Source organism: Rosa rugosa, chromosome 1 (assembly GCF_958449725.1).
Source record: "Rosa rugosa chromosome 1, drRosRugo1.1, whole genome shotgun sequence".
Lineage (NCBI taxonomy): Eukaryota > Viridiplantae > Streptophyta > Magnoliopsida > Rosales > Rosaceae > Rosa > Rosa rugosa.
The window spans coordinates 39,755,750-39,898,310 of record NC_084820.1 but is presented as its reverse complement, the minus strand read 5'-3'; the positions used below and the strand labels follow the sequence as shown (position 1 = coordinate 39,898,310).

General features: G+C 38.5%; 14 protein-coding genes, 1 long non-coding RNA gene and 1 pseudogene across 21 annotated transcripts in view; 9 read left to right on the top strand and 7 right to left on the bottom strand.

Annotated features, from left to right (window-relative positions):
• The first annotated feature begins 7,181 nt into the window (after positions 1–7,181).
• On the top strand, positions 7,182–9,581 carry LOC133724878 (subtilisin-like protease SBT3.17). The gene is made up of 3 exons (XM_062151777.1): positions 7,182–7,468; positions 7,580–7,677; positions 9,315–9,581. Exons 1-3 carry the CDS (start codon positions 7,272–7,274, stop codon positions 9,392–9,394), a joined length of 375 nt encoding a protein of 124 aa, XP_062007761.1. The 5' UTR covers positions 7,182–7,271; the 3' UTR covers positions 9,395–9,581.
• A 1,667-nt stretch (positions 9,582–11,248) lies between these two features.
• On the top strand, positions 11,249–12,654 carry LOC133724877 (senescence-specific cysteine protease SAG39-like). Its single transcript, XM_062151776.1, has 2 exons — positions 11,249–11,741; positions 11,867–12,654. The coding sequence occupies exons 1-2, from the start codon at positions 11,309–11,311 to the stop codon at positions 12,457–12,459; spliced, it is 1,026 nt and encodes a 341-aa protein (XP_062007760.1). The 5' UTR covers positions 11,249–11,308; the 3' UTR covers positions 12,460–12,654.
• A 2,284-nt stretch (positions 12,655–14,938) lies between these two features.
• Positions 14,939–16,358, top strand: LOC133737241 (senescence-specific cysteine protease SAG39-like). Its single transcript, XM_062164847.1, has 2 exons — positions 14,939–15,427; positions 15,600–16,358. The coding sequence occupies exons 1-2, from the start codon at positions 14,998–15,000 to the stop codon at positions 16,190–16,192; spliced, it is 1,023 nt and encodes a 340-aa protein (XP_062020831.1). The 5' UTR covers positions 14,939–14,997; the 3' UTR covers positions 16,193–16,358.
• Positions 16,359–28,329: 11,971 nt separating this feature from the next.
• On the top strand, positions 28,330–29,715 carry LOC133737231 (senescence-specific cysteine protease SAG39-like). Its single transcript, XM_062164837.1, has 2 exons — positions 28,330–28,817; positions 28,922–29,715. The coding sequence occupies exons 1-2, from the start codon at positions 28,385–28,387 to the stop codon at positions 29,512–29,514; spliced, it is 1,026 nt and encodes a 341-aa protein (XP_062020821.1). The 5' UTR covers positions 28,330–28,384; the 3' UTR covers positions 29,515–29,715.
• Positions 29,716–34,265: 4,550 nt separating this feature from the next.
• Positions 34,266–37,831, top strand: LOC133724876 (ubiquitin-conjugating enzyme E2 36-like). The gene is made up of 8 exons (XM_062151775.1): positions 34,266–34,429; positions 34,545–34,572; positions 35,329–35,415; positions 36,028–36,086; positions 36,793–36,834; positions 36,920–36,993; positions 37,249–37,346; positions 37,604–37,831. The coding sequence occupies exons 1-8, from the start codon at positions 34,394–34,396 to the stop codon at positions 37,639–37,641; spliced, it is 462 nt and encodes a 153-aa protein (XP_062007759.1). The 5' UTR covers positions 34,266–34,393; the 3' UTR covers positions 37,642–37,831.
• A 4,889-nt stretch (positions 37,832–42,720) lies between these two features.
• LOC133737225 (uncharacterized) lies at positions 42,721–44,261 on the bottom strand. The gene is made up of 3 exons (XM_062164832.1): positions 44,114–44,261; positions 43,972–44,016; positions 42,721–43,874 (listed from the first exon to the last, which is right to left on the bottom strand). The coding sequence occupies exons 1-3, from the start codon at positions 44,234–44,236 to the stop codon at positions 43,533–43,535; spliced, it is 510 nt and encodes a 169-aa protein (XP_062020816.1). The 5' UTR covers positions 44,237–44,261; the 3' UTR covers positions 42,721–43,532.
• Positions 44,262–67,080: 22,819 nt separating this feature from the next.
• Positions 67,081–68,033, bottom strand: LOC133737205 (uncharacterized). 2 transcript variants are annotated; one of them, XM_062164819.1, is made up of 3 exons: positions 67,840–68,033; positions 67,693–67,737; positions 67,081–67,550 (listed from the first exon to the last, which is right to left on the bottom strand). In XM_062164819.1, exons 1-3 carry the CDS (start codon positions 67,960–67,962, stop codon positions 67,242–67,244), a joined length of 477 nt encoding a protein of 158 aa, XP_062020803.1. In that variant the 5' UTR covers positions 67,963–68,033; the 3' UTR covers positions 67,081–67,241. The 2 variants fall into 2 exon arrangements, with proteins under 2 accessions (XP_062020803.1, XP_062020799.1); XM_062164815.1 differs by having other exon boundaries at positions 67,081–67,583; positions 67,840–68,025.
• Positions 68,034–69,268: 1,235 nt separating this feature from the next.
• Positions 69,269–70,421, bottom strand: LOC133737217 (uncharacterized). The gene is made up of 4 exons (XM_062164826.1): positions 70,278–70,421; positions 70,140–70,184; positions 69,618–70,048; positions 69,269–69,536 (listed from the first exon to the last, which is right to left on the bottom strand). The coding sequence occupies exons 1-4, from the start codon at positions 70,404–70,406 to the stop codon at positions 69,533–69,535; spliced, it is 609 nt and encodes a 202-aa protein (XP_062020810.1). The 5' UTR covers positions 70,407–70,421; the 3' UTR covers positions 69,269–69,532.
• A 1,725-nt stretch (positions 70,422–72,146) lies between these two features.
• LOC133737196 (uncharacterized) lies at positions 72,147–72,799 on the top strand. The gene has a single exon (XM_062164806.1). The coding sequence runs from the start codon at positions 72,197–72,199 to the stop codon at positions 72,599–72,601; it is 405 nt and encodes a 134-aa protein (XP_062020790.1). The 5' UTR covers positions 72,147–72,196; the 3' UTR covers positions 72,602–72,799.
• A 437-nt stretch (positions 72,800–73,236) lies between these two features.
• LOC133724875 (inactive TPR repeat-containing thioredoxin TTL3-like) lies at positions 73,237–77,186 on the bottom strand. Its single transcript, XM_062151773.1, has 7 exons — positions 75,907–77,186; positions 75,057–75,252; positions 74,784–74,968; positions 74,368–74,701; positions 74,054–74,258; positions 73,868–73,974; positions 73,237–73,624 (listed from the first exon to the last, which is right to left on the bottom strand). The coding sequence occupies exons 1-7, from the start codon at positions 76,902–76,904 to the stop codon at positions 73,475–73,477; spliced, it is 2,175 nt and encodes a 724-aa protein (XP_062007757.1). The 5' UTR covers positions 76,905–77,186; the 3' UTR covers positions 73,237–73,474.
• Positions 77,187–80,473: 3,287 nt separating this feature from the next.
• On the top strand, positions 80,474–80,932 carry LOC133737189 (large ribosomal subunit protein eL42-like). The gene has a single exon (XM_062164798.1). It carries the CDS (start codon positions 80,530–80,532, stop codon positions 80,845–80,847), a length of 318 nt encoding a protein of 105 aa, XP_062020782.1. The 5' UTR covers positions 80,474–80,529; the 3' UTR covers positions 80,848–80,932.
• A 7,710-nt stretch (positions 80,933–88,642) lies between these two features.
• On the bottom strand, positions 88,643–89,287 carry LOC133727820 (agamous-like MADS-box protein AGL62). Its single transcript, XM_062155224.1, has one exon. It carries the CDS (start codon positions 89,285–89,287, stop codon positions 88,643–88,645), a length of 645 nt encoding a protein of 214 aa, XP_062011208.1.
• A 681-nt stretch (positions 89,288–89,968) lies between these two features.
• LOC133737178 (uncharacterized) lies at positions 89,969–92,736 on the bottom strand. 4 transcript variants are annotated; one of them, XR_009859817.1, is made up of 6 exons: positions 92,412–92,736; positions 91,392–91,451; positions 91,060–91,260; positions 90,740–90,812; positions 90,434–90,504; positions 89,969–90,205 (listed from the first exon to the last, which is right to left on the bottom strand). It is a non-coding gene; the product is annotated as an uncharacterized LOC133737178 (long non-coding RNA). The 4 variants fall into 4 exon arrangements; XR_009859818.1 differs by lacking the exon at positions 90,434–90,504 and having other exon boundaries at positions 89,969–90,406; positions 92,412–92,735; XR_009859819.1 differs by lacking the exon at positions 90,434–90,504 and having other exon boundaries at positions 89,969–90,396; positions 92,412–92,735.
• A 5,057-nt stretch (positions 92,737–97,793) lies between these two features.
• On the top strand, positions 97,794–99,209 carry LOC133737168 (senescence-specific cysteine protease SAG39-like). The gene is made up of 2 exons (XM_062164781.1): positions 97,794–98,259; positions 98,388–99,209. Exons 1-2 carry the CDS (start codon positions 97,818–97,820, stop codon positions 98,975–98,977), a joined length of 1,032 nt encoding a protein of 343 aa, XP_062020765.1. The 5' UTR covers positions 97,794–97,817; the 3' UTR covers positions 98,978–99,209.
• Positions 99,210–136,411: 37,202 nt separating this feature from the next.
• LOC133737159 (zingipain-2-like) lies at positions 136,412–137,741 on the top strand (annotated as a pseudogene).
• Positions 137,742–140,984: 3,243 nt separating this feature from the next.
• Positions 140,985–142,561, bottom strand: part of LOC133724874 (alpha-glucan water dikinase, chloroplastic-like) — a 4,726-nt gene continuing 3,149 nt past the window's right edge. For 2 of the 3 annotated variants that reach the window (XM_062151770.1, XM_062151771.1), the window contains exons 6-9: positions 142,076–142,249; positions 141,908–142,000; positions 141,411–141,526; positions 140,985–141,286 (exon numbers count right to left, since the gene is read on the bottom strand). In XM_062151770.1, the coding sequence (XP_062007754.1) occupies positions 141,178–141,286; positions 141,411–141,526; positions 141,908–142,000; positions 142,076–142,249 (492 nt within the window). In that variant the 3' untranslated portion in view covers positions 140,985–141,177. The remainder of the gene's footprint in view (positions 141,287–141,410; positions 141,527–141,907; positions 142,001–142,075; positions 142,250–142,561) is intronic. The other variant, XM_062151772.1, reaches the window with a different exon arrangement.

The following is a 142,561-nucleotide window of genomic DNA, read 5'->3' as shown; positions in this document are numbered from 1 at the left end:
CGACCCAAAGAGTCTGTGTATCCTCTTCATCGGATACTCAACTTGGAGTGTTTTCTCCATATGTTTCCTTTGAAAATTATGGCACTCATATTAAAAGCCTCAATGACGACATTGTTAGCATTGATTGTTGATCTCATCTTCTTTGCAATCAGATGAATTTTCACATCTTGAGTTCACTTTAGATAGTTTCTTACAGGAAATGAACAAATAATATTAGTGCTTTGGGTAATATCATCCATAAGCAAGTAATGAGAACTTCAGGTTCTATAACATGGTATGAAAAATCGGATTAGACATGTAAAATCTACTGGTTTTATCGTGTGTGGTGAATTTATGAAGGAAACTTCAAGTTTCTTAAACGGCAATATCGAAACTACAAGTTTGATATATGTATGAACTACTGATTCATTTAGAACTTCTAGTTCATTAGGTACCTGCATTTTCTACACATATATTCTAGTGCGAAAATTTAGACAAGTAACACAATAATATTGAATTGAGCAAATTGAAATAATCTCACAAATTGAATAAATAAAAATCACAAATCAATTGAGATATTAATTGCATGCTACTAATTTAACATATTAACTATCACACAATTATGTGAATAAATGCCTCTGGCAATTAATTACACATATTTAAATATGGTGAATCTATTTACAATATCAAATCATTTTTCCTTTTATTTTGATTCTGCTGGACCAAAGAAGGAGTGGGCTTGATAGTGAAGCCTATCGGGCTTAGTCTGCAGGCTTGTGATCCGGGCTTTCATGCTTAAGTCAAATGGTGTGTGAGACCTGCTGGGCTGCTAGGTCCTGCTGAGGGAGAGTGGGCCTGCTGGGCTCAAGCTGGTCTGCCAAGGAATGAAAAGTTATTACTCAACCCTTTTGGTAACTCCAATTAAATACGACCAGGTAAGAGTATGAGGTTTGGGTGGAGCGAGGCTCTCTTAAGTACACAGCCTCATTGTATCTTGCCTAGACATCGCATCAAATTGGGTGCGCCTACTTGGAAAGATTCATAACCTTTCAATGTTATCGAAACTACGGGTTCGATACGTGTGAACTTCTGGTTCAATATTTATGTATGAACTTCTGGTTCATTAAGTACCTGAGGAATTGGGTTTAAATCCCATTAATGCTTCTGGCATTTCATATAAATAAATTGGGCAAATGCTTCTGGCATAATGTTTATGTAATAATCGGGTAATAATTTAGCCCATAATGCTTCTAGCATAAGGAATTGTAATGGCATAATTCAAATTTGTGAAACCAAAAATTAAGCCCATAATTCTTCTATCATAATTCACGCAATAATTCAGAATTGTCTCAATGTGATAATGAAGTGATTGTGGTAATGAGCATAAATTACTATGGTAATTGCTTTGGATAAAATCAATCAAAAACAAAACATGGATTGATCAATCACCAATTAATTGGCCTCAAATCTGCTTCTGGCAGAATTAATACTAAATAGTGTTAACACATACTAACTTGCCATAGTGGTACAGCGGACAACATGTTGAGTTGGTACCTATTTTAGCTGGGTTCGAATCCCTGCAACTGCACAATCTGTTTTTTTTCTTTCTTTTTTCTTTCTTGTTGAATTGATGTTACTGATATTGATTTGGTACTACTGGACCAAGTACTACAGATATATAGTTGCAGTCCATAAATTTTTCTCTTTTCTTTTCCAATCAAACAATCCAAAACATGAACAGATATATATATTCCAAATAAAACAATCAGAATTTAGGGTTCATGCATCATGGAGGATTTTTCATGTTCAATCAATAGGCTCAATAAGCATGAATATAAAATTAGGTTTTGGAAAACATTACTTGATGAAGGACGGATGAATCTTCAGCTTATGTGTGCAGAACTGAGAAGGTTGTCTTCTCAGACAATCCAAGAGCTATTCGCCTCTTCTGGACAGCTCCCACTTCGAATGGTGTACAGGTCTCAAAACGACTCCAATGGGGCTGAAATTTGGAGGGCAGATAGAAGAGGCAGAGATGAACAACTTTCATGAAGGAAAGATTTTGATCTGAGGTCCCGATCAAGAGGTTTAGGGGCGTGCAAACAGGCTGCAGCAGGGGGGTTTTTTCCTGGCTAGGGCTTGGGTTAGAGTTTTCGTGCTGATAACGTGTTGTAAAACAGAAAAGTTTTTGAGAGAGAGAGAGAGAATAGAATGTGTGTGTTAGTCATCTCGCCATGAGGGGGTTTATATAGGAGTACATGATGTATACAAATAGGCAACGTTTAATAGCAACGTCAATTACTCCTATTCACAATCCTATCAATCACTAATCTGTAGTGAAAGACATATATGACTCTCCATCTATTTACATGATATTAGCCATAATTATTTACAACAATTTTGAAATTGATTTCTTTATTGTTTTTTAGTTGTGAGTTGAGCTTTGAAAAACAATATTTGTTGCAGTCAATTATATTGTTTTGGAAAGTGTTGAGGTTGTGTAACATTTTGAGTCTTGAGTGACTTTTTAAATGTTTTGGTCTTTGTACCGAGGGTTTTTGTACCAATGGTGGATTATCAGATACCATAACCTTTGGTAGGGGGACAGGTTACAATTTAGTTAGAGTTTTAGTCTGTCTGTCATTGTATGTCATGGGGGGTAACAAGCAGGTTACTTGCAACTCATAAGTACTTGTTTTTAAAAGAGAGTTTGGGGTGTATTCTTTCTTTTAAAATGTCTGAGGAGGGACTTGATTTCATATTAAATTGTGAGTTGAAAATAATATGATTTTGTCACTTTAGTGATCGATGTATGTTATCCTTAAGAGTTAAGGATGTCGAGTTCGAAAATGAATCATTTTATGTGATCGTTTTAGCTGAGTTCAAGGTGTGATTTCTTGGCTTCAGCATGAGTCGTTTGATTTCCTTATTTATTTATTTATTTATTTATTTTTATTTCTATTGTTTGAATTTAATGTAATCTCCTGAACTAAACTATATGTAGGGATTACTATGATTTCTATTGATTGATTTTAACGTAATCTCTTGAACTAAACTATATGCAGGAGTTGCACACTCAGTGTGCCTTGTCTGGCCTAGCGAGGCGGCGAGCTATTTGCTTGATCAAATGGACGCAACCTCCTAGTAGCAGAATGAAATTGAGTGTCGCCGGATTTATTTTCGTGCGGCAACATAGTGGGAAAGCTGTGCTATTTGTAATGATGCTTCTTCATAATAGAGTTATCTTTCCGGTATGTCACCGCTATGTTAAAGCAAATGGAGTAGCCATTTGTGCACTCTTTGCTAATTGGTGCTTGTTAGAATACATAGATTTTGTGGAGAGTCTTGATATTATTTCAGGATGTTCTCTCTATGCTTATTGTAATCTGGGGTTTAGGCGCTACGTCCCCCCCTTGTATTCTGCAATTTCATTAATCAAGGCTCGAGGGCAGCCGCACCAGCCCCCTTTCAAACTATATGCAGGAGTTGCTATAATTTGAATTGTGTGATTTTAGGTGATCTCCTGAAGTAATTTTCTATACAGGGATTACTAATTTTTACCTTCTGTGATTGTAAGTTCTGTTGTGTTTTGTGGAGTTAAATGTTATTGCTTTAATTTGTCTCATAAGTGGAGAAATTATAAGCATGCGTTGTCTGAGTCATTTCAGTTGAGTTTACTCATATGAGCTTGCAAAAGCTTACCGGGTTTGTTGTTGCATTCCGGTGCACTATTCCATGGTTTAGGGGTTTTACTGTAGGTCAGGGTAACCAGGGTTGAGGCCGCAGCTTATTGTCGCAGCAGTTTTATGTTTAGAACCTATTTTGAGTATCTATTGCTGTTTGTAGGTATGCTCCTAATGAGCGTTTACATTTACTTTAATACTTTCGTGCTGTGTAAACACTTGATGATGTAATATGTAACTCTAGAGAACGAGTCGGTATTGACATTTGTGAGATTGATTATTTTAAATTAAAAAAGTTTCTATGTATTTATGAGCGAACGGTTGAGTTATCGCGTTTTGGATTTTGAATTTCTTTATTTAAAATTCAGGGCGTGGCACTTAATGTTTGATTGTTGATTTCAAAGTTTGACCGTAGACCAAAATAACATAAATCAAGGCAACCAGAGGGGTCATGGAAAAGTCCACATGCCGAAATTCATCTCGAGTGATGGAGAAGGTACAATAATATCGTGACTTCAATTTGACAAAAAGATTGGTATGATTTGTAAAAATCAGGTAAGAACAGTATAAGTGCTTAGTGATTTTTGTGCATGTTGGTATCTCATTTAGGAGACTATCAAAGATTATATATTTTCTATTTCTCGCATGAATAATATCATTGGGACTGGTTCCACTAGTATGACAGTCGCCTTTAATTTGTATGACTGGTTCCTCGAGTAGGACAGTTGCTTTGATTTGTAGGAGCTGGTTACTCGAGCAGGACAATTACCTTTGTTCTTTATTTGAATTTTATCATGGCATATACCTTACCCTCAAGGATAATGAGGGCACGATAGGAAAGTACGTTTAAAAGGTCTTTTTGACCTCGTCGAAGTGCTTAAGAGACGAGTGGTCACAATCATGGAGACCAGCTTCATGCTTAAGGAGGTCAGTGTTCACACTTAAGAGGGCCAACGCTCATGCTTAAGGAGGTGTCCACAACGAATGCTTAAACCCATCTAAATGAAAACCCCGAGTTAGGCTCAGGTCAGAGCTAGGCTTTGGAAATTTCCACTTAGGGCGAGTGTCAAAAGAGAAAATTTGGGGACATTGTGGGGGTGGTCAACCATTTTGGATCGACAATTAAGACAAATGACCCGGGCATAAATGCTGTAATGATTTCGACTATGAATGCGACAATCATTGCAGCTATAAGTACTGCAATCATTATAGGTATAAGTGCGAAAACGGTTACAGCAATAAGTGCGAAGTGATTACAGTCATGAGAGCGTTAATGATGATAGTTATAAGTGTGGTAATGATGACAACCATAAATGCGGTAATGATGACGTATTGGTGAGTCAGCTCCCACTCCTCGTCCGTATTTATTGGTGAGTCACAATCTTATATAAAATTCTTTTGTCACCAACAAGTGGCGCTGTCTGTGGGAACACTTTTCCCTATAACATGATTGGACATGTCAACTGTGAACCTTAGTGCGTAGCACTTGCGTTTCGAGAAAAATTCCTCCCAGGTACGCCCCTACACAAGAATCTATTACGCGACCCACCGAGAGATATGATATTGTTACAAGGGCCGAGGGTGAAATCTGGATCGAGGGGGAAAAACCCAAGTAACGTAAGACTAACATTCTTTCCTTTAATATTTTTGATTCTTGCTTCATTCTGTATTCAAAATGCATTTGTGCCTGGTGTCACCGAAATGTATGTGTGAGGCTGTGGCCAAAGTAGATACACGAGGCTGGTGGCCAAAACGAATAAAATTTTTCTGCTAGATTCAAAGGAAATGAGGACAATTCTACGTCTCATGCGGAAGATGACCCTTCACCTGGAGAATGAATGGGAGCGGCCTATGGAAGAGAATCATCATATACACAAAATAAAGGGACACGATGGGCAAATAGAAGGAGTAGTTAAAAGATCCATTAGACCATGTCAAATACTCAAGGAAAAAATCGAGGCAGCCAAAGCTCGAGGAAAGAAGCGAGACAGTATGGGCTCGAGGAATGATTCGTAGCGGCCAGAGTTCTAGAAAAGAGCCGAGGCAGCCACTGCTCAAGGAAAGATTCGAGGTGCCCAGGAATTTGAAAATTTCCTTTTAAGACGAGTGTCCAAAGAGAAAATTTTATGGGTATTATAGGGGTGGTCAACAAATTTGGACATGTAATTTATGACAAATGACTCTGCTATGAATGCTGTAGAGATGTCGGCCATAAAATATGACAATGATTGCAACTATAAGTGCGGCAAGAATCGCAGGTATTAGTGCGGTAATGATATAGCTATAAGTGCAGTAACAATCGCAGCTATAAGTGCGATAATGATTACAGCTATAAGTGCAGAAATGAGTGCAACAATAAGTGCGGTAGTAATGGTGACTTGCCGCCGAAGCAAGCGTGCACCTATAAAAAAAAGGGCTCGACAGCCCGGTAACAGATCTCATCTCCAACTAGTTGACTACATTTGACTAAGACAAATACTGACTCAAACATCTGAGGATTTTCTGCATGTACTTCCCCCCCCCCCCCTTCAAGCCAACGGTCAAACTTGATAGTGAATTGTCAATGTTATGTCAACGATCAAACAACGCTTCTCGATTATTCTTGATTAGCTCCGCCTCTAGTCCGAATTTATTGTCATAAGTGCAGTAATGATGATAGCCATAAATGTGGTAATGATGATGACTTGCCACCCAAGTAAGCATTCACCTATAAATAAGGGGCTTGATATCCACGTAACACATCTAATTCCGATTCATCATACTAGATTCGACTAAGAAAGTTACTAACTTAGGCATCAGAGGTTTTTCTGCAAGTACCCCTCCTCCTCTTTGAGTCTCGGTCAAATTGTAAAGTCAACAGTCAAAGATCATGTCAACAGTTAAAGGAAGCTTCTCGATTAATATTGGTCAAATCCCGCTCCAGTCCGAATTTATTGGTGAGTCAAACTCCAATCGAAATTTTTCGTCACCAACACAAACTGACAATCCATCCATTACAATAATTGAGCCAATCTTGCTACTTTCTTTGACTTCAGAATTAGAAGAAGTTTATGTATTTGCATCCAAACTTTAATGTTGTTTAAGGGAACAATATAAGGGTTTGAAAGACAATCATAGACTGCAACTGCAACCATGTTTTTGTCAAACCGCCATGATTCTCCTCATAGCACCCCATCTCGGAATGTTACATAGTCAAACTGAACAACATACGCTACTTGAAAATTTTAAGTAGGTTCCGAAATTATTCTTACTCTATTAAAGTAAATATTCAAAACACACCCCTACATGTGCATAGATTGGTTAGCCCTACGTATTAATACGTAGGACGTGTGTCTTACCGTAAGACTCTCACAAACTTCTCTTGTAATTTACGTTTTATTATTAAAATAAAGAAAGAAAAAGAAAGTAGGTGCATGTGTAGTGCAGGGTGCCAAGTGGCAGGGAAGAATGGCATAGGTAACAGTGACACATGCGGAGTTACTTATGTCGGTGTCGTATTGACAAGTAGTAGTAGTAGTAGTCTCGTAGAAGAAGCGGGCATAATATATCCCTTTCCTAATTCTTCGTCGCTAAGCTTTGGGCTTTGCTCCTTTATAAGAATCAAAGCAAATGGTGAAGACGGCTTCATCAATCCCGCTTCTCATTCTTCTCCTCCTCACATTCGCAATCGCCATGGCCGACTCTTCTTCTTCCTCTGCTCCCCTCAATTCGGAATCCGCTGTCCACATCGTTTACACCGAGAAGCCGCAGCAAAATGAGGAGCCTGAGGCCTATCACATCCGAACCCTAGCCTCCGTCCTCGGCAGGTCTGCCTACAAATTAATCTCTCTCTCTCTCTCTCTCTGTCTTTCTCTGTTTTTGCTGCGAAATCGATTTGGTTGATTTTGATTTTGAAATATATACACACACACACACAGTGAGGAGGCTGCAAAGGACGCTCTGGTTTACAGTTACAAGACGGCTGCCAGTGGATTCTCTGCTAAGCTCACTCCTCAGCAGGTCGCCGAAATCTCGAGTAAGCCTTTCTCTCTTTGCCCGTTCATGATTTATATGCGTTTCTGATATGATTGTCGTGATTTTATTTCATACACCGTCATTATTTGCCTTTGTATATTATGATTTCATATAAAATTCAAGTGCCGTAATCGGATTTTTGTTAAGGATCAACAGGATTAATCGTATCTGGATGGCTGGTGTTGTTCGTATCTGACATATGGTTTCGAGCATCCAGTTTCTGTGTAGTTTATCTGCTGCGAATTTTATTAAATGTGACTCAAACCTGATCCAAAAGAACCGTAGAATACTTTTGATGATTGTTGTTCCGGATTTCCTAGCAGCTTTATCTGTAGGATGTTGTGAACTTGACTGATCTCGTAGACTTTGAGGATTATGCAGATACAGGGGTCCTGATAATTGGGATTGTATTTTGTTGCTTCATTTGAAACTTGCTTTCTAATTTCAAGTGGGGTTATTGAGGCTTGTGTTTGGTTTGTTTTGTTTTGAACCCTGCAAACCTGTTTAAACAAGTGTTGCTACAGCTCGTGTATAAATTCTCGCCATGTTGAGAATGCTTTGACTTGTTCCTTTAACACACTACTGGGTCACTATCCTACATCAGCTATGAAACTATGTGCCTGAGCAGTTCATAAAAGCCAAGTGTGGAATACCTGAAATAGGAGAAATAATTAGTTAAACCTTAAATCATAGCTTTTCAGCTCGTCATTGATTGAGGAATGTCCATACTTTTGCTTGCCCCTTCTCTTTTGCAGTGGTTCATTCATAATATTTGTGACTGATAACTGGCATCATAGTTTTATATGTAGAGGAATTACTAACGTCTTAGCTTGCTTTTGTAAACAAAACTAGAGTAAGTACATTTCCTTATCCTGCCAAGACAGCATAGATCTGAAGTAGATGTGATGCGTCTAGAAGTTATATTTATAGTTACATCCAGAAGTGATTGCCTAGAACAGCATAGATCTGGAGTAGATGTGATGCGTGTAGAAGTTATATTTCCAGAAGTGATTGCCTAGATGTTTGACATCCTCCAATTTAGGATAGGATTCAGTATTGCAACATTTTCTTTTTTGTTTTTGTGTTCTTACTAAGATACCTAATTGAACTCACAAGTTGATGGACACTCAACTAGTGTCGTTGCTGATTGCTGCAAAAAAACCTACAACAGTACATGCCATTTACTTGAGTTGCCTGTCCGGCATAGATATGAAATACAGTAAGAAGATAATCACGTGCTAAAGTGATTAGCTGACTTTCCTTGAGGATGACACTGGGCACTGTTGGAACAATGCCTGCTATGACATTTTGAGGAAATGTAGGTGTAGGTTTACCATTTGTTATCTGCTTAGGGATTTATTGTTTGGTTAGAATGCTAGGACAATTATGAGACCCTTAAGTATATCTTTTAGTTTGCAAAGCGAGTTCAACTGTTCCTCTGCTCCCAGCAAAAGAAAATATACTATATTTGTCTATGAATCATTTAAATTCTGTTGAATTTTCTCACCGCAAAGAAAAACTGTGAATGGGTGTTGTACTATTCTATGCAATGTTGTGGATCGGGTTTCTTTGTCTTCTGTTGATTAGTGATGATTATTGATAATAATAATACCTTGGTTTTTTATTGTCGACTGGCAGAACAACCTGGGGTTCTTCAGGTCGTACCAAGCAGGACACTCCAACTGCATTCAGGAGCTGGGATTGGGAAGTTGCATTAGATGGAACTGAGCTCCATACCATATGAAATGTTTTTCAAAACGTTATCTGGGTTTTATGTATAATCAGAATTGACTCGTTTACTCTTGGCATGCTTTGCTTTTGCCGTATTAAGGTCTTTTAAGTTGACGTTTAAAACTGCCCCCTCATGTAACTTTCCTATATATACAATATATAAGTTTGACTTTAGTTTTTGCATACATGTCTGGCAGCTTGAAAAAGATGCATCAGACTGTTTTCTCTTCCAAAGATGAATTTGAGATGACAAAAACATGTCCCTGCTTAGGGAATGGGGGGTGGTAGGGTGAGGTAAAGTCATCTTAGGGGTGAGCGTGTTGTGGCCGGTGAGAATTAGGATTTCTAAACAAGAAATCAAGAAAAGCACACCAAAAGAATCACTACATACAAGGAAAAGAAACTTGAGATTCTGAAATCTCACTTGTCCTTCCACCATTTGGGTCCATTGTACCTCATCTGGAATTCCTTGGATTTCTCTTATATTGGAAATGCTCATGATGCACCAAAGCCATCCTTGCAAGATATACAAGTCCTTTTAAGTACTGAGCTTTCTGTTCGTGTTAGGTGTTAAGTCGGTGGACAGAAATGCTGCAGCATGAGGCAAGTCTTAGGCATGCTACTGCATAGATATGAAGCCTGTACTTCTAACAAAGAGTTTAAAGTGCTCGGACTTGACATTCAAAGGTATTGGGAGAGGTTCCCATGTGGAATTTAACCATCTAAATAAGAAGTTTTATTCTAGGTAGCGAATTTCTGTCATGCACACTTGCACAGAAGTAGAAAACGAAGAGCTTTGCAGATTCTAATTTGCTGTCATGTAGAGGATGTAATACTTGGTTAACTAGTGCATATTCTCGGTTGGTCAAGTCTAACAGAATCTCAGACATTTGGGGTTATGTACCATGGTGCTGGTGGTATGGTGATTGTAGTGTCAACGTCTGGGTATTAGTAGTGCCAAAAGCAGACTAATTTGATCAGCGTGCATCTGTGATGGTTCGGTTGTGTTTGCAGAAGGACTCATTTCAAAGGCTGATCTGCTTTCCGAAGTTTTCTTCGGACAAAAGCTGTTGCACAAGAAAGGATGTGAGAGTCATCAGTCATAACAAGTTTAGCTAAGTTACAGCTCCTATATGCATCTTCAAAAATTTATTGATCATAATTTTAGAATAATATCACCGCAAGTGTCACAGAACCAGAAAGACAACTCCGATAGGAAAAAGGCCTTGCTTAAACTACTGTCAATTTACGAAGAATTGGGAAGCCATATAACACAGTTATGCAATGCTATTAGGGAATTTTGGTAATGTTTTAAAACATTAACATGGTTGTTTAGAATATAACTATGTTTCTTAGGCAACTGAAACTAATCATAATCAGCGAAAAGATTGGTCTCCATGGGATAGTGTGGTGAATCTCAACTATTTGCTTGTTCCTTGGGGATGACATATAACTGAAATTAATATATAAAACAGATATAATGAAATCACTGTCTGTTAATTTAAGTTACCTCATTTTACCAATAGACTATTGATCAACCCTAGCCATAAGATAGTACAGCTGAAGCATATTTCTCTCCATTCACAAGCTTCCAAGAAAGCATGCAGTATGATAAGAGATTGGAAAATTCATCAATCAATCATAATAAAATAATTAATCAGTGTGCACACAAGGACATAATAGGGGTTTAACAAAGAAAATTATTGTGACGTGCATTAAAATAGTTCTTTACCTGTTCATATCAGAACATTTTAGAGGGCAAGGACATTGCAGGCTGGATTTTGGGGCACGGAGATAATATAGAAATGACATTCTACCTCTATATAAACTGTAGAGCAATCTCCCATTTCAGTGCACCAACTCCTTAATTCATTTACTCAATCAACAATCCTAAGCCTACAATGGAGTTCACCAACCAACTCTGCAACTGTATCTGTTTGGCCTTGATCCTCATGCTGGGGGTTTGGTCTTCTGAGGCCACTTCTCGCAATCTCCAAGATGCATCAATGTATGAGAGGTATGAGCAATGGATGGCTTATTATGGACGTGTTTATAATGACATGACCGAAAAGGAGGACCGCTTCAAAATATTCAAGGACAATGTGGCATTTATAGAATCTTCCAATAATGCTGGAAAGAAACTTTACAAATTGAGTGTGAATCAATTTGCAGACCTTACAAATGAAGAATTCACTACCGCAAGAAATCGGTTCAAGGGGCATGAGTGTTCCACAATGACCACTACTTTCAAGTATGAAAATGCTAGCGTGCCAGCTACAATGGACTGGAGGCAGAAAGGAGCTGTAACTCCCATCAAGGACCAAGGCCAATGTGGTATGTAGTTAAGCATCAAGCTAAGTCTTACGTAGAGATAAGAAAGAAAAAAAAAACTATTCTCCTTTTGGAATTTCAATGGTTTTTATTCATAACTGCTATTAACTTGCAATGAAAACATATAGGATGTTGTTGGGCGTTCTCAGCCGTGGCAGCCATGGAAGGAATTACTCAACTTACAACTGGTAAATTGATTTCTTTGTCTGAGCAAGAGCTAGTTGACTGTGATGTCAATGGTGAAGATCAAGGCTGTGAGGGTGGCTTGATGGACGATGCCTTTCAGTTCATCAATCAAAATCATGGACTCAGTACCGAAGCAAATTATCCATACACTGGTGTTGATGGTACATGCAATGCCAAGAAGGAAGCAAACCATGCAGCCTCAATCACCGGCCACGAAGATGTGCCTGCAAATAGTGAAAGTGCACTCCTTAAGGCCGTCGCTAATCAACCTATTTCAGTTGCCATTGATGCTAGTGGATCCGATTTCCAGTTCTACTCAAGTGGTGTTTTCACAGGAACCTGTGGAACTAGCCTAGACCATGGTGTTACCGCTGTTGGTTATGGTGCTAGCAATGATGGGACTAAGTACTGGCTGGTAAAGAACTCATGGGGTGAGCAATGGGGTGAAGAAGGTTACATAAGGATGCAAAGAGATGTTGCTGCACCAGAAGGTCTCTGTGGTATTGCTATGGAAGCTTCCTATCCCACTGCATAATCTACCATTAAACTGAATCAAAGCCTACTATCCTTGTAGGTATATATTATGATATGTGTACATGAACTTATGTGTGTAACACTAAGAAATTAGATCAGTAAGAAAACTACTATAATAGAAAGAAAACCGCTGTATAGTTTTACCATGCAACTCATGTATGAAACCATTGTATCAATCGAAAAGATAATTTTATCATGTAGGTGCTGCATTTATGTGCGCTGTACCATTACCCTTTCTATGAGGAAGAAGAATTTCAGAATCTGAAATCTCATTCATCCTAGCACTATGAGTTTCCATTCTTATGAGCATATTATCCTTGCCTAAATTCCTTCTTCTAGTCCGACTTGGTACGTACAGTGCCTTCACAATGTCACATTATACCTCAAAAGCTCTTGTACACCTCTAAGCTCTGATCTTGCTCATACTGAAAAATAAACCAATAGACATAGTGGAACCAACTCATTCGTTGATGTCTTTTGCCTGCAATACCAGCTTTTGAAGGTTCTTATTCATGTAACTTGTATGCACTATTTGAAAAATGTTAAACCAATCAATTTCTGGAGCCTGAACCAATTTGAACTTGCATGATTTTATGGTCCTGAAACTTGTTCCCACACCATTGTTTCTCTGTTATGAACTCTTCAGTACTTCATCAGCAAGTTGCCAAAACCAGCCACCACCAATCCCTACCACACTAGGAAACAGCCTGCTGGAAATCAAGGGATTCCACTTTTTTTTTTAAAATGCTATGATAAAGCTCAGTTAGTGTATGTAGGTCCTGACTGAATGACAGTGTTTCATCTCATCAGCAAGATTGATCTCAACCAAACGGAGATGATTGGTTAACGAGGTCAATGATAAAGTGATATATGGAGACAAGATCGGCCCTGCACCCTGCATTGTTAGACATATTCTTTGAAAATTGTCACAAGTCCATGTACATATTATATTGGACAATGGACATGCTGTGGAATTTAATCATCTTTTATGTTATGAATATGAAGATGAGTTTGAGGTGTAATGATTTCAGAAGTTTCATCATAGGCACTGCCTAATCACTATTAATGGCATTGACACTGTTAATTCCAATGGAACTGAAACAAAAAAACACTCTGTAACAAGAGAAATATAGGCTTCTATAATAAGTAAATATACGCTGCTAAGTGTTACTTCTGCATATCTGTATAGCAACGACTCCAGGAAATCGCAGCAAATCCTCTCAAGAAGATAACAAAGTCCTAACAAAGTTCTATACATTTGGAAAATCAAATATGAATTCTGATCATCTTGTTCTTCTCTCACTTTTTTCTCTTGTTTTGCTTTTGTGTTTTCATAAAATTCTACAGTCTTGTTTTCTGCAAAACGGAAAACCATCCATAGAAAAACATAAAACAATTTCTTTAGTTAGTGTAAGCTATCCAAATATTCTAATAATTTGTATAATTACTAAACAATTTTTTTGTGGACACATATTGAGGTATGCCCTCTGATGTTGGCACTGAAATCAGAACTTGTCATGCACTAAAGTGAAAATACATATTCTCAACAGTAAGAGATTCTGATGTCCTGCACTCATAATGTATTTCAGTCCTCCTGTCTTGGGAGGATGCAGTATTTTATTCATTTGAAAGTACATATTCTCAATTCTAAGATATTAAAATTGCTCAACTAGTGAGTGCGATCTTATTACTGGTGCTACTCATCTACATAGCAACAAAAGGAAAGTCATAACGCCCCAGAAAGCTAATTGTTCACGAAATTGCAGAAAATTGTTCATGAATTTGCAAAAAATACGTCTCTAGAAGGCAATTAAGCCCTCACAAACTTGTCATGCAGTGTCAACAACGAACATTGATCGACTTTGATTCCCATTAATCAAACTGACAAATTTTCTAGTATTATATCTGCAGAAGAAGAAAAACGAAGAAAGAAGTTGAGAGTGAGCTCTTTAAGCCATAAAACTTAACTCGTATATTGGACACATTCTCATTAAGGAAGCTATTCAATGTTGTCAACCAACACTAACATGGTTAGTCAATACTCAATAGTCATAGATAACAAATCTTTTTTTTTTTTTGGTGAATATCATAGATAACAAATCTTGTCACTATAATCAGTGATATATAATTTTGGCCTATACCAGATTGTATAACATCAATATATATATATATATATCTTCTCTCTGTTCAGAAGTCTCCAAATGAAGCCTGCATATAATACAGAACATTGGCATCAAGTACAAGAGAAAGTATATTGTTTCTCATAATATATACAATTAAATACTTTGCACATAAGGACAAAAAAACAGGAGGTAGCAACTAACTTCTCAAAAAATGTTTGATCAGTAGTCATAAACTGTCAATCTTAATGTCAATATCAGAACATTTTTTGGAGAACGGACATCGCATACCAACTTTTGGGGCACGTAGACATCATACAAAAGCCATTTTCTTCCTATATATAAACTGTAAAGTAACCTACCATTTCAGTGCACCAACTTCTTAATTCATCTAATTACTTCAAGAATTATAGCCTACAATGGAGGTCAACAACCAATGCAAATTTATCTGCTTTGCCTTGATCCTCATCTTGGGGGCTTGGTCTTCTGAAGCCACTTCTCGAAATCTCCAAGATGCATCAATGTACGGGAGGTACGAGCAATGGATGGCTCGTTATGGACGTGTCTATAATGATGTCAACGAGAAGGAGGAACGTTTCCAGATATTCAAGGACAATGTGGCATTTATAGAATCTTCCAATAATGCGGGAAACAAACTTTACAAATTGAGTGTGAATCGATTTGCAGACCTCACAAATGAAGAATTCACTGCCACAAGAAACCGGTTCAAGGGGCATGAGTGTTCCACAAAGACCACTACTTTCAGGTATGAAAATGCTAGCGTGCCAGCTACAATGGACTGGAGACAGAAAGGAGCTGTAACTCCCGTCAAGGACCAAGGCCAATGTGGTACGTGATTAAGCATCTAGCTTGTTGTTACTTGCGTTAACACACTATTCTTTCCTCTTTTGTTTGTTTTTTATTCTTTTTTTGGTCACAAATCACAACTCTATTCTCCATTTGGAAACAGAATGACAACTATATTCTGACTGGCACAAGTGTGCAAATAAAATGTATACAGGGTGCTGTTGGGCGTTCTCAGCCGTGGCAGCCATGGAAGGAATTACTCAACTTACAACTGGTAAATTGATTTCTTTGTCTGAGCAAGAGCTAGTTGACTGTGATGTCAATGGTGAAGATCAAGGCTGTGAGGGTGGCTTGATGGACGATGCTTTTCAGTTCATTAATCAAAATCATGGACTCAGTACCGAGGCTAACTATCCCTACACCGGTGTTGATGGTACATGCAATGCACAGAAGGAGGCAAGCCATGCAGCCTCGATAACTGGGCACGAAGATGTGCCTGCTAACAGTGAAAGCGCACTTCTTAAGGCAGTTGCTAATCAACCTATTTCTGTTGCCATTGATGCTAGCGGATCTGATTTCCAATTCTATTCAAGTGGTGTTTTCACCGGAACCTGTGGAACGAGCCTGGACCATGGCGTTACCGCTGTTGGTTATGGCATCAGTGATGATGGGACTAAGTATTGGTTGGTTAAGAACTCATGGGGCGCAGAATGGGGAGAAGAAGGTTACATAAGAATGCAAAGAGATGTTGCTGCACAGGAAGGTCTTTGTGGTATAGCTATGGAAGCCTCTTACCCCACTGCTTGATAATGTGATATACCATCAAATGAAATCAATACCTTGTATATATATTATATGTACATGAACGTGGCTTGTAATAGGCCTAATATGTAAAAGATACCACATCTGTCGAAAAGCAAGTCTTATTATTATTACAAAAATTAAGAACCTGGTTTGCTATTCAGTTGAATTATCCAATTATGTAAGTCTACAAATTACGTTGTCCTATGAGGAAAGAAATTTCAGGTTGCTAAATCTCATGCACTCAACCTTCCACCATTCGCTTCCATTGTACACTATCATGACTATGGAATTCCATGGCTTCCACTTATCTCGGAAATGCAATGAAGCCTATATTTAAGCTAGCTAATCTAGCTAGTGTAGTTCTCAGCAAGAGATACGAGTGCAAACGTACTGCTGGTTATTTAACGTGAGTACAAGTTTGTAATATTACAATCAATGTTTTAAAACGCTTAAGGCGTAGTCGAGTCATTTTTGGGAAAGCCTCACTAAGGCATAAGCCTTATATATAAAACATATATAAAATACTACTTGCAGTTTGTATCCCAACAGGTACCAAACCCCAACTGGAACCAAAACTAGAGCTGTTAATGAATCAATTAGTTCCCAACACGAAAGATAACATCTTTCAGGGTGTGCTTCCTGCACAACTATAACTGGATTAGCAACTCAGAATCAATTGGTTAATATATATACTTGTTTAATAAACAATCTCAGATGGCTTCTGCGCTAAACCTTGAAAATCTTTCTTGAATTCAATCACACCCCTAGTCTCTAAATCAAAGTTCTAAGCAAAAACCAATCAAGAACATCTATGCATGAAATCCACAAATACAACTTAGGTGAGGAAAGTTCTGTATATACTTTATGCATATTAGATTCAGAATTTGAACTCAACTAAAACCCAAATTACACATATCAGATGGTATTCAATTCAAACTCAATTTTATACTTATCAAATTACCAGCAAAAGATGAGAAAGAAATAAGCCTACATGTCTTATACCGTGTATTTTACCAACCGGGGGTGGCTCTAGATGCTTCGAATATATGAACTAATGGGTAATTAAGTGGAATTTATGCATCAATTATTATTATTTATAAACAAGGTTCTTAAAAAATCACTAGGTGCTGGTTAGGCAGTGGCAAGGGAGTAGTGCCTAGGCGGTTTTTACTTTTTTAATTTTTAATTTATTTTTATAGCATATATATATATATATATATATATATATATAAATATAAATATATAAAGACTTGAAAGATATATTTTTTTGAAAGAAATGTGGATTTCATTAAACGCATGTCAAGATGACCTTTACATATTCTTCTGCTGCCTTCGACTAAACAGATCAAGAAGTTGTAGTAGAAGAACTACTGTGATACATAAAGGATAGACCATATATATTCGAACTAAGCTAAAAAAACACTTATTTAAGTGAGCCTATAAACTATGGAGAATTGTAACACATAGTATATAGGCCCTCACCCCACCTACCTATACTTTTTCCTTGCCCTTCAAGTTATGGCTACGAGGTTTTGTCGGGCACAATCGCTTCCAGGTCAATAGAGAGATTTGGCCTAACAGCATAGTGAAACTAGCCCCATAGCTGTCCAAACTTCGAAAGACCCAAATGGACTCAGATGCTTTGTTAATGAGGAGCCCATGCCCATCACTTTCCTCCTTCATCTTCCTTTTCTGGCCCGCATTAGCATTGATGAACCCATTTTCAAGAGCCATAAGTTGAGTAATTCCTTCCATGGCTGCCACGGCTGAGTGACGTTCAAATGTGGATGTTATGCGACGTCGATGGCGCTTCTCACGTTGCCTCATTAAAAATCTTGCCGAGTAACAAAAAACCTTTGGGACAAAAATAACCTCGGTCGAAGGTGAAAAAAGAGTACAACACGCCTCACATTTTGAGAACACCATGTAGGCATCAAACCTCCCCCTGATGCGAACATCTCCCCCGGATTTTACAATCTTTGGAGCTCGAATAATATGCATAGACCAATGCTATGCACAAACGTTTTCGAATGTGGATTTGGGTAATGACGTAGTGAATAATTCTACCACATTATCCTCATATATATCGAACCTACTTCACTTTGATTTTGAGGAGGACTTGTTGTTGCTAATTATAAAAGAATTTTGGCTATATATGCTTGATGTTGTCGCCTTTTATGAAATCTTGCTTCATTTGTTCAATGCAATACAAGCGGCATTATCCACATATATGCACGTAGGTTCATCTATAGTTGACTTCAAACCACTTGTACTTCGAATATGCGCAATTATAGATCTAAGCCATATATATTCACAGACGGTCTCGTGAAGAGCAATAATTTCTACATGATTCGAAGAAGTAGCGACGAGAGACTGTTTAATAGACCTTCAAGATATCACGGTATTTCCCATGGTAAAAACATAACCAGTTTCAGAACAACCTTTGTATGGGTCAGAGAGATACCCGATATCAGCAAAACCCATCAAAACATCACTCGATTTTGATTAAGCAGTGGCGGCGGTGTTAAATTCTCATCTGGCAACCACAGTGGTCCTTTTTGTGGATCAAATTCCATCACATAATCAGAATCTATTTTCTCACTGTAGGTATAAAACAAACCCATATCAGTCATACTTCTTAGGTATCAAAAGATATTCTTTACACTATTCCCATTGCGACGCATTGGCGCAGAGCTAGATCTAGCTAACAAGTTCACCGCTAATGAGATTTTTGGTCTTGTACATCCAAAGTAATCCTCATAGTATTCATGATCTGATGAAATTTATGGCTGAATATGCTTGTAATTCTGGTCAAGTAGTGGACAAAGCTAAGTCTTCAATTTTTCTAGCCAAACATGCTCAAAGGCGTATTATTCAGCATGTCTTGGGCATTAGGGAAGCTTCTCTTCCCTTCACTTATCTCGGGGTTCCTATTTTTCAGGGATGCTCAAAGCCCATTCACTTCCGTGCCATTGCTGTCAAGGTTAGATGCAAGCTTTCTTCTTGGAAGGGTAAAAACTTATCTCAAGTTGAACGATTACAATTGATTTCTTTTGTAATTCAAAGTCAGCTTCTTCATAGTTTTCAAGTCTATGCTTGGTCGCGTTCTCTTCTTTTAAAGGTGCAAAGTTGGGCTTTAAATTTTTTCTGGTCTGGGAACTCATTAAGGTGAGGTTCTACGCTAGTTGCATGGGATACTTGCTACCTTCCATTGGAGCAAGGTGGATTGGGCTTGAAAAACCTAATTGAGTTTAACCGTGCTCTGCTTGTTAAAAATTGCTAGCGTATTATCAATGTTGTTGGCGTGAGTCATACTTACCTTATTTATGTAGATATTCTGTAATATTATGTGATCTGCAATATTCTGTAATATCTGTAGTATTATTAGATTTACTACTTGCCTTAGGAGTAGTACTTGTCTTATTAGGCACAATTGTAATTTGTATATAATTCCTTCTTGTAAGGTGAATAATATCTAAGTTATTCAGCCAAAATTATCTCTTGTTTTTCGTTATATTTGACTTGGTATCAGAGCAGAGATCCGATCCTGGACTCTGACTCATTGTTCTTTGATCCTTGACTCTTGTTCTTTGTGCTTGGATTTGTTCCTTGTCCTTTGATCCTTTCATCACTGTTGCCTTCTTATATTTCCAAGTACTTTGTTGTTTTTCCTTCCGCTGCGTATTCACCATGGTGAAAGCTCCTTCTTCTCTGCTTCCCTCTCTTCAAGGTTCTTCCCCCATGTTCTCCTCAAGTCTGACTTGTAACTACTGCAAGAATCCAGGCCACATCAAAGCAAATTGTTACAGGTTGGTTGGTTTTCCAGCAGGATACTTTGATAGGCCCCGACCTCAGGACAACAAACCCAAGGGACAGGCTGCGGTGACAAAACCAGATCACACCAACTTTGCTGGTAAGGATACCGCATCCGTAAGTTGCGGTGGTAATGGTAAGATTGGAGTTGCTTTAAAAATTTATGGCTTTACTGGTGGCAATACTTGGATAATTGATTCTGGAGCATCTGACCATATGACCTATGATCGTAGTTTCTTTCTTTTTCTCAATCCACCCTCTATTTCCTCTGTTGTCAATGCCAATGGTGATTTTTTTTTCCTGTTTTAGAAATAGGGTCTGTTCGTCTCACCCCTTCTTTGACACTACATGATGTTCTTTACGTCCCGGATCTCTCTCATCATCTTGTATCTGTACCTCAGCTTAATACTCAATCTCGGTGTTCTGTAACATTTTTTCCTTTGTATGTGATTTTTCAGGACCTCCTCACCAGGGAAATAATCGGCAGGGGTTATCTGAGGGGTCGACTATTCCATCTGGATTGCATGTTTGCCGGAATGAAGCCGGAGAAGGCAGTCCAAGTAGCTTTGATTTCGACTGGGGTTACTAATCAAGTTGAAGAATTATGGCTATGGCATCGGAGATTGGGACATCCTTCCTTTAGTGTCATGAAGAAATCTATGCCATCCTTGTTTCTGGGCATTGATGAGTCTAAGTCGCATTGTGAGTCATGTGTCGTAGCTAAAAGTCATCGTACTAGTTATCCTTTGAGTACTACTAGGAGTTCTTTTCCTTTTGAGCTTATTCATTCTGATGTCTGGGGACCTTCCCGTGAGTCAACCTTGTCTGGCAAACATTGGTTTGTTTTGTTTATTGATGATTATACCCGTCTTACTTGGGTCGCTTTATTGAAACACAAATATGAAGTCTTCTCTGCTTTCCAAATTTTTTTTGCTCTTGTTCAAAATCAATTTGGAGCCAATATTAGAGTCTTTCGTTCTGATCATGGGATTATTCATCAAACTACTTGCCCTCAAACCCCTGAACAAAATGGGGTGTCAGAAAGAAAGAATCGTCATGTTCTTGACATAGCTCAGTCTCTTCTATTTAGTGCTCATATGCCTAAGTATCTTTGGGGAGATGCAATTCTATTTAGTGCTCATCAATAGGCTACCTTCCTCTGTTCTCAATGGTCAAACCCCCTATGCTGCCCTTTCAAATCATGTGTCTGTCCCTTCATTTTCTAATCTCCCTGCTCGTGTCTTTGGGTGTGTTGTGTTCGTCCATGTTCCTAAGAATCAACGGTCCAAACTCGGTGCCAGGGCATTAAAGTGTGTATTTGTGGGCTATGGTGTTCATCAGAAGGGCTACAAGTGTTTTCATCCTCCTACACAGAAAGTTTTTGTTACCATGGATGTCACCTTTTATGAGGATGCATGTTATTTTTCTCCCATCAATCCTTCACTTCAGGGGGAGAAACACACTTTTTTGGAAGAGAAGTCTTGTGGGATTAAAATTCAGCCAATTGAAGCCAATGACACTCCTGCAGAAACAGAAAAGGCAATTGCCGAACAGAGCATTGCGAGTTCCGAAACAGAAAAGGCAATTGCTGAATCGTCTACCCTTCATCATGCAACTGCCGAACAGAGCGTTGCAAGTTCCGAACCAAAAAATACAATTGTCGAATCGTCTACCCTTCAAGAAGAAGCTCCTAATCACTCAGTCTCTCCCTCTCCATCAGTGGTCTCCCCTGTTCAATCTTCATCTGAGAATGCCAGCGAACACGACGTCCAAAATTTAGCAGTTCAAGAAGGCCAGGCTCCTCCACCCCTCTTAGATACAGATAACCATTGTCAACCAATCCCTGAGGAGCATCCCAATCTTGAGGTTAGTGGTGTTTCTTCTAACTCTGATAATTGTGATAGTGTGTATGTTTTGCCTCCTAGGTCCACCCGTGGTAAACCACCTCGTCAATATAAACCAAGTTTAGATGTTAAGTCTAAGTATGCCATAACTAACTTTGTATCCACCCACCGGTTATCCAAATCCCATGCTTCTTTTGTGAATCAAATATCCTCTGTATGTGTTCCCAGTAAAGTGCAGGATGCTCTCAAGGATCCCAAATGGTCTCAAGCGATGAATGAAGAGATGGAGGCATTGGAGAAGAATAATACTTGGGAGTTGGTGCCACCTCCACAAGGAAATAGAGTTGTTGGATGTAGATGGGTGTTCACTATCAAACACAATGCAGATGGTTCAGTGAACAGGTATAAGGCAAGACTTGTTGCAAAGGGATATACTCAAACATATGGCGTGGATTATGAGGAGACCTTTGCTCCAGTAGCAAAGATTAATACTGTTTGAGTGTTGATGTCTGTAGCAGCTAATCTAGATTGGCCTTTGCAACAGTTTGATGTAAAGAATGCCTTTTTACGTGGAGAACTATCTGAAGAAGTCTATATGGATCTACCACCAGGATATGAGGCAAGCACAAGAGGTAGATTTGTGTGTAAGTTAAATAAGTCCTTGTATGGACTCAAACAGTCACCACGAGCTTGGTTTGGAAGATTCTCTCAAGCTATGCGTTGTTTTGGGTACAAGCAGAGCAACTCTGACCATACATTGTTTCTGAAACGCAGTGAAGGTAAATTAACTGCCTCGATTATTTATGTTGATGATATGATAATTACTGGTGATAATTCAGAGGAGGTTGAAAGATTAAAATATCTGCTTGCATCAGAGTTTGAGATGAAAGATCTTGGTTCTCTTAAATATTTTTTGGGGATTGAGGTCGCCAGGGGGAGTTCATGAATTTTCTTGTGCCAGAGGAAATATGTGCTTGATTTGTTAACAGAGACAGGAATGCCAGGGTGTAGATTTGCTGATACTCCTATTGAGCAGAATCATAAACTGGCTGAGTACCCTAATCAAACTCTTACAGAGAAGGCTCGCTATCAAAGATTAGTTGGCAGATAAATTTATCTCTCACATACTCGGCCAGACATTGCATATGCAGTTAGTGTTGTGAGTCAATTCATGCATAATCCAAGTGAAACTCATATGGAAGCTGTGATCCGTATTCTGAGGTATTTAAAGTCTGCACCTGGAAAAGGCTTGATGTTTTCAAAGCATAATCATCTTGATATTAGTGGTTATACAGATGCAGACTGGGCAGGTTTTGTTACGGATAGAAAATCCACTTCTGGTTACTTCACTTTTGTAGGTGGTAATCTTGTTACTTGGAGAAGTAAGAAACAAAAGGTTGTGGCAAGGTCAAGTGCTGAAGCAGAGTATAGAGGTATGGCTCATGGAGTTTGTGAATTACTTTGGTTGAGAAATTTACTTCGTGATTTGGGATTTAAACCCAAACGAGCCATGGATTTGTATTGTGATAATAAGGCAGCGGTGGATATTGCTCACAACCCAGTTCAACATGACAGAACTAAGCATGTTGAGGTTGACAGACATTTCATTAAAGAGAAGCTTGATGCTAAGCTTATCTCTTTTCCGTTTGTCCACTCAAAAGAACAGTTAGCTGATGTTCTCACGAAGGCAGTATCGAGCAAGGCATTTCATGACTCACTTGGCAAGTTGGGCATTCGTGATCTGTATGCGCCAACTTGAGGGGGAGTGTTGGCGTGTGTCATACTTACCTTATTTATGTAGATATTCTGTAATATTATGTGATCTGTAATATTCTATAATATCTGTAGTATTATTAGATTTACTACTTGCCTTAGGAGTAGTACTTGTCTTATTAGGCACAATTGTAATTTGTATATAATTCCTTCTTGTAAGGTGAATAATATCTAAGTTATTCAGCCAAAATTATCTCTTGTTTTTCGTTATATTTGCCAAAATTATCAACGGTCTTCATTTTTGCTCGGCGTTGAAAAGTTTTGGAATATGGTTTACTCAAAGCTCCTTTGGTTGGTGAGAGATGGTAATAGTATTGATTTCTGCTCAAACAACTGGCTAGGCTCTCCAATTTCAAGCATTCATCACCTCACGTTGGTGTCGAAATCAATCATTCCAATTAAGGTTAGTGTGGTTATTAAAGACAAGCAATTAATGGTCGTTGCCTCCTATGTTCACTTTTTTCTTTCTAGATCTTGCTGCTATGATTACTTCTGTGATTTTACCGTTGGATATATAACACCAAGGACAAATTAAGTGGTATGGGCTAATAATAATGCATGCGACTGGGCAGCTGACTACAAGGGATGCTTTTCACTTTTTCTCTCCGCCACGTCCAACTATGAGTTGGAGCAAATTGGTATGGCCCAAAGCAACCACGTAAGAGTTTGGTGGCTTGGAAGATTATTAATAGAAGAATTCTAACTAATGATGTTTTGCAAAGAAGATGTACTCTTTTGTGCTCCCAATGTTCTTTTTGTCAACACAAGATGAGACATTCAATAACCTTTTTTTTATTTAGTCCATGATTTTTAGAGTTGCCTTACCTCTTTTATTCAAGTCCAATTGCTGCCAGGCACATCTCTTTTGGACATTCTCTCCCATGATTTAATTAATAACATGGTCTACTCTACAACCATGTTTGTTTCCCGGAAAGTGGGCATTGGGAAAGGAAACACTTTCCTTTCCTGCGTTTGGGACAGCCAAGGAAGGGAAACACTTTCCCAAATGAAAGGAAAAAGTGAGGGAAATTGGTTCCCTCCCCCCCTCCGGAAACACTTTCCCAAAGGAAAGGAAATTGATTCCTTTCCTTTCCACCAACCAAACATGGCCTACGTGTGGTAACTTCGAGAGCACAGAATATGGGCTCTCATCTTTGAGATTGAGAGCTCCAAAATATATTCTTGTTCAGTGGGTGTCTCCACCGGTTAATTGGTTGAATTGATGGCTCTTTTCGGGACTTGAGCACAGCGGGCTTTGGTGATATTTTTAGAGATCATGATGGTTTATTTCTAGGAGCTTTTGCAAAGAATGTTGAGGTCTCAAGCGCCATTGATGCGGAGTTGTTGGCAGTCATTGAAGCATTGGAGATTGCTTGGACAATGAGGTGGACTCATATTTAGCTTGAAACTGATTCATCCCTTTTGATTCATTACTTCATAATCCATTGCTAGTCCCATAGAGGCCGCGGTAGCCTTGAATAATTGTCTATTCTTTATTCGCACGATACAATTCAGAATTAGTCATATCTACAAGGAATGTAATTCAGTAACTGATGCTTTAGCAAACAATGATGCGCCCTTAATGTTGGTTTTAGCTTGTGGGATGCTATACCTGCCTTCATAGCTAGCATGTATGGTCGTGATCTGTCTTCAGCAAATGTATATAGGTTTCGTTAAGATTTTGTTTTCTCTTGTTCTTTCATTGGTATTGGACTGTTTCGTACTTGGTCTTTCTATTTTTAGTACGATTGTTGGTTATAATTGGTCCTTGTATTAGTACTTTCTAGTTTGGTTTGTCTCATATGGAAGTGGTTTTGGCCTAGTCCCCCCCCCCTCCTCTTCTTGTAAATTTTATAAATATAAATGAAATTTCAAATAAGGGGTGAAGAGTTAACCCTTATTTTGCTTTCCTTAAATAAATAAATAAAAAAAAAAAAAAAACACACACACATACATATATATATAGTTATATATACACACAAAAAAGCTCAACCGCATGCTCACCACAATAAAAGGGCTTGAAAGACAATCATAGACTGCAACTGCAACCATGTTGTTGTTGCCATGGTTTTCCCAAGCCCGGACTTGAGATTTTGAGGCTTGAGACCAAAAATAAAATTGGGTCTACATTTATTATAGAAAAGAAAAGAAAAAATTGTCAAAAGAATATTTACAAAAAAAAAATTTGAAAAGAAAAATAAATATACAGCAGAAAAATGATTCAAACATGCAAAAAAGAATTCCTCTTGCCAACCAATCCAATCTTATTGTTTAGTAAAAGACTTACATTTTATTTACTTAATAATTTTTTTTAAATACCCCCAGAAAAAAAAAAAAAAAAAAATTAGGCCCGACGAGATACTAGGCCTGAGACGGCCGACTCACGGGCCTCATGTTAGGTTCGACTCGAGAATCCCTCATAGCACTCCATCTTGGAATGTTACATTGTCAAACTGAACAGCAAACCCAACTTGAAATTAGGGGTGTGCAAAACATGGTACAAACCGGCCAAAACCGACCAATAAATATGGTTTGGTTAAGGTTTTTTAACTTTAAAAATTGAAAATCAGTTCAATACCGAACCAAACCATTTATGAACTGGGTTGGTTTGGTTTCTCTTGTACTTAAACCGCGGAACCCGAACCGACCGGTATGTTTGAAATATAAGATAATTATATATATATATACACACACACACACACACACACACATAATAAATATAAATTCATTTGTCCGGTTTGTTCTAAGTAAGTTCTAAATCTCCAGTTATAACTTTATTCTCAAATGATATACTATCATATTTAATTCAAGGCCCAAATGCCTAAAACCTTAGTATATAATCGCTACAATTTTTTTGATCATTTTATATCACATCTCTGATCTCTCAATCTCTCATTCTTTGACCTTTAATACTATCATATTAAGCTAGTATTGATGGCTAAGTTGTTAAATAAGTGAATCACTTTGAATCTAATTTAGGTTTTAGTTTTGGACTATATGTTTTGGATTTTAATTATTGAATTTTAAATTTAGATAATTTAACATAATTTCAATTCTTGAGATTGAATTTTTACTATGAATTTTTTCATAAATAGCAAGTTAATATTATATAAGTGAACACCGCCTAACCGACCAAACCAAACCATCTTTAATTAGATTGAATTGGGTCGGATTGAGCTTTTTTTTTTTTATGACCGGTTTTCCAAAATGCCTAAACCGCTCACTTTGGCATAGAGACGGTTTGAAGTCAAAACCGATCCAACCCAATCCATGTGCATCCCTACTTGAAATTGCTTAATTACCTTATTTCCATACACTCCTAAATAAACATGTCATTAACTGTGGGTGTACGAAAAAAAAAAACTCAGGTTTGCTTTCAAAACTCGATAAATATATTAGCTTATTTAACAATATGAATCACTCTTTTTTTTTTCTTTTTTTTTTTAATTAATGGTAATTTCATTGATAAAACTCATGTTAAAAGACCATTACATATCCACCCGCTGCCTCACAATGGACAGAACAAGGTTTCGTGGTGAAACCACAGTGATACATAGGATAGACCAACTATATTCGAACTTATCGCTCACTTCAAAGCGAGCCTATAAGCTATGGAAAAAACATAGTGAATAGACAAGCAAAACTACACTCATTAGGGATCATTAAGTAACCTAACCTAACAAGCATAGAGCCCTAAAAAAAATAGGGAATTATTTAGCTAGCTAAAACAAAAACTAAAAATAGAGGCCACAACCCAATAGCCCACATTTTACCCTAGCCTGAGCCTAACAGCAAGCAGTCCAATCCAACCCCTGTCGCACTGTGCCAAACCGCCAACAATCTAACACAACAGTCCTGCCGCCGCCACAAGGAACACCACCACCATCATCACCCGACGCGGTCAACCTGAGCCCTTAGTGAAACCCAACAGGGGAAGACCCGACCCACCAGGATCGACCTCCACTTCACCAAGTCACCATCAAGCAACTCCGCTGCCTACGCCTCCATCAAAGCCATCACCTGTGCGTTGCCCCTCGACCCACCATGTCGCCGTCAATCCCACATGACACAGCGCCCAACAAACCAAGATCCGGCAACGATACCGTCAAACTCCAACCAAAAAGACAAACTGAGAACAACTATCATCAAGCCTTTAGGGCCGGTCCGGCAACAGCCCTGACATCACGTGACCAAGGCCGACATAGATGCCAGGCCACCACAGGACGAGCGCCGTTCGAGAATGTGCTAGGGTTTTGGGAGAAAACTTTGAAAAGAGAGAGAGAGAGAGAGAGACGGAGCCTCACCCACCAGTATCGATATGAATCACTTTGTGGCGTCTACAAATTAATGAATTTGTAATCCTTACGAGTTTTGAATGTTGTTTTGAAGCATATTTCATCAATGAATCATAATATGTAGTATAGCTGAAACATATTTCTCTCCATTCACAAGCTTCCAAGAATGCATGCAGTATAATAAGGGATTTAGCAAATTCATCAATCAATCATAATAAAATAATAAATCAATGCGCGCACAATGACATAATAGGGGTTAGCAAAGTAACTTACTGTGACGTGCATTAAAATAGTACTTTACAAGTTCATATCAGAACATTTTAGATGGCAAGGACATTGCAGGCTAGATTTTGGGGCACGGAGATAATACAGAAATGACATTCCGTCTCTATATAAACTGTAGAGCAATCTACCATTTCAGAGCACCAACTTCGTAATTCATTTACTTTATCAACGATCCTAAGCCCACAATGGAGTTCACCAACCAGATGTGCAACCGTATCTGTTTGGCCTTGATCCTCGTGCTGGGGGTTTGGTCTTCTGAGGCCACTTCTCGCAATCTCCAAGATGCATCAATGTATGGGAGGTACGAGCAATGGATGGCTCGTTACGGACGTGTCTACAATGACATGAACGAAAAGGAGGAACGCTTCAATATATTCAAGGACAATGTGGCATTTATAGAATCTTCCAATAATGCAGGAAACAAACTTTACAAATTGAGTGTGAATCAATTTGCAGACCTTACGAATGAAGAATTCACTACCGCAAGAAATCGGTTCAAGGGGCATGAGTGTTCCACAAAGATCACTACTTTCAAGTATGAAAATGCTAGCGTGCCAGCTACAATGGACTGGAGGCAGAAAGGAGCTGTAACTCCCATCAAGGACCAAGGCCAATGTGGTATGTAGTTAAGCATCTAGCTAAGTCTATGTAAAGACAAGAAAAAAAACAATTCTCCATTTGGAATTTCAATGCTGCTACTAATTTGCGATGAAAACATATAGGATGTTGTTGGGCGTTCTCAGCCGTGGCAGCCATGGAAGGAATTACTCAACTTACAACTGGTAAATTGATTTCTTTGTCTGAGCAAGAGCTAGTTGACTGTGATGTCAATGGTGAAGATCAAGGCTGTGAGGGTGGCTTGATGGACGATGCCTTTCAGTTCATCAATCAAAATCATGGACTCAGTACCGAAGCTAATTATCCATACACTGGTGTTGATGGTACATGCAGTGCCAAGAAGGAAGCAGACCATGCAGCCTCAATCACAGGCCACGAAGATGTGCCTGCAAATAGTGAAAGTGCACTCCTTAAGGCCGTCGCTAATCAACCTATTTCTGTTGCCATTGATGCTAGTGGATCCGATTTCCAGTTCTACTCAAGTGGTATTTTCACAGGATCCTGTGGAACTAGCCTAGACCATGGTGTTACCGCTGTTGGTTATGGTGCTAGCAATGATGGGACTAAGTACTGGCTGGTGAAGAACTCATGGGGTGAACAATGGGGTGAAGAAGGTTACATAAGGATGCAAAGAGATGTTTCTGCACCAGAAGGTCTCTGTGGCATTGCCATGGAAGCTTCGTATCCCACTGCATAATCTACCATTGAAAGCCTACTATCCTTAATTGTAGGTATATATCATGATATGTGTACATGAACTTGTGTGTGTAACACTAAGAAATTAGATCAGTAAGAAAACTACTATTATAGAAAGAAAAGCGATGTATAGTTTTACTATGCAACTCATGTATGAAACCATTGTATCAATAGAAAACATATTTTTATCATGTAGGTACTGGATGCATCATGTATGTGCGCTGTACCATTACCCTTTCTATGAGGAAGAAGAATTTCAGATTCTGACATCTCATTCATCCTAGCACTATGAGTTTCCATTCTTATGAGCATATTATCCGGAAAATTCTAGTCCGGATCCACCGAGCATTTGGTAGAATTGGCAGACTCTCCCGAGTTGTAGAACTCTGGTTAGAGATGAAATCAGTAAAAGGGTTGAGATCCACCGAGCAATTCAACTCTATTATATCTGTCTGAAAGGGACCATATGCCATAACTTTTCGGCATCTTGCTTCGGGTTGCTCAAAAGCAGGATTGGTAGATGAAGCCATTAAGACTCTAGACCGGGGATGGATTTGACAATGTGCAATGTGGTCAGGAATGCTACCCCATGGTTGGAGACCACTCTTTCCATCATTGAGGAAAAAGAGAAGGGTGATATAAGGAATGTCGAGAAGTTGTTTGAGGAACTAGTTAAAGCCAGTATATAAGGTACACTTTTGTATACAACACTTTGATCAAGGCTTATGTGAATGCCAAAATTTATGATCTAAATCTTTTGAAGAGGATGATTCTAGGAGGTGCACTGCCAGATGATGCTAGTCTGATGAAACTTGCTAAGCAGTTTTGGACTTGACGTTGGTTTGTAATATAGTTGCAACTGTATTCTGTTGAAATACATTTCTTCATACACCATTGTAAAAGGAAGAGCAGCTATGGACCCATTTTTAGCCAGCCTACAGCTCAGATTATAGGGAAGATTGTCTTTCAAATTCAACAAATAACTACATGCTGGTAGCAAAATTAAACTAGACTGATTGGAGACAGATTGCAGCCTATCTTGCGAATTGCTTTTAGGCAAAGCTTCTAGTGTTTTATAGGTCCCTGGTGAATGAAAAGTGTTGCCATTTGCCCCCATGACAGTTCTTTCAATACCTGGACTCGAGGGGGTCAGCCTCTCGGTTTCCATAATTTTTCACTTATGATGGTCAAATTAGGCAGTACAAAACACAGGTCTTCACGGGGAAGGGAGTTGCATTCACATCAAAATCACACTAATATCAGTTAGCATCTAACATATGCACACAAATCTCAACAAAAGATGGTATTTGAAGATTCAAAATCAATTATATAAAAACCTTCAGTAATTTGGGTGAAGAACCCTTGCACCATTCTTTTTACAACGCTACAAATTCATGAGGAACATGACACATAATCTCCTACTTCTACGGAGAATCTAAAGTGAGATTGTGTAGAATGTTAGTTCTACGTTCTGGTAAGGTAGTTGAGGAATTCTGCAGCAATTGCAATGGCACCTCCTGTGATTGCATCGACCATATTCTGTTCTTGTCTAGTGGCTGCAGATATTACAGCCCGTTACTACAACCCCAATCATGGCATTCTTCTGAAAGATATAAACAAACAGAAATGATCAGAGGCAGAATCTCCAATTGAAGATTAAAAATGATTTCTGGAAAACAAGTACTTGTGATGGTATGCTTGAAGCTTTGTGACAATTCAGGAGCTGAGCCTGAAAGAAATGCTCAAAAGTTCTCCTGTTCTGTCTCATGGATAAGAACTTATGATGAGTTGGTGGTTTAAAGGAGTATGCATATGGGATTAAAAAGAAAGAAAACAGAACTGTAATTGAGCACCCTGAGCTCCTTTCACAAGAAAGAAACAATATATATATATATATATATACTGAGCTCCTTTCACAAGAAAGAAACAATATAGAAAGGAGCTCAGTATATATATATATATATATATATATATATGATCTCCTAACTGCTATGCTATTTCAAAGTTGCATATTCAAAACCTAACATGAACAATCATGAGGATTATGAAAATCAAGTGAGACAGACATTTAAGTGGAGATTCTGAAACAGTCTACAAACATAATTTTAGTATCTACATGTGCAAACTTAAAAGAGGGTTCTTCAGCCAGCAAGAGGGATATAAAAGTTTAAATTTTTTTAACACAACACAATCTTTAGGCCTTTTCTAATTTTCTCATGTATAGACTAGCAATCTACAGCAGACATACCCAGTCTCTTCTGCCATGGATCCTCTCTACACCATAATCTACTCCCACATAAAGTCCAGCTACAGTTCCTGTCTATTTTAAGAGAAAATATCAAAATATTGTTGGTGCAGTTCATTTTGCAAAAGAAATATAAGCTGAAGCATTTTCCAAGATTTGCATAATCTCATTTACACATATAGTTTAGCCAGACAATGAATTATGATTCAACTTACCCCAATATGCACCTTCTTTACACCTCGTCTTCAACTTCAAAACCAGTAATTTTAATTAGCACAACGAGAAAGGTGTGTTTTCCAAAACAGCGTACCTTTTCGAAACATTAGCACAGTAAGAGTAAGACCTCCAAAATGTAACCGAACAAATCATCCAATAAAAGAAAGCAATTTAGACTCAATTGAAGATGCTCATACTAATTTTAAAGTAGCAACTACTTTCATCCGAATAAATCAAGCCAACTTTTAACGCCTGTCCTGTTGCTACATGAACGCCAATATACTCTGCTTGCATTGTTGAGGTTGCTGTTAGATTTTGCTCAACACTCTTCAGTGAAACAGCACCTCCAGCCATCATAAAAATATAATCTGTAGATTTGAGGTCATCCACATCTGCTTTATAAGATGAATCCAAGTAAGTGAAGTAACCAACAACCTCCAATTCTTCATTCTCAAGCTTCCTGTATACTAGCATATTGCCTTTTGTCCTCTGAAAATATCTTAAAACCTTTTTACCACCTACCCAATACTCATGTCCAGGGTTAGACTGATATCTATACAACATTCCAACTGCAAAAGCCGAAATCTGGCCTTACGCACACATGTGCATACATCAGGCTGCCTAAAAACCTAGCATAAGGCTTCTCATCCATCTCACTCTTCTCCAATAAATTCCTAGGATTATCCCCTTTAGACATTGGAGAACCACCACCCTTAGAATTTTGCATAAAAGATCTTTCAAGTATTTTAGCAACATAATTTTTCTGAGACAACCCCAGAAAACCTCTGTCTCTATCTCGCTTGATTTCAATACCAAGAACATAATTAACTTCCCCAATGTCATTCATCTCAAAATGATACGGTAGAAAAGTTTGTCTTAGGAAATCCAACAACACATAATATAAGGAAAATATATCTACGCCCACTGAAATATATTGCATTCATCAAGTTTATTCTCAGGAAATCCAAAAGATGTGATTACTGATCCAAATTTGAGTTACCACTGCCTTGAGGCTTGCTTAAGAACATTTTGCAGATCTTGTCTTCATTCCCTTTATCTATAAAACCCTCTGGTTAACATGCGAATTTGGCGAGATAAAAACTATAGTCTACAGTAAAATTCATAAATAATACCGGACAAAACAAATGTTTGTGTTGACTAAGACTATTGATTTTTTAATCAAATTACACGCATGCAAGTGCATGATTCTGTAAAATGCATTTTCAAGCTTATGGACAAAACGAGCCTTCCCATTTTACCTTACAACATTGCAAATACTTGTTCAAAGTTCAAAATAATCTGTCCTGCCTCGTTAACAACATCTACTGAATAAAACCTACAATTGAATGTTTCCTACTCTTCCTCATCCTCTTCTTCAGATGCCTCTCTCAACCACTGCAACAAAAAACACATAAGATGCAACTTTTGTGAAAAAAGACTTAAAATATGCTGGCCAGATATATCAGACCAACATGTTCTGAGATAAATAAACCCAATTCACAGATTTGTCTCATACCAAAAGCATGAACAACAATGCAAATTATGGCCATGCTGCATGTTTCGCAAGATGTTTCTAATGGATGCATATAATCTAATATACATTAAAACTAGTGTTGAACTCATCTTTTTCTTTTTCCAGTTACATTGGAAGGATGTTTCGCCTAATTATAACTATTCCTATCAAATGCACAAATTCATATCTCTGTATCACGCATGCCAATGTCATAACATATATAACTCCATATGAGATACACCAAAACTCACATATACAAAATGCAAAATTTCCGTTCCAAAAGCCCTTGTTTTCAATTCCAATTCAACAGCATTATATACAAGAAAATGCACAGACCTACATTCAGATACATATACATTTACACATTCATGACATTGCATGCATAAACTCACACACATATATATATATATATATATATATATATATATATATATGAGAGAGAGAGAGAGAGAGAGAGAGAGATACTTTGGGGCGTTCAAGGGTGATGGGTCGGAATTTGGTGGTGAAACTATCGGCTAAGAGGATGGCTTGGAGTGGGAGACGTGGCAGTTCTTCCTCTGAAGCGCCTTTCTTCTGCGCCCCCATTCTCCTCTTCTTCCAGATTTTGATCAAAACCCACTGGGTCTGGGAGCGCTTTGTGAAGCATATAAAGCTTTCCGTTTTTTGAAAATAAAAAATAAAAAAAAGTGGGAAGGAAAAGAATTAAATAGGAATTGTGGGGGCGAATTGCAAATGGAAGAAAGTTGAAGTTGAAAACCAATACCGGCCTGATTGTGAAGAGTAGTTGGGTTTCTGCCTTGGTTGGGTTTCTTCTGAGAGCTCTCTCTCTCTCTCTCTCTCTCTCTCTCAAGTCTGAATCTGTCTCTCGAATCTTCCTGAGGAGGAGAAGAGAAAGAGTCTTGTTCAATGGCGAATAGCAATCTCCCTCGACGAATTATCAAGGTCGGTTCTCTTCTAAAACCCTCCGATCTCTCTCTCTCTCTCTCTCTCTCTACACAAACAAAGAATCATTACTCATCTTTCTCTTCTGATTTCGTGACTCTTTCTGATTCAATAGGAGACGCAGAGGCTTCTCAGCGAACCAGGTATCTCCCTCTCCCTCTCTCTCTCTCTCTCTCACTTCATTATTTATACACTGAATTGAATTGTGGTTTAAGCATGAATTAGGGGCTTAGGTCAAACAAAAACCAAAATTATGGTAATCAATCACTGCGCAGATTTAGGTTGATAAGCAACTATGGATAGTCTTGGGTTTAAGCCCTTTGTGAGTGAGTTAAGTTGTTCTGCGGGGAAAGACATCGATCAAATCATTCTAGCGCTTTAATTTTAACAAGAATTGGTGCTTTTTTTTTTTTAGGACAACTTCCAAGACTCTGTATTCGTTACCGAAATCTGGAGAAATTTGAGTTTATAAATTGCCGAAACAACCAAACTTTGTGTTCTAGTTTGCCGAAAGTGTGTTTATAGGGCATAGCTAACTTGCTTTGTGAAACACTAGGCAGGCATCCTAAATGTTTGAACCAACTGAGGTGTATTTCAGATGTCTGCACTTGATTGTGGAGTTGGATGACTACGGATTATCCCCTTTCGAGAGCATGGCACTACAGCACATTTTTTAATTAATTTAAAAAAAAAATTTAAATTGAACTTTAGGCTAACATAATGTGCATTGCATCAGCCTTATCATCACTACTGCACGATCAAGTTCTATTATCATCTTTTTATTTAGTACCACATCATAATAATTGATTGATATTGTTAATCAAGCCTTGTAGTTTTGGGGTTGTGATTCTTGGTACTGACGGTAGTTGTTGTTGATCTGATGACTTTTCATTTTACAGCTCCGGGAATTAGTGCTTCTCCTTCTGAAGAAAACATGCGGTATTTTAATGTAATGATTCTTGGTCCAGCTCAGTCTCCTTATGAAGGTGATTAGCCACACATTGTTTCTCTAATCCAGCTCTTTTGTCAAAGGATTTTCCTTTACTTTTCAACTTGTACTTCTTATTAATTTACTATTAATAATAACTATAGGCCATGGATTATGTGACGAAGAGAGCTTTTGCCTTTCTTCACTCCGTTCAAAATTGTTATACAGGTTATATTTGTAAATTGTAACTAACAACTATAGACTAGCTGGAGATTATTTTTTGTATAGTCGTTGGCCACTCTTTTTATATTCAGTAGGGCCAATATGCCACTCTAATGCCACAACTGTTTGTGAGATCAAATTAATCAAAATTAAAAAAATCTGTTTTATCTTAACTGAATAGAAAGTTACCTGTCGTTCACTATGACACAAAGCATTTGGTATTAGTTTCCTGAGATTAAATTTCATAATTGCTTGGTAGGTAAAACACTTGTATACCTGTTAGTGTATGAAGATTTAAGTATAACTAAATAGTATGTGGATAGGGATGATTTCAAGGTCGTTTGCTATCTAAACAGTCATTTAAGTAGAAAGCTACCTGTTATTGTGTTATTGATTTTTGCATATATTAGTATATATATATCATAATTGTTTGTTAATTTCTACTCAGGTGGAGTTTTCAAGTTGGAGTTGTTTTTGCCTGAAGAATATCCAATGGCACCTCCCAAGGTAAATATGTATGACGTAAAGTGATGTGTTATATTGATATTTCTGGTATCTGGTTGACACTGAGAGTAGGGATTTCTGGTAAAGTGATGTGTTATATTGATATTTCTGGTACTAGGGATTTCATCTGGTTGACACTGGGAGTAGGCCACTTTCCATCATTTTGTAGGCTGTAGAGTTTTTGTGACCAATATGCCTACTTTGTTGTGAGCAAGAATTATTCTTCGTGTCTCTCTGTTCTGTTCTGTTCTTAAGGTGACTTTTCCTGGTAGATGGATTGATGCAAAATGTTAGTAATTTAATAATAAGAATAAGAAATTAGACTTGAGTATCCAGTTGAGTAAAAAGCTTCTAGGATACGTGAAGAATTTGTTTAGTCTCACTGTAATCATGTGATTGATCTTGGATATTCCCAGATGAGAAATTGTTGCTATTTGTTATTCTGGAAATCGAACTCATTACAAAAGTAATACCATCCTGTTTTATTTACTTTTTTTCTCCATATTCTGGTTAAGTGATTCGACTGGAACTGGTGTGACATATCTGCAAGTCTTGAGGTTATGATTGTCCAGTCTTCAGATTTTGAGTTGGTTCCTTAGAAGATGGTTCTTTCTTAGTGCTACTATGTCCTCCCATCGTACGCAATGTAGTCTTTGGGTAATATCAAATGCTAATCTCTTCCTCTATTTGTTTTTTCTCCTATTAACAGGTCCGCTTCCTGACCAAAATATACCATCCTAACATTGATAAGGCAAGTTACTTTCTCCTCTTGTTCCCTTTTTGCTTTCTGTTGTTCAATAATGATGTTCCTCAGTGAGAATGGTTTTCTTTGGCAGCTTGGTAGGATATGCCTTGATATTCTGAAAGACAAATGGAGCCCAGCCCTCCAAATCCGAACAGTATTGCTGAGGTGACATTTTGCCTTCCTAGTACCGTAGATGTTTAAAGTAGTTTATCTTGATCTAAAGAAGTAGAAATCTGCGCACAATTTTGCTATTCTAATCTTAACTCTCCTGAATTGGGATGATAGAGACATTTCGTTTTGGTAATTCAGCCTTAAGTTGTTTACAAGGCGTAATAAATTGAAGTAGGTTGTCATTTAATTGTCAGGTTAGTATGTCATGATAGTAAATGACTAACACGATATATTATGTTTCACTATCAGCATCCAAGCACTTCTGAGTGCTCCAAACCCTGATGACCCACTTTCCGAGAACATTGCAAAGCACTGGAAGTCAAATGAAACAGAAGCTGTTGACACAGGTAATTTTCGATTATACTGCACTGCTGAGAGGTTTAAAATATGATAGTAGCCATTTTAAGTTAAAAAGTTTGATTGGTGACAGCAGCAGATGCTTATCATAGATAGTGATAGTTAGCCTTTCTTCGATAAGGAAATTAAGCGCAAAGAATAACCTGTCACTTTGTTTTAGAGCTGTTGATTAGTAGTTCAAAATCTTTTCTGTTATAGGGGGTGCTTTTGTTACTTGTACTGACACTATTTCTATTGAATCATGCAGCCAAGGAGTGGACCCGCATATACGCCAGTGGTGAATAACGCATTGAATCGTTGCTCAAAATTTTATTTTTCTATTGTATGTTAAACTAAATCTTAGATTATATACACTAAAGAACAGGAATATTTTCTAGTCCTTCATGTTTGTTGATAATCACTTCCATTGCTCGATGATGTTCATTTTCTAAATCATGGCTATCAAAGATTCAGAGTACATATTTGCTGTTGCCAATGTGGATTATGATCTTCACTTCTTGGTAGGTCCTAATTGGTTTCCAAGGGGATACAAAATTGTGATGAGGCATCTTGTTGGGAAAAAAAACAACGCTTTTAATCCTTTTGGAAAATGACCTTTCGTCAGCTTCTTGTTCTAAGATCTTAGATGAATGATCTCTTCAGTGGTAGTTTTGAGGATTTCAGTGGTAGTCATATATTTCAGTGGTAGTCAGTGCTAGTTCTTGTTCTAAAATCAACGCACTTCTTGTTCTAATGCTAGTTTTTTATGAATAATTTGGATGCCGGATACCCATACAGTGACTAAGCATCATATCTTTGCATCCGGTTATTGGCAGCACGATCTAAGTATCTCTTATTCTGATGCTTTGTATGAATGGATGGCGATTACTGTATTTGACTATCTCAAAACCTCTACCGTCGAATGGTGAGATGGAATTCTTGCCAAGGCTGTGAATTTTTCTTTTAAGTTGCTACAATGTATATGACTACCATTTTTTTCTTTTGTAAGTGGTATGAATGATACAAACAAGAGTCGCCAACAGCTCACTCGTATCATCTGTTATACCAACGGGTCTGAAAATAACTTTTTAAGTCCAAAGTCGAAAGGGACACTAATAGAGTTGCGAATTCTCTACTATACCATGAAGCTAGAAATATAGTCACGCTGATCAAAGAGACCAGTCACCAGAGTTCCAACACCTTTAGTAGGGAACTGTTAGCCTACCAATTGGGTAGCGGCTCTGAAGTGATGAAGGTGAAGGTTACCTCGTCACTTGACCAACGGCATCTTGTAGTGAGCCTTTCACAAAAGTCAACAAAGAGTGACACATGCTTTGTCACTCACACATATTGACGAATTAATATTGGCAATTGCTCAAGCTCCCAAACAGTGCAACACCAAGATGTCCCGCACAGGTTGTCATGCTCCAATTTTGCACCTCAACAAATTAATCACGTTACAATGCCGCAAATTTTGGCAAAAACATAAGTACACGAAGTTAAAATTTTTGAGAAATATGTGTTTTCAAAACCATCAAAAATATTTTTAAAGAATACTCTAATGCCACTTTCCATAACGCCCTAATTTGTAGCTCAACAAATTAATCACATTACGGGTCACAAACTTTTAAGAGCGCAAGCAAGATAGCTCAACTTACGTTCTAAAAACACACGAGCAGTTTGAAAACGAGAATGATAATTAACAGGGTTTAGATTTGGCGGAAAATGTAAGATTTCAAAATGAGGTGAAAATAGAAAATTTATTTGTAATCAATCACAGGCGACTACTGAATATATGACTAGAACACCCAAAACTTATTTAAAGTTCAACAATAATCTTGAAGTGAAGTAAAATCAATAAGTTCCTTTAAATATATAAAAAGAAGAGACAAATCAAAACAAACAGTTAAAAGAAGTAAACTCAAGAGAATAAGTCTAAACATTCGTAGCACACTAGAGAAGCAAGAGAAAAACTTGAGGATATAAGTTACAAACTTACAACCAAGAGAATCTATTTCAGATTTGGTAACGTTTTTGTATTTGGGATTTGGCTCCTTCCATTCCCCCGCCCAAAGTTTTCTACTTTTGTGTCATTTGCCAATTTGACCCGGGATCTCTCTTACACATTTGGCATTTACAATCTCAAAATTTTAGAATCTCCCTCTCTCTCTCTCTCTCTCTCTCTCTCTCTCTCTATTTTCCCTTACTTTGCGCCACATGACCAAAATTCTGAAGTTAAATAACGAAGAGCACGCAGGAGCAAATCAGCAAAACAATCAAAGTCATATTCCAAGTCCCTCCCTCCCACGGTCCCACTATAAACTCAAATTCAATCAGTCTGAATTCTAAAACAAAAGAATATTTCAAAAATCCCTCCAAACTTGAATTAGAAATTTGGATTGCACAAACATTACAAATAGCAGCTCACTCCAAAGCAAAGCCTTATTTTTCATAGCAACTTTCTCATTCTCTCAAACTCAAACACACTGTCAGCAATGGAGGCCATTGCTTTCAGTGACCAAGTCCACAACAACAAAGAGAACATCCCTCCATTTTCCTCTCCAAATGCAAAGCTGAGCAAGAACCCAGTTCCTGAAAGTGGGTCTTCTACCAAGAAATGTAAGAAAACTATAAGGCTGAAGAGGAAGCCTCTTGCTGACATCACCAATCTCTACCAACCAAGGCTGCCTCTGCCTCTTCCAACCGGAACTCTTAGACCCTCTTCATCTGTTTCAGTCCCTGCAGCTTTATACTCGAGGAAAAGGAAAGCAAATTCCCATGAGAATGAGAATGAGACCAGCTCCAACTCCAGGTCGCTAAGGATGGGTTTCAGATAATTCTGATATGTGTCAATCCATGTTGAATTCTTATTTCTATTAGGGGTTGATTACTCATCAATCAGAATAAGAGTTGAATCTCTATCTCAGCTATCAACTTTTAAAAAAAAATGAATACAGATTTATATACAATTCTTTTCCTATTCTATTAGTTTTATTATGACGTTATCATAATCTTCCAATCAAAACCATTTTCATTTCTGAAACATCTGAGGAATTGGATATGAATATGAAGATGTGAGTTGTATGTTTTGAGTAGATAGGAAAGACCAGTGAATTATGTGCCATTTGATACCTTCTTTTGTTAGCAGATATTGTCAACACTTAAAATGCTATGTTCAAAAGTCCTTACTAAGGTAGAAGAACAGAATGATCGAACGAGCTAAATATCTCAACATTAAAGCTGATGAACACCCAACTGGCCAATTAACAATACATTGGCGAGTTTCTTCGAGTGAATTGTGATTGGTATATTAGTTCTGCTTTCCTTAGGCTTAAAATCTCAACATTAAAGCGAGTGAAGGTCCAATAACAATGTATTAGCGTGTGACTAACCTTCGTTGCAATGTGTTTAACCTCGGGTTTCAATACGGTTGTGTGTAGATTTCCAGTCTAGACTGACTTTAGATTCAGATTCGGGATTTAGGCCGGTTTCAAATCTCAATATGTGATATAGGTCAATTGGTGCCTTGGTGGTGTTTGGCTAGGACGTTAGGTTTGGCGAGACAATCAATTAGATTCTTTTAAGATCTGCTAGTCGTATTTTGGACTCATGGCTTAAATTATGGTTGTTTACACAAATTATATGTGGACCAAGTGACCATTTTAGGCTCTAGAGGAATTTTTGTATTTTTCAAAGTTTTTGAAGCGCCCAAGGGCGAGAAAATATATTCATCATAAGTCAGAATAGGCCGTTACATATCTTTCCGCTGCCAACTAGACAGACAAGAAGATAGTGGTAGTACCCACAGTGGTACATAGAAAATAGACCTACTCATTGTACAATCAAATACCTAGACATAGCGGGATCCCCCTTTGGTACTACGCCGGAGGCGCTAGAAGGGTCAGAGCCTCCCAACCTAACATATACCCAGTAAATCTAGTCGCCTAGAGACCTCAATTGGTGTACAACTAGAGACACTGAGAATTAAGTCGACAAGACCAAGACCAATTACTAAAACTAGATGCACAAAAGTGCCTAGAATGTCCCTGAAACTAGGGAATTATTGTAAATAGGTAACCTAAAAAACATAGGAATGGGCCTAGGGCAAACACCCTAGCCCAATGTAGAGCCAAAAAGCAGCCCCAAGAGATTGGGCTCAGCTCAAGGCCCAGCAGCAGAAGGATGACCCGAGACCAACACACCATCCCCAACCTCCAGCCGCCGACCATGCTACCCGATCAAACAAAGCCGTGACCTCCTTCACGAAATCGCACAAAACTGATTAGCCACGCCGCCGCCACGATCCGCGCAAATCCATCATAGCCACGCTGCCCCAACTATCCTCCCAGACCACTAGAGCCTCGCCGCCACACTAATCTGCCACAAACTGCCACACCACGCCGTCGCAGGCTCTGGAAATCCCCTGCCGAAGATGCGCGCCTCCATAGATTCTGGAAGCACTCGACGCCCACCGTACCTGCCTAATCACACCAAAACCAGACTCCACCGTCGCCCATTCCACTCAGAACCTTGAACGTCACCCCACCCATGGGACTACCCAAGCGATAGTTTTCAATTCCCCGCCCGGCAGCCACCTAAGACCGGCATGGCAAAAAGCCAACGCCGATCTCAAGCGTTGCCGGACGAGAAGGAAGTTGCAAAAAACCTAGACGCAGAGTCCGAGTTTTTTTGGAGGAGGCTAGGGTTTTTTTACTTATTTTTGTATTTTCAAAGTTTGTATCTAGCTTTGTTTGTTTATTGTGCTAGAAGCCTAGAATTGGTGAATTTGTGAATACTTAGACAATAACTCATGTTTATCGTGTTAAATGGAGAATGTCACTATGTATAATTTCACTCATTATCAACAAAACTAACGTTTATATATAAAATATAAAATATAAAATGTACAATATATTGATAACACATATAATCGAAAATGTATTGGGTAATGTTAAATCTTTTAAAGTTTCTGTACCAAAACAAAACAAAAAAAAAAAAATTTGAAATTTGCTTGATTTAGATTTTAGACGGGTGATCATTTGACTAGAAGTTAATAACGCCGCCAATTTGAAAATTCACATTTGTTTTTGGGATTTGGCTCCTTCCACTTCCCCGCCCGAGAGTCTCTCTAGTTTTTTATTTTTGGCCAAATTTGGTCAAAACCCGGGAAAGTGCAAATCAATATTTTATTTAAAACCTCCCTCCCTCCCTATTCCATTAGTCTGCTACATGAAATTTATAAAACTATTCCCTCCTCCTTGAAACTAAAATTCGAAACCCAACACTTTTACCTGAAAATACAGAAAACAATGAAAAATTTCAAACATCCCTCCAAAATCCAATCATTGAATTGCAGACATTACAAATAGCTCGCCCCCCTCCTTCCTTCCTTCCCTACCCAACTCCTCCATCTCCAAAAGCATCTCTCCCAAATCTCAAACACTAACCATTGCGAATGGAGGCCATTGCTTGCTGTGACCAGGTCCACAGCAACAAAGAGAACATCCCCCCATTGATCTCTGCAATTACAAAGTCGACGAACCCATTTCCTCAAACTGGGTCGTTGTCGTCGTCTGGGTCTTGGAAGAAGAAATGTAAGAAACTAAGGTCGAGGAGGAAGCCTCTTGCTGACATTACCAACCTCTACCTCTGGCGATACCAATTCAACACCACAGCACTCCAACCAAGTCCAAGAGTAACTATTACTCCCTCCTCTGCCTCAAATACTAGAAAAAGGAAAGCAATTCAGGAGCCCAATAGTAATACTACCACCATTCAAGTCACCAGTTCATCCAAATCCAAGTCCCTAAGGATGGGTTTCAGATAATTTACTTGCAATTGCTTTACACTATTGTTGTTTCTTTTGAACTGGGGCTAATATACTTGTTCTTGGTGTGACTTTTGGGTTGATTACTCATCAATCATCACAAATATTACTAGTCAATTTCAATGTTATGTGTACTTAGTTGGTTGGTCTTGTAAGAACAGAACACCATAGTGATTAAAATTCTTACAAATAAGTAAAATACCAAATCAATTTTGTAATGAAAATCCAGTGCCCAAAACTAAAAGAACCCAGTAACACCACGAACTCCTTGCTAACTGCGGAAGTACCGAAATACCCTCTTCACGCACTACCCGTGAGAAAAACAGAATTTTCATCGGTCCGAAGCTAATAGACGGAAATACCCCTAGGCTCAGGCGAAATTTACCAGATCGGCCACTTTAGCAGTCCGCTTCCTCTTCCGCGCCGATCTCTTCTTGGTCGGTCCGGGAGCAGAAACGATCACGCTGTGGGCTGCGGTGGACGGCGAGTAGTGTTGGAACTGGACGGCGCCGTTTCGGGGAGGAGGGGACTGGTCCTCCCACGAACTGAGGGTTTGGATGGAGGTGATGCAACAGTCTTGCCAGTTGAGGTCGCTGAGGTCGGCGAAGACGTCCTCCATCTTCGTCGTCACCAACGGCGAGATATAGTCCCTAAGCGTGGAGCGGCACGGGTTCACCAGCTGCAGTGAGTTCACGGCGTCGCTTAGAAGCTTCTACACATTCCAAAAATGGCGAAACTTATCGTAAATTTCCAGCAGATTTGAAAGAAATTAGAGAAAATAAAGTTGATCGATGAGGGATTAATTCAACCTTGGGAACTTTGTGGATCTTCTTGTAGCCGTGCATGCTGATAATCTGATCGGGAAAACGAAACTCCGGAAATCAAAATGAAATTCGATTATGATGAAAATGGAATTGAGGATCGGAGATAGAGGAAGAAGAAGAATGGAACCTGATTGAGATGGCTGACGGTGAGGTGGAGGTGGGAGCGAGACTGGATGAGGAGGAGGTAATCATCCAGAGACATCTTCGCATTCGCGTTCTTCTTAGCTTTGCTCGCCATCTCCATCAGCATCTGCTAATTTCTCCTTTGCGTTTTCCTCTTCTCGATCACAGGCCTCGATCTCCCCCTGTATATAAATTGCCCAACGGTGTGTGCAGATGGATGCCACGTGTCGTCTCATGCTTGGAATTGCGTATTGGCATTCCAACAGTAAATATTCCCTATTTACACATGGACCGAATTTTCCTCGGGTTACAGGTTTCGCTATATACAAATTTGTCAATAGTCAGAAAAGCGTCCGTCCGTCACGAAATTTATTTACGATGAGTACATAATGAATATTTTTGATAGTGGTTCAAATTTTTTGAATATCACTACGTTCGAGTACATAATCGATAGACTTATGGCACGTTTACTTACTTGGAATGGAAAATAATCATGAATCGGAGACAAGTGGAATGAGAGAAGAAATGAATCGGTATTGATTCCGGAGGAATGATTCCTAAACCCATCTTCCCCCTTCGTAATCGAATTCCTGAGTATTCAGGAATCGATTCCTGATAAATAGGTGGGACCTACACCAATTCCCATTCCTTCATGTGTTAGTAAACACAAGAATTCTTTTACCTGGAATCATTCCGATTCCTTTATGTGTTAGTAAACACAGGGGTATTTTTACTCCGTAATCATTCCATTACATTCCAAGTAAGTAAACGTGCCCTTATTATAATTGATAGACTTACTGTCAACTAAATTTTTGGATATATTAAAATAAAAACTAGATCTCGGGTTGGAAAACTTTAGTCAAGCCTAAATTCTTAGCACCAATGATAAAGGTGATGGATATTATCGTCTTTGATGAACTTTAGGGGCTTCAAATTCATCTAATGTCACATCCATTAAAGTTTAGCTTCAATGAGATTGCCCTTCAACATTTAAATGAGTATATGTTCATGTTCAAAAGACATACGATTTGGGTCCAATGAGCAGCACAATACATAGAATCTTAAAAGCTGAGGCCTGAATTGCCGATAAACTCACTAATTTCTAGACTCCTAAATTTGTCACGACAAAGTTTACATTTCAAACTAAAAAGAATCAGTACAACTATTAGAAGTGAGGTACTCATTTACAAACAAAGGAACACTTCATGAAGAGATAGTCAATATCTTCAAAGTCAGCACCACACATTAGTTATCTTTTTGGATTGAAGTTCGAATACACTTTTTTCCAAATCAAGCTCTATCACAATTATGTCACAAAACTACGCAAAATCTTCACTTTTCAAGAGATGTTCAATTTCCATATCTTTTTAAGTACTTGAGCTCTTTTATTTAATGAAAAAGTAACTGAGCTCTTGAATAACTTGCTTCATTAGTTCATTTTTAATTTGTAGTCATTGTAGCTGATACTACATTAGGATAATGTCAAAAAATTCATGTAAAAGGAATACTTGGGATAGCCATATGCCAAAAATTTATGAACAATATCAGCAAAACTCTACTTCATTATACTAAGATACTAGTAGTCATTAACAACTCGAACAATACTACCACTAATATCAATTAGTGATGAAAATGTAATTTGCAATCCAGAAAATTTCTGCTGAGCTCAGACTATCTCAGGAGATACCAGAAGACTCCCTGCCACTGTATGAACTAAATTACAGAAATAACCCTTTGTTTTTACGAATATCACAGATCTACCACTAACCAACAACTTTGAGAGGTAGTGTTACCAATTTCTTCAAAGGCTCAGCCCTTCCCTGAAATGTAGTACCGAAAACGCCGCCGCCGTGGGAATCCAGAGCCGTAGGAGATGATTGGTGATCCTTGGAGCACTCGACATCGTCGTTTAGTTGACACAAGCTCAGCGTTTTGATGGCAGTGATGCGGCACTCTTACTAGCTCAGGTCGTTAATGTCCGTGACGACGTCATTCAGACAAGTGTTGACCATCGGCGAGATGTAGTCCCAGAGCGTAGAACGACTCGGTTCCACCATGTCCAGTGTGCTCACGGCGTCGCTCAGAACTTTCTGGTGAAAATACAAACAAACAGAGGAAGTCAAATCTTGATTAAATATTAAACAGAGAGCGAGAAGGAATTTTTACCTTGTGAAGTCTGTGAAGCTTCTTGAATTTGTGCATGCTGATGGTCTGCGCAACCACAATTCATAGTTGAAATTTGGAAGTAAAAGAAAAACTGTAACGAATTGAAGAAGAAGACGACACTGAATGAGAAAGAGGTAGTCTTCTAGAGACATCTTCTCGCTCTGCCTTTTCGTCTTGCGTTGGCCTACATTCACCATCTCCATCATCGATCTGTTAAACTAAATGAGCAACCAATCCAAGATCAATCCACATGAACATAAACACACTGAATATAAATCAAAGCAACATGAACCAAACTACATGACTTTGAGGCCTACCTTCTTGCGAGTTGAGAGCCATTGCAGCAGCAATTAGACGACCTTGACAGCAAGCACAAGTTGATCTTCTCCTTAGCTCTGGATTCAAACACCTTTCTATGGGGACAGACTTAAGGCTTTGTTATAGAGAGAGCAGGGACCAACTCACCTTATTTATATTGGTTAATGAACCTAAGAGTCCTCCTATAAAGGTGTTTCTTAGAAAACAAGTCACCACAATAAGAAACCTAATGCATCACTAATTCATATTACAATGTAATTGAACTAATGGAGTTCTAACCTATGAGTTGATATAATTAACTCAATAGGTATTGTACTTAACATGCATCTCCTATTAATGAACAGAGTTCTAATTCAACATGTATACTGCATTATAGATGATGATAGGTCCACATTTAATCTAACACGATCTTCTTCACTTTCTCTGATCATCGACTATCGACTTTAGTTTGGAGTTGATGGGTGATCATTGACTTTAGTGTGAGTTGTTTGACTTCTTCATTTATTTTCCTTTTCCTTCTAATTGTTGAATTTTATGTAATCTCCTGAACTAAGTTATATGCAGGAATTATTGTCTTTTGAATTGTTTGTTTTAATGTAATCTCCTGAACTAAGTTATATGCAGGGATTACCGCTTTTTGTATTGTTTGTTTTAATGTAAATTCCTGAACTAAACTCTATGCAGGGATTTATATGATTTCTATTGTTTGTTTTTAATGTAATCTCCTGAACTAAGTTTCCATGCAGGGATTACTGATTTTACTTAATTCAATTGTAAGTGCGGTTGTGGTTTGAGACTTGTAGTGAGTTGTGAATGAGTTGTGAGGTCATCGTTTTGACAAATGCTTTATGTTGAGGGGAAGTGAGTGTGATTTGTAAATTGATATGATATGATATGATATGAACTTGGTGTTTGGTCGTGTTTTGTGAAATTAAATATTGTTGCTTTAATTCTTCTCACGAGTTGAGAAATTATAAGCATGCGTGACGTGAGTCACTTTATTTGAGTTTACTCATACGAGCTTAAAAAGCTTACCGGGTTTGTTTTGTTCAATCCCGGTGCACTATTCTATGGTGTAGGGGTTTTTGTGCAGGTTAGAATATCGATTAATCGTCGTCAAAGCTGAGGTGTACGTTCGGTAGCGTGGGTGTAGAAGGGTGCTTATAATTGTAGTCTTCCGCTGTATAGTGAGTTGGTGAGTGTGATTACTCATTGAAGTGTTGTTCAGTTTAATTTGTAAACTCTTGGAGTGTAATATGTGACTCTAAAGAACGAGTCGGTATTGACATTGTGAGCTTAGTTTGTTTTATTGCTTAATTTAAATGAAAATTTTTCTATGTGTTTTTCTTGTGCTTGTTAAGTTATCGCGTTTCGGATTTGAATTTATTTATTCAAAATTCGAGGCGTGACATGATAGGTCCACATTTAATCTAACACGATCTTCTTCACTTTCTCTGCTGTTGCTTTTACTGACCTTCTGTCCTGCTTTATATATGGGATTCCACTTTTCAACTTTTGGCTTGGCTCCTTATCTATCTTCCGTCTCGGATCGGATCGGCTCGGCTCGAGTTCATCGATTTATTTCTAAATTTTTTGACGGTTTTTGTTAGGGAAAGAACAAAAAAGTCAAAATGAAGTAGGTAATCACAAAAAACTCCACCATATTTTCATACTTCCACTTCTGCCCTTTTACCCATATCTGTCTTTTTAATTTTTATCATTTTATTTTTATTATTTTAGTTTTACCGTTTTACTTTTACTGTCATTGTAAAAAAAAAAAAAAAAAAAATCTTGCTGACGAAACATGGTGGGTCTATATCTTGAATTTATGATTTTAAGCATTTATTATTACTAGAATTCATCCTCTATATTCGAAGGTAAACAATTAATTTTCATTATTCATAATTTCTATCAGTAGCAGAGTTGGATTACTTACTATATGCAAAGAAACTAGTAAAGAATTGCAAGAACAATGAGAAAAGTTAAAGAAACTGAAAAATTCTAGGTCAAAGTTTTAGTAGAAAAACCCCTAATTACTATATATTAAGGTTCTAGCAATTCTGCACTATGGTATTTAAGAAAGGTGAACAAATTATCATGCTATCCATAGGTCTAACATCAACACATGAGATGTTCAAACAATTGCTATACAAAACTTTTCAACATCTTATTTGTAGCATAGAATGATGTGTTTGGGGGAACGAAATTGGTCCGTCCAGAAAAAATCTATCCCCAAATGGGTTTTCTCTAGTAATCCAAGTTAAGAGCTAAGTTAACTCTTGTAGAAAAGAAAATCTTTGTCTTCTTAGATGAAGAAATTGACAAAGGCACTTCTATTTCTCACTAAGATATTATTGTTTTATTACGGTATTCATAGTGTTTAATTTCAATATAGGGTTTTGATTTTTTTAATATTTCTTGAGAATCGAGAGATTGACATTTCCTCTTCTTTTAATATTGCTTAATATCTTGTAATATTGTTTCTCATTGAGATTGAGAGACTGAGAATTTTTCTTGCCGTCACAACTACTTGTGTAGGAAATCGGACTCGAGCAAAGAGACACTAGGGACACTAGGCTGTTGAGCTCCTCACAAAGTAGCCTGAGGTCCTCACAAATTAAAGGTTTAATTTTTTTTGAAAATACCAAATGGTGCGGACTAAAAATGCAACATTAGAAAATTTTGGTGTTATTGACATCATGTACTAAACTCAAAATTTTCAAGTTTTCATAAATCTGAGCTCCTCACAAAGTAGCTTGAGGTCCTCACAAACTCATAAAATGCAACAATATATGGTGTTGAGCTCCTCAAAAGTAGCCTGAGGTCCTCACAAATTAAGGGTTTAATTTTTTTCGAAACTACCAAATGGTGTGGATTAAAAATGCAACATTAAAAAATTTTGGTGTTATTGACACCATGTCCTAAATTCATAATTTTCAATTTTTCATAAATCTCAGCTCCTCATAAAGTAGCCTGACATACACACAATTCAAACTCATAAAATGCAACAGTATAGGGTGTTGAGCTCCTCACAAAGTAGCCTAAGGTCCTTACAAATTAAGGGTTTAATTTTTATGAAACTATCAAATGATGTGGATTAAAAATTGTTAGAACCAATCAGTATATGCTTGTACGAACAGGATATTTATATATATGAATATGAACAAAATATATATATCAACTAATAAACAGAAATTGAAATCAAATAGTTTCGAACAAAAATTAAAGTCACTAACTTGATTAGATAGAGGCCTGCAACGTAGTGACCTAAGACAAAAATTCGCCCCTACTCATGCTGTAGTTCTCGGACGTCTATCTAGAGGATACAACTATCTAGTCAAGTTCTTGCACAAGAACTTGACCCTGGCGAATTTTACTTTATACTTTTCTCAGAAACGATTTAGGAGGAAGAAGAAGAAGAGGATTTTTCGATGGATGAATGACGACCCAAGGTCGTCCATATATAGAGGTTAACGCGAACAGTTGTGTCGGCGGTTGGCGTCATTTGATTTCATCCATTGCAACTGTTTTCATTCATCCGTTGCAACTGTTTGCATTTTTCCGAAAATTGAATACTGATGCAAAAAATAAAACCAGATTTAATCAAACCGAGCCCAAGAGCCCCAAGGCCCATCTATGACTTTTATATATATGCTTATTCCTATGGAAAACCCAAAGGGAAAAGCCCATATCAAGACTTGTCATCCATTTAATTGATTGCAAGGATATGGCCTTATTAAGGCTATCACCCTTAATCATTTCTTCTATGTGGGACTAAAGTCCCGTTCCAACAAAAATGCAACAGTAGAAAATTTTGGTGTTATTGACACCATGTACTGAACTCATAATTTTCAATTTTTTCATAAATCTGAGCTTCTTACACAAAGTAGCCTGAGGTCCTCACAAACTCATAAAATGCAACAACATAGGTGTTGAGCTCCTCACAAAGTAGCATGAGATCCTCACAAATTTTAGCCTGAGGAAAATACTAAATTATCCTTTGAAAATGAATAATGGCATAGAGTTAACAGTGTTATTGACACCATGTACTATAAGTCTGTCGTTGTTTGAAAGTTATGTACTAATTTGAATATTTTGAAACTTAGTGTACAAAATTTCGGAGTGGGCAATTTGTCGAGGACTGTTGTTAAAATTCTCCCTAAAAAATATCAACCAATAATTTTTCTTGCAACAATTAAGTAGTTTTAGATGATGTAATATATTAAGGTTCTCATAATTCTGCACTATGGTATTCAAGAAAGTTGAAACAAATTATCATGCTACTCATAGGTCTAACATCAACACATGAGATAGTCAAACAATTGTGATACCATAAGTCCCGCGGCAGCACGCGGGCAGTACATCTAGTATGAAAGAGAAAGAGAGAGTGAGTGAGGGAGGAGAATATGGAAGAGTGTGGCCTCAATTCTATCAAAGGGCATAATAGAAAAAAGAAATTTATAAAAATTTAGGAAGATTTACGATAAATGTGGAGGTTCGACTAAAACCAAGATAGAACTTTGACACAAAATCAACGTCTTGCTCCCACATAAGATGTCACATTTTACTCTTTGCGGAAGGAAAAAAAAAACATTGGAGGAGGATCGAACAAAATCAGTCAATAAACAAAGTTTTGAAAACGCTGGATATTATATAGAGGCAAATCGGACAAACTCTACTAGGGGCCTACCTACCCACACACTTGGCCTATTTAAAGTGCCCTGCTATACATCCAGAGAAAGTTTCAAGACCCAAACTTTCTCTGTGAATCAAATGAAGCAGAAAGCAGGAAATGCAGTGGGCTTTGTTTTTTCTAAGTTTTTTGAATCCGTCGGGAGCACATCCAGAAAAGCTTTCGCTAATACAGCTGGTGGCTTGGGGAAGCTGGTTGCCACCGCTGTGTTGTCGGCGATCATCAAGCAGTCCTCACCTACTTTGAGTGTCAGCTTCTCACGCGCTGCCCATTCCAACAGCAAAATAAGCCTCGAGATGGCTAAAGATGGGCGAGTAGTCATCAAGTACCCAGACGAAAACAAAGTCGAAAAGGTCATACGCATGCATCGCCGGCGACCTGTTTCAGCCATTTTTGAGGAAGGTGAGGAGACTCTGTTCGTAGGGGGAATGGCGATGAGACTGATGGCTGCCATATTTCTTCAACTGGCAGCAAAGAAGGGTTAACCTCTAACACCACCACAAAACAGCATCATCATCCCCGTTCAACCCACAGCCGATATACATTTCATGCTGATGACTGATTTGAGGTTTCCTTTTTGACCGTTTCCATCGACTAAGTTACGAGTTTTAATTTGTAGGATGTTTTCAGCGTTGATTTCAAGCATGTTCTTGTTACTGTGATCATCAGTGTTGATTTCATTTATTTTTTGTGTTTTATCTATTTGTTATGATTATGATGATGGAGGGTGTTATTGGGACTGTTTATTTTAGCTTGTTTGTGTGAGAGGGTGAACGGAACAACAGAGACAAAAAAAAAAAAAAGGGTCTTTTGCTGGGAATAAAAAACTGATCTTTGCACAAATCGTAGCAACTATGAAAATTGAACGTGTCACGCCCCGAATTTTGAATAATAAATTCAAATCCGAAACATGAATAATTACAATTACAAAATCCAAATCTCGAAACTTCGAGTTCATTATTACAATTCACTCTCACAAGCAATATTGTAAAGCTCAAATGAGCATAACACACCTCACAACGTACAATTGCTGTAAAACTCTAACAATTGCTCTAACCGCACGATCACCGTCCTGGTTCTCCTGTCCTGTAGGATTACCCGCTACACAATTTGAATAGTGTACCGGGAGTTGCAACAACACAAAACCCGGTAAGCTTTTTACAGCCAGTATGAGTAAACAAGAAGAACTGTTGATTTAATAAAATACATTTCCTTTAACTCAAGTATAGAAATGTAGAAACATCACAATTACAATGATCACCACAAAACCACTTCACTTTCTCACTCTCATATATATATAAATATATATATATATAAATATTATACACTTATGAGTCACTCCCCGTTACCCTCATAAGGTCACTCAACATTTGGCAGACAGACTAGAGCTCTAACTGATCGTTTCCACCTACCCGGCGCGAGGGCGTGGTTCACGATTTAATGCTATTAGTTTCCACCTACCCGGTACAAGGGCGTGGTTCACTAATAGATGCCATGGTCACCCCCGTGACCTATTGATCTCCACAGATCAATATATCTCAACAAATCAACAATTTATTGTTTCTCAACAATAAATTTAATACCTCTCACAATATTGTTGCTTTTCAACAATAAACTCAACACAACCATAACAGTACATAATATCTCACAATTTCAACAATACATATTATTTCACATAAATAATATATATATAGATAGACATTCACACAGGAATGCCCATTAATACCAACTATAGCTCACACAATGACGACAAAAAATAAATTAATTAAAAGTACTCGGTTCGTAATATGAACCACGTGAGGTTTACTCACCTCGATAATCCCGCTGCGTCTTCAATTCCGCTCAAAATACGATCCACAATCGTCCACTAACTCAAACCGTCAATCACCTAGTCAGATACGATCTTAACTTAGCAATCATTCATAAACCACACATATACGGAAATCCAACGGTCGGATTCTAATTTAATGATGATCCAACGGCCAGATCGAATTTATATGATGATCCAACGGTCGGATCCTCACGGATCGCCCTTAGGATCATTCTCCAAAATTATCACGAAGATCCAACGGTCAGATCTTCTTGAATCACTCTAACAAACATCTCCTCAAAATTATACGAAAATCCGACGGTTAGATTCTCACGAATCGCCTTCCGAATCACTATTTCACAATTATACGAAGATCCAACGGTCGGATCTTCGCCCATGACCACACAAAGCCACTGGGACAGTCATAAGATCAACATAACAAAACTACAAGTCCATCGGACGGTCTGATCTTCACAGATCACAAATCGAACGATCGAAATCGATCGAAACTTAAAAATTCATAACTTAATCATACGATATCCAAAAATTATGAATTATATATGCAAACGATCGTATCGACACGTAGAACACAAAAATGGACAGAAACTGTCCTTGGGGTGGCCGGAGGTCGCCGGAAACCACCATCACAGTGGCGGCACCGCCACCCATCCAAAGTCAAAATTAGACAAAACTCCCAACACGAAAGTTCTTCATCTTAACTCGAATTGAAACTTTCATAACTACACCAAAGTCAGATTATAAGCCAAAAAGTAGAATTTTACCTTATAAGGTTTGAAACCCGAAGAACCCTAGTTTTGAATTCGTTCCAATTCGATCTCCACAGATGAAATCGATGCAATCCACCTTAGGGGAAATGATCTACATCCTCAGAAGTGCAGAATCCTCTCAAGAATCACGGCAAAAGGTGGCCGGAGGAGGGAGAACGACGGTGGGGAAAGGAGGTGATTTCCAGCTCGACTGCACCGTGTTCTTCGACTTGTAGCGGCTACCACGTTGGTTATTTCCCCTCGATGTCTTCTACAAAGTTGTAATATAGCTCAGGCCCAGCAAAATCCCTTTTGGAATCAACTCGATTCGAGGTTGGATGAGAGAGATATCGGCCGGTGAAGGAAGAGCAGCATCGGGCGAATTCCAGCTCGAGCTGTGCAGCTTCTCGGCCTCCTAGCACCTTCCATGGTTCTTTTCTCACTTTGATGTCTTCTAGGAAGTTTTAACTGACTTCAAGGCGAATGAAAATACTTTTGGAATCAAGTCGATCGGAGGTCTGTGGAGGGAGATATGGCCGGTGGAAGAGAGAGGAACAAATCTGGGCTCGGGAGAGAATTGGGGAGAAAATATAGGTTTCTGAAATTTCTGTTCTCCAATGCAATTTCCGGAACTTTTTTTTGTATTTATAGAATTTTCCCGATTTTCAATCGCTTATAACTTTCTCATACGAACTCCGATTTTCGCATTCCATATGTCCACGAACTCGTATCGACGCGCTCTACAACTTTCATGAATGAAGTTTTCCCAAATTCCCAATGTATAAAAAGTCACTTTTTGAGACCTCCTAAATAACGTTCGTTTTCGAAAATTAATCGTTCGAACTAATTCCATAACTTCTCCAAGCCTCGTACTCGCTCCCACTATCGTGAAATCATTTCTAAAAATCCACGGAAATTAATTTGGATTTTTCGGGGTATTACAATCTACCCTCCTTAAAGAAATTTCGTCCCGAAATTTGAGCGTAAGTCAATTCCTCTCGATTAAGGTTGACCTAACCATAGAATCTCCATCTTTTCCAAATCTGTAGTAATCTACAGAGCCTCAGCTCTTTGTATAAAAATACATTCCTATGGCCACTAAATCCTTTCATCACAAACGTAAACTCACACAACAACTGCTCAACAACACTCCACATCACATACACAAAATCGTCACATGGATCATCTCATAGATCCTCACATAGATCATCACATAGATCTTCACTTAGATCATCACTCTGTACTGGCATACAAGCACAGTAAACACTCCCACAAAGTGTTTCGCTACTCAATTAGCATCACGGTAAATCTCTATAGTAAAACTCAAGCATGCACCATTCTTCACAACAATAGTGATGCATCACTCAAAACAAATCATCCCCAAAAGCACGCCAATAAAATATGTCACCCAGTGACGATGACTTGGGCTTGCTCAATCCTTGGGCTAAGCATTAGGGCTGGCCAATTGGGCCGAAGAAATCGGACCATCCACATTTCGAACCGACCCGAACCAAATTGGGTTTAACATTTGGGCCTACCATTCGGGCCGAACAATTGGGCTTACCATTTGGGCCTACCAATCGGGCCGAACAATTGGGCTCACTATTTGGGCTTACTATTTGGGCCTACCAATCGGCCCACCAACTTCCAGCTCGGCTACGGTATGAAATTGTACATACCGTATATACGTATGCATACCGTACAGACCGTATATACGTATGCATAACGTACAACTGTATATACGTATGCATACCGTACAGACCGTATATACGTATGTATACCGTACATACCGTATATACGTCCGTATATCAAGCATATACGAGATCCAAAAATATTTGTAAGAGGTAAGGTTCGAACTCCCGACCCTCGAACACGAAGGTTTTGCTCCCAACCACTGAAGCAAGAGCTGCCTTCATTAATATATGCTCACGTGTTAAATTTATTATGTCATAAGCGACATAAATAAAATAACGGGGGAGGCAAGGTTCGAAACCTTAACCTGCTGCACGAAACCTTTGTCCCCAACCACTGGAGCACAAGCTGTGCTTAATATAATGTGTACAAATGTTATACTTATTATGTCATAAGCGAACATAATAAAAATAAACGAGAGGCAAGGTTCGAACCTCTGACCTCTTGTACAAGAGCCTTGCTCTTCAACCACTAGAGCACCAGCTGCTCTCGTTACTATCCATGCAACTTCTTTTATTTATTCTATCATAAGCGATAGAATAACAACAAACTGTCGGTACACTCCACGTGCCACGACACGTCTCTTCCGTGATTTACGGAAAGCAAATCACTTTCGGCTAAAGCTGTCTGCCACAGCGTCTCGAGGTTCGGCCTGTCCCCTTACACGCTCAACACGCGCCAACAGCTTTTCCGGGTTTCGGGGCAACTTTAATCCAACGCGTGGATTCAAATTCTGAGATCGTTCATCCAACGGTGGAGATCTGCTCACCTTGTTCTATAAATAGGTGCATTCTGGAGAAAAACTGTTCACTCCAAAAGAAAAGAAATTTTCTTCCGAGCTCAAGTCTTTCTCTCTCAACTCTTCAGCCTTTCTCTTCTCAAATCCTTTCTTCATCAATTTCGATCCTTCTCTTCTGATCTTCTCTCCCATCTAGTTGATTCAATCCCATCTTTCCTCTGAACTTTCAGATCTTCAATCTTTTCCTCCAAATCTTCAATCCTTCTTTCTCAGATCTTTTCTTCCATTTGAAGATTCGATCTCATCTTTCCTCTGAGAATCTCAGATCTCCAATCACCAGTTCAACAACTCCAATCCTTCTAACAAAATCTCCCTCAAACACTAAACCATGTATTCCTCGATTTTCACATCCTCTCACTCCATGACCCAAGAGCCACGAACTCTGCAACTAATGGAGCTCCAAACCCCGCAACAAATGGAACCACAACAACAGCAACCAACAGAGGAGGGAGGAAACACCCAAGCAGCTGGAAGTAGTGCCAACATGGATTTCTGGCGAAGCCGTACCAGGTGGATTCCTACTCCAGAACAAATAAGAATCCTCAAGGATCTTTACTACGTCAAGGGATTTAAGTGCCCAACTACAGAGCACATTCACGAGATCTGCCTCCAGCTGAACCAGTATGGACATGTTGAGGGTAAGAACATTTACTTTTGGTTCCAGAACGTCAGGGCTCGAGAGAAGCAGATGAATAGGTGTAATCAGGCTGCTCCAGTGCCCATGGGAACTAGTTCTCTTGGTACTGGTGGATCCATTGATCTCAATTTTGGGTCCACTGGTTCTACTGGTGCTGGTGGATCCATCGACATCAATTTTGGGCCAGCTGGTGGATCCATTGACATCAATTTTGGGTCCACTAGTTCTACTGATGATGGTAGATCCATTGATCTCAACTTTGGTTCCACCTATTCTACTGGTAATGAAGGATTTCTTGATTTAAATTTTGTTTCATATTCTTCCTCACCCTTCAATACTAATACCAGTACAACTCTTTTGGCACAACAGGAGGACGAACATCCCTGCAACAACGAGGAGGAGATCACCAGGAGGTTGAAACTCTTCCTCTGTTCCCCGTGCACGGCGAGGACGTCTTTGGTAACCCGAAGACTACATCCGAGGAAGGTAGCGTATTTGGTTACTATTCTGGTGGCTCAGGCGGTTACAACAGTGGCTCTAACGTTTCTCTTGAGCTCAGCCTCAATCCATCCGGAGCTGCTGACTAGGCTTAGCATAGCATAGTCCTCGTTTTCCTTTTTTTTTTTTTTGTAATATAAAATCAATAAGATGGTGTGCATGTTTTCCTTTCTTTTTGTTTAACCAACGACAACACCAAGGATCGAACCTTGGTCACCCAATACTATTTTCAAAACCATAAACAACTCTACTGCACACATCTTTCATAATGATGCAATAAAAACAATCACTCAAAAAGAATCCAACAATCAATTAAGTCGCATCGAGGTCTAGCTAGTATCCTCTGAGTCAAACCAAACACAACAATTTCATCGATAGGATTAGGGATTTATAAAGCTAAACACATCCTGAGTTAGCTAGGAAAAACCCACGTCTTTAGAGTTACTCTTACAACTCTTATAGAATCTCGATAATTCCATCTATCAATTGCTTCAACAAAAACTCACCACAATTCAATCCCTAACATTTAGCGATTCAGAATTCGAATCAAACTCCATATCACATAGTAATTCACTTGAACCACCATGGATACCTAACAAAGTCACTAAAATCAATATCCGAAATTGCGTTTAACTATATCACCTAAAATCAATCACCAAAGGCACACACTCTCATCCAACATCATTCACAAGAACTGATTCTAACTCTCCCAATTAATTACACCAAAATCAACTCCCTTGCAAAACTTTAAGTGTCCCGCCTACTTAAACTTAAAACACACAACAACTTCAAATTCACTGCAGTCCATCTCCATACTATGATCCAAAACTTAAGAAAACTAGTTCACCACACAAAGGCCACAAAATTCAATTTCATTCACTTGAACAAAACTATATTCACAAGTCACGGTCAGGTCATCAACCCATGGTATTCAAATGAATAAATTTCAAATCCAGTTTTCCTTTTGAATCGTAACGTATCGTTCCAAAATGATGCAAGCAACATCAACCACGTATATAAGACACGTCTCGCGAACTCAATTCAAATTCCGAATCATCAAAACTACTACTAATTCCAATTCTACCAACAATCCTGATTCTGAAGGAATTATAGTACTCAACGACAACCCAAAACAATGGTCTCTCATCTCTAACCATCGAGCACAAAATAAAATTCTTGTCTCGCACCTTAAACCCTGCTTAACAACTTACAAGCACAAGGAAGAAGTAACCACAATAATTTCTTTCCTAACCTCAACCCTACTAACAAACTCCACAAGGACATCTCATTACAAAACAAGATATTTAATCCTTGATACGTACATCCCATCCAAACGTCTGTACGTCCAACTTAAGAAGACAAAATTTATAACAATTCATACTCGTATCCACACTAGGTACGTGCATAGGTCAACATCATGCCTTCAACCAACACTTCAACATCCAAAAGGACCTCACTTCCATAAAACAAATCTCACCGACTCATCAGAGTTAAATCTAGAGGTCTCTATTCCTCGAAGATTACAACCTGCGGAAACTAAATTTATTCTAATACGAACTTAGAAGACAACTCTACCGTCCTACAGACATACACGCTGTCTAGACCCCATACTAAGACATACCCAATGATTATACCAGTACCGAAGAGTATATGATGGGGATCCGCTGCAGACGGGCCATCACTCGGGGAGTACTGATTATCACCAAATATGTACCTTACGCTCTGATACCAAACTGTCACGCCCCGAATTTTGAATAATAAATTCAAATCCGAAACATGAATAATTACAATTACAAAATCCAAATCTCGAAACTTCGAGTTCATTATTACAATTCACTCTCACAAGCAATATTGTAAAGCTCAAATGATCATAACACACCTCACAACGTACAATTGCTGTAAAACTCTAACAATTGCTCTAACCGCACGATCACCGTCCTGGTTCTCCTGTCCTGTAGGATTACCCGCTACACAATTTGAATAGTGTACCGGGAGTTGCAACAACACAAAACCCGGTAAGCTTTTTACAGCCAGTATGAGTAAACAAGAAGAACTGTTGATTTAATAAAATACATTTCCTTTAACTCAAGTATAGAAATGTAGAAACATCACAATTACAATGATCACCACAAAACCACTTCACTTTCTCACTCTCATATATATATAAATATATATATATATATAAATATTATACACTTATGAGTCACTCCCCGTTACCCTCATAAGGTCACTCAACATTTGGCAGACAGACTAGAGCTCTAACTGATCGTTTCCACCTACCCGGCGCGAGGGCGTGGTTCACGATTTAATGCTATTAGTTTCCACCTACCCGGTACAAGGGCGTGGTTCACTAATAGATGCCATGGTCACCCCCGTGACCTATTGATCTCCACAGATCAATATATCTCAACAAATCAACAATTTATTGTTTCTCAACAATAAATTTAATACCTCTCACAATATTGTTGCTTTTCAACAATAAACTCAACACAACCATAACAGTACATAATATCTCACAATTTCAACAATACATATTATTTCACATAAATAATATATATATAGATAGACATTCACACAGGAATGCCCATTAATACCAACTATAGCTCACACAATGACGACAAAAAATAAATTAATTAAAAGTACTCGGTTCGTAATATGAACCACGTGAGGTTTACTCACCTCGATAATCCCGCTGCGTCTTCAATTCCGCTCAAAATACGATCCACAATCGTCCACTAACTCAAACCGTCAATCACCTAGTCAGATACGATCTTAACTTAGCAATCATTCATAAACCACACATATACGGAAATCCAACGGTCGGATTCTAATTTAATGATGATCCAACGGCCAGATCGAATTTATATGATGATCCAACGGTCGGATCCTCACGGATCGCCCTTAGGATCATTCTCCAAAATTATCACGAAGATCCAACGGTCAGATCTTCTTGAATCACTCTAACAAACATCTCCTCAAAATTATACGAAAATCCGACGGTTAGATTCTCACGAATCGCCTTCCGAATCACTATTTCACAATTATACGAAGATCCAACGGTCGGATCTTCGCCCATGACCACACAAAGCCACTGGGACAGTCATAAGATCAACATAACAAAACTACAAGTCCATCGGACGGTCTGATCTTCACAGATCACAAATCGAACGATCGAAATCGATCGAAACTTAAAAATTCATAACTTAATCATACGATATCCAAAAATTATGAATTATATATGCAAACGATCGTATCGACACGTAGAACACAAAAATGGACAGAAACTGTCCTTGGGGTGGCCGGAGGTCGCCGGAAACCACCATCACAGTGGCGGCACCGCCACCCATCCAAAGTCAAAATTAGACAAAACTCCCAACACGAAAGTTCTTCATCTTAACTCGAATTGAAACTTTCATAACTACACCAAAGTCAGATTATAAGCCAAAAAGTAGAATTTTACCTTATAAGGTTTGAAACCCGAAGAACCCTAGTTTTGAATTCGTTCCAATTCGATCTCCACAGATGAAATCGATGCAATCCACCTTAGGGGAAATGATCTACATCCTCAGAAGTGCAGAATCCTCTCAAGAATCACGGCAAAAGGTGGCCGGAGGAGGGAGAACGACGGTGGGGAAAGGAGGTGATTTCCAGCTCGACTGCACCGTGTTCTTCGACTTGTAGCGGCTACCACGTTGGTTATTTCCCCTCGATGTCTTCTACAAAGTTGTAATATAGCTCAGGCCCAGCAAAATCCCTTTTGGAATCAACTCGATTCGAGGTTGGATGAGAGAGATATCGGCCGGTGAAGGAAGAGCAGCATCGGGCGAATTCCAGCTCGAGCTGTGCAGCTTCTCGGCCTCCTAGCACCTTCCATGGTTCTTTTCTCACTTTGATGTCTTCTAGGAAGTTTTAACTGACTTCAAGGCGAATGAAAATACTTTTGGAATCAAGTCGATCGGAGGTCTGTGGAGGGAGATATGGCCGGTGGAAGAGAGAGGAACAAATCTGGGCTCGGGAGAGAATTGGGGAGAAAATATAGGTTTCTGAAATTTCTGTTCTCCAATGCAATTTCCGGAACTTTTTTTTGTATTTATAGAATTTTCCCGATTTTCAATCGCTTATAACTTTCTCATACGAACTCCGATTTTCGCATTCCATATGTCCACGAACTCGTATCGACGCGCTCTACAACTTTCATGAATGAAGTTTTCCCAAATTCCCAATGTATAAAAAGTCACTTTTTGAGACCTCCTAAATAACGTTCGTTTTCGAAAATTAATCGTTCGAACTAATTCCATAACTTCTCCAAGCCTCGTACTCGCTCCCACTATCGTGAAATCATTTCTAAAAATCCACGGAAATTAATTTGGATTTTTCGGGGTATTACAGAACGATTTTCCGTTCATGTCTTCCCTAAACAAATCCTCGGCGAGGTGTTCCTACTAAAACAATATTTTTCAACCATATAACAATAAGAAATGAGAATAATAATCCATGAAACGATATTGATGTATAATATGTAAAGAAATATGAAAGAAAAATCACTTGATCAATGTGATTTGCTCCATTTGAAGCCTCCTCTAGGAACCCGTGACACAAAAATTCCACTTATTCATGTATGGAAAGAGAAATATTTGCCATCAAGACTTACAACTTTCATCCGATCTTGCATTTGTAGAATTGTCATTGAAGCCATCAATGAATTTTCGCTCCACTTGTTTCCAAATGTTGTCTCCCTTCTAGCCACTACATTCGCTGGTGTTTCATTCTCAAATGTATATTGCAACCCAATACTTGTCATGATAAAACACACGGACAACTGCCTTTGTAGGCTAAAAAAATTTGAATGACAAATCTGAAGCACGTGATTACCTTGATGAATCTTTGGTAGCTTCCGTTTATTTGGTATAACTACTGAAGTTACAAAACCCCCAGGATATCTGCCCACAATAGCCGCAACAACAATCCCCTCTCTGAGGTAGTTCACAAGCTCTTCCCTTGTGGTCCGCCTCATAAATGACTTTTTCCTAAGGTATTCAACAACCTCCTAAAAGCCAGAACCACATCCCACAATAGCACCAGGTTTCTGCAGTGAACACCTTCTAGCATCCGCCGAATACACATAGGCAATCCCATACTGATAACCAAAACCCATCAATGTTGCGTTAAACGGAATATTGTCCCTTCCAAGCTCATCTAAATACATGTTACATGCATTGCTAGCATTCTGAATGTTGCTATAGTGATATACCCTTCATAGAATTTTCGGAAATAAAAAATTTAACAACTACTAGCCGCAATTATGTTTACTTGAGCTGCTTGATTTTCTATCGTTGGATTGCAACGGTTAAATCATTTGAGCGGTTGGATTTTTTTTCAAATGCATGCATTGCGTCAGTAGCTATGTTAATCATTATAGAATATTATCAAATTTTCTGATACAATCTTTTTGATGTGTAATATGAAATGGGATCAACAAAAATTAAATAGAAAACAATACCGTAGATAATTTGTCTAAACAGATTCACAAGGTCAGAATCATGAAATTTATCAATGACATCAACAATAAAAGAATACGTGTTCCACTAGAGAAAAAACAGATAAGATTATGAGCTAGCTTGAGTTCAGAGGACATCATCATTCACAAGATTGATGAACTCAAAGCTGTAAATGGAGAATGATCAAAGGAAAGGTGAAATTGCATGAAACAAGTCAACACTTACCAATCATCAAATTTCTTAAATTTGGCTCAAGATGGAAGAGAATCCTTCATGAATTGAACTCATCAGCGGTATAGGAGCACAACCTTGCAAGGAAAAACTGAATCTTAAAGGAAATGATCGGACTAATGTTTTCTATGTTTTTAGTAGCATTTTCCCTACATTTTACTTAGTTATTCCTTTAACAATGTCATTTCTAACTTACTTTGTTGTATTTAGGTAGAAATGAGCTTCAAACGCAGGAAATGAGCTCAGAAGAGCAAGAAATGATGAAAATGAAGGCAAGGAGGAAATGGGGCGCAGAAATGGGAAAGAAATGGAGAAATGAAGCTTTCCTAATCCTACCAGGAAAAGGAATCCCAGTTGAAGTAGGAATCCTAAGTCAACTAGGAGTGAGCTCGGAAAAATGGTGTTCGGAAATGAGAAATGAGAAATGAGAAATGAGAAATGACAGAGTCCTAGTTGGACTAGGAAACCTAATGACACTAGGAGTCCTGGTAAGGCTAGGAGATGCTGTGGCTTCAAGATGACTCAAGAATGTTCACGAAAGTTCTAGAATGCACAAAGAATTTCGGCAATCATGAAGATGGGCTTTGAAATTGTCCATTTGAGAAGTCTGGCCCAAAGATTGAAGCATGTAACTTGCACATGAGTCTCTAGATCCTTCCATGAAGTCTTGAGGAATCCTAAATCAATTATTATTGATTTTTGCCAAAAATAAATAGAAGATTCATGAATATTTCGGCAAGAGCATATATGGAGAGTTTGGGAGAAATTCTACTTCGTGTGCAATCAGGAAAAGAAAATAAAAATCATAGGAGGTTTCCTGGTTGTATTCTACATGCATGGTGGCCGAATTAGGTCCAGATACATTGAAGAATTTTGGCCAAGAGAAGATGACTTGTTCTCTAATTCAAATGGAATTTTCTCATTGGTCGGATGATGCAAACAAGGAGAATTCTTAGGGAATTAAACCCTAGGCCGTGCACTATATAAAGGGGGAAGTTATTGCCGTGAAAATCATCATGAAACCCTGAATCAAAATCGCAATCTCTCCCCTTTACTCTCTCAAAGTTTCGGCCTCTCCAAGTGTTCAAGATTTTGAAGCCGTGAAGCAAGTTCATCTTCCATCCTCCATCCTTGCCGTGACTCTCTTTGACGTCCACCACATTTGAAGATCTTCTTGAGTTCTTAAAGCCTCTTTAAAAGTGTAACCATGAACCCGAACTTGTTGTTTTTGGTTTTGTTATCTTGTAACTTAAAAATCAGATTATGTAGCGTTCTATGTTTTTGGTTTTCTTGGATGTTGTGATTTCATGTGAGATTAAAGTATATGTTTTGATGTTTAGTTTCCAATAACCTTGAAGCATGAGTTCGTTTTAGCCATTAACACACTATGCCGAGTGTGATAAGCAGCAACAAGTTAAAGTGCAATTACAACCCTTGACCAACTGAATTCATTTATGACTTATGAGTATGCAGTCCTCATTGATACTTTCCCATGAATTATTGAATTATCAAGAAAACTCAAAAAGTATTGCAGAAAAGATATGAGACAAAGGCAAAACAAATTTCTTATACAAATTTCATCTCATATACAAGGAAAAACATATGCAATTCGAACCAAGCTTGAAGAATGTCGAACCCAGAAATCGAAGCAAGGGCGCAAGGCAGCAACTTACCAAGCTTGAAGAATCCGAAATCGAAAACGTGGAACTCTCAGTATGAATTGCTCCTCCATCAATACAAAATCAAAAGACCCCGTCTTTTAAACCACAAATCGCAGATGCACAAAACCAAACCTAATCTCACCGGAACACCAAGAAAACTTTAAAACCAAACCAAATGTAAAATGTAAAATTGATCGAGAAATTGACCTCAATGTAAAATTGATTCGAAAACTGAAATCTTTAACTAGCTAGCTCATACAATTAAGATAAAACAAAGCTAATAATTATAAGCAAGGTCACCGTCATAGGGATATGTGGTGGCCTGAGCTTCTGCTATGTCAGCAAAACCAAAGATGAAGATGAAGCTGCAATTGCCCCAAACACCCCAAATTACGGGAAAATTTACTCTAGACATAGAGTGATCAACAAATACCTAGACTTTGAAGACTTTCGCTATTCAATTATTGAAGGGTACCCAATACTGAAACTCGATGTTGTCGGTCTCGATCTGGAACTCAATGGACTCGCCGTCGCCAAGAGTCCGGAAGCCTACGGTTCAAATCGAGGATTGGTGGACACAGAGAGCTGCTCATCGCCGTTCTCCGGGGTGGTGAACTTGAATCCCTTCTGGTTATTGAACCACTTCATCATTCCGGTCAAGATTAACTGATCAGTGGCTGGTGTCGGTGTGCCGGAGGACATGCAAACTAATGTCATTGATTTTGGGATCGAGGAAACAGAGCGATCGGGTGGCGATGGTGGAGGAGAAGGACGACGGGGATTTGGGTTTTGGGAGATTCGGTGTGAGGAAGAAGAGGTTTTTTCGATGAGGTGAGGAAGATGTTGCAGCAAGAAGAAAAAAATAGAGAAGGACGACAGGGATTTGGGTTTTGGGAGATTCGGTGTGAGGAAGAAGATGTTTTTTCGATGAGGTGAGGAAGATGTTTGCAGCAAGAAGAAAATAGAGATGATTAAAAAAATTAAAGGGGGAAATTAGGGGTATTCTTGACATTTTATCATCCACGGAGCTGAGTTGGCGTCTAAATTCGTGCCATGTTAGCTTGTTAACGGAGCAATTCAACGGAGTGGACCTGTTGGAGTGAAATTGATAGGTCAGAGACTTTATGGATTAAATTGAAATGTCAGGGACTGAAACGATGACAGCGTCAGAGTATAGGGACTAAACAAAATTTAATCCAAAAAAATCTTTTGAAGTTTGCTTGATTTAGACGGCTGATCATTTGACTAGAAGTTAATAACGCCGCCAATTTGAAACTTCAGATCTGTTTTTGGCCTTTTTGGCCAAATTTGGTAAAAACCCGGGAAAGCGCAGATCAATGTTTTATTTAAAACCTCCCTCCCTCCCTCTTGTCCTTCCCTCCCTAATCCCCTAGTCTGCAACTGGCACATGAAATTTATAAAACTATTCCCTCCTCCTTGAAACTAAAATTCGAAACCCATTAACCAACACTTTTACCTGAAAATACAGAAAAGTGAGAAAACAATGAAAACTTTCGAACATCCCTCCAAAATAATTAAATAAAATCACTGAATTGCAGACTTTACAAATAGCTCTCTCACTCCTTCCTTCCCTACCCAACTCCTCCATCTCCAAAAGCATCTCTCACAAATCTCAAACACTAACCATTGCTAATGGAGGCCATTGCTTGCTGTGACCAGGTCCACAGCAACAAAGAGAACATCCCCCCATTGTTTTCTGCCATTGGAAAGTCGACCAGCCCATTTCCTCAAACTGGGTCGTCGTCGTCGTTTGGGTCTTGGAAGAAGAAATGTACGTAAGAAACTAAGGTCGAGGAGGAAGCCTCTTGCTGACATTACCAACCTCTACCTCTGGCAATACCAATTCAACACCAATGCACTCCAACCAAATCCAATTAAGAGTAACTACTCCCTCCTCTGCCTCAAATCCTAGAAAAAGGAAATCAATTCAGGAGGCTAACAGTACCACCATCCAAGTCACCAACTCCAAATCCAAGTCTCTTAGGATGGGTTTCAGATAATTTACCTGCAATTGCTTTACATTATTATTGTTTCTTTCGAATTGGGGGTAATGAACTTGTTCTTGGTGTGACTTTTGGGTTGATTCCTCATCAATCATCAAAAATATTACTAGTCAATTTCCACTTTGTGCTTATTTTTTGGTGTTGTAAGAACACCAAAGTGCTCAAAATTCTTACAAATAAGCAAATACCAAATCAGTTTTGTAATGAAAATCCAGTGCCCAAAAACTAAAAAGATTCCAGTTGTTACACCACGAACTCGTTGCTAATGGCGAAAGGACCGAAATACCCTCGACACGCACTACTCTTGAAAAAACTAATAGACGGAAATACCCCTAGGCTTAGGCGAAATTTACCAGATCGGCCACTTTAGCAGTCCGCTTCCTCTTCCGCGCCGATCTCTTCTTGGTCGGTCCGGGAGCAGAAACGATCACGCTGTGGGCTGCGGTGGACGGCGAGTAGTGTTGGAACTGGACGGCGCCGTTTCGGCGAGGAGGGGACTGGTCCTCCCATGAACTGAGGGTTTCGATTGAGGTGATGCAACAGTCTTGCCAGTTGAGGTCGGTGAGGTCGGCGAAGACGTCCTCCATCTTCATCGTCACCAACGGCGAGATGTAGTCCTTGAGAGTCGAGCGGCACGGGTTCACCAGCTGCAGTGAGTTCACGGCGTCGCTTAGAAGCTTCTACACAGTCCAAAAATGGCGAAAAATGTATATCGTAATTAAATTTCCAGTAGATCGATTTCGACGAAATTAGAGAAAATAAAGTTGATGAGGGAGCGAGCGATTCAACCTTGTGAACTTTGTGGATCTTCTTGTAGCCGTGCATGCTGATAATCTGATCGGGAAAACGAAACTCCGGAAATCAAAATGAAATTCGATTATGATGAAAATGGAATTGATCGAGGAAGAAGAAGAAGAAGAAGAAGAAGAATGGAACCTGATTGAGATGGCTGACGGTGAGGTGGAGGTGGGAGCGAGACTGGATGAGGAGGAGGTAATCATCCAGAGACATCTTCGCATTCGCGTTATGCTTAGCTTTGCTCGCCATCTCCATCAGCATCTGCTAACTTCTGCTTTGCGTTTTCCTCTTCTCGATCACAGGCCTCGAAGGTGTGTGCAGATGGATGCCACGTGTCGTCTCATGCTTGGGAATGCATATTGGCATTCCAACAGTAAATAGGGAATATGATTTACACATGGAAATGGGTGCGACCGAATTTTCCTCAGAGTTACAGTTTTTTTTTTTGTTTTTTTTTGGGAATGAACTTATATAAATTTGTTCTTATGAATGATCAATAGTCACACGCATCGGTCCGTCACGAAATTTGGTTATGATGAGAACATAATGAATATTTTTAATAATAGTTTGAATCTTTTGAATATCACTTCGTCTAATGACGCTTTTGTTTTCTGACTTTCATATTAGGTTGTGGATTGTTCTTTTGACTTTCCGGTACTTATACCTGTACTGTATCTCGATTGCGTTTATCAGTTTAATGCAATGCATTTCCTTCTCTCAAAAAAAAAAAAAAAAGTATATAATCGATAAACTTACTGTCAATCAAATTTTTAGATTTACTTGATCTCGGATTGGAGAACCTTAGTCTAAGCCTAAATTTTTAGCACCAAGCCACCAATGATAAAGGTGATGCATGTTAACATCTGTGATGAACTTTAGGAGCTTCAAATTCATCTCATGTCACATCCATTAAATTTTAGCTTGAATGAGATTGCCCTTCAACATTTAAAATGAGTACGTGCATGTTGAAAAAGCATAGGGATTTTGGGTCCAATGAGCAACAATACATAGAATCCCAGAATCTAGGGTCCGACTTGCCAATAAACTCACTAATTTCTAGACTCCCAAATTTGAAAATTTGTCACAACAAATTTTACATTTGTATTTTTTGAAAACAAATCGAAAAAAGAACCATTACAACTATTAGAAGTGAGGTACTCATTTACGAGCAAAGGAACAACACTTCATGAAGTGATAGTCAATATCTTCATAGTCAGCTCCTCCGCACATTGGTTATTTTTTCAATTAAAGTTCAAAAACACTTTTTTTCCAAAATAAGCTCTTGTCACAATTATGTCACAAAACTAAGCAAAATCTTCACTTTTCAAGAGACGTTCAATTTCCATATCTTTTTAAGTACCTGAGCTCTTTTATTTGATGAAAAAGTAACTGAGCTCTTGGATTACTTACTTCATTAGTTCATTTTTAATTTGTAGTCATTAGGATAATGACCCCAAAAAAATTCATGTAAAAGGAACACTTGGGATAGCCATATGCCAAAATTTTATGAATAATGTCAGCAGAAACTCTACTTCATTATACTAAGATACTAGTAGTCATTAACAACTCAAACAATACTACCACTAATATCATCAATTAGTGATGAAAGTGTAATTTGCAATCCAGAAAATTTCTGTTGATCGAGCTCTCAGATTATCTCAACAGATACCAAAAGGCTCCCTGCCAGTGTATGAAACTATGAACTAAATAACAGAAACAACCCTTAGTTTTTACGAATTTCACAGATCTACCACTAACCAACAACTTTGAGATGCTGCGTTACCAAACTCCATCCAAAACGACTGTAAATGCTTTCTCTGTTTGCAGGAAATCAACTGAAACGAAAATAGATACAAATGGTAAGAACTAAGAAACCAAAAACCGAAACGAAACGACGGCGTTGAGCGTTTCATTACCTGAAAGAATTCAACGAGACACAATCCCAAGCAAGAGCGGCGGCGCCACCACCACCGTCGCTTTCCGATCTCATCCTCTGCCTCTTCACCACCGGATCAGCGCTCTCCTGAGTCCGTCTCTTCTTCCACTGCACCAGTTTCCTCAACGGCTCAGCCCTTCCCTGAAATGTAGTACCGGAAACGCCGCCGCCGTGGGAATCCAGAGCCGTGGGAGGCGATTGGTGGCTCTTCGAGCACTCGACGGCGTCGTTTAGTTGACACGAGCTCAGCGTTTTGATGGCGGTGACGCAGCACTCCTGCCAGCTCAGGTTGTTCATGTCCGCGACGACGTCGTTCAGACAAGTGTTGACCGGCGGCGAGATGTAGTCCCGGAGCGTAGAGCGGCTCGGTTCCACCAGGTCCATTGTGCTCACGGCGTCGCTCAGAATTTTCTACAGAGCCGAAAATGGTGAAAAAAAAAAAAACAAACAGAGGAAGCCAAATCGATTAACAGAGACTCAGAGAGTGAGGATGAATTTTTACCTTGTGAAGTCTGTGAAGTTTTTTGAATCCGTGCATGCTGATGATCTGCGCAACCAAAATTCATAGTTGAAATTTGAAAGAAAATTAGGAAAACTGTAACGAATTGATTTGAATTGAAGAAGAAGAAGATCAACGAACCTGATTGAGGTGAGTGACGGTGAGGTGGAGGTTGGAGCGAGACTCAGTGAGAAAGAGGTAGTCTTCCAGAGACATCTTCTCGCTCTGCCTTTTCGTCTTGCGTTGGCTTACATTCACCATCTCCATCATCTTCTTCACTTTCTCTGCTTCTGCTTTTACTGACCCATCCGTCCTGCTTTTTATATATGGGATCCACTTTTCAACTTCCGGCTCGGCTCGGCTCGAGTTGGTCGATTTATTTACGCTTTTTGTTTCTATCTTCCCAGTAAAATGGTTTTCCGCGTAAAACTCAGTATTTCTAGTTTTCTACTGTTACAGCTTTTATCCCACACCATTTATTGCAAGGTTTGAAATTTTGGTATTTTGGATTTCTGAAAAATTGAAAACTTTGAGTGTGGACGGAAATTTTGATAAATTTCGTTTTAAAGATAATTTAGATGCTGGTCAAATATCGATAAAGTCAAATCACGGAATTTTTTATGAAAATTATGGTGGTTTATGAAAAAAATTAAACCTTTAACTTATAAGGACCTCAGGCTACTTTGTGAGGAGCTCAACATCTTAGAGAGAAACATAAGTGTCTTTTTTAATTTCTTCATCTAAGAAGACGATGATTTCCTTTCCTTCAAGAGTTAACTTAGCTGTTAACTTGTACTACTAGAGAAAACCCATTTGGGGCAAATTTTTTCGGGACGGACCAATTTATTGTCCCCCAAACACATCGTTCTATGCTGCAATTAGCATAAAATTTGGGTTTGTGATATGAGAAAATCGATGCTTGTAAGCATGATTGTGAATTAGTACAAGGAGCATGAAGATAAGAAAAAATGTCTCATGTGTAATGAGCCAAGATATAAACCTAGTGCCAACTCAGATGATGAGAATTTATTATTTTTTTTAAAAAAGATCCCACAAAAAATGCTACGCTATTTTCTATTGAAGCCCAGATTATAAAGGTTGTTTTTGTTGAAACATACAGCTAATATGAGGTGACATAGTGATAAATGGAAGGATCTAGCGGGTACTACGAGGCATTCGCCAAACTCCATTGCATGGAAAGAATTTGATAAGATGTATCACAACTTTACAGGAGAGTCACAAAATGTAGTTTAGACCTTGCAATTGATGCATCTAATCCGTAATCGGTATGAGAACATGAGTCTTTCTTACAATATGTGGCCAGTGAACCATCATATAATTTACAGCTTTTGATGTGTAAATTAATTAGGACTCAATATTCCATAATTAATTAGAATTCTGTTTCCTATTATAATTAGTTGACTTGAGGTATGAAGTGTGCCAAGTGATGGTTTCATCCCAATACACAATTGACATTTTGGGCTTATTCATTACAAAAGGCCAAAAAAAAAAAGCATGATAATACTACGTGAATGCTGGGGGGTGGGGGTGTGCCTGGTTGGCTAGATTTGTTTATCTAGTGAAGTTACACTAACTGCACCTTTAAACTCGAGTTTAGCTACCCAATGAGAACGATGGGTAGCAAATTACTAAATAAACCTTAAAATGATGATATTCATAAAATAAGAATGTATATACGTGGTGTTTGAAATTGCACTAGATATATCATAGATTCTCGGATTAACAAGAATGTGTAAGACATCACTAAAAAACGCCTATAAATAATTCAATTTTCTTCTATATTATTACGTGGCATCTATAATCGTGCCTTAATGATGGACAAAGTGAGTGAGACAAATTAGCTTAGTGACATGTGTAGTGATCAAAGTGAAACAAAGCTTGTGACGACTAGCACGAAGCAGATACTTTGGTTTCCACCATATACTTTGTCAATGCATTTAGTATTGAACGCATAATCAGCTATATAAATAGATAAGGCCTCATCTCCCTCTGCAACAAGAACTAAGCTCGTAGCTCCATATATACCTATACAATCAAACATGGCAGCAGAGAAAGTAGGAGGCATTGTGAAGAAAGGCCACGAGGAAGGCCTAAAATTAGCCACCTCAATCCTCCAACAATTCCAACTTCCTCAAGGAATTCTTCCACTGGCCGAAGTCATTGAAGTTGGATTCGTGGAGAGCACCGGGTACATGTGGATTGTGCAAGCGAAGAAGGTCGAGCATGAGTTCAAGATGATTAGCAAGCTTGTGAGCTATGACACTGAAATAACGGGCTACGTCGAGAAGAAGAGGATCAAGAAACTCAAGGGAGTGAAGGCCAAGGAGCTCATGCTGTGGCCTCCAGTGAGTGAGATCACAGTTGATGAGCCACCCACTGGGAAGATTCACTTTAAGAGCCTTGCTGGGATCACTAAGACCTTCCCTGTTGAGGCATTTGCTTAAGTTGTATATATGCCTTTACATATACATATATAAGTTATGCCCAAATTGCTGTTCTTGTACAATCCCCTACTACATATGTGGCTGTTTAGCTGAAGTGAGATAAAATATCAATTGCTTTGTATATATCTCTGGATATATAGAGAGAATAATTCATTATCTGGAGGAAGTATATATGGGTTTAGTTAACCTTTTTAAGTCTATCTGTCTGTCTCTTTTTATATTAAAGTCCTAAATATTTTGTTTTCTCATGTTAGGACCTTTGAATAGTAGGTAAGGTCAACCTAACTATATAGCTTTAGGGTTAGGGTTAGGGTTAGGGTTAGGGTTAGGGGTTAAGGTTAAGGAATAATCCTTCACAAAATTTGGAAACTCAAAAAACCAAGCTGAGAAGAAGAAAAAATGTTTATATTTGAAAAATCATATGACAAGCCTTACAGAATATTGCCACTAACCAGCAGACATTTTACCCTTTTCTCTCTGTCCAAAATTCTCAGACAGAGAGACATTATAATTGAGCTATACACTTTCCCAGCTCCTTTTACTCAAAAGGACACTTAATATGAGGCTGGCAAATGAAACAAATTAGTTTGAAAAGGACAACCAATGGAATCCAAAGGCAGGGATTAAACTAGAGATGAAATTAAATGAATAATGATCATATATAAAATTCCACAAATGTGGACTAACAAGCTATTTGAATATTTCTTTGAATATTTCTCTCTGCAGGATTTCTCTGCCTTAAAACTGTATGAAACAATTGAGTAGCTGATTATGTCACAGGTGAAATATGGTAATCCCAGTATGAAATAAATGATGGTAAATACTAGGAGAGTTACCATAAAAATATGAGGATAGACCAGAAATGGGTGTCTGCTAGAAACTGGTTCTCACAGAGTCCTCTAAGAATTGGTGGCTTGGGCGGACCATCTCCTTGACCTTTTCACCATTCTTGTAAATTTTAAATGTTGGAACAGATCTTATGCTCTCAGCTTTTGCTATGGCTAAGCTCTCCTCCACATCCACCTTCAAACAAAACAACATTTATTATATAAATCCTTCCGAGGAACACAGATGATGTGACTATAAGGCGCAAGATGATATCCTTTTGAAAACAACACAAAAGGTTGGGTTCATCATGCAAGAGAAATAACAGGCAAAGACCCTACTATCTTTTGAAACGATCCATAATAATAAAAATCTCAGCTGAGATTGTAGGAATGCAGGGCAATCTAAACATGGGTGAATATAAACAAATAAATCACCTACCTTAAAAAATTTAACAGATGGATATCTAACGCAAAGCATATTTATGAATGGGGATAGTTCTTCACATTGCTCATTGGATGCAACTTTGAAATGAATGACAGAAACACCTGAAATTTCAAATCTTCAGTTAGACGAGATAGTTGGAATTGGTTGAATAACAAACCAGTAAAAGTTGTTCAAACTCACCAGGTGATGATATTGCAGCTTTAAACTTATTTAAATTAGAAACTTCTTCCACTTCACCGCCAGACTTTACATGATGAAGTTCCTCTCCACGGAACTTCCTCAATGCCACTCGAGCCTGGTGAAGAGATTCAACAACCTCATTGTCTCCGGGGAGTTCCCTCCTCAAGACCTCATAATCTCTCACTGCCTCTGCCCATCGTTCTAACTATAAAATTACGCAAGAGAGAAGCTAATGATCACATAAATCAACAAACAACAAATATTTAAAAGGAATAGAGTTACCAACTCACATGCACGTATGAAGGAAAAATTACCTTTGCGTTCGACACAGCCCTTCTTAGAAGGGCTTTGGTGTAATGAGGCTGAATCTTGAGGGCTTGGTTGCAGTCTTCAACAGACTGTTCCCATTGTCCAAGCTTAGACCAGCAAACTGCTCTATTGCAGTATAGAACAGAATTGGAACTATCATACTTGAGGCCCTCCCCATAAGCAGCGCAGGCTTCAGCAAACCTTCCAGAGCTAAAAAGATCGTTACCTTGAGAACGAGCTTTCGCAACCATTTTCACAATATTTGATACCCTTGTAACTTCAACACTGCTGTAATCAATTACACCAGCCTTCTCTACAGCTGCTACTGCATTCTCAAACCTGCGAGAAATCTACTATCCTTTATCACTAACTCTAAAAGTCACAGTTGCTATGCTTTATAAGTTTCTGATATGGAGCTTACCTTCCGAATGCCATTTCAACCAGGGCCCTTACATAGAGTACATAAGCTTCAACGAGCATGCCAAATAACTTGGTTTGCAAGCAGGAAGAAGGATAATTTTCAAACTTGGGTATGTTTGATAGGATGGATTCTGCATCTTCGAGTTTATGGAGCTTCAATAGAGCTTCTACCTTGGACGCCACAAGCTGTAATTTGATTTTAGTCAGTTCAAGAAACTTGAAAACTTTGTCTACAGCAATTTGGAAGACTGAGTGACTTCAGACGAGGTTCTACCTGAGGGGAGGACTCCACTCCCATTTCTATGGCTGCATCCGATTCCCTTAGCACATTCTTCCAATCACCAAGCTTACGGGCATCTGAACATTGTTTCAGATGCTTCTCCAGGGACTTCAACTTCTGCAACTCAGACTGCTCTGGCCTTTGTCCAGGAAATGAGAGGTGGTGGGAGGCATTCTCAGCTAGCCCAAAACTGTAAAATGTCCAAGTTAGAGATTGACTGAGATGACTCTGAATTTGATCAACTGAGAGTATGATTCAAAGCAGAGAATGGAAAGACACACATGAACCGGAAAAAATTTATACGATTCCCGGAAGCAAATGGAAGGACAACAAAGCTAAAAACTTTACAAACAAATTACCCATGAATGTTACTGGTCTTGAATCCATCAAGGAATAACCTTTGAAATTATCAGACTTGAAACTGAAAAGGCAACAATTAAATAACAAGCTCTACATTGCAAAACAAGCATTCAAAAGATCAACATTCTAGAAATACAAAGCATGATGCAACAGAGACATAAGAAGCTTAACTCTACAGCACAGCAGAACAAAAAGAAGCCAACAGTTTTCTCCACTCAAATGCTAAAGTCCAAGATCAACATAAAACAATATAAAACTAAAGCAAAACCCAGAGTTATCGAACCCCAAACACACCCAGAGGCAAGTTCCCAAATCCAATGCACCAACACCAATATCAAAACAAAGGTTAAGCACAAATGAAGTATATGAAAATTAAACACACCAATCACATTCATCCAAATTAAGCATGATATATATAAAACAAATACATTTCCTAAAAAGCATCATCATTCAAACAATTCCAATCCCAACTTCCCAGACTCACCGAAGATAAAGCGAACCAAGCCGTTGATGCGCCCTCCCATAACCAGGGTCCAACCTGACAGCCTCCTCACACTCCCTCACAGCCTCGGCCAGCCGCCCCAGCGCGGTCAATGCCGCCGCCCTGTTACTCCGGTAAGCAGCGTTGTCCGGAGACAAAGACACAGCGCGATCATACATTGTCAATGCCTCCGCAAAATGGCCTTTCCTGTACATCTCATTCCCAGCCTTCTTCACCTCCTCCGGATCAGAGTTCCCCATTGCCCTCTTAACCACCACAGACTCCCCACCAATCTGAAAGTTGCCACCCACATTGGAACTAGTAGCATCCGATTTCGAAACCCCTCGAACTATGCTACCGTGGCCGTAGTTGCCGCACCCCGAACCCAACACATCAGTCTTACTGCTGGCTCTACACACAATTCCAGACTTCGTAATTTTCCCGGAAGGGCATATATTGCCGCTGGGAAACACAGTTGTGGAGGTTGAAGATGAATTATTGGTTGCTACATTTCCACAAGCATTACCAAAACTACCCCCGGAACTAACGTTACTACCGCCGGTGAACGTTTTGCCGGAGTAGATCAACGGCGGTCCGGCGGAGACCGATCTCCGATGCTCCGGCTTCCAATTACGCGGCGTGGTTCCGGATCGGACGCTCTCGGAAGCTCTGGGGCTCATTTCGGAGGAGACAGTTAGCTCGCCGGAGTGGTTGTTGGGTCTACTGCCGTCGGATCTTCTCCCCAGCTGGGTTTTGCTGGAAACCGAGCCGGAAGAGCTCGAACTGGAGCTGGAAGTAGTGGCGGCGCCACCTCCATTGTTGTTAACGCCGTTCACTGAGGTCCTGGTCATCAAGGGCGAGACGGGTGAGCCGCCCAGATCGAGCTCTTTGAAATCGGGCTTGTTCTTATTACGGTCGTCATTGCAAGTGACTGAGTCACGGAAGCGAGTCGGGAGCGAGTCGAAACCCGGTTCTCGGGTGGATTTGCCTGTCTGGGGCATTGTAAATTTAACTCAAGAAGAAACTCACAGAGACTTGATGATTCGGGTCTAGCTAGCTTTGGTCCTTGGTTGAATGCTCACTCGCTGCTAGTCCAAGAATGTGAGTGGTCTAAGGTAAAACAAGAGCAAAGAGACGAACCCAGAAAGAGAGATGGGAAAGTACAGAGAGTAGTGAGGAGGAAGAAGAAGAAGAAGAAGAAGAAGAAGAAAAGGAAGGGATGGGGATCCCGTGATGTAAAAGGAGCAAGCAAAGAATGACTGGAATGAGAGGAAGATTTTTTTTTTTTCTTCTTCTTCCTTTTCTTGTTTTGGTATAAAAAGAAAGGAATTTTTTTTTTTTTTTTTTTTTGGTGCTGCTGGTTCAGACGTCACGAGACTATTGTATTTTCCTTACCATCTTTGTCTGAGTTGTCTTTACCGGTACCTACCTGCGTTTTTTCTCTCTAATTTTTATTGTGATTAACAAAAATTATGATTAACCATCATTGCGTTTTTAATTCTGATTATCCATCTTGACTCAATCACCGCCTAATTTTTTATACGTAACCTCTACCATTATTTAAATCTGTATTCCCTCCTTTAAATATAACAGATAAAAAAATAAATTGTGAATTGTCATCTAAAAGAAAGATGTAAAGTTCTCTGATATCACGATTTTAAGATTGTCGAATTATCACTCAAGTAAGTAAGCCGGGTTCTTGTTTAGATGTCATGTTTGATTCGCGGAAAGTAAGCATTAGGAAAGGAAACTTGTTCATTTCTTGTGTTTAGAATATGAAATGAAATGAAATGTTTTTCTGAAGGAAGGGAAAATAAGGAGATCAAAAATGGTTCCTTCCAAACCTCAGAGGAATCACTTTTCCCCCTTTTTTTCTTGAATTTATTATTCATAATACATTATTTTATTACATTATTTACAAATTTTTTAACAACTTTCCGAATAATTTTTCTTACGCTACCAAATATCGGAATAGAAAGTTCTTGAGAAATTTTATTTCTCTTCTCATGAAAAAGACAAAAGAATTATTTTTATTTCCGTGAACCAAACAATGCCTTAAGGGTGGCGGACATGGGGGTTACAGAACCTAAGAGGTCTCTAGTCAGAGAGACTATAATTAGAACAAAGTCCGCAACTCCGCGTATAACAAGCCAAGAAGCCGATGCATGCACATCCTCAAGATAGGTCCAAGCGAATTAAAGCACATAGTATGTTGATTTTACAGCCTAAACCATAACAGCAACTGATTGATTGAAAAGAGGCGTGAGTCCTCCATCAATCACAAATTGATAGGCCAAGCACCCACCAAAAGCCTACATCTCTGCGATCTTATACATACTCCACCTGAAAGAGTACAAACCCGCAATTATTTTATGCATATTTTAAACGTGTGTTTATTAATTAAAGGAACAAAAATATCTTAATTTGATTTTTGATTAACAATTCATTTTTTAAATATATTTTTAGTTAAGCGGTGCCTCCTAACAAGCAAAATAAATTTTTCTTATAGAATTAAGGAAACCGAAGTTAATGTTTCAATTTTGGATGTCGTTAAGTGGACTTCTCCTAAATAGAAAAAGGAAAAAATCGTGCCACTTACCTAATTTTTTGGATAAAACTTTAGTGGATGCTTTGGTTTTTTTTTTTTTTTTGTAGGATCAATTGATCAACATATGATTAGTTGCGACTTCTGATCCACAGTACAACTCCTAATTTATTTATTTTATTAGCATAGTGATCGGACTTAGTTCTCACTTGTGTCTCTTGCTCAAGGTTTTAGTCATTCTTGCTAGTGTTTTATCCTCAAGAAATACAAAGATCTTCGAGATTTAATTAAGCGTAAGCTTAGTTTTGAAGTATGCATGTTTTTTCTCTATTAAAATTGAGTCTTATGCACAATGAGTTGTGTAGGGTAAAAGCAAAGCCCAGCTCCATATATGGTTGTACGTATGGAGGAAACTAAATTGTTTTAGTGTTGTGAAATGTAACTATGTAAGTACATTCCAAGAGCGTGAAATATATCAGCTCATAAGGTAGCACAACTTATTCATTTTACCACTATTGACACTTGGCTTCTTCTGTTATCTTGAGTGATATGGATGTAACCATTAATGACTAGTCATTGCAATGATGTGTGATACTCTGTCCTTTTATTTGAGGCTTTTCTCCATCATGAGATTTCCTAGGATAAGAGTTGGACGATATCAAATTTTACGACCTTATTTTATCTTTATGGTTCCTATATAGATTTCTCTTATTATTTGACTTGACCTAATTACTAGTTAGCAGTTGATTTTTTTTTTTTTTTGATCTGAAAATACTTCAATTGAAAACCCAAAAGGAAGAAGGCACAAACAAGTACATAAATCAAATACAACTGAAACATATGGTAGAAATACCAGGCAAAACTACAACAAAGAAATAATGAAAACTTAGTGAGGACAAGGAAGCCCATCACTAGTTAAAACAGAGACCCCTTGGTTATTATAATTATAATAATAATTATTATTATTGTTACTATTTTGAGAATGATCCTCTGAATGTGGATAAACTTGGTTTTGAATTCTTACAATTCCAAATGTGGTAAGTGATTTTCTTTCCAAGTTGTCTTAAATTTAAATTTAAATTTAAGAAATATTCCTAAAAAGCCCATATTTTTCTGCAACAAATTAAACTTGTGTCCAAATTTGTTATATATACATATTATTAAAAAATAAAAATAGCTACATGACATCATATACTCGCTTGTAGACATCCAAGAAAAGAAAATCAGAAGGTAAAATACCTACTAAAAAAATGAGCTAACGTTTGTTCCCATGAACTTGTTCTTCATTCATAAAAAATATCCCAAAAAAAAAAAAAATGAAAGCTTTTCTAATTTTAACAAAGCCCAGAAATCCGCTGGACCTTCTTTCATTATGGGGCCGACGAGGATTTACCCAAACTGACCTTTTTTTCAATGCAATGTCGTACTCCCGGGATTTCTCTACTTTTGGGAAGAGCCTGATATCAACCCTTCGGCGGAGCAGATTACCGAAATACCCTTGGACTTGAGCATTACAACCCATAATGCAGTGGCAACCATAATTTCTTTTGTTGTGAAATGCAGTGCACAATGTCTGCCTCATAAAATTCAAACAAATTGTTTCTGTTAAATACTTGAAAATTATTTCCTACTAATCTTAAGATATATATTTGTCACTTTCCCCAAATCAGTTTCCCTTGCATTTTCTTTTGTATACAATAATGTATGTAAAATTGTCTATCATGTATTTCTCAAATTGTTGTTTGATCATATGTATCAAGATCTCACGGAGATTGTTTTAGTAATTTCTTTGTTCATAAAAAAAATAGTAATTAATTAAAGTAATAGTTTTTTAATAATTGATTAAAATAAAACTAAAAAAATTAAAAAAAACAAAAAATGGTGTAATGTCCGTTCAAGACGTATGATAGCTTTCTAAAAAGGGAAAGAAAAATAAAATTGATAGAATCTCGAAATGTTTAGTAATGATTAAACATACACCTAAATGATGAGGCTCGAGCAAATAATTAACCAACTAGGCTGAGGGTTTCAGCTTCACCATCCAGGCCGCCTTCGCTGCCCAACTCATTTCTGCCTTCACCATGGTGAACGTTCCCAAGACTCAGAAGACCTACTGCAAGAACAAGGCGTGCAAGAAGCACACCTTGCACAAGGTTACACAGTACAAGAAGGGCAAGGATAGTCTTGCTGCTCAGGGAAAGCGTCGTTATGATCGCAAGCAATCTGGTTATGGAGGTCAGACCAAGCCAGTCTTTCACAAGAAGGCCAAGACTACCAAGAAGATTGTTCTAAGGCTCCAATGCCAGGGATGCAAGCATGTTTCTCAGCATCCAATCAAGAGGTGCAAGCACTTTGAGATTGGTGGAGACAAGAAGGGAAAGGGAACATCGCTTTTATAAATGGAGTGTTTTTGGTTTTATTTTATGCTGCTGTCCTTTGTTGGATATTTTAATCTAATATGGAAGATTTGTTTTAAGATTTTGTTAGTTTTTATGTAAAACTTCATGGTGTTATGACACTTTTCTGCCATCAATTAAAATACAAAAAGAAAAAAAAAACAAAAGAAAAAAACCAACTAGGCTGAATACTCAGGCCGACATAACTATAGGATGATCAGTGTTAAAAAGTTTCCCTTGACTGTATGCCACATGAGGTAAACACCACAACGGCACCAAACCCGGGAGCAATGACGAACCAAAGCAGCAACCCGATCACTGTTAGTCGTTCCCACCATCACAACTAACCGCCATCAACCATATGTGACTGTAGATTGCAAGCAAGTTATTTAGATAGCGGATCAATTAATGAACCATAATAAACTCGATAACGTATCATGAGACTTGCTGGTGGATCAAAAATATGACAAAGTTCGAGATCTAACCATGACATTCATATATGTCCATCACAAGGAGGGAGGACGTTGATCGGAAAGCTCTCAACAAAAAAAAGCTATCTTATCTGGGAAGGGATTCAGAGCACTGACGTATACTTGTACCAACAAGAATGTACGTCTGAATAACACCAAGTGCACTTTATGGCTATTAAAAAAAATGTTGACTTCAAATATCAATGATTGAGATCACCTAATAGGTGCTGAGTCACTTATACTGTCGGTGCACAGAAGAATTTTCCACCTTAATTATCAAGGTTAGAAAGAAAGCTCTCTCACGCAAACCAAAACTCTTTTATGTTATTGCCACTAAGCGTATGAGTAATCAACTTTCGCCAAGGTATTGTTTGAATGGAGGAAAAAAGGTGAAATTTTACTAAAAGTCAGGATTTTATAAATCCAATCCTTGAATTGCCTCATTTGGGATTTTTAATAAAGAAATTATAAAATTCTTCCCAAAATTCTAACTTAGAAATTTTCTTTGTTCTTTTCCAATCGTGCACCAAAACCAGAGAACAAGCCACCTTCATCATCTCTCTTTTGTCCTCCGCAAAGGATGAGGCATAAGGTTCTGTTTGAAGAAGGTTTATGTGCAAAAGAGATGTCGGAGATTGTCGTTGAAGCCATCTCTGAGATGCCCCGGAAATTCGTATTTATTTTCTGAGGATTTTTCCGGAATTTAAATTGTGGTTATTGGACGGTTTCGTGGCTCGTGGGTGGAGCGGAAGTGTTTCGGGCGAATAATTAAGTAAAGAATATGGTTTTAGGGGGGTTGCAAGGGTTGACTTTTTATTCGTTGGGATTCTGCGAAAACTTCCTTTACAAAAGTTGTAGAGAGCGTCGATACGAGTTCGTGGACATGTGGAACGCGAGAATCGGAGTTCGTATGAGGAAGTTATGGCCATTGGAAGAAGTTTCCATTTTGGTATAAATAGAAGTTTCCCAAGTTGGAAACTTACTATTTTCATTACTTCCATTTCCGGAAGGTTTCCTTTCTCTCTCTTCTCTCTCGGCTGCACCTTCAGAATCGAAGAAACCCGTCTGACCCGACTCGGACCCGGCCGACCCGACCCAGCTTTTCCGGCGAACTGCGGCGGTCTCCGGCGACGAAACTTTCCAGATAGGATCGTCTCCTCCGTCTGGTCGTCCCTCTGGTGTCCTCTAGCGCCGATTCTCCTCCACGGCGGCGCTGCAAGGCGGTGCAGTTTGAGGATTTCGGACCCGGTCGGAAATCCTTGTTCCGACGTCGACGGGGCTTCTAGCTGGGCTTGGGGAACTCAGAGCAGCCTCCTTGATCGATCCTTGGTGGTTGTTTGGATCGATTCACGTAAAACTTGGTTCAACTCAGCTTGGATTACTGTTCACGGCTTGTGAGGTAGTTTTCGACCATTTATGCTTGTTTTCTGACTTTGAGCTGTTCTTGAAGATTCACAAGCATGCTTAGATGAAACTTTTTCATGTTGGGAGTTTTGTGAAATAATGAGTTTTGGCCGGCGGCGGTGCGCTACCGCCTGTGGGGGCGTTCCGGCGGTGTTCCAGCCATGTAGGGAGCTATTTCTGGTATTATATATGTTCTACTCGTTGATACGAGCGTTTCGATATATAATACGCAAATTTTGGAGTTCGTATGGAATTGTTATGATTTTCACCGTTTCATTTCGGTGAATTTATTCAATCCGTGAGGATTTGAGCAATCGGATCGATTTGTGGTTTGGACACATCGATCGTAGAAGTGTTCCGGAGACTTTGGGAGGTCTCGGAAGTGGTTTCACCTCAAATTGGCATTACTTTGAGATTTTGGTTCGATTTGGGGATTCGAACTTTATTAAATTGTGATTCGTTGGCTGAATCAGAGCTGTTATTCCTTAGGTACGTGACGAGGTATTCTTTGGACGGCTATTTTGGGTGGTTTGGCTGCTTTGTTCTATATTGAAGACGCAGCGGGAGTTTCGAGGAGAGTAATCTCAGAAGGTTCATTTACGAACGGAATACCTTTATCGTTTTGAGAGTTATTTAGTAACTGTAAACTATAGTTGGTATTAGTAGGCATTCCTGAGCGGATGACTACGAATATATATATTTACGTGAAATATATATGTTTTGGTGGTGTGTGGATTTATGAAAACAATAGGCATGAATGATGCGTTTTATTGTTTTGGGTTGGGGCTTTTGGAAAACAAATGATTGTGGAAATATTGATTTCGATTTGTTTTGAAAAGCGTTGAAATGTGGGAAAGGTGTTGAGATTTGTGTATGAAAACAATATGCATGAAATGATGCTTTTTATTATTTTGTGTTATGGCTTTTCGGAAAACAATGATTATGGAAATGTTGATTTCGATTGTTTTCAAAAGCGTTGCGATTTGTGTAATGTTTTTGAGTCCTGTGCGACTGTTTTGATGATTTGCTCCAAGGGACAGTGCGGCCCGAGGATCGAAGGTCTATGACCTTGGGTAGAATATCAAGTAATCACGTCTTTGGCCGGACGAGTGGTTACGTTCAGTTAGAGCTCTAGTCTGTCTGCCATATAGGTAATTCATGGGGTAACGGGAACATTACGTGTTTTTAGGGAACAAGGTGTGTGTTGCTTCCTTATTAACGGTTTTTAAGGGGACATGGTGCAAGTTGTTTTCCTTATTAACGATTTGGTACGATATGGTACGATTTGGTACGATTGATAGAAATCAAGGTGTGAGTTGCTTTCTATGTTATTTTGATAGAATTCAAGTGTGAGTTGTTTTCTATGGTACGATTTGGTACGATTGATAGAAATCAAGGTGTGAGTTGCTTTCTATGTTATATTCGATAGAAACCAAGGAGTGAGTTGCTTTCTATGTTTCGTTTTAAAAGAAACCAAGGTGTAAGTTGTTTTCTTTTATTTTGATTTGAATAGGAATTTAAGTGTGAGTAAATCTCACGATATGTGTTATGAGACTAGTTACCATATTGTCTTGGAGTTATGGGATTAACTGTGACTATAGATGGTATTAGTGGCATTTCTGAAGGGATGACTATGTGTGTACATATATATATATATATATATGGATTAAATTATGTTTAGTCCCAGTACTATGACTCCAAAATCGTTTCAGTCCCTCATATTCTCATTTAATCTAAAAAGTCCCTAACGTCACAATTTCCATCCGATCGGTCCTCGCCGTTAGCATTCCGTCAATTCGGGCCGTTAACTTGCTGACGTGGCACTCGAAGCCATGCCAACTCAGCAGTTTGCATGCCACATAAGCTATAAATTGTCCAATATACCCCCCCCCCCCCCCCCCCCCCCGGCGGGATTTTCCCTCATTCATTCTTTTATTCTTTTTTTTTTCTTTTCTTTTCTTCACACCAAAATCCATCGCCACTACCACCATAACCACCGGCCACCAGTCTATCCACCACCACCACCACTAAGCTTACCATCCAAAAACCTCCTCGGATTTGTCATTCAATGATCCTCCAACTTCTTTGATATTGAAGGACTCGCCGAGAGCAGTTTCAAGGTCACCACCACCAAAACCACCTTCTCACCACCACCACTTGCTGCTGCACCACCTCCTACTCCACCTGTCACAACACCCAATCCCACCACCTACCCTCCACCACAACCATCCCCAGACTCACTTCTCCAAGCCACTGCCTCTCAACTCCTCATTTCTAATCCCCCAGCATTGTAGTTAAGCTCAAAACCATAATCCAAGCTCCCAATTCATCAACATTAGGTTCTTCCCCCAAATCGCTGCTCTTATTATACACAATGCAAACAATTTCATTCATAACAATCCATTAACTAAAAAGCATTCAATTAACTGAAAACCATTCACTTTCATCTACACATAAACATTGCATATTTGCATATCACAATCACCGATTCACAAGCAGAAATCACGGTCTCGAACTCCATTTTCGACTGAAATTAAACCACAAATGTGCAATCTTTGAAACCTAACCTGAATTGGTTTGGGACCGTACTTGAAGAGCACCCCTCAGAATTGATTCTTCCGCATGACCGGGCCAGAAAAGTCATCGGAACCACCGGAAGCAGAGTCGGAGCCAATCTTGACGGACCCGTACCAGACCAGTCGCCAAGCAGCAGATCTGACACTTAAAGACCACCACGACATCTTCTCCTCCCATCATTCCTCGATCCAGGCCTCGACCCAGATTTGATCTGGACACCCAGATTACTCAATCTGCTCCGCCGGTCAATCAGCCCTTCACCGGCAATTTTCTCCATTGATCTTCATCTTTTCACTAATTTCACCAGGCCATGAGCCCATGACTCACCCCCCCATGTCTTGCTCTCTTGTCCTTCGAATCGGAATTGTACCATCTGAGCATATACCATCCAGAAGGTCACCATCTAGACTTTGCACCATCAACAAACAAGGAGCACAATTCCATAACAGAGCTAGAGACAGAGCAAGAATAGAGGAAGTGAAGAGGCTCAAACCATCTCTTGGCTGCTTCGCTGGGTTCTCCGCTCATTTCATTGAATTTGATTGCTCACACAGTTCGAGAATTGCAGAACGATGGAGAAGATCGATATGGGTCTCTATCTGGGTGTTAAGGCGGGAGGCGAGGCGGAATATCTGGGGTTGATTATTTGAGAGAGGAAGGAGACGAACAAAAGGAGATGGGGAAGAGATAAACAGAAGGAGAGAGGAGGGATAATATGGACATTTCGCTATTGCAGTGGCTTACGTGGTGCTGAGTTGGCCAACACTTTATTGCCACATAAGCTTACAAACGGAGGAATTGGATGGACTGTACCGATCGGACGCAAATTGTGAGATTAGGGACTTTTCAGATTAATTGAAAATGTCAGGGACCGAAACGACGACAGCTTGATAGTACAGGGACTAAACAAACTTTAATCCTATATATCCTATATATATATATATATATACATATGTATTCATGTATTAGTGGCATTTCTAAAGGGATGACTATGTGTGTACATATATATATTATGGGATATATATATATATATACATATGTATTCATGTATTAGTGACTTCGTGTGGTGAATCTTTGTTTATTGATTTAAACGTGATTTGTGTGAGTTGTTTCCTCGATCGAAACATGCGGGCTTTTATCCCGTAGTTTTGTGCGAGTTGTTTTGAGTTACTCATACGGGCTTGCAAAAGCTTACCGGGTTTGTTGTGTGACAACTCGGTGCACCATTCCAACGGTGTAGGGGTTAATCCTGCAGGGTAGGATAATCGGGGCTGAAGCTGAGGTAGCCTGTTGGCAGCAGAACAGGTAGGAAGCAAATTTGATTGGCTTTGCCATTGTTATGACTTCCACTATGTAGTAAACTCTGAGGAGCTTTTGCGTTTTATCTTGTTGTTGACAATTTAATTCGTAAGCTTATGTAATATATGACTCTGTGGGCGGGTCAATATTGACATAGTAGGTTCAGGGCATCAATATGTGTGTTGTATAAAAGGGAAAAAGTTTTCCAGGTATTTGGTATTGATGGCTGAACGTTCACGCATGTATACTTATGAGGTTATATATCGATTTTTAATTGTGTTGAAAATCAGGGGCGTGACAATCTCCACCGCCAATACATGAATAAAACACCATTATTGCTTGAGAGCTTAGAATCAAGAATTAATTGATCAATCAATATATTTAAACATCAAATAAGATTAAAATTTCATTAGAATAAAAAGAGTGATTTGATACTGAACATAGTAGAAGAATATGGAAAGGAGGTGACTACATGCGCGTTGTTTTTTTTCTTTATATAATTAACTTATGGAAGCTTCTATTCATACCTCCAAAATTGGTATTTGGACCTCTCACTTTTTTCAATTACTAGTTGACTTTGTCAACTCATGTCAAATTACCAATACAGACACAAATAAGGGGGAAAAAAAGAGTTTTATCTCTACGAACAGTAAGTCTTCAACTTGGGAAAATTTTTCTCCTCCAATGTAAACCCTAAAATATATATCGCCAAACATTATTTAACGTTGAAGTTAGAATTTTCTGAATTTGATTTTGTCCTCGTAAAGTGATAGACTTCTTTGCTCACACAACTGACAATTTACAAGATCTACCATTGCGCTATAAAAAAAAAAAAAAAAAAAAGGAGAGAAAATGGGAAATACAAAGACATCTCAGTTGATGAAGCCCTACTCATTTTGAATGCAATCAAACATGTGAATGAGCGGCGACAAAAAGCAGTAGTACTCCAGCACGTTTATATGACAAACGCAGCAATAGGTAGTTGTCCACAAGATCTTCCCGCACATCATCAGTGCAGAGCAATTTTATGTGGAACTATTCTATAGATATGATGAAAAATTCGACCCTCTGATATAAATCTATGGAGAATGCACTAGTCCCATGGTTGATTATTGTAATTTCCTCCACTATCCCATACATATCTAAAACAAAAGGACCATGCATGTTCATTTCAAGTTGATATAGAAACAAGTAGGAGAGAATCAGTTTAGGGACAATGATACCTAAATGCAATGAAAATAATACTTGGAAAACATATTTGTACGAGATGATGAGCAAACATGGTATTGTTGCCTACTCTAACCAAGAGTCGACAATCCATTGAAAAAGTGCTAGCACCTCTGTTACTCGTATATGGAGGATGAACTTCCAAAAAAAAAAAAAATTGCCTTCCAAATCTTCAAAAACTGAAGGAGATCCAACTACTGATTTTGAAAGTACGAATAGAATGTTAAAAAAAAAAGAAGGTATTTTATTGATTTTATTGGACGATGGGCATTATAGGAAAATTAGAGAGGTGTAGATAACAAATTGGTTATTTGTAAAAGTAAGTTAGAGGTCTATTAAGTAAGGAGGTCCAAATGCCAAATTTGGAGGTATAAATAGAAGCTCCCTTAACTTATATATATATATATATATATATATATATATATATATATATATATATATATATATATATATATATGTTTTTCCTGTGTTATAAATATAAAATCGTCAATTCTTGTGTGGAATTGTACGTGAACACATCAAAAATTGATGTAATCTTAAACGATAGAAATTTCAATTACCATTATTTTAAATTTCTACAAGAATTACAATTTATTTATCCAGACACAGCCTAGAGCTTAAGTTTTTGGAAATATGAACTCTCACTTTTACATTGATTAATTTATCGTGTCAAAGGTTCATGTGAAGCATTGGATCAAAACACGTCAAATTGAGAACATTAAGTCTCAAGCTATCGAATACATAATTTGTTGGCAAATATACATAGTCGAAAATCTAGGGCATATATATGTCTAAATACTACTATTAACTTGTTCAACTCTTTAAATAGTGAAATTTGTGTTAATTGCGCTCGTCATGTTGCTCCACGAAATCTGTGCTTGGTGTTCTTCTACAATATCACAGTTGCGTTCTCTTACTGGATCAGAAGTAGAAGTACTAGTACTGAAACCAATCAAACTCAAAAAATCTTTGGTGTGTGATTCTCTTCTCTTCGTCTCATGTAATTCATATGCCAGCTCGTTTCTTATAAATTCTAAGCAACTTTTATATTTCTCAAGTTGTTTTAGTCCCATATCTTCAATAGGCAGATTATCCCACCAAAACCTGGCCTTTCCAAGCTCATCCTTACCATCAGCTGCCTCTTTTCCAAGCTCGCTGCTCGCCAAATCATCATCACGAGCTTCATTGTCTTCGTCGTCAAGTGTATACGGAAACTCTCGTGTGCCCTTATTATTGTTATTTTCAGTTCGCGGATCATCATACCGATCAATGATGGAGTCTGCTGAAGGGTGACCAAACCGGTAAACACGGTCACCTGGCGAAAAGACAATGATGGCGATTTCGGCACCGGATAACCTGCAAAACTCACTGGCTTTGTGAAACAGACCCTTTCGCCGCTTAGAGAATGTGGCCATTAGGTAGTTCTTGTTGCTGATTTTCTCGATTTCTATCTTCCTGCGTCCCATGATTTCTTCTTCAATTGATCACCTTAATCAGTCGTGTCGATCTAGAGCTATTGAGTTGACAACTTTGTCAAGTCGTGCAGTGCATATATATAGACCATGTATACTCAATTAGGAAAGACCATACATACAAGTCAACGACGTCACGATGGCATGCAGGAAGATACTTTCCTAATTAGGGGCGTTCACTTTTATTTGCGTTACTTGCCCCGTTTCTTTCGGTCTAAAATTTTGGACCATGCAAATCGGGAAATTTCCTTTTCTTTCAAATAAAAACTAATTAGGATTCATTCTCACAAAAAAAACAAAAAAAAACTAACTAGGATTAAAATTCTGTTTCACAGATTGAATGATGAACGTCCGATCAAGCAGGTTCTGTTTTAACAACAGCTATAGATACGCTCACACTACCACAAAAGTGGTCTAAGAACACCATTGAGAATGGTGTGTGTTGATTCTATAGACACCAATGATTGGTGTGGAACAGCAATAGACACTGTTTTGGTCACTATTAATTGATGGTTTCTTTAGCTGGCGTGACAATTACCCAAGGAACCCACCGATCAAAATAATAGTGAGTAATGAAATGGGTCCCACAACTCACCAACATAAGAATTGGTGACTCCCTTCAGATTTTACTATTCTACTTCATGTTATCCACCAATTTTTATTGGTGACTCCATATATTTCAAAATTAAAAAAAAATAAAAACAAAATTAAAATTTCACCTTCTTCAAATCTACAATACTATAAGGTAGGGACTACTCAACAATCCTCAAACCACATGAATACATGATACAAATAACATCGAGCCAATCCATATAAAAACTATCTAATAGTTGGCTGTCCATAATTCCAGCCTTGATCTTCTCCTTTCTTCTCCTTTCATAGGATCACTTCATCTTCATGGATCATGGATCACTACACCAGATGAGTGAAATTTGTATCAAAGCATGCTTTTTGGTTTCTAGCATTCATATGCAAAGTCATCCCAACTGATTTAAAGGACTACTAAATGTTCTCCAACTCTTTGGCTTATGAACAGAACATGAATCATAACTTCTATAAAAGAAATAGAGAAGGGCGCCGAAATGCAAAAGCAAGATTTATGCCTGCAAGAACCTAAACACAACATAAGGAACCACATACCCATTATAGGATTTGAACGTCACGTCCTGAAATAATCACTATGGTTTCACAGAGTATGGATGCTTCTGGGACTAATGCACAAACAATATGTAAGGGTATAAAAACTATGGTTTCACAGAGTATGCATGCTTCTTGCACTAAAGGAAATTTAAAGGACTATCAATTACAGAATAAAGAAGACAAGAAATAAATTCTGTTATCTACCGTTTAGAACAACAGCTTTTTCAATGCCACCAGATATGCAATTAACAACAAGTACTTGCTCATGTTAAAAAAAAAAAAAAAACAATTAAGAATTTGCCTTACGAGGAAGACTTGTGATTGTTGGAGCCTGGTGCGTAACAGATTTGGTTTGTAGTGCTGTAGCACATCTGGCATTCTGCAAAAAGAGTAGCAAAATCAAGAGCAAAAAAATGTAATACAAAATCAAGGCAAAGCTAGTCCATATGTAGCATGTTTATTGCAATACAACTAGAGTTGCACCAGAATGAGCATTAGTAAAATTTGTACAAGGTATGACTATTTCCAGGAGATATTGAAGCCAATCAACAATCCTACTTAAGAAGGAAAAAGCATTTTCAAAAAGAAGTGAAACAGAAAATGAGAAAATGCAGTAACAAACTAACCATAGCAGACACACATATTACAGAAGCACTGCATTTGACTAGACCCTGCGATTGGTATGATTGGTTTTCTTGTCTCAAGTGACAACCCTCCACCAATCCCCACCGGTCTCATCTAAAAATGTACCAGTCTTCTATCAACACAAGCTCTTCTTGAACCAGACCCATAAAACCCAGCTTGTCTATGTCTTTGACCTGCTGAACCTACCCGCATACAAAGAAAGATCATACAGTAGTTATATCTCATATATCAGCAAAACTGAATCAGAGTAAAACCACATTCTAACCACCCACACTTTAATGGAAGAAATTCTTCCAAGAGACTATTGTTGTACCTGTAAATGAACCCCATAAAGCGAAATAGGCACAAGGAAAGAGCAATAGGCCAGACCAACCTACAAAAACAAATCAGTTCCTTCGTAAGTCATCGATCTTATTATGAAAAGAAATACAAACATCAAGGTTGTTAAACCGACACCTACTTAGAAATTAAATTTGATATTCTTTTTTCCGCTTTCAAAATAGCATTTTCAGTAGTTACAAAATCAACAGATTAATTTCAATATAACTCAATAATCAAAAAGAAAGGAAAATCTTGCAATTACTTGAGCAAACTAATAAAACTACCGCCAATTGTAAACTCAAAAGCAACACAAGTCAGTTCTGTACTCAAGCTACAATCATTAACAAAAGCTTATGCCTTTTATATATAAATCATTCAAGAGCTCAAAATATTGATATAAGAGAAACCTACTGAGCATGTAAGCCCAGATTTGACACAATTTTCCAATGCCAAATATATCTTATACAACAAAATTGAGTAAACCTACAAAAGCATACTCTTCAAAAAAGAAACATATATTTTGAAGAGACAAAACCCCATAATACAACAACTAATATGAAGCAGCAAGTAGATTAGACAATGTTTCAAATTACGCAACTTTCCTCCTACCAATTGTTACTAAATGAATTTCTTTTCACAAGTAATCAGAGTATCTGGGTCTTCATCATGCATCCAAATTTTAAATTCACCCAGAAACTAAATATGAAAAAAAATACATCTAACATGTAAATAATTACCTCTAGACTCCAATCATAGAGCAACCCAGAAAATCCAGAATTTTAAGTAGCTTAAGAAATCAGAATGCATATTCAACCCATCTTCCATTCACATAAAGTAAAACAATGTAGACAGAAACAGTCCGCTAAGCAAGTGAATAACAAAAGATCACACTGTAAACAATTGGAAAACGAAGAGTAAAAACCCACACCGCGTATAAAATCTAAAAATAACAGAAATTTAAAATTCTAGAATTGAATTCAAGAAAAGACAATTCATTGGCTTGGCTCAGGACCTTAGACATGGTGTGCAATGGTATCCATCGGAAGTTTTGTTGAAAGGGGAAGATTCATGTCAAACAATCGATTCGCATAAGAGTATCAGATCAATAACCTGATACTCTTATGCGAATCGATTTTTGGATCTGCATCGATTTTTCCACCAAAAGAAGCAGATAAAAGACTTTGACTTGCGTTGTGAAGAGGAAAGAGAAAAGGAATGTAGAGAGTACCGACTCATTGAAAGAACCCTTGAAAGATTATTGCTCCCTTGTTCATGATTGAGAGATAGAGAGAAACTGGGAGGAGGGCGAGAAAGAGAGAGAGAGTTATAACAATATCAAAACAATTGTTGATAAATCTGTAAACAATATTTTATACTTTTAAGGGTTTTGGTGACACTAGAACCCTTTTGTTTATTGCTTTTATTGGTTCTATAAAAATAAAAATCATTTAGAGACACACCATTAGAAATATTGGTGAGAAAAAATTGGGTAGACACACCATTAGCCTAATAGTGGCTAGGAAATGGTATCCTTAGCCCACCTTTGTGGTAGTGTCATATTCTAAATATTATCCAAAGAGTTTGATAATTCTATGACATTAAATTAGAAAGTTGTCCTAATTACGTTATAAGATCTAAATAAATATCTAATTAATTTTTCATTGCCGGCTTAGTTGGAACCTTCAATTTTTGAAACAATAATTACTAGCTGGGAGAGTAATTGGTAACGAGATTTTTTCCAGCTGAAATTCTTTATGTTAATTTTAGTAGTTATCTTATTCGATTAGCGCTTCGGAAAGGAAAGGAAAACCGATTGAGCAAAGGAGACACATTGGCCTCATGATCGGAAGAGCCTTATGATGACCCTTGTATCACAAGGCTAGGGCGTTTAACATTAGCCGCATTTATCAGGGATTGCTTAGTAGTGTTATTCAATGGCTATTTGCCTATCATCCCGAGCTTCCGATTCCTATTAAGTCTAGGGTTGAAGTATCCGATCACTACTTTCCAAAAATATCCATTAGGCTAGGAAAAAAGAATAAAAAAATCTTGCACACATCATCCCTATATACTTGAAATCATTCCAAGTAGAATGAGAGCTTTCCTCTCTACCAATGGAGGATGAATTGTTCGTGGGATACTCATAGACACCGTCTTTGAACTATCCTAACAAACCGTTTTTATTCATTCCCTGATGAGCTCGAAATGTTGATAGTCCTAATCCAATCTCTATTTTAATTGTTTGAATTGTTACACATCACTGCCACTGTATTATCTTCTTTGATAAAGATTGATACCTCCTCACGATATTATTTATCAAAGATTTTGTTCATTTAATCTTGCTAGCTACTGAGTAGTGATCTTGCATGTGTGACAGTTTTATCTACAAGTGACGTACTCCGCCAAAATAGAGAATATTCTTTTTGAGGTAATAAAGAAAAATACCGTTTATCTGTAAGGGTGGAAAGGAGGAACAGTATTATCCAGATGTAACAGTGCTGGGTAACGTGACTAATGTCCAGATATAACAGTGAAGCATGTCTCTTCTGGCATTGGAGACGAAAGTGCTGGATAATGTCCAGATGTAACAGTGAAGCATGTCTCTTCTGGCATTGGAGACGAAAGTGCTGGATAATGTCCAGATGTAACAGTGAAGCATGAGATGGAGGCATTGGAGGCAAAAGTTGAAACGCCGGCCATGCAGCATATACATCAGGTCTATGTGGCATTGCTATGCAAGCCTCTTACCCCACTGCTTAGCTTAACTATGAAACTAAGCCAATGCCTGCTATAATGCTTTAGCAGGCACTATAATGTGTAGGTATATGTAAATGAACTCGTATGTGTAATGCTTTAGGGAGGAATACTCTACCAGCAAGAAATATAGCAAGTTTATAATAAATAAATAAAATTGTCCATCTACCTAAATTTGACCTACACTAACCTCATTTACCCAAATATCTTATAAAATTGTCTATTTATCCAACAAATTACATATTTTTTGCCCTAATACCCAATTAAATATTTTTTATTTATTTTTGTTTATTTTTTAGACAATTTTGCCCTCCCTCTCTTTGTCACTTAGAGAGAGAATTCATTGGAGACTTCACCGGCCTCAGATCAAAGGACGCTGGACTCCGATCAAGGTCGTCAGAATCCGGTCATCGGTCATTGGAAACCTCACCGGATGTCCCTAAAGATGTTGTCGGAGATCTCATAGGTCCCCAATAGAATGTTTATTGCTCCCCAATAAAATGTTTATTACCCCTCAATAAAAAATTTATTGTCCCCCAATAAAAATTTTATTGGCCTCCAATAATAAACTTATTACCCCCTAATAAACCTTTTATTCTCCCTTCCCCCTCCCAATAATAAATTTCCCTATATTAATTACAAGAACTAACAAGAAGAAAAAGTTGCATGTACAGTTTGATACATTAAGGAAAAAGAAGAAGAGCACCACACTACACCCCTTTCAATGGGGCCCATTGTAAAGCTAAAAGTCTAAAACATCAATCAGCTTGCACATGATGGTTTAATAAGCATGAGCTTGGAATAAGAAATTACAAGTTCAAGTCAATCAACTCAATATGCACACTATGTTGAGGTGCAGGGTGGAAATAGTGAAACCCACAGTACCACGTGAAATATAAAATTTCCAAAAATGGTTTTGCATAATTTGGTTGCCATTCGTCATCACTCATCAACTCGAGCAAAGCTAAGACACCTAGTCCCCTTTCCAGAGTTGAAATTAGGGCTGCCACTTGATTTGATAATTACCAAACTGACCGAATACCAACCGATACTTTAGATTTGGTAAACCGACTTTTTGGTAACCGAGACCGATAAAATCGAAATCGAAAATTACCGAAAAAGTTTGTTTGGTTTTGGTAAATACCCAATCTACCGATTATCTAAATATTAACTTTATATAATATGGTTTTCAATACACATACATGTATATTAAGAAATAAACATAAAATTTTCATAATAGTATAAACATCACTCAATATACTACATAATTAATAGTACATGTATTTTTATGTGGCTAACTATGGTACATCGAATACTGGTTTTGTGTGGTGGAATATAGCTCCCCCTTTCATTGCTTCGCTTTGTAATGAGGACCGTTTAGGTCTTCCCAAATTTCGTTTTCAATAGTTGGTATTTTTTTAGGGAGTTCTTGGCTTTATATGTCCCCTCCCTTGTACTCTTTTTCTCTTCTTTAATAAATTCTGGGGTGCTAGGGTTCTTCCCCTCATCCCGTTTCATCAAAAAAAAAAAAAAATAGTACATGTATTTTGAGTAACCTAGTCCAAGATGGTTAAATAACCTAGTTTTATTGAAAATGGCAAAAATTTGATGTCATATATACAAAAGAAAGCTATGATTAGTAGATGAATACAAAGTTTACGGTTATAAAATTGAAAAACATAATTTTGTTCATTCTAATTTATATTACAAATTAAGAATTAGTTGTTCTAAAGTTGGTAATACCGAAAACTGAAATACCGAATTTGGTAGATATGATTAAAAACCGAAAATTTTGGTTGGTAATTGGTAGCTTAATTTTGAAACCGAAAGCTTTGGTTTTGAAGTTGGTAATACCTATAACCGATTCTAACCGACCGAGTGACAGCCCTAGTTGAAACATAGTTTCTCACCGGTGGCTCAAATCAACTTGTCATCCTCTTGAGATGAAACTATTTCACCTACAATCACATACTATATCACAGAAATCAAAACCGAAAGTTAAGATCTGATTCGATAGAGTATTTACAGAGGCATTGAATTATCATACCTGGCATAGTTGCTGTTCAAAGGAGGCGAAGGCATTGGCGTTCCGGCCAAGGCGTCGGTAAGCATCGACTTGCCGGAATGGCTAGCGCCGAGCACCGCCAGCACTTCGCCCTCGTGAGCCTCGCAGAGATGTCGTTCAGCAGTGTCTTGGTCCTCGTGAACAGGCTCTCCCCTCCGACTGGCTTCGATAGCGTCGCCGCGCCGTGGGAAGTCGTCGAGCACCATAGTTAAAAACGGTGATATCTGATTCTCTTACGCCGGTTGGAATTTCACCGGACGACGACTACAGCCAAATCAAGAGGGGAGAAGAAGAGATCAGAGAGCAGAGGAGAAAGAGAGAGGGAAGAGAGGGGGATCTGTGATTTGGATCAGGGATAGAGAGATGTGGTTTTAGTGGCAGAATGGTAGATTTATAATTTATTAATTGAGTATAAGATAAAATTATAATTTCACCCGGGTAAGTGGGCACACCAATCTCTTATTAGAGTAAGTGGCATGTTAACTCAAATTTAGACTTTTCGTCAAAATCCTGTTATAAATGAATTGAAGTACTTTTGATCAGTTTTTTTTTGTTTTGTTTTCATGTTTAATTATTTTTTGAGTTACAATCCTCAAATAATAAATCAGCCACAATAGGCGGAGAAGAGTGAAAAAAGTAAGTAATAATCTGAAGGCCGGGTTTAGTGAGCGCCCATCTAGCACCTGGAGGAGGACACACACATTCTCGAATATATATAGGGCAAATTGAAGCCCTAGAAGAGGATGAGACACTTTTTCAGTAGTTACGCCTATAAAAACTGTACTTTAAAGTTGGCCTACAATTGAAAATTTTAGATGGAGAACCACTTTCTAGATCATGCAGTTGAATATTAGGACCATGCACCATTACTAATCCTAAAACCAACTTTCTAATCATGTATGATCCTGTCTAGGAAACATAAGGACACTAATGAGTATATGCAGGTTAAAATATTCATGCATATGCAAGGAAAATGTGGTAACTTGTTCTAAATGGTTTTGAGAAAAATGTCAATATAATATGCCTGCCGTTATTTATGTATCTTTTGCTTCTTGTTGTGCTCTGCTTGCCGTTCAGCGGGTAGTTGTCTTTCTTTAGGATGAGTCTTGTTCTTCTCTCCTCGTCCAATAGATTTTGAATCTTAAGATTCTTAACTGTCTTTGTTCCTGTAAAAAGCCAATGAGATCTAGTTAAGCCTGATTTTCTGGTTACTTATATAGAGAAGGAATGGCGAATTAATGCTTTCGGGTGGACAGAAAGCTTCATTGGATGGAGTACTTTGAAGCTGACTTGGTACCAATGTTGCATATTCCAATCAAGTCTGACCTGCAAAGTCTGGACAAATTAAAGGAAGTTGCCAAAGAGTGACGGAGGAATTTGTGAAAGCACAGAAGAAGAAACAATAACAATTTCCAAAAAAAAGTACTTTGTTCTTGTACGTGTCATTATATTATATTGATGTTACACAGCTGGTTCAATTCGATCATATCAAAACTTTGATTTTTCGGGGACGCGTACCCGGAGATATCAAGGTCATTTTCAGTATAAAACCAGCTTCTCTTTAGTTCATTTACTCCATCAAATCATATCCTAGCAAGCATGGAGTTCATAAACCAGATGTACTCTAAATGTATTTGCCTGTGCTTGATCCTCATATTCGGGGCTTGGTCTTCTGAAGCCACCTCTCGGAATCTTGAAGATGCAGCCATGTATGAGAGATACGAGCAATGGATGACTCGTTATGGTCGCCAATACAGCAGCATGAATGAGAAGGAGACTCGCTTCAATGTATTCAAGAAAAATGTGGCAATGATTGATTCTTCGAATAACGATGTAAACAAACCATACAAATTGAGCGTCAATCAATTTGCAGACCTTACAACTGAAGAATTCAAAGCCCAAAGGACTGGATTCAAGGGTCTTCGGGATACCCCACCGCTGACTACTTCTTTCAAGTACGAAAATGTTAGCATAGTGCCATCTTCACTAGACTGGAGAACGAAAGGAGCTGTAATGCCTGTCAAGGATCAAGGCCAATGTGGTACGTAGCCAATTGCTTCTGATTGTTATTTAGGGATAATGCATGCACTATTGCACTAATGGAGTTCTGTTTCATTTGTTTCCAATAATGTTCTAACTACTATATCTGTAATTGGAATTACTATGCAGGAAGCTGTTGGGCTTTCGCAACAGTGGGAGCCTTGGAAGGAGCTCTTCAGCTTGCTACTGGTGAACTAGTCTCTATGTCTGAGCAAGAGTTGGTTGACTGTAACGTCGGAGGTGAGAATGAAGGCTGTATGGGTGGCTACCCCGACGTTGCCTTTCTGTACATCATCGAAAAGCACGGGCTTACAAACGAGGCTAATTATCCCTATACTGCTACGGATAATGTGTGCAATACTACAGAGGCAGACAGCCCTTCAGGTAGCATAACCGGCTACGAAGATGTGCCTGTAAACAGTGAACAGGACCTTCTCAAGGCTGTTGCTAATCAACCTGTATCCGTTTGCATTCAAGCTGAGGGAGCATTCGAATACTATTCATCTGGTGTGTTGACAGGATATTGTGGAACGGACCTCGACCATTGTGTTACTGCTATTGGTTACGGAACAACTGATGAGGGGATCGATTATTGGTTGCTGAAAAACTCATGGGGCACAGAATGGGGTGAAGAAGGCTACGTTAGGATACAAAGAAATATAGAGGCTGTGGAAGGAATGTGTGGCATTGCTACGTCAGCCTCTTACGCTACTGTGTAGATGATTTTACATTTGGAATAAATGCCTACCACAACCGGACGTAGGTGTATATTTTGATAAACTTGTTTGTAATAATACTAGTGAGAAACTAGCTACAGATCCATTTATTAAACAACTGGACGTAGGTGTATATTTTGTCTTCCTCTGCTCTACTTCCACGTTTGCCCGTTTTGTCCCTCTTCCTTTGCACACTAGAACCCCAGATTTGATGGCGCTGCTACTTATCTCTCTATCATTTCACTTGATCTTCCTCTACCTTTGCTTTATTCGTTTTGTATGTTGGGATTCTTCATTTATTGCTCTGCGCGCAATTTTCAACTACCACCATGGTCTTTGGTTTTTGTTTCGCTGGACGCACCTCGCTCCTCCTAGTTGCCAGATGGCTTTTGCCTGCCAACTGCATTCTAAACGCCTCTCTTATCACATTTAATGCGCACAAGATTTCCCAAATCCTTTCTCTGCTCTCTAGAATTAGACCCTTCGATACCTATGACCTCCCGTTTTGCATGCGCACATTGTGCTGTTTCCTATAAATCCTACCATGCTAACTCGAGAAAGTCTGTTTATCCTTCTCTTCCTTCTCCCTTGGCTATCTTGTTCTCTTGCATCATGTCTCACCATCAGCTCCCCTTCTCCATGGTGATGAACATAGTGTTTCCTCACCCGTTGCCTCTAATCACCCTCCTTTACCTCCCCTTTTAGTGAAGGCACTAGCATTAACCCCGCCCCCTAGGCGTGTGACTCTTCCAGTTCCCTTTGGTGAGGGTCCTAGCCACATGCCTCCGACTGCCAGACACTCCTCTTCTCCTGCTTTGGGCCTTAGTTCTTCCTCCTCTCAACGCCGTTTTTATGTGGCTCCGAATCTGGAGACGCTAGGACCTAATGTCACTATTGCCCCATGCGGTCGTCGTGCTTCCCAATTGCCCTCTCAGTGGCCTACTGATGATCCGGACTCGGAGGACACTCCTAATCAAATTCGCTTCACCTCTGTGCCTATCGAAATTCGCCTGGATGATCCCTTTACTCACGCCAGTCTTGTTGAGCATTCAACCTTGTTCTTGTGGGTAAAGTTTTCGGTGAGGCTGTCCCCCTACAAAGCGTTGTTCAACGTATGAAGTCAAGTTGGGCTCATCTCTCTGCTGGGTTTGAGATTTTTATTGCTGGCTTCCGTTGGTTCAAAGTTCGTGTTTTCTCTGAAGCTGATCTACATCTACTACAAGTCCTTGATTACCGTCCTTGGTATGTTGAAAGCCAAATTCTTGCTTTGAGACGTCGGGATCCAGGGTTTCATCCTGCACACACTATATTGGACCACCTTATTGTTTGGGTATGATTTCCTTTCCTCCCCTTCTATTACTGGAACGAAATTGGTATCACTAGTATTGCTAATCAAATTGGGGTTTGTGAATGTATTGATAAAGCTACTCTGGATAGAAATAAATTTATTTTTGCTCGAGCTGCTGTTCGTATGTCTCTGTTTAAACCCTGGCCTCGTGTGATACATTTGTTAGCTGATCCTCGTTCCAATGCTATCACTATTGTTAACCTACATTATGAGACCATTTTGGAGTCTTGTTTTTACTGTGGCCACGTTGAGCATCCCCTTCGTTTCTGCCCGGACAATGTTGAAGACCGCCCTTTTCTCACGATGGACAAATATCTGGAGGCTAGGAAAATAGGTTGTACCCTCCCACTGCTGAGTATGATGAGATGAAGTACGGTCCAGCTCCAGATGATGTGATGTTAATATTTCTCCATGCTCGGGCTATGACACAACAACAAGCTGCTAATTTATCCTCTCCTACTCGCTCCCCAGTCCATGCCCCTACTGGGGATACACTCCGGACACTCAGGCTCCTGACATTGAATGGCGTACTATGCAGCATCGCAATATCCGCACTAACCGGAATGCTCAGCAAAGCAAACCCAAGGGGTTCCAAGCCAATCAGAACTTACTTCGCTCAGGTACCTCTTTCCGTCAGGCAACAAGTGCTGGTGTTTCGGATTTCGCCTCCCCTTTTAGAAAGAACCTCATTATGAAGGTTGAATCTCGAGAGCCAGTGCTGCATATGGGCCCATTCCGTAATGTCCCTTTCTCCAAAGTTGTTTTCATTCAATCTGATGATGAGGATGACTTTGATCCCTAACCTAAATCTGTTGGTCCTTCTAAGGGCATCTCCAACAGATTAGCTATTTCAACAAAAAGTTAAAAATTTGGCTAATTTGAGATAGTTTAGCACTCCAGCAGAATAGCTATATGAAAGTTAAATTTGGCTTTTGCTAAAATCTCTAGCTAAATTTAGCTAGGGAGGAGAGAGAAAATAACAAAAAGCTAAACACTCCATGTTCTATTTTTTTAGTTTAGCTAACACTGCTGGAGAAAAAGCTGAAAATTTACTACCTAAATTTAACTTTTAGATGATTTAGCTAAAAAAATAGCTTTTACTGTTGGAGATGCTCTAAGCCTAGCGAGGTTAGCTCTGATGATAGCTCTGCTCATTCTAATTCCTCTGACCATAAGCTTTGACCCTGCCAACTTTAATTTTGATAACTGTCCAACACTTTTTGTTAATAATTGTTCTGTCATTGTTACTGAAATTGATCTTCATGAACTGCTTAAATATGACAGTTATTTCTCACCCCACTTCCCCTGACAAATTTTGTAAAATATTATTTGGACCTAAGATTATCTACATTAAGTGAATAACAAATTGATTAAACTTATTACAATATATAGGAAATATATGAATTATCTATCTAGTTACCAAATGAGTTTAGGTATGTCACTCTTTGGTTAGGAATCCATTTTTGATAAAGATGAACGTCTATTGTTTATTTATTTTTTTGAGGAGAACGTCTATTGTTTATGATATGATAACCATAGCATCTTTACAGATATCTCATAGGATTGAATAAGATTCTTTTATGGGAAGACCTATCTAGCTTGTATATATAGGTGCTTGAAGTCCCTATTCACTGTCTGAAAAATACATTCAGTCCTGCCCCATAGTGAGGAGTAAAACACACAGTTGAGTAGAAGACTTTTTGGCCTGTGGCTGTTTGAGGTTTTAGAGCTCGGATTAATTGTGTTGAATAGCTATGTTGCTGCTATTGCTTTTGAAGAGATGGCTGTGGTCAATGAAGCAGGTGATGCATCTTCACTTATCGAGATCAATATAACACAATCCCAACTTGAATCAATCAAGATGACCTTCACATGCTTGCTACAATTTTAATTTTCATATTCCATACATATAAATATTTTAGTTTGTTCAATGGCTTCTGAATCTTATACACAATACAAACCCCTCCAACTGGAAACATGGAAGATCAAATTCTCATATGAATGTTTGAAATATTAATGACCAGTCCGACCTTCAAAGAAAAAGAAAACCAGAAACCTAAGATTATCTACATTAAGTGAATAACAAATTGATTAAACTTATTACAATAAATAGGAAATATATGAACTATCTATCTAGTTACCAAATGAGTTTACGTATGTCACTCTTTGGTTAGGAATCCATTTTTGATAAAGATAAACGTCTATTGTTTATGATATGATAACCATAGCATCTTTACAGATAACTCATAGGCTTGAATAGGATTCTTTTATGGGAAGACCTATCTAGCTTGTATATATAGGTGCTTGAAGTCCCTATTCACTGTGTGAAAAATAAATTCAGTCCCGCCCCATAGTGAGGAGTAAAACACACAGTTGAGTAGAAGACTTTTTGGCGTGTGGCTGTTTGAGGTTTTGGAGCTCAGATTAATTGTGTTGAATAGTTGTGTTGCTGCTACTACTTTTGAAGAGATGGCTGTGGTCAAGGAAGCAGGTGATACATCTTCACTTAATGTGTCATAGTTCATATTGCATTGATCATTTGGTTGTGTTTATGTTCCTTGTGAAATGATCCTTGGATTGCTCATTAAGTTAACAAATGGTATCAGAGCATGTTTTCACAAATCATAAATCATTTTAGAAGATCAATTCATTGTGTTTGAACTAGAGTTTTGCGTTATGTTGAATTGCAAAACGTTTTTTTGGGAAATTAGGGTTTACATAACAGGCCAAGAAAACAAAGTTTTAAAACCAAACTCTAGGCCTGTTTTTGACATGACGTGCGGCCCACGGCCCATACCCGATCCAAAAGAAATCTTCTCACGAAGGCTACAGTTTTTACCGTTATTCCATAACGGATAGTTTCTTTTGGGTTTTGGTATGGATCATGAAGCAGTGCCCGAGTTTCTTCACAAACTCAAAGTGGATTCGAAACCACATCATTCAATTCGGATAAAGATCATTCTTGGGGAAATACGAGTTTTGGGGATTATTGCTTCCGCTAAAATTGTTGCAGAAAATTGCTGTCGCAAAGGTTAGGTCTTCTGAGAACCATGTTTCAATTCAAAAGCCTTAAATTCGTTTTCTGTTGAACTGCAAGAACACTAGAAGCATTCCCGGCGTGCACCTAGGCTAGAGTAGATGGTGACCGGATGAAATTTAAGTTTTTGGTGTGCTTGTGTTTCTGAATTGAATTGAAACGATTTTGTGCTTTCTCTGTGATTGCTTATGGATGGTTGTGTTTGACATTTTGTGTTCTGCTATTATGTATATGTGATTGACAATAATAATATGATGAAGTTGATGAATGTTTAAGTTAAGGATTCATGCTATCTCCTTGTATATGCCATCGTATTTTCATTGAGAAAATTGCAGATTGAGTAAAGTTTCTTTTCAAATGTTTTGGATTGAATTTAGTTAAACTTTACTTTGGTCATAGATTATTGCAGATAAGAATAGGCATATTGCACAAAGCAATTTCTGTTATTACTTGTATATGATCATTGAGATAAACATGACCTGGAACTTGTGTTAATTGTTTCAAACTGTGCTTACTCGTGTCCTCCAAAGAGGTGTTAAAAATTGCATAGTTTGGTAACAAACAGCTTCACACATAATTTTGAATTCATATTTCGATACTTGAAGACTCTTCTACTGTCATAAGATGTTGATTGTCTTTTTGGATAACTTGAATTCTCTACTTATGGGGTGAAGATTCAGAAAATTAAGTACATTATGTCTGCTGCTACAAAAGTGTTGCCTGATGTAAAATTTAGTCTTGGGGTAATTCTATTGGCATAGTATCTTAATATGCTTATTGCTATTTTTTGTGATATTCGTTTTGGTGATTTATGAACTGTTTTGAAAGCTAACACATATATCTACAGAAATGTCAATATGTTGAAACTTCATGTTTTTTAAGGTTTTTGAAACTGGTACTTACAAAATTTTTCTTTTATTTTTGCTCATTAGGGAGTATTTACATGAACCTCAACAATGTTTTGATGCTCACTGGAACAAACTTTAGAGCCTGGAGAGACTCAGGAGAATGTTACATGATGATGCATGAGAACATAGACTTAGTTTTTCAACATGTATATTTTGTTTTGCCACTTTTAAAAGTGGAGGAATTACAAGATTGAAGAGTCATTTATCGGGTTATGATCCTCACAAGAGTGTAAAGAAATGTGATAAGGTGCCACCGGAGATCAAAACAGAGGTGATAGCATGGATAAAGAGAAAATAATCTATTAAGCAAGAAAAGGCAGCTGTTCAAGATGATATTAGAGAAGAACTCCGCAATGATTATCTTGGCAATCAAACAAGTCTGTACAATGACGACGACGACAATGATGATGATGATGGATTTCAGTATCTACCAGACATGCACCCTGCAGAACGACAAGATTATCGTGCTGCAGTAAGACGATCAACCGTAGATCGTGATAAGAACTCTCAGTTTAGTAGAAGTGCAAGATTTCAATTTCCAAAACAATCGAGAGGCGGTAGTAGCAGTCAACAACCGCAACAAGTTGATTGATCAAAAACCTATTGGTACTCATTTCCTGAGCCTCTAGTAGCAATGCCATCAAAAGATAGTCGATCAAAACAAAGCACAATTAAATCATTACTAAAAGGTGGTAGAGAACTATTGGCAACAATGGTGTCCAAATACCACATATATGATGTTGTCCCTTTTAACAAAGTTGATTCTCCACATTTTCAAAACATGTTGACTACAACTGGAAATCTAGGTAAATTATATTGTATTTACATATTTCTTCATGGACAATTATGTTAAGTAGAATTTATATAATGAACATTCCTATAAAATAAATCATTTTCTTGTTTAGGTCATGGTGTAAAGCTTCCTAGCTCTTATGAAATTCAGACTCGTTACTTAGAGAATGAGTACACAGAAATGTAAAGGATTGTGGATACTCACAGAGAAACCTAGAAAATATATGGATGCACATGTGTGATGGATGGACTGGCCCAACCAAAATGGCTATTCTGAATTTCATGGTGTATTCAAAAGGTTCAACTGTGTTTTTGAAGTCTGTAGATGCTTCACATATGAAAAAAAATGCTCAGTACATAGAACTATTGTTAGATGAGATTATCCATGATGTTGGACCAGAAAATGTTGTCCAGATTGTCACTGACAATGCATCAGCATTTAAAAAGGCCGGAAGGGAACTACAGAAAAAATATCCGCTGTTCTGGATCCCGTGTGCTGCCCACTACATCGATTTGATATTTGAAGATATTGGGAAGCAAGAGACTGTTTCCACTGTCGTCAAATGGGCTCAAAGTGTAACTAACTACATCTACAATCATGGTTGGGTACTGGCTGAAATGAGGAGCATCACGAAGGGAGATTTGATTTGACCGGGTAAAACTCGATTTGCGACAAATCACATTGCCATCGACAATATCTTGAAGAAGAAATCTGATTTATGAAAATTGTTTACAAGTAGTGCATGGAATGAGAATGTAGCGAGCAGGACCAGAGATGGCAAAATGATAGAAAAAAGAGTCCTCGATGGAACATTTTGGGATGGCATGGAAGCAGTCCATAAAATTTATAAGCCATTGTATGAGATTCTTCGAATTGTTGACACAGAAATTCAGCCAACCATGCCCATATTATATGATATGTTTGAAAGAGTGAAACAACAAATATCACAGATGAGAGGAAAGAAATGGGTGCTTAAAATCATCAATAATCGATGGGATAACACATTAAGTCAACCATTGCATGCAGCAGATATTATTTCTCTATCTCGAAATACGTTTGTATCTTGATAATTACTTAGTTAGATGAAGATCTATACTATATAACTTTTTGGTTTCTTGTTTGTAGCACATTTCTTAAACCCAAATTTTCATTATCGACCTGATGTTGGTTATAGCACACGTTTCACAAACTCTCTGGCAACAGTTGTCGAACAATTTAACATAAATGGAGAAATTGTGAATACGTTTGTGGATGAGGTAACTTCTTATTGATGACAACCTTAAAAAAGTTTGGGATTATAAATGACCAATTTTCAAATGGTTAATGCAGATTGTATGCTTTAGAGATGCAAAGGAATCATTTGGGTCAACCATAGCAAGAAAAACAAGAGAAACCAGAAAAATAGGTTTGTGGTATATGTATACATTAAAACACACACACACACAATTTCTTTAATAGAAAATGTTGATCTACTATAGCAGTAACTCATTGTAGTAGCTTTACAGCTGATTGGTGGGCACAATGTGGGTATTCTGCACCAAACATGCAGAAAATTGCAATACGTATTTTGGCACAAACGGCTTCTTCTTCTGCTTGTGAGAGAAATTGGAGTACATTTGCTATTATTCATACCAAGCAAAGGAACCGTTTGGCATATCAGAAGTTGGAAAAGCTTGTATACTGCTACTACAACATGAAGCTGCGGCTGCGAGATAAACAGGCAAAGAATAATGTGGTCAATGAAAACAACTATATAGATCTACTTCATGTTGCAAGTGAGCCGCTTGATAATGGCATTGATCCACTTCGTGATTGGATTATGCCTGCACACCTCGATGATGAAGCTGGAAGACCTCTTCCAGAAGTTGTAGAAACTGCAACTAATGCTGGAATCAACGTAGAGAGAGTCTTATCTGAAGAAGTTGTTAAAAACCCAGAAGATAATTCAGATAGTGATGATGTGTGGGGTGGTACAGCAACTCCAGATAGTTCTGATGATGGTGGAGAGGGTGGAAGCGGAACAGGTGGTGGAGGTGAAAGATATGAATATGGACAATCTTCTGTGGATGGAGGATTCCAATTTACCTGTGAAGGTAATTTTGATCATACCACCCAAGATGAAGACCACGGAGTGAGAACAGCTGGTCATGGTGCTCAAGAGAAGACCCAATATGGGAGGAGGACTAGAGGTGCAACTGATGATCAAAGTACCCCATCTTATATTTCTTCAATTGCCTTAAGTTTTGACTCTATCAATTTAGGCACAAAGCGCAGTGGGATCTCAATTGAATCTCATGAAGGCAACAATCAATTTGGTTATGATGCTTATGGATATAATCAATATGGAGAAGTATATGATCAGTCATCCAGTTGGTTTCATCCTTATTTTCCCCTTATAGGGGAAACAGTCGGCAGCTCTAAAGAGATCTATAACTATCATGTTCATCACTACAATTCGCATTATATGGGTCATATGTCTTGGTCTGATTATTGCATTTTCGTAGACCAGCGAGCGACTTTTCAACCACCTAGAGTCTCTTTTTGGATGTAGATGAAGTTGACATTCATATGTATTTATATGTAGTTCTAAATTTCTAATAAATTGACTTTTTTCAAAAACGACATTTTGTTACCCTGTATCCCCGATATATCCATGATATTTCCGATATCTCCCTTTTTCAAAGTACCGATACATATGAAGATACGGATATTTAAAACCTTGGTCCTAGACACAAGCGCACACCTAGTATCTGTATTATAAAACCTCATGATTATCAAGAATCAAGATAGTCCCTTTTGGCTTGTCGATACTTCTCTCACAATATTTTCCAATGAAAGTCGATCAATGCTTTCTCAAAGGGCAATAACAGGTAATATGAGGCAAACCTAGCATGTTAAGCCTACATTATTGTGGTATGATATTGCAGCAAAAACAGAAGCGAAAAAACTGATCATAAGTATGAGCTACCTTACCATAAGACACAAGCCTTCAGCAGTATCGACAGAGCAGCTAGTGAATCACAAACTTTTGTTATATCACCAATAAATTAACCGCAACCCTCAAGCTCTGCACGCAAAAGCAAAGTGTCATCCAGCTGATATCACAGCAAAATAAAGAAACAGGGTAATTGAGGAGTGATAGCATACTTCAAAATTTTGAGGAGTTTTGCGAAGTCAATATCGCCACAAAACTGACAGAAGTCAAACAGCTTGAAGCAGGATGTCTGGGAAGCATTCATAAACAATCTCTAAGAGCTCAGTCTTGTCAAAATGGTCCCTGTCCCTCTTCAGTTTCCACTGATTCAGATGAGTGATCACGTTCCGGACCAGAACAGCCTCACTAACAGCGTTGTTGGAGTAACTGCCATGCATATAGACCCTCAACACTAGCAAGTCCACCATGCTAGCGCCTATGAGGTCAATTTGCCTTTGATAGCTTTCCCTTCCCAAGACGAATATGCTGTATCCCACCTGCATATTTTTACTTCGTAATAAACCTTTAGAGGTCTGATATTGTCAACGATTCGTGCAGGGAAATCTGCCAGTTCCTCCTCGCTTTGCAGGAAAGAATGGAAATAAAGGTTTTTGAACTCTTCCCTGTTCAAAACCACAAAAGTAAAAAATGATGTTTACATCAGATATCCTATCCAGAGCGAGACCTCGCTCTGAAATGTTAGGATTTAAGGTCAATTTTCGGTCGCATATCCACATCTCAACCGTTCAGTTTTAGGAACTAATGTATAGATCATCTCTGCAAAATTTCAGCCAAATTGATGGTCGTTAAGGCATTGATAACTGCCTTAAAGCTAGTACGGTTCAGGTTAGACAGATTCAGTTCGTCCATTGGTTTAAGCGAGTTAGAGACCTTAAAGACCATCAATTTGGCTGAAATTTTGCAGAGATGATCTATACATTAGTACCTAAAAACTGAATGGTTGCGATGTGGATATGCGACCGAAAAGTGACCCTAAACCCTAACCTTGCTCTGGATAGGATCTGTATATATATATATATATATACTTTCTCAGGAACGGACGTCCGTTCCTAAGCTTAGGAACGGATTTCCATTTTTTTCCCACTTTTCGATCACACATTGATATCTTAACCGTTTAGTTTTTAGGTCCTAATGTATAGATCACTTATGCAAATTTTCAGCCAAATTGATGATCGTTAAGGCAGCCAAAATTGCAATTTACTCGAACGAACCGAATCCGTCGAACCGGAACCGTTCGTGTACATTGCTGTAAATTGTAGTTTTGAATGCCTTAACGATCATCAATTTGCATGAAATTTTGCAGAGATGATCTATACGTTAGGAGCTAAAAACTAAACGTGATCGAAAAGTGGGAAAAAACTGGAAATCCGCTCCTAAGCTGAGGAACGGATGTCTGTTCCTGAGACGGACTGTGTGTATGTGTGTCTATATATATATATATATATATATATAGAGAGAGAGAGAGAGAGAGAGAGAGAGATGGTATCACAGAAGAACTTACAATGTGAGATTCGGTTTCTTCAGCTTAGCATACAGATCATCCCTGGCCTTAAAATTTCCCGCAGCTCCGTGAACAGCAGTAAGATACTGCAAGAAGATTTTAGGGTACTGCTTTGAACCCTTTTGACCTTCCACAGGCAGGAAGGCCGCGTTATCTCGCAATTTCACATTCTCCGAATTCAATGTGCAACATGGTTGATCATTGACCCATCTATTGGTCAACGCATTTAAAATGTCCCTTCACACAATGACATTTGTGTCAATGCATGATTTATTTTTGTCCACTCCCTGCCAAATATAAATTTCATACACTTCAAATAGCTAAGCAACTATTCAATCAGTGGAAAAAAATAAAGCTAAGCAAGGCATAAGTTTTAGCTTATATATGCTCTAACATCATCAATAGCACAAGGAAAAATACTTTCAATTCAGAAAATTAACCGTTCTACTCTCCACTGTTCCTCCGTTAATCAAAAGTCTGAAAAAAAAAAAAAATACACCTGATGAGTGTCCAAGCCGATTCATTCCAATCTAGGAAGCAAAGAGCCTGAAATTTCAAATAATGTTTGATGACTAAAGAGTGTTAATATTCTGGAAAATTTTTGGGTAGAAAAGTCTGTAGCTGTCTAAATCGATCAGCTACGATATAATTTGAGTTGTGGCAAGCAGAATAGTTGGAAATTTTCTACAGTTTAAATTGGCTAAGCTATAATGGGCCCCTTTGGTTTACTGGATGGAGTTATTGCAAAATTAATTCATTTTCCCCTGTTCAATCGGGAGTTTTGATTGTGGCCTAATTTTGATGTCGCATTACATGTCAAGCACAGATCATCATAATTAAAGGGTCTTTTTAAATGTACCCAGCAAATTTCTATGTAGACCCAACAAGTTTTTTACACCCAACAAAATGATAGAATTTCTAATTACACCCTGCAATTTTTCCAATACTACCCTTATTATTAATTAAACCCAGCAAAACTCACACCCAGCAAATCTCATGCCCAAAACTCACATCCAACAAAATCCACACCCACCAAAACCCCAATTATCTCCCTTGGTTGAGTTACTTATGAAGCGTTCCGCATCAATGAGCGTTATGCCAAGTTCGTTCCCCAATTGAGGAACTAGTCCGGAGCTTCATTAAAGAGGATCGACTCGATGTGAGTTTAGATAAAAGGAACTGAAGATAGTAAAATAATTTGACAAGTAGTAACATTCGGTGGTTGTCTGCCGAAATTCTACCAATATTCAGTGTTTATGGCCCGAACAGAGCAGTAAAATTCGGTGGTTGTCGTCCGAATAGTATAGCAATTTTCAGTGGTTGATTGCCGAACGTACCTATTTCATTCGGTGGTAAACTACCGAATATTCTAATTATTTTCAGTGTTTATTGACCGATCGAAGTGCGATAAACTGCAGCAAATTTTTTTAATTCCGGTTCTATGATAAACAAAATGAACAAACCTTATTTGATGCCTCCAAAATCATAATTGTAGTCACAACTTTGTCGATATCATGTGTATTAAACCCTTGAAGCAATTATAAAGGACAGTGAAATTTCGGTTTAAGGTTTTGCTTAAAGAAACAACATAACAACGTGAACACAGTGAATTGCTCGGTACAAATACAAAAAAGAGTTTCAGACTTTATGGTTTATTTTGTTATTATCTTTATTTACCGACCGTGACCATTACTGTCATTTCATACGAGGATATAATTGTCTTTTCATGCAAAAATTTATCCACATAGAAATTTACTGGGTACATTTAGAAAGACCCTAATTAAATTCTTACACAATCCGAAATTTGATGCGTGAGAACTCTCTTGCATTGACTCTTTTTTTATATTTTTTTATTATGTATAACATATATACATATAAATACTGCTTACTCCCTATACTTATAGGGTTTCATCGTTTCAGTCTCTGACTTTCGAATTTCACATAAAAAGTCTCTGAACTCCCAATTTCCTCCCAATTGGTCCCTACCGTCAAGCATCAGTCAAAAACTCCGTTATCTTCCCCTAAAAAGTCTATTATACCCTCATTTACTTAAAAAAATATATATATATTTCTCTTCCTCTCTTTTTTTATTTTTTTTTCTTTTTACCTCTTCTTCTTCTTCCGGCTCTCTCGCTTCTTTTTGTTCATCTCCTCATCAAGATGGTTCCAATCCACAAACTTTCAAGAGGTGAAATGAAAAAAAGAAATAAAAGAGAGAGAAAAAATAAATTAAAAAAAAAAGTAAGTGAGGGCATAATAGACATTTTCGGCAACTTTAACAGAAAATTTTGACGGCAGGGACCAATTGGGAGGAAATTGAGAGTTCAGGGACTTTTTAGGTGAAATTCGAAGGTCAGGGACTGAAACGATGAAACCCTATAAGTATAGGGAGTAAACAATATTTAATCCTATATATAAATTGACAGAAAACCATCATATAAAATTATATTTAAGAACAAACCTCGTAATCCCGAAACAGACCAAGTTGGGATGGGTCAGATCTAACAAGAAAATCACTGGATACTACAGGGGAATTTGCAAAAAAAAAAAAAGATTTACTACAGAGTTAATCCACTATAAGCTGTTTGGCTACTAAAAAACTACAAGAAACGAAAGTGATATAGAACCATCATTGAAGCACAAGTAATCATATTTCCAAAATGATTGAGAGACCAAAAGCACCGTTTTGAACCATTAATATTGTATCAATGCGTATAACAATCAAAAAACAAATGTATATCAACAATGGAAGAAAAACCATTAAACCCCTGCTCTCCCCCCTTCTATTTCAAGAACACACCTTTATCGCTGTTATCTACATGCAAAGAGATAGAATCACATCACTTTTTCTAGTATAGTAAGATCTCTTTTATAAAACCCCGGATGCCTGGTCGGCGAGCACACGCACCGCCTTGCTCTGCCACCACGTACCGCTTCCACCTTCACCAAAAGCAGCAGCCTCTCTAACTCCTTTGGCTGCAGGGGCGGAGCCACATATAGGCCAGCTTGGGCACTTGCCTAGACTGAGTTTTTCTTGTTTACCTTGATTTATATATGTTGGCTGAAGGAAGCTACCTAAAACATAGCAGAAAAGGGCAAAACCAGATGAATCTTGCCTTACCTAGGCTGAATTTTTCTTGTTTGCCTTGAATCTTGCCTTACCTAAGAAACTTTTCTGGATCCGCCACTGTTTGGCTGCATGTGCCTGCAAGTTCCCTGCACCATCAACCCACGCCTGCAGAAGAAGAAGCAGCCATGCACCGGCGATTTTGCACCGCCATGTCTCTATGGCCAACCGAAGACACACCTGCCGGGTGACACATAACAATGATCTTCTTCAATCTCCGTTAACGTTAATCTGAGGTATAAGGAATAGCCTGAAAAGAAAAGAATCTGCAGGCTACAGCATTATACATAGAGAGAGAAGAGGAATGGGAGAGGTCGGCAAGTAAAGCTAGCTATGGAATTGTCATATACTAGGTAGAATGCCCGCGCGCTGCTGCGGGATAGATCACCAGAGGCATTGTACCTAGCAATTAAGTGCATACCTACCCCGACGAATGGTTGTAGGTAAAACTTGTTTTTACTAAATTTAATATTTATTTTAATGGACAAAAGTTTGGTGGCAAAAGTTGTTTCCAAAATAAATATCTAATGTTTATAGACGAATATTTCATCTGTAAATTTTTTCTTATAAAAACATGCCTACATTCACGATAAACTTCTACATGCAGAAATTATTTAAAAAAAAAAATTGAATATACACTTGTGTCGAAAAACCTATCCTCGACTCATCTTTGCCAATGAAATTTTTAACAAATTACACTTAAGTTATTGACAAAAGATGACTTAACAGATACATCTTTTAAAGATTGAATTAAACATATAAGGACTAAATCTTACAAATAAAGACAATCTGCTCTCCACTTGCCATATGTCATGAGTTAATTTACTCTTTTACCCTTAACTACTTCTTTAAAGATTTAATTAAACATACTAAATTTTACAAATAAGGACAATCTGCTCTCCACTTTTTTTTTTTTGAAAGGATTTGATTTTATTAGATATCAAAGCCATGAATACAGGCCAGAGTCTAACATGCACTTACATAAGAATCCGGTGAAATCCGGAGAATCTATCTAAGCCAATACTAAACTCATTAGAGTCTAAAGGGACGCTCGCAGGAAAGCAAGCCTACAACGAGCAAGAACAACCTCGCTATTCTAAGGTAAAATCATTCATCTAGTCTAATTTGCCAGCACACCATTGTGGTACAAATAACAACTAGAAACATCTTAGAACAACACATAGAGATTACTCTAACTCTACAAGGCTTGTAACCAGATGTCTAATAGCAGAGATTTAGGAAAATACTAGCTCCTCCCCCTTAGGGTTGGAGCCAGCACCATCCTTAGCCTCTTCAGGAGCCAACAACCTCGGCAACAGGTTGGTCTTGCTCTTCTTGTCCAAAGCAACTGTAGCAGACTCAACCAGCCCAAGTTGGAGCGGCCCAATGACCCAAGCCCACTTCTCAAACCTACTGAAACAGGCCCAAGAGAGATTAGGCCCATTTGATCCAGGCCCAGGCCCAGAGGCCCAAACCCAAGCAAAGATGCTGGCCTGAGCATCATGTCGCCGCCAGCCTGTCGCCGCTATCGTCTCCGCCCTGTCTGGGGGTCGTCCACCCCAGAAAGCCATCCTAAGAAGCATCACTGCACTACTACACCAGTGCCTACCGATCGATAGACCTCCAACTCCAATTGTCGATCCCCTCGACCTCGACTGCACCCAGACTAGATGAGAATCCGATCTGCTAACCCGCCAGCAATCGTCCAACGCCGCCGTGTTTGCCCTTCACCCAAACCCCAGGCACGACGGTACCAGTCCGACGAACCTACGACTGATCAGCCTCGATTCACAACACCAAGACCCATCCACCAAAATCCTAGAACAAGCGGATCCTTTTGGAAACCTCGACCACCACCAAAACAGACCCTGAGATCTGCCACGCACGACCAAAAACGCGGGCTCGCCGTGAAGCCTACCATGCCGCCGCCACCCTCTGCTCAGAAACCCTAGGGCTCTGCTCTTTCTATACAACTTTGAATGAGAAAGTAGGGACAATCTGCTCTCCACTTGCCACATATCATGAGTTAATTTACTAAATCCATGAGAATAGTCCCTTTATGTTTTTTTTTTTTTTTTTTTTTGAGAATAATCCTTTATGTTACTTCTGAAAAGAAAAAAAAATTCTCTTCCTTTTACAGTTTTACATGTTGCTAAGAGAGAGAATCTCAGAGCTCTTCGTCAAACTTCTTTTTCTTCTTTATTGCTAAACGTGTCCTCGGTTCAGTAGCAGCTTCATTTACAGTAGCAGTAGTAGTAGCAAGAGCAGCTGAACGTGTCCTCGATTCAGTAGCAGTAGTAGTAGCAGGAGCAGCTGAAAGTGTCCTCGATTCAATAGCAGCTTCATTTGCAGTAGCAGTAGCAAGAGCAGGAGCAGGAGCAGGAGCAGGAGCAGGAGCAGGAGCAGCTGAACATGTCCTCGGTTCAGTAGCAGCTTCATTTGCAGTAGCAGTAGCAGGAGCAGGAGTTTGATCTGTCAAATTCAATTTGGCTTTAATCTGGTTCATAAGGAAAATCCAGAAAATCATATAAAATCGGAAAATCCAGATCCAACAAGTTCATAAGGAATTCACCGACTACACCAAATTGAATTTGATAAGGTTAAAGCACAAAATGCTAATATGTTTTATGAACAATTGGTAATTTTATAATTCTTTAACCTCCATGAAAAGCACAAAATGCTAATATATTTTATGAACAATTGGTGATTTTATGAACAACTGTAAAGTCTGTAAGTATTGTTTTATTCAAAGAAGGCATGCTCACCTAAGGGATAGTTTTTAAGGGACTGTGAGGGACAAGTGAATCTGACGGCTGAAAATAAATGCACAGTTTTAAGTTGTTATAATTTATGCTTTTATATTTAATACATGTGGTTTAGATGCATTTGTCCCTCACAGTCCCTTGAAATTGTCCCTTTGGTGAGCAAATCTGTTATTCAAAGTATTGTTTTGGTAGTACATCTTTGGTTTAATGTGAGGCTGTGGGCGTATGAAAATCACGTACTCGGTCCTAATTTTTGCTCCTCATCTCCAGCACCAACTCCTGCAAATATAAAATCTTACACAACTCAAAACAATACTTTGAGTAAAACACACAAATCAAAAGCTGATAAGGTATCAATTCTATGCGATATAACTTTCATATATATATATATATATATATATATATATATATATATATATAGTGCGAATGCGTGCTAAAGTAATCCCCAACCAGTCAAATTTGAAATGTCTATATCACGTAACATAAATCATACATCGTCTTCAAGATGATAGGGAAACCATGAAAAATATGGATGGATCCAAAAGAAGCAGACTCAATCAAAATAGAAATTCACGACTAAAACCACTCCTCTACTGTAACAAACCAAAACAACGCTCAAAACACAGAGCTTAACTTTACCAAAACCAAAACCAAAACGGAGAATCAGCTTTCATTGTACAGAATCAAAACAAAACCACATTGCATAATGGAAAAGCTTGAATTCATAGATCAAAACCAACCAGAGCTTCTCGCAGATCTCAACCATATCAGAATCATCTGAAACGATGTGATCATCATCGACAGCGACGCCGCCATCCCTCTGTTCCGGTCGCCAGCGTAAGAGCGCTTGGACGAGGCAGACTTCCTTGACACCTTGAGGAGAGGATGCGAGAGCTCATCGCTGGTCTACTGTTCTATGCATATCAGACCTCTGTTTTGGGGTTATTCTATCCTACAGTGGCATCATTGTAACTTCAACGAAAAATTATTCCAATTTGTAATTGCAGATGAAACATCAAGGATTAAGTCTGCTTTATTTTCTTTGGGCTTGGGCTCCTTGTCCTTATTTGTATAAAACTTATCCAAGGTGGGTTTTCTGTTTTTCAATCTTTGGTCTGTTACTTATATGTAATTTTCTAATGAATTTTTCGTTGGTGGAGGTGATTCGTCATCTATTAAAGAATACCCACCATGCAAGTCGGGTTCTAGACATTAGCTACCACTGTGATGATCTGTGGCATCCCACCAAAACAAACCCACCAACCCACCCCGCAAGCTCCTAGCCAATTTAAAAGCATCATCAACATATAATATTGGAGAAAGGGATAATTTCAGAAATTGTCACTTAACTATGACTCATTCGACACTTCGGTCACTCAATTTTCAAATGTATCACTTTGTTCACTCAACTATTACTTTGTCAATCACTTTAGTTACTGAAGAGGTCTCACCTTAATCACTTCTCCCAATCATTCATATTCAGCTTCTCAATTTTTCACAATTGGTTGGACGAAAAAATCTTTGATATTGTGGCAAATTAATTAATTTTTTTATATGAAAAAATTAACATAGTGACTAAAGTGAATAACAGAGTTAAAGTTGAGTGACCAAAGTGATATATTTAAAAAGTGAGTGACCAAAGTGTCAAATAGGTTGAAGTTGAGTGACTATTTGTGATATTCTCCCTTTGAAAAATGAAAACCACCTCCGACTCCGAGCAAATTGTCCCAAAATGCCAACCACCTCCCGTAAAACCAGACCTATCTGAACCTCTAAATGACACATCAATATTAACACTTGTACTGATCACCACAGTTGAGTACATCGCCTACACGCAAGGCCACAAACCCTAGCCCGAGCCACAACTTCTCCAAACCAGTTTTCAACGACATATAAACCAACCCCCAGGAAACCTCGAATTCAGATTAGCATGACACCGCCCCAATCAAGGAATCCCAATCTTTGGAAATAGGATATCAAGGTGGAGGGATTTGAAACTTTGGAACAAAGATGTCAACTCTGGGTGTGCATGCAAAATCTCTCTATATCAAGTTCAGTGAAGTTCTGCGTGCTCGAAAACATTGTTTGCTTAGTTGCATTCATGTTGGTGACTAGTTTATAGAGATTGAAATTTTAGTGTGTTTCTAAACTAATGGAAATGCCGGAAAGGAAAAGTTAGAACCTAGCTTGTTGTCCTTGATATATATGATTTATCATGAATTAATAAATGTATTGATTGCTGCTTTTAAAAGTAAGATTTTTATGCAAAAATAGAGTTTCAGGAAGCCCCAGCTGATTCTACTGACTAAAGATTGTTAGAAACAAGGAAGCACATAACTGATCATGAAGTAACTATTGCTATGATAACGTAGTAGATTTAAAGCACATAGGATATTTCATGTGAAATGCTGCAGTTGAGCACAGGTGAGATGGACTGTGATTATGGTGTGCTTTACTTCATATTTAATGTTTCTAATTGTTGTCACAAATTTAGACCAGGGAGCGTTATAGAGAGGAAGAAAAGAGGAGGCCTAATCAAAACACCACTATGATTAGCTGTAGGCCTCTAGCAGAGACCTCGCAAATTGTGTACTTCTAAGGCCAACTGAAGACGTACACGCCCGCAGGGTTACACATTATAACTGTCATTCTTCGGTTAATTGCCTTTCTGAGAGTTAGACTGAGGTAATGGGATTCCCTTAAAAAGAATTGAATCCGTAAGCTTCAGCATGATATAATACAGAGAATGGAAGAAGAATATATAGGAGAGGTAGGCAAGTAAAGATATGGAGTTGGCATATATGAAGACTGAGTTACACATGCATGTAAATAGGTAAGTGTGAAAACTGAAACCAAACAAAGACGAGAGGCTTACAATGTTATGTTCGGTTTTAAAGTTTCTTGTATAAGATTTTGAGTTTTTATAATTAGCAATACCTTATAGAACTTGTTGAGTGCCCTTATGAATCTTCTGATTCCATTAATTTTAAGGCTCTTGACCATGTATCTAATTTGGGCCCAACAAATGCTCACTTACTCCCTTAAAATTTTTATGCAACACCTTAAATAAAATAAATTTTAGCATAGTCTTTCGTACGATGCCGAGAAATAGCTCAAGGAGGAAAGCTTTATTATCTTTGACCTTGACATTATATGCAGTAAGGGAGCAACAACCCTTATTGTTTCCCCAGCGATAGGCTAGCCATCAAGAAATTTTGAACATTCAAATCGTATCTAGAACAAAATTGGCAAGATTTCTAATGTTTGGATGTCTCGATTGGGTTTGGTAGAAATAGAACTAAATTAGGAATGCAAATCAATAATGATCATCATGTCTTTAGTGATTAATTTGCATGAAATGAAGAATGGAATTCAAGACATGCATCATGTCATTTTCATAGATATGCATTATGCATGTCTGATTTCTCTTCTAAAATCCTCTAAAATAAGAAGAAATCTGCAACTCCCTCCCTCCTCAGAGCTGGTGCTGTGATTGCTCCCTGACATAGCTAACATTACATAACATGTCCAACATCATAAACTTTAGGAGTTCATAAGGCCCAATTATATATATGATATCACTTACAAAGTGACAAGTTAGTTCTTTCCATGTAGTAAACTTTGGGAGTTGAACAAAAAGTCAACTCTTGAAGCCCCTAAAAAGTCCAAAGTGAAAGTAAAAAGTAAAGATAATTATCGTTTACTGTCTCAATGACTAGTAAACGGGTAAGCTTGGGTGTAACAACCTCCCCACCTTATAAAATTTTGTCCCCGAAATTTCATACTGTCGAAGTAGAGGTGGGGTGTACACACCAATCCGAAGTACACATTCCCGAAGAAAGTAGCACGTCGATTACACTACAATGGTGGTAATAAGGCACAAAAAAGATGTGCATGTCTTCTCAAAACGTGTAGAAGTTAGCTTTAAAACTGAACTAAGAGTTGGCCAATTAGAACAAGAAGAACAATACTTAAAAGAAACAATCCTCAAACTAAGACCTGACCAGCCACTGTAATCTAATTTGATTCCCACAACGTTCCTGCAGAATTCATCGTCTTAGGAGATACATTTACTTCCAATCGCTATTGAAAATCCTCATCGACTGAAGGAGAAAATCATCAAAGTCTTATGTTCGAATCAACCTTGAATACCACATAACGGAAAAACTTTGGGAGTTCATATGGCCCAAAAAAAGAAAAAAGAAAAAATTAAAACTATTTTTGTATTAGAGTTATAAGCTCGCGCCATAAAGCTCCCTACAATTTTGGGTCGAATTGGAAATTTTTAAGACATTTCTAATTGTAAATTTTACTATTATATAATTTTGGGTCGAATTGAAAATTATTAAGACATTTATAATCGTAAATTTTACTATTATGAATACAAATGGTCTGGTTTACACATTTAATTGATTAGATCTAATTCAGTACTTTTACAATTTTTAATTTGTTGAAAACCTGGAAAAATAATTCACTCACGAAGACCTAAAAATTGAAAAGTAAGATTTGTCCAGATATGATCAAAAAGTGAATCCCACAAAGAAATCATCGCTAAGCCTCTATTTACCACTTTGTTAGGACATGAAGGCTTAGGAGTTCCCCAAAAAATTTACTTATTATTAATCAAGAATTTCGTATATAGCTAGAACGACCCTCACAAATTACAAATACTTTGTTAAGAATAATCGGATTGAAGCTATAGCGTCATCGTTGGCTGGAACCGAAATATCTCCATTTTGTTTCCTCTTACTTTTTTTTTATTTGTTCGTGTCTCCACCAGTTAAAAAAAAATGTTACTACTTCATACATATTCCAAAGGGTAAATTACAATTTCTTAGCTGAAAGACCAAATTCAGAGCAATGCCTATCGTACCTTCTTCAAATTCTACTAATTCGCCTGCCATTACTTCATCAAGACCATAAATACGAGCAATGCCATCTCCCACTTGAAGTAGGGATTTGGTGTTGCTCATATTTTACAAGAGATGCTTACTTATAAATCAGATCATATTAGAGCTCGTCAAGAAGTACTTGGTTGCTATTTTATTAGGTTCAGCCATTATAGCTGTTCGTAATCCACAAACCATTCCTACAGACGGTTAGAATTTCTTTGAATATGTCCTTGACTTCATTCGAGACGTGAGCAAAACTCAAATTGGAGAAGAATTGAATATGGTCCATAGGTTCCCTTTATTGGAACTATGTTTCTATTTATTTTTGTTTCGAATTGGTCAAGGGCTCTTTTACCCTGGAAAATTATATACGAGGATCCCCACTAAGCATCCATGGTTGAATGGTTAAAGACCATTCAGCGACCAACTCATAATTGGTGAATTCGTAGGTTTAGTTCCTACTGGATGTACACCAATGGGACCCTCCAATAAGTCTATTGGAATTGGCTCTGTATCAATGGAATCTCATCATCCATACATAACGAATTAGTGTGGTATATTCATATCATAACATATGAACAATAAGAACTAGCAGCATTCTTATTGAGACTAGAACTCATAGAGAAGAAAATAAATTTATGGATGGAATCAAATATGCAATATTTACAGAACCAATTCCTATAATTATGAAACACATATGAGATACAGAGGAATAGGCTATTTTTTTTTTAAATTACGTTGACAAGGAGATGTTAAAGCTGGATAGATAAAATGTCATGTCCAAGCCAAGGAACTTACTCCGAAAAGTCCTGACAAATGATGGTTGAGACAAGCATTTTTAACACGCTCTTAGTCCATAGCTTATGAACGCTCTTAGTTCATAGTTTATGAATGCTCTTAGTTCGTAGTTTAGCGTGAACTCCCCACGGTTCCGCTTTTATGAATCGAACCCACGTTACAAGAAGGTGGGATGTAGGAGAAGGGATTTTGAAAGTCCCCAAGAAAAAGAAAACCGTACCAAAAATAAAATAGAAAAGGCGGGAACTTTTATTAAAAACTTACTTGGAGATTTCGAAGCTTGAAAACTTGATACAAGCGCGTGTTGATGCAGGTGTGTAGACATTGATATGGGGATACTAGGCGTGGTCGAGAAGACGCAGGGGCATGCTAACGGCAATAAGCTTTTCTTAGGGTTTTGGTTTTTTATTTTCAAGGTTAGGGCTCGTACTGATAATGTGTTTAAGGAAAAGAGAATCATGCATAGAGAGAATTGGGAGAATAGTTGTGTCTTATTATCAAGAGCCCCTATATATATGGAGTACAAGTACATTATCTTTAGTACAAGGAATCGTATTCTAAATAGAACTAGGAATCTAGAACATTCTCTCCTATTATAACTATAGAAAGTAATCTTAATTTTACAAGGCACATTAAAGTCAAATATCCTTCAACACCCAAGACACTTTCGCTGCATAATGATTACCAATTTTTTAGTACAGCTGCAAGGAAAATTAATGTGCCATTTTTCATTAATCTATACTATCAAGTTTCTTCATAACATAGTCCAAACCATCCTGCTTATTACTGCAGGGAGAACACTAGAGAATCTTAAATCCCTAAGCTTAGAAATATTGATATAAGCTTCTAAATCATCCATAGCCAAAATTCCCGCTTGCTTTTGATGATAAGAATTTTGCAATGACACCCTTGGTCAGTCCAAGCTAGTAAACTGATATTACGAACACAGAGTTCCAACCAACCCAACACGTTATGCAATTCTTTCTGGAACAAGTAATTGGGGACCAAGTCTACACTCCATACAATTGAGGTCATTTCAATTCAAGCATAAGAAAAATCCTTAAGTCAAAGAGCAATATTGTTGCTTGCGTTCCTCCTATGAGTCCTATCTGATCCTGCTACACCAAACGAAGTCACTTTCCTACACCAGTAGCTAATCTATTGCAACAGGGCGGACCTCGAATTCAGAGCTACTGGTGAATTCCCAATCTACCTAAGGCCATGTCCTTCCTCATGTAGGGAAAAGGAGATGAACAGAAGGATGAGTCTTCAGACTTCAGAGGAACCTAGTAGTCGGCTTAAGATAATGGGTTTGTCCAGTCGTGGGTAGATATCTCTCACTGAAAATATCCTAATTAACCCAAATTGGCCAAATCTTTTCATCCAACGTCAACTGGGAGCAGGCTAAGCTTTTCCCATCAACATTTCCTCTTTATACGTTGACATGTGAGCTGCACGTGTCTGGGCCCATACAAGACAAGCATGCAAAGCTCCAAGCATGGAAGATGTTCTCTTATTTATCATAGATTTTGTTGATTTAATCTTGCTACTGTATAATGATCTTGCACATGTAACAGTTTTATCTGCAAGTGACGTACACCACCAAAATAGAGAATATTCTTTTGAGGTAATAAAGAAAAATACCGTTTAATTACCTGTAAGGGTCGAAAAGAGGAACTGTAATATCCAGATGTAATAGTGCTGCATGAGATGGAACTCTCTTTAGCATTGGAGACTAAAGTGCTGAGTAACGTTGAGATGTAACAGTAGAGCATGACATAGAACTGTCTTTTGGCATTGGAGACCAAAGTTGAAATGTCGGCCATACAACGACTCGCGTATGGAACTCTATCAATAATGAAGTGTGGGGACATTTTCTCAGGCACGAAAGTACGTACCTACGTTTGGGGCTACGGCCGGTGATTACAGTCTAGACCAACCGGATCTCTATATATATATATATTTTTTTTTATTTTTTATTTTTTTTGGTCAAATAAACTCATTCATTAGATGAAACCCATATTAGTGGGTTCCCCATATTAGGGGAACCCACTGATGATGAAGCTCCGCTCTGGGATTTGCTCTGGAGTGATCAGAGTTTGGCTAGTTTGGTCCAAACGATGACGCAATCTTATCGGTGACTCCATCATAGCAACGGCGAAGGATGAATCCTATACAACAGGTCAGTGTTTTCTTCTATTATTTATTTCTTATCCATATCTATGCTTTCCAGGTTCTTCTTTTCATGGCTACGGCCCAAATTATGGTGATTGGAGATTTTCATTGTCGGAAGTGTCCTCTGCCGCCGAAGCATACTATTAATTATGTCTGAAGACACATCTAACGTGTTCATCCACATCCCCATTGTTCTCTCCCTAATTTTAGGGGGATAGTGTCTTGGGCTTACCCTTGACAGTTTATTCTCTATGTTTAAAGTTTTCTATGGTTCCCTTCTCGGGATTGTTTATCTTCTGTACCAAAAGTACTCTCTCCTTTACTCCCATCCTGGTTTACAACGCTCTATGGAACCGCTCCTGCACCCAATTGAGCGCACTGGGATTAAGGCTTCCCAGTTATCTCTAGAGACTATCCGCAAGGATTTCCAACACTGTCTTGCAGTAAAAGTGGCTACTGGAAGGACTTTTCGGAGGGATGAGTTCGCAACTACCATGTTGGGCCTATGGAGATTTGCTAAAGGTATGGCTATCAAGGCAGTGGCTGATGATCTCTTTCTTTTCCACTTCATGAATCCTGCTGATATGGTGAAGGTATTGGATAGGGAGCCTTGGTCCTATGCTGGAAACCTTCTACTAATGGCTCCAGTAGATTCTTCTTCTAATGTTCACAATCTCTCTTTCACCCATGTTTCACTCTGGGTTCATGCTCATGGTATTCCTTAGTTAAAGATGAATGATGATTTGGCAAAACTGATAGGGGATTCTCTGGGGTTCTTCATTGATGTGGGACGTGATGGTGATTGTACCTACATGTACGTTTGCAAAGCATAATTAGCTATAATCAGCCACGCTCATCGTACCGCCAGAGGTACCAACTACCGTCAAAGGAGTGACCCACGGATAGGCAGCCAGGCGGGCCACGGCCTGAGCACAAGAGTGCCCCGGGATCACCGCTGACGCGCCGCCACGCATTCTGCCAAGACGGCATCAGAAGCTACTGGAACTGGGAACTGAAGCATATCAGTCCCACATCGAAAACAAAGAGAAGATCAGACCTCTCCTCACCTATAAAAGGTCCTCTCTTCTCTCTTTATTATTACGCATTAACTACTCATTTATTATTGTGCTGTCTATATGTATCAACTGACTTAGGCATCGGAGAAGTGAAGACCGGCCAACGCGGTCTCCCTCTGACGCCCTGTCTTTCATTTGGCAGCCAGCAAGAATCACCAAGTATACAGAGTAGCGGTCCGCCCACCGGACCCGCGTTAAACGAAGGTTTGGTTACCGCCAGACTTTGAGCATTAACAGTGATTTTGATTGTATCAGGAGAACATTTCGAATTCGTATCAGGTGGAATATCTCACGGCCTTTATGCCGTGAAACTGTAATTGATTTGGATGAAACTGGAGATACAGAGGTCAGATTCAATTATGAACGTTTGCCGGCTTTTTGTGCTTTCTGTGGGATTATCACTCACTGGACCAAAGATTGCCCCCTTAAGGACTTTCATCCAAAGAACGCTGAAGATTTTCTTTTCAAGGACAAGTTGAAGGAGGTGGACAATGTACCTCCACCAAGGAAATTTCCTAGATCTTCATCGGAAAACCACTAAGTTAACTTGGCTTCACACACTGGTTCGGCCGTCGGCGGTTCATCTCTCCCACCTGACCGGTTTACTAATGAACCGGGAAGTTCTAAAGCAGTTACCAACCTGAGATCACAGGCGGTTATTGACTACTTGGTCAAAGACAGTTGCACTTGCCCACTTTTCCTTCCTAAACGGGCTTCTCCAGGCCCATCTACCTTGAGCCCAACTTTTGACAAACCTTTCATTCTTCCTACTTGTCCTGTTGACATTAATCCTTTAGCACCGGTTGAAACGGTTGGAGAATCTTATCCTAATCTACCCTTTCTTCAAATTATTAGCACTCCAAATCATCCTTCCCATCGTCCAATTTCTCCCCCCGTTGTTTCTGGAAATTTGGTTGATATTCCTATTTTGATGTGCTCTGGCCCAACAATCGTAGAGAAAGAGGTGTGTGATTCTGTACTTCGTGGGAAAGTTTCTTCTACCCCACTCTTCCATCCTGATTCGGGTCGAAAGGATAGGAAATCGGTGGATGGGCTTCGACGCCATCCATTACGGTGTTCTCGAACAGGTGACTCTTCTCCAGATTCTAAGTCAAAGAAGGTCAGTGAAGGCAGTTCAGTTGGGCATTCTCGCTCAACCCAGCATAAATGAGAGTGTTCAGTTGGAATGTCTGTGGGCACGCTGGGCCCTTGGAAATTTTCTGAGGGATTATAAACCGGATATTTCTTTTATTATGGAAACTAATTTGGAGGTGAAACAAATGGAGGATGTCTGTAAGGACCTGCACTGTTCTTGCTTTGTGGTTGGTAGGGATGCAAATAGGGGTGGTGGGTTGTTATTACTTTGGAAGACAGACTGGCATGTTCATATCATTAACTCTTCCGCAGGACATATAGATGGTGTGGCTGTGTCTCCGGAAAATGTTCAGTACCGTATTACAGGTTTCTATGGTCATCCATCAACACATCTTCGTTCTCACTCATGGGAATTGATTCGAAGGATCTATGCTACTGTCACGACAGGTTGGTTTGTATTTGGTGATTTCAATGAGGTGCTAGCTTTAGAAGAGAAGAGGGGATGTAGAGCGAGACCAATGGAGCAAATCTTGAGGTTTCGTGTAGTGATTGAGGAATGTGGCCTATCCTCAATTCCTTTTGAAGGCTATCCCTTCACGTGGAACAATGGCCTTGATGATGAAGGCTTTGTCGAGGAACGGATTGATCGGGGTTTAGCCAATGTTGAACTCATGGCTCTGTATCCTCATATTTCCTGTCACCACCTAGTCAGTAAGGTCTCTAATCACCGACCCCTTCTGTTTGGAATCTTAACAGAGATTCAATGGGTTGCTGCTAATTCTAAGAAGAGACACCGTTTTCATTTTGAGGAAATGTGGCTTTCAGATGAAAACTGTCAGAGAATTATTGAACAGAGTTGGGGTGCTTCTGTGGCTTCTAAACGTCATGGGATTGACTATTTATCTGATTGTGCTCAGTCTCTTTCAGTTTAGAGTCGTACTGAGTTTGGGAGTATAAGGTATCAACTTAGACAGGTTCGGCGCCGACTTGAGGTAATTTATGCTCATGCTCCAGACCCTCTTTCCTTGTTGCAGACTTCTCAGCTAGAAATGAACTGACAGAATTACAAGACAAGGAAGAGATAATGTGGAGACAGAGATCGAGGTCTACTTGGCTGAAGTTTGGCGACCGCAATACTCGATATTTTCATGAACGGGCATCTGGTAGACAGTGAAACAATGTTGTCCATGGTCTTTATGATTCTCAGGGTGTCTGGCAAATGGACTCAGATGTTATTGGGAATTTGTTCTGCGCTTATTTTTCTGGTCTCTTTACAAAATCCAGTGGTACTAATATGGAGAGGGTTTTGTCTTGTGTTCCAACACTAGTCAGCAGGGCCCAAAATATTATGCTATTACAGCCGTTCGAGAGACCTGAATTAGAGTCCACTTTGTTTCACATGGAGCCTTCAAAGTCACCAGGGGTGGATGGTATGTCGGCATTATTTTACCAGAGGCATTGGCACATTGTTGGGGATGAAATCTCTACTATATGTCTACAAGTGTTGAACAGAGTGACCAACAATCAAGATTTCAATCACACACTCCTTGCACTAATTCCAAAAGTAGCTACGTCATTGACAGTCGTAGATTTCAGACCAATTAGCCTCTGCAATGTGATTTATAAGCTGATTTCAAAAACCTTTGCGCGCAAACCGTTTGAAGAAGGTGCTGGCATAAGTTATTTACCCTTCTCAATCTGCTTTTGTTCCAAAAAGAAACATCCTGGATAATTTCATGGTGGGCTTCGAATCGACACACTTTGTCAAGCGTTTAAAGGACGATGACCTTGGAGCTATTGCCTTGAAGTTGGATATGGCAAAGGCTTATGACAGAGTGGAGTGGTGTTTTCTGGAAGCAATGATGTTAAAATTGGGCTTTCATCCAGAATGGGTTCGTAGGATAATGGACTGTGTTACAACGGCTTCCTTTTCGGTGTTGTGGAATGGAAACCCTCTTGGTCACTTTGTCCCTACTAGAGGAATTCGACAAGGCTGCCCTTTATCTCCTTATCTCTTCTTATTTGTTGCTGAGGGTTTCTCCAGCTTGCTACGATTCGCTGAGGTCTCAGGTCTGTTGTTTGGGTTACAAATATCAGCTTCTGCTCCAACAATTTCTCATCTCTTTCATGCTGATGACAGCCTCCTGTTCCTTGTGGATGATGAGGACACCCCCCAGGTTCTTCGAAATGTATTTACTATTTATGAAGAAGTATCTGGCCAGAAGATAAACTTTCAAAAGTCTGCAATCTTCTTCAGTCCTAATATTTCACCTGAGTATATAGATTTCATCAGCTCCTTCTTGGGAATTACAGTGGTAGATTGCCATGAGAAATATCTGGGCTTACCAACCTTGGCAGGGAGAAACAAACGATCTTTGTTTAAGTCTGTACGGGATAGAGTTTGGTATAAGGTCTCTGGTTGGAAGGAAAACTTTTATCTCAGGCAGGGAAGGAGATTTTACTGAAGTCTGTTGTTCAGGCAATCCCCTCATACTCAATGAGTGTCTTTCGGCTGCCTATTTATTTTTGTCATGATTTGCCAGGACTGTCAGTGAGGTTCTGGTGGGGAAGAAAAAAGGGCAAGAAAGGGATTCATTGGTTATTGTGGTCTAAACTTTGTCGGAGTAAGTTACAAGGCGGTTTGGGCTTTCGAGATTTTGTGGATTTTAATCAAGCTTTGTTAGCTAAACAAGCATGGAGGCTGCTTTCAAACCCAGATTCTTTAGTTGCTCGAGTTTATAAAAGCAAATACTACCCACACTCCTCATTCCTCAATGCACCTGTTGGCAGATCATCTTCATACATTTGGAGGTCCATTCTTTGGGGAAGGGAACTTCTTATTTCTGGCCTAAGATGGAGGGTTGGGGATGGCAGCTTAATTTCAATTTACAGGGATGCTTGGTTGCCCTTACCTCATTCTTTTCTCATCCAGTCCCCACCAGGTATTCTGTTCAATGCTCCAGTTTCTTGTCTAATAGGTGCTGATGGTTGTTGGAATTATGAAATCATTGTCAATACCTTTTGGGATTCAGAGGTTGCGGAAATTTTGTCCATTCCTTTATCTCCTTCTCCAGTTCCAGATAGGTTGTGTTGGCATTATACCAAGAATGGTTTATACTTAGTGAAGAGTGGATATAAGCTGATATTGCAGAAAAGAGATCTACAGAGTGGTGGTGAAGGCAGTTCTACCTCACAGGACAATCTTATTTGGAGATGTATTTGGAATCTTAAAGTTCCAACGGCAGCAAGGATTTTCTTTTGGCGAGCTCTAATTGGTATTCTGCCTTGTGCTTTTCACCTTCATAGGCGACATCTGCTTTTAACTCCAATTTGTGCTCGCTGCAATTTATTTCTTGAAACCATACTTCATGCTCTATGGTCTTGTCCTAAGGCCAAGGAAGTCTGGCGGCTCTCTCCTTTTCGTAGTGCAGTTGGTAGTTGGAAGCAAGGCTCTTTTAAGGATCTGTTTCAACACGCAGTTTTCGTTTTATCCAAATCAGAAATTGCTCTTGTGGTGTGCTTATGTCGTCGCATTTGGCAGGCCCGAAATGAAGAGATTTTTCAGCAAAAGTTCCTAGCTGCTAACACTCTGTTATCCTAGGTTGTCTCTTCTCTTGCTGATTTTCTTTCTACTACAGTGGTACTCCCAAGATCAATTCATATGGTGGCTTATGGTGAAAAATGGCAAAAAACTCAGTTTCCTTTTCTAAAACTGAATGTTGATGGTGGTGTGAATGCTGCTACTAGTATGAGAGGTCTTGGTGCTATTTTAAGGGATGAAAATGGTGATCTGTTGTTGGCAATCTCTAAAGGAATGGTCGGGCGTTTTGGTGCAAAGGCTACTGAACTGTATGCTGCAGAGTTAGGACTTCAGGTCATCTCTCAGGCGGGTTTTCAATCCTTTAACATTATTCTTGAGTCTGATGCTTTGTCTGTGAATTCTGACCTTAAGAGAGATGAAGTTGATTTATCTATAGAAAGTTGTCTTGTAGAAGAGGTGAAGACCAGTTTCACCTATTCAATTCAGTTGTTTGTACATATTGCCCTAGGAAATGTAATCAGGTAGCGCATATGTTAGCTAGGAAAGCGCTTTTGTTTCCTGCATTTCAAGTTTGGGTAGAGGAAGAGCCACAATGGCTGTTCGATGTACTGACTGCTGATGTTTATATCTAAGTTGCTTAATATATTATGCAATTCCTTTCTCAAAAAAAAAAAAAAAAAAAAAAAAACCCATATTACAAAGGTAATATAGAGAAAGTAGGAGTCCTAGGTCCAAAGACCCAATAGACAAACTCATAACTAAACTAGAACTAACTGACAAGCCGAGGCCCAAAAGCCCAAAATACCAGAAAACCTAGATCTAAAACCAAAGTCTTCGCTGCAACACAAGCTGGCCGCCGTGAGTACCGCCATAACTAGATGAGTTCCGACATAAGCTTGACTTCCAGAGGCCAAATAAACTCTCCACCATCATTCTCCACACCGAAATTGCATGCACAGGAAGAAACAAGAAAAACAGAGAAACTTAGTAAAGGTAGTGGTGGAGGTGGAGACCACTTGCATCACAACACCACTGGTCTGGCGATGTCCACAAACTTCGGTGGCTTGCCAGTACTGCTGCAATCATCAGGTGTGAAGTTAAGTGAACAGATCCCTGTCGAGACTCCAAGGGTTGAAAGTGAAGATGGGGTTGTGGAAAAAGAGAAAAGTCGGATGAACATGAGAGGGTGAGGTGTCTGAGATGGAGGAGGATGGGAGGTTTGAGAATAGATCTGGAAATCTGATGAGAAATTGGGCAAGCACAAGGAGAGATAAAAAGGAAAAGAGACATGAAAAGATTTAAAACTGAGACCAAAGCTCAGAAAACCTCACCACAAAAGGGTGGAGACGCACCACAGAGGGTGGAGAGACCAGAGGGCACTATGTCAAAAAATGCTTCATACCATACCCCTCAGACGACAGAAGACGTTTTTTCTGTTGTCTGATTTTTTTGAACGTCTTCAGACAACAGATTTAACTATTTATGTCGTCTAAATGGTATCAAAATCAACACCAATTCAACTTTTTCAAGTTTGTTATAATTTAGAGAATTCAGACAACAGATTCTGTTGTCTGAGTAAAGGGAAAAGTTTATCGGGACAAAATTTTTTTTTGGTTGAACGTACTAAAACTTAATGTGAACTATTTGCAAAAAAAAAAAAAAAAAAAAAAAAAAAAAAAACAAACAAACAGCAAATGCCTAGCCTATACCCGAGTTTTCTCAACACTTGGTCAAAAAAACATAAAGTTTCTTTCTCAACCCTAACCACACGACAGCCGACCTCCTCTTCATCACCCTCATCCTCCGCCTCCGCTCCCATCCTCCTTCTCCGGCTCTGACGCCGGAGCTCCGCGGAACTCCACACTCCCGATCCTGTTTCTCTCTCTCCTTAGAACTTCCAACCCGTCTCGGAGTGAGGCATCTCTGCCTTTCCGGTCTTTCAAGCCCCACCCAGCCCCCACCGCCGAGCTCCTTGGCCAGCAACCTGCAACTAGCAAACCCGTCTCTCGGTCTCCGATCTCCACCTCCAGCCCTCCAGACTCCCTATCCAGCTTCTCTCCTTTCAACTCTGCAACTAGCAAACCCGTCTCCGGTCTCCAATCTCCGCCTCCAGCCCTCCAGCCTCCAGGTATCTCTCTCTCCCTCTCCATCTTCTTCTCCTCCTGGACAGTCCACTCCTCAGCTCCTCTTCTTCTCTTCTTCTTGACTTCTTATTAATCTGAGCTTCTGATTCTGATTGGTTTCGTGATATGTAAATTGTGTTCGAAAACTTGTGTTGAAGAAGGAGGGTATTATAGCAGCACCAATGGTTGCAGTGACGGTACTGCAGTATCTTCTGCAACTAGTATCGATGATTATGGTCGGACATCTTGATCAGCTCTCGCTATCCAGTGTAGCAATTGCCATTTCTCTCACCAATGTCACTGGTTTCAGCCTTCTTGTAAGTCCTGATTTTTCTTATGTGCGCGCGCGTGTTGCATTACCAGAAGCTAGTTTCTTTTCTTCCATCAACTACACATTTATTTTGTGATGAATATGTTCTACTCATTACCTGGTCAAATTTTGGCTGCACTTGTCAACTTGGTCATATATGTTATATGTCTAATACACACACACACAACATGTCATCGATAGCAGTGAACTCATTTAATAAATGGGTTGGGATGCTAGGAACTTGACCACTATATTTGCACCGTTTTTGTTTTTTTTCGTTGGTTCTCCTTTTCATGTGTATGCTGTTTTGAAATTTTGGTTAACAAGTTAAATTAGTACAATGGGATCTGATGAATCTGTTGAGTAAGAAACCCGGTGCAAATAGATACATCTCTTTTTAATTAGTGGTAACTCTTAACTAAGATTGACACCTTCATTGGTAGTTAGATAAGCTTTAATGAGCGAGTTTCTTAATTTGTATTCATTTGTGGAGAGCAGTTTGGATTGGCAGGTGGATTGGAAACCTTATGTGGGCAAGCATTTGGAGCAGAGCAATACCAAAAACTTGGAACTTATACTTGTACTGCTATGATATCACTTCTCTTGGTTTGTCCTCCAGTATGTCTCCTATGGATATTCATGGATAAATTTTTACCTTTAGTAGGCCAGGATCCATTGATATCCCTTCAGGCACGCAAATATTCAATGTGGCTTATTCCTGCACTATTTGGTGCTTCAATTATTAAACCGTTAACTCGCTACTTCCAGTCTCAGAGTCTCATTTTCCCAATGGTCCTATCCTCTTTTGCCATTCTTCTCTTCCATATATCTGCCTCATGGGCTCTTGTGTATAAGCTGGAATTTGGAAGTAAAGGTTCAGCAATAGCCTTCAGTTTATCCACTTGGTTATATGTGGTAATGCTGGGTTCCTATGCAAAGTATTCCTCAGTCTTCGAGAAAACCCGTATTACAATTTCAAAAGATTCTATTCTTCATGTTGGAGAGTTCTTTCGCTTGGCTATCCCGTCTGCTGTAATGGTTTGGTGAGTTTTCCTATTTTTTCTGTTTTACATTTTCATATCATTTCCCACTCATCCCACTATATATACACATCTTAATTTTTTGTTGTTGATAAAATTGTAGTCTGAAATGGTGGTCGTGCGAGCTACTTATTTTGCTGTCCGGCCTTCTACCAAATCCTAAACTAGAGACTTCAGTTCTTTCCATATGGTATAATTCAATTTCAGTACCAGAAGAAATAAATTTGTAAGATATTGATATACTGAAACTCACTTTTGTACTTTATGATTGGATAGCCTTACAATCTCTACTTTGCACTTCACTTTATCATATGGATTTGGAGCTGCTGCAAGGTATGTTCTAAACAAGTTCATTTTTTTTTTTAGTGCATTGTTGTTATGTTAGTAATGTCTTATTGAGCCACCAAGTTAGGTGTCTGCAAATACTCGAATCAATTAAAACTAAAACACCAATTATCTTACAGTACTCGGGTATCAAATGAATTAGGAGCTGGTAATCCACAAGCAGCTCGAGTAGCTGTTCAGGCTGCAGTGTTTCTCTCAGTCACTGAAGCGCTTATTGTAAGCACAACTCTCTTTTGCTGTCGTTCTGTTGTGGGAGGTGCTTTCAGCAGTGAGAAGCAGGTAGTGGACTATGTTGCAGTTATGACACCTCTGATTTGCCTCTCAGTTTTTATGGACAGCTTACAAGCAGTACTCTCAGGCATATTTCAGTTAAGAATGATCAACTGCATATAGGCATATTTCAGTTACTGAAAGTTACTGAACCTTATTATGTCCAGTAAATTTGAGAAGCAAATGCAGCAAGTAATATATGTATATATATTACATGATTTCGCAGGATATAGGGGAAGGAGTTCTTGCTTCATGTGGGTCTTATTTTAAGGTGCTTTTGATGCTTCTTTAATATATGCATATTTCTACTTTTACGTTACTATGCACTAGACTGGAGTCTTTTAATCATGGTCAAAGGTCTATGTCTAAAATTTCTAGTTCGCTCTCCCTTTCATACGGATAGCCAAATAGAAATATATCTTTCCCTTAAGCTATTCTGTTACATCCATCATTTTTTGTTCTGTTCTATTTGTGCAATCTGAACTTGTTGTATGCTACAATGTGCTGATCATATTTTTTTTTTGCTGTTGGTGCTGTGTAGTGAAAGCTTGGAGTTAGGCTCATTAGGTTAGCATTGGAAGCGGATGATTGGCTTACACACATAAGGATATTGATGTGGTTTGAGCTGAATGGGCAAATCATGTTATGCAGTTCTAACTTTGGTTCTGTTTAAGGTAGATGAGTAGCACTTGAAACTGCTTTTGTGCATTTATATATAACTGATGGAAAGTGTTGATGAACTTAAATTATGCATGCAGTTGCTCTGTCTAGCTACTCTTTCTTTACCTTATAGGATTTTGACTTTGTGCACTAGGTAAATGATCGAGATAAGATGGTTTTTTGGTTCTCTTGATCATAATGTAACTGTTGGCTAGGTTTAGAGTTGGAACTATGGATTGTATTTTGGATGATGTTGATGCAATTAATGAAACGTAGCCATCATTTTCAATGCTGATTTTAGTCCAATTTTATGGTTAATTTTGATGATTGTAAATGACTGATGTTAAAATGGTTGAAAGGCAACAGATATATGCAGGTTTATGTTGTATCAAGAAAATACAGCACAATTTATGTTGTATCAAGAAAATAGAAACAACAGAAACAAATGATCATATGTTGTTTCTACCAAGTTCAAACAACAGAAAAGTAGAGTTCAAAGAGCTCTCAGACAACAGAATTATGTGATTGATATGTTGTTTCTACCACGTTCAAACAACAGAAAAGTAGAGTTCAAATAGCTCTCAGTCAACAGAAGTAGGTGTTGATATGTTGTTTCTACCACGTTCAAACAACAGAAAAGTAGAGTTCAAAGAGCTCTCAGACAACAGAAGTAGGTGGTTGATATGTTGTTTCTACCAACTTCAAACAACAAAATTATGTTGTTGCATAGGAAATCAGTCAACATATAACTGTCATTGTTCTTCAAATCAGACGACAGAAGCAACAACTAAGCTTAATATTGGTTCAATCAAATGACAGAAACAACAAAAACGCCGTCATCTTACATTAACTACATCGACATTTATTTTTTGAATCCGTTGATGAAGTGAATTTCCAACAACATTAATATGTAGTGGTATGGTGTTTCAGACGACAGATAGACTCCGATTCTTCAATATTAGGTACTTCAGACGACAGAACTTAAACTGAATCTGTCGTCTGAGTAGCTTATAAACGACGGAGAATATCTGTCGTCTGAATGGCTTAGAGACGGCAGCCACTTAGACAACAGATTTTTACTTCATCAGACGACAGATATGGTCTGTCGTCTGAAGCATTTTTTGGCATAGTGGGGGCGTTGCCGACTCTCAAAACGGCAGAGAGAGAACAGACTCTACTTTTTTTTGGTCGAATTGAGGTCTTTACTTGATAGGGGATGGCTTGAGACTTTGGGTGAAATGTTTGAATTACTAGGCCATTATGCTAGAAGCATAAATCCCCAATTTAACCGGATATCTATATAAACACAATAACAATCTACATTGTCCTGTCGTGGTCCATGCCCCAAATATTCGTGTACCATCATGTACTATATACATACATAATTAAGGATGTAAAGAGACGTTGATGTCAGCGAAGCTCTCTGCGGCATTGCTATGCAAGCCTCTTACCCCACTGCTTAACTTGACTATGAAACTAAGCCAATGCCTACTATACATATAATGTGTAGGTATATGTAAACGAACTCGTATATATGTGTAATGCTTTAGAGGAACTCTAGCTACCTGCAAGAAATATAGCAAGTTTATAATATAAAAAATGAAGTACTTTTGATCGGTTTTTGGTTTTGTTTTCATTTTTAATTATTTTTTGAGTTACAATCCTCAAATAACAGATCAAGCATAATAGGCGGAGAAGAGTGAGAAAAAAAAAAAGTAAATAATAATCTGAAGGCCGAGATCAGTGAGCGCCCATCTAGCACGTGGAGGAGGACTCACACATCCTCGAATATAGGGCAAAGTGAAGCCCTTAGCCCTAGCTAGAAGAAGAGGATAACACACTTTTTCAGTAGTTATTTCCTATAAAAACTGTGCTTTAAAGTTGGCATACAATTGAAAATTTAGATCGATCGAGAACCACTTTCTAGATCATGTAGTTGAATATTAGGGCCATACGCCATTACTAGTCCTCAACCCAAATTTCTCATCATGTACGATCCTGTCTAGGAAACATAAGCACGACACTAATGAGTATATGCAGCTTAAGCAAGGAAAATGTGGTAACTTGTTCTAAATGGATTTGAGAAAAATGTCAATCTGCCTGTCGTTCATGTATCTTTTGCTTGTTGTTTTCTGCTTGCCTTTCAGCTGGTAGTTGTCTTTCTTTAAGATGAGCCTTGTTCTTCTCTCCTCGCCCAATAAAGTTTGAATCTTGACTTTCTTTTTTCCCCTAAACGCCAATGAGATCGAGTACGTTACGCCTGATTTTCTAGTACTAACATGGAAAAGGAATGGCGAAATAATGCTTTCGGGTTGACAGAAAGCTTCATTGGACGGATTACTTTGAAGTTGACTTGGTGCGAATAATGTTGCATATATATTCTAATTTGACCTGAAAAGTTTGGACAAAAGGGAAGTTGCCAAAGTGTGACGGAGGAATTTGTGAAAGCACAGCAGAAGAAACAATAACAATTCGCAGGAGAAGCACTTTGTTCTTGTACGTGTCTTCATATTATATTGATGTTAGTATGTTACACAGCTGGTTCGATCATATCAAAACTTTGATTTTTCGGGGGCATGTACACGGAGATATCAAGGTCATTCTCAGTATAAAACCAGCTTCTCTTTAGTTCATTTTCTCCATCAAATCATATCCTAGCAAGCATGGAGTTCATAAACCAGGTGCACTCTAAATGTGTTTGTCTGTGCTTGATCCTCATATTCGGGGCTTGGTCTTCTGAAGCCACCTCTCGGAATCTTGAAGATGCAGCCATGTATGAGAGATACGAGCAATGGATGACTCGTTATGGACGCCAATACAGCAGCATGAATGAGAAGGAGACTCGCTTCAATGTATTCAAGAAAAATGTGGCAATGATTGATTCTTCGAATAGCGATGTAAGCAAACCATACAAATTGAGCGTCAATCAATTTGCAGACCTTACAACTGAAGAATTCAAAGCCCAATTAAAGGACTGGATTCAAGGGTCTTCGGGATACCCCACCACCGACTACTTCTTTCAAGTACGAAAATGTTAGCATAGTGCCATCTTCACTAGACTGGAGAACGAAAGGAGCTGTAATGCCTGTCAAGGATCAAGGCCAATGTGGTACGTAGCCAATTGCTTCTGATTGTTATTTAGGGATAATGCATGCACTATTGTACTAATGGAGTTCTGTTTCATTTGTTTCCAATAATGTTCTAACTACTATATCTGTAATTGGAATTACTATGCAGGAAGCTGTTGGGCTTTCGCAACAGTGGGAGCCTTGGAAGGAGCTCTTCAGCTTGCTACTGGTGAACTAGTCTCTATGTCTGAGCAAGAGTTGGTTGACTGTAACGTCGGAGGTGAGAATGAAGGCTGTATGGGTGGCTACCCCGACGTTGCCTTTCTGTACATCATAGAAAAGCACGGGCTTACAAACGAGGCTAATTATCCCTATACTGCTACTGATAATGTGTGCAATACTACAGAGGTAGACAGCCCTTCAGGTAGCATAACCGGCTGCGAAGATGTGCCTGTAAACAGTGAACAGGACCTTCTCAAGGCTGTTGCTAATCAACCTGTATCCGTTTGCATTCAAGCTGAGGGAGCATTCGAATACTATTCATCTGGTGTGTTGACAGGATATTGTGGAACGGACCTCGACCATTGTGTTACTGCTATTGGTTACGGAACAACTGATGAGGGGATCGATTATTGGTTGCTGAAAAACTCATGGGGCACAGAATGGGGTGAAGAAGGCTACGTTAGGATACAAAGAAATATAGAGGCTGTGGAAGGAATGTGTGGCATTGCTACGTCAGCCTCTTACGCTACTGTGTAGATGATTTTACATTTGGAATAAATGCCTACCACAACTGGACGTAGGTGTATATTTTGATAAACTTGTTTGTAATAATACTAGTGAGAAACTAGCTACAGATCCATTTATTAAACAACTGGACGTAGGCGTATATTTTGTCTTCCTCTGCTCTACTTCCACGTTTGCCCGTTTTGTCCCTCTTCCTTTGCACACTAGAACCCCAGATTTGATGGCGCTGCTACTTATCGCTCTATCATTTCACTTGATCTTCCTCTACCTTTGCTTTATTCGTTTTGTATGTTGGGATTCTTCATTTATTGCTCTGCGCGCAATTTTCAACTACCACCATGGTCTTTGGTTTTTGTATCGCTGGACGCACCTCGCTCCTCCTAGTTGCCAGATGGCTTTTGCCTGCCAACTGCATTCTAAACGCCTCTCTTATCACATTTAATGCGCACAAGATTTCCCAAATCCCTTCTCTGCTCTCTAGAATTAGACCCTTCGATACCTATGACCTCTGTTTTGCATGCGCACATTGTGCTGTTTCCTATAAATCCTACCATGCTAACTCGAGAAAGTCTGTTTATCCTTCTCTTCCTTCTCCCTTGGCTATCTTGTTCTCTTGCATCATGTCTCACCATCAGCTCCCCCTTCTCCATGGTGATGAACATAGTGTTTCCTCACCCGTTGCCTCTAATCACCCTCCTTTACCTCACCCTGTTGGTGAAGGCACTAGCATTAACCCCGCCCCCTAGGCGTGTGACTCTTCCAATCAGAACTTAGTTCGCTCAGGTACCCCTTTCCGTCAGGTAACAAGTGCTGGTGTTTCGGATTTCGCCTCCCCTTTTAGAAAGAACCTCATTATGAAGGTTGAATCTCGAGAGCCAGTGCTGCATATGGGCCCATTCCGTAATGTCCCTTTCTCCAAAGTTGTTTTCATTCAATCTGATGATGAGGATAACTGTCCAGCACTTTTTGTTAATAATGGTTCTGTCATTGTTACTGAAATTGATTTTCATGAACTGCTTAAATATGACATAGTTATTCCTCACCCCACTTCTCCTGGCAAATTTTACAATTATTGGCAAAATAGCTGAATTACCCTCTAATTTTTCTCATAATTGTTGATTTACCCTCTGATATTTCAATTTTGATTATTTACAACCTCACTTTTCTAAATGTTGCCAATTTACACCCTATAGTTAAATTTTAGACTTTCCATCCGATTTCTCCATTAATTTGGTTAGCATGTGAGGGGCCTTTTCGTCTCTGCAATTGTCACCAAAAAAAAAAAAAAAGAATACAAAATAACTTTGTTAAAAAATAAAAAATAAAATATGCTATTCGTCTCTCACAACTGTTTTTTTTCCCCTCAGCCTCTCATCTTCTTCTCTATCCATCTCACAATTATCTTCTTCTCAGCATGACCTCTTCCTCTATGTTCCTTTTATCGAGATCAATATAACACAATCCCAACTTGAATCAATCAAGATGACCTTCACATGCTTGCTACAATTTTAATTTTCATATTCCATACATATAAATATTTTAGTTTGTTCAATGGCTTCTGAATCTTATACACAATACAAACCCCTCCAACTGGAAACATGGAAGATCAAATTCTCATATGAATGTTTGAAATATTAATGACCAGTCCGACCTTCAAAGAAAAAGAAAACCAGAAACCTAAGATTATCTACATTAAGTGAATAACAAATTGATTAAACTTATTACAATAAATAGGAAATATATGAACTATCTATCTAGTTACCAAATGAGTTTACGTATGTCACTCTTTGGTTAGGAATCCATTTTTGATAAAGATAAACGTCTATTGTTTATGATATGATAACCATAGCATCTTTACAGATAACTCATAGGCTTGAATAGGATTCTTTTATGGGAAGACCTATCTAGCTTGTATATATAGGTGCTTGAAGTCCCTATTCACTGTGTGAAAAATAAATTCAGTCCCGCCCCATAGTGAGGAGTAAAACACACAGTTGAGTAGAAGACTTTTTGGCGTGTGGCTGTTTGAGGTTTTGGAGCTCAGATTAATTGTGTTGAATAGTTGTGTTGCTGCTACTACTTTTGAAGAGATGGCTGTGGTCAAGGAAGCAGGTGATACATCTTCACTTAATGTGTCATAGTTCATATTGCATTGATCATTTGGTTGTGTTTATGTTCCTTGTGAAATGATCCTTGGATTGCTCATTAAGTTAACAAATGGTATCAGAGCATGTTTTCACAAATCATAAATCATTTTAGAAGATCAATTCATTGTGTTTGAACTAGAGTTTTGTGTTATGTTGAATTGCAAAACGTTTTTTTGGGAAATTAGGGTTTACATAACAGGCCAAGAAAACAAAGTTTTAAAACCAAACTCTAGGCCCGTTTTTGACATGACGTGCGGCCCACGGCCCATACCCGATCCAAAAGAAATCTTCTCACGAAGGCTACAGTTTTTACCGTTATTCCATAACGGATAGTTTCTTCTGGGTTTTGGTATGGATCATGAAGCAGTGCCCGAGTTTCTTCACAAACTCAAAGTGGATTCGAAACCACATCATTCAATTCGGATAAAGATCATTCTTGGGGAAATACGAGTTTTGGGGATTATTGCTTCCGCTAAAATTGTTGCAGAAAATTGCTGTCGCAAAGGTTAGGTCTTCTGAGAACCATGTTTCAATTCAAAAGCCTTAAATTCGTTTTCTGTTGAACTGCAAGAACACTAGAAGCATTCCCGGCGTGCACCTAGGCTAGAGTAGATGGTGACACTACTAGAATTATGGCCCCAGACATCGGCCAAAAACCGATGAGAAACAAAAACCCGACCGATGTCTTTGTGGGTGATGAGAAAGATCCGGAAAATGCAGACATCGGTTTTTAGCCGATGTCTAGTATTCGTGTAGACATCGGTTCCTAATTATTATAAATCGATGTAAATAGGTTTAAATGATAACAAACTTACATGTTTTACTATTGTTAAACCCACATTTTATTGTATTTAATGCTTAAAGAAATATAGATTACACAACACAAGTTTGCGTTTTAACATCGTTATTGATTTAAGAACCGATGACTGATACTGTTACAGACATCGGTTCCCATTTTGGAACTGATGTCTGGTACTCAGTAACATATCGTTTTCGACAAAAAATCGATGTTTGTATATTTTAGTAACATCGATTTCCATTTTGGAACTGATGTCTGGTACTCAGTAACATATCGTTTTCGACAAAAAATCGATGTCTGTATATTTCAGTAACATCGATTTTCATTTTGGAACTGATGTATCTGTATTACTAGACATCAGTTTTTATGGTTAAAACTGATTTCAACTTTATATCTAGATATCATACTAGAAAGTACGTCGCGCGATGCTGCGGGTTTAGGCGATAAGAGTAGTAATTACAATCTTATAATGTTTGCCGAATATGCTATCGTTTTACATATCATAAAAGCTGGTTCACAAACTTTTTCACTAACTCTTACAAACTCTCTAATTCTTCCATTATCAAATCTATACATTCCTCCATTTCTGCCTTACAGATCACTAAAAATACTAATTGCATAGTCCTCCAATCATGTAGCAGAGTCATGCGCGAGCAATGCTGGACAGAATTGTCTTTTGGAAGTTCCCATCAGTAACGAGTGGGTCAGATGAGTAGTCAAGCACGACTTCCTCTTCTGCATCCATAGGCACACTATCATTACCATAAAACAACATATGATCAAGTGAATAGAAAATATAAAGGAAGTTTATGGCAATGTATTGAATTCATTTATTGATAGAAGCATGTTGCCTGGATCATTTGTATAGTAGTTCACCTGTCATAAAGGCCTGCACCAGCATAACCTTCAAGATCTTCACCATTGGAATCGGATCGGAAGATTATGGACCGTCTGATAAAGAGGCCAACCGGTTTGCTAGGGTAACCTAACACCTGAAAAATATCCACATACTCAAGAGTGCAAACAATGGTAGGGATTTATACACATATTGTGTTGCCTAATTACATGGTCTGGCCAATGACCAAAGTTTTATTCTGCAGTATAGAAAATTTTTTGATCAAAGTTTTATTCTGCAGTATAGAAAATTTTTTGATTGATAAATTACTCGGGTAAATTAGATAATCTATTTGGAAGTGCAAAGAATGGTGGAGATACTTGGTGTTCCCTAATTACATGGTCAGTGAAAGCCAATGACCAATTTAGGTAAATTCATAGGCTACTTAGGTATATAATCCATGTGAAAGTTATCAATGCAATTCAATCCCTACATGGTCTGTTACTCTTATGCCACTTTTGGCACTGTAGTGCATTACCTGAGGAGAGTCCAGAGCATTTTTCTTGCTAATAAAACTTAAGGCACGTCCAGGATAAGCTCCAACTAAGGTTTCTCCAAGACCTTTGACAACCTATCACGGTAAAACAACCCAAATCAATGTCTCTGATATTAAAACATTCTATCTTACATATATACTGCTGAATACCTCGGCATATATCTCCGACGAGTCTCCTGAAGATGGGTTAGTTGTGTGAATAACGAATGCATAGTCGGCATTTATTATTTCTTGAACAAGGACAGCCATGCAAAGATAATCATGGTCTAATTTCACTTTTCTTGTGCTGAAGTATGCTCTCTCATTCCACTTTGAAGCCCAGACCTGGATTATAAGAGATGAGCACACCGCAATATATCAGAAAACTTTAAGATAAAACAATTTGATTTGCATTAAGTTGATAGGCAGCTTGAGCTCTGATAACAAGTTATGATGTTTGTGAGATCTACTTTTCTTAAAGTGTAGTGAAAACATGGGAAATTGCTGCCCCTGGTCTCAGAAAGCTTTAGCCATGTCCCACAGAAACAAAAAACAAAAAAATTCATACTGTATTGAAGCATCAATAGAGAAACAAAGAGAATATACCAGTCAACTCAATAGAGTACACTGGGAATGAGAAAGCAGATAGATATGAAA

What these genes read in the sequence shown, in the direction of transcription:
- LOC133737225 (XM_062164832.1), bottom strand. Translation starts at nt 44,236, where the DNA reads ATGCTGATGGAGATGGCGAGCAAAGCTAAGAAGAACGCGAATGCGAAG. An exon ending in CCGTCAGCCATCTCAATCAG is followed by an intron (nt 44,017 to 44,113) that starts GTTCCATTCTTC and finishes TTTCCCGATCAG; the next exon opens with ATTATCAGCATGCACGGCTA. An exon ending in AGATCCACAAAGTTCCCAAG is followed by an intron (nt 43,875 to 43,971) that starts GTTGAATTAATC and finishes TGGAATGTGTAG; the next exon opens with AAGCTTCTAAGCGACGCCGT.
- LOC133737196 (XM_062164806.1), top strand. Translation starts at nt 72,197, where the DNA reads ATGGCAGCAGAGAAAGTAGGAGGCATTGTGAAGAAAGGCCACGAGGAA.
- LOC133724877 (XM_062151776.1), top strand. Translation starts at nt 11,309, where the DNA reads ATGGAGTTCACCAACCAACTCTGCAACTGTATCTGTTTGGCCTTGATC. An exon ending in CAAGGACCAAGGCCAATGTG is followed by an intron (nt 11,742 to 11,866) that starts GTATGTAGTTAA and finishes GAAAACATATAG; the next exon opens with GATGTTGTTGGGCGTTCTCA.
- LOC133737205 (XM_062164815.1), bottom strand. Translation starts at nt 67,962, where the DNA reads ATGCTGATGGAGATGGCGAGCAAAGCTAAGCATAACGCGAATGCGAAG. An exon ending in CCGTCAGCCATCTCAATCAG is followed by an intron (nt 67,738 to 67,839) that starts GTTCCATTCTTC and finishes TTTCCCGATCAG; the next exon opens with ATTATCAGCATGCACGGCTA. An exon ending in AGATCCACAAAGTTCACAAG is followed by an intron (nt 67,584 to 67,692) that starts GTTGAATCGCTC and finishes TGGACTGTGTAG; the next exon opens with AAGCTTCTAAGCGACGCCGT.
- LOC133737231 (XM_062164837.1), top strand. Translation starts at nt 28,385, where the DNA reads ATGGAGTTCACCAACCAGATGTGCAACCGTATCTGTTTGGCCTTGATC. An exon ending in CAAGGACCAAGGCCAATGTG is followed by an intron (nt 28,818 to 28,921) that starts GTATGTAGTTAA and finishes GAAAACATATAG; the next exon opens with GATGTTGTTGGGCGTTCTCA.
- LOC133737217 (XM_062164826.1), bottom strand. Translation starts at nt 70,406, where the DNA reads ATGATGGAGATGGTGAATGTAAGCCAACGCAAGACGAAAAGGCAGAGC. An exon ending in CCGTCACTCACCTCAATCAG is followed by an intron (nt 70,185 to 70,277) that starts GTTCGTTGATCT and finishes TTGGTTGCGCAG; the next exon opens with ATCATCAGCATGCACGGATT. An exon ending in AACTTCACAGACTTCACAAG is followed by an intron (nt 70,049 to 70,139) that starts GTAAAAATTCAT and finishes TCGGCTCTGTAG; the next exon opens with AAAATTCTGAGCGACGCCGT.
- LOC133727820 (XM_062155224.1), bottom strand. Translation starts at nt 89,287, where the DNA reads ATGGGACGCAGGAAGATAGAAATCGAGAAAATCAGCAACAAGAACTAC.
- LOC133724878 (XM_062151777.1), top strand. Translation starts at nt 7,272, where the DNA reads ATGGTGAAGACGGCTTCATCAATCCCGCTTCTCATTCTTCTCCTCCTC. An exon ending in CTAGCCTCCGTCCTCGGCAG is followed by an intron (nt 7,469 to 7,579) that starts GTCTGCCTACAA and finishes ACACACACACAG; the next exon opens with TGAGGAGGCTGCAAAGGACG. An exon ending in GCAGGTCGCCGAAATCTCGA is followed by an intron (nt 7,678 to 9,314) that starts GTAAGCCTTTCT and finishes GTCGACTGGCAG; the next exon opens with AACAACCTGGGGTTCTTCAG.
- LOC133737241 (XM_062164847.1), top strand. Translation starts at nt 14,998, where the DNA reads ATGGAGGTCAACAACCAATGCAAATTTATCTGCTTTGCCTTGATCCTC. An exon ending in CAAGGACCAAGGCCAATGTG is followed by an intron (nt 15,428 to 15,599) that starts GTACGTGATTAA and finishes AAATGTATACAG; the next exon opens with GGTGCTGTTGGGCGTTCTCA.
- LOC133737168 (XM_062164781.1), top strand. Translation starts at nt 97,818, where the DNA reads ATGGAGTTCATAAACCAGATGTACTCTAAATGTATTTGCCTGTGCTTG. An exon ending in CAAGGATCAAGGCCAATGTG is followed by an intron (nt 98,260 to 98,387) that starts GTACGTAGCCAA and finishes ATTACTATGCAG; the next exon opens with GAAGCTGTTGGGCTTTCGCA.
- LOC133724875 (XM_062151773.1), bottom strand. Translation starts at nt 76,904, where the DNA reads ATGCCCCAGACAGGCAAATCCACCCGAGAACCGGGTTTCGACTCGCTC. An exon ending in CTTGGTTCGCTTTATCTTCG is followed by an intron (nt 75,253 to 75,906) that starts GTGAGTCTGGGA and finishes GACATTTTACAG; the next exon opens with TTTTGGGCTAGCTGAGAATG. An exon ending in GTTGAAATGGCATTCGGAAG is followed by an intron (nt 74,702 to 74,783) that starts GTAAGCTCCATA and finishes GATTTCTCGCAG; the next exon opens with GTTTGAGAATGCAGTAGCAG.
- LOC133737189 (XM_062164798.1), top strand. Translation starts at nt 80,530, where the DNA reads ATGGTGAACGTTCCCAAGACTCAGAAGACCTACTGCAAGAACAAGGCG.
- LOC133724876 (XM_062151775.1), top strand. Translation starts at nt 34,394, where the DNA reads ATGGCGAATAGCAATCTCCCTCGACGAATTATCAAG. An exon ending in TCCCTCGACGAATTATCAAG is followed by an intron (nt 34,430 to 34,544) that starts GTCGGTTCTCTT and finishes CTGATTCAATAG; the next exon opens with GAGACGCAGAGGCTTCTCAG. An exon ending in AACAGAAGCTGTTGACACAG is followed by an intron (nt 37,347 to 37,603) that starts GTAATTTTCGAT and finishes TGAATCATGCAG; the next exon opens with CCAAGGAGTGGACCCGCATA.